Here is a 139,763-nt window from a genome sequence, read left to right as displayed (position 1 = left end):
CACGATTCCTCAAGTCCAGGGGGAAACACACAATCCTTCAAACAAGTGGGCAGGCAGTTTTGCAAGCTCCAGTGTACCTGCTCTCAGCACCACCCTGCACTGTCACAAAGCCCTGCTTAAACCACTGTGGTTTTTCCAGTTTCTACAAGTGTCATGCTTGTCTTCTCACACCACATGACAGTTCCTGTCTACATATTGAGCATTTCATTTTCAGCTGGCAGACAATGGCATTGTTATTTCGAGTCTGCTGTGGGTGGGTCTGCATTCCAGTGGTTGCAAAGTATCTTGCTGAACCCGTGGGAACATTTCAAGTATCATTTATCTGATGAATGGGAGTTTACTTTACTGTGCTAATAGCCCTCTTACAGCATTGTGATTAGACTGAGTCGTCTTTAAGAAATATTTAGATCATGACATAGCAAGCGCTCAGCATTAATAGCATAACTTAACACTGAAAAAGTCTGATAACCTAGCAAAGTTCCCATATTTCTCAAATCCTCAATATTTGTGTGTTGGTGTAATCTTTTTGAACCACACAATTGTCAAGTCTCGACAGTTTTATCCTTCAGTTAAAAGCTGGGTGCCACAACGTTAGTGGTCTTTAGTGTTCAGTTACAGAAGAGGCTTCATTTCAACTGGAAGTATGTCTCCCAGCATTATCTATATGTCCTCACTGGTGGAAATAAGACTCCTGTTGCATAGCAGTTTCACCCATTCCAGGTTTTAATAAAGGATTGATTAGCAACAGTGTGTATGTAACAAGCTCAGGTGTGTCTTATTAAACTCATAGTAAAACCAGGAATGGTTCAAACTGCTATGCACTGGGAGTCTGTTGAATAATCAGTTCAACTATATTAAGCTGCTGCAGGAGGTTTACAGAACAGTGACAATTTTTTTCCACAAGAGGGCAGTCTCCTTATATGGCAAGCCCCCTTCTCCTGGCACTTCTTCTAGTGGAAAAGAATGCTCACACTCCAGCCTGTCTACAAAAACAATCCAGTTATCTTCTAGCCGCACAGGCACCAGGATAGCCCACATATTGCAGAATTGAGATTACATAGATTTAATATGTATGGGTATTATTATAATAATCATTCATCCAGATTTGTTATCACCACTAGGGCAATTGAGTTCATGCAACCAGTTTTCACACAGTTTTCTACAGGTTAATGCACAACGTGGTGGTTTGGTGGAAGTGGTGGTACTGTATATGGAGAGAGACCTGTAGTTTACAGTGAAGGGAGATTGGAGTTTATTTTTAAAAAATAGCTAGTGCGCGGTTTTGATCAGAAATGACATTAGCACAGGAGAGTGATGCAAAGCCCTTATGGTTTTTTAAAGTGATTTATGAAAAATATCCATAAAGTCCATGACAGGAGACAGGCCCTCTGGTGAACAAATCACCTGAATGGAGTGTCTGAGAGACACGCGGGACCACTAAGGATGATGTCACACATTCTAAAAAGGGGTCTGTGAAAGGAGCTTGTTAATGTGAGCTAAAGCTGCTTTCTCGTTAATGGACAATGCAGCAGGGTGTTGCATTAGTCTTCATAAGTCCTAGGACAATAAGTGACAGAATTCATTTAGAGCCTGCGTGTGCTTCACTTGACAAGTACAAAAGATATTATAACTGCCAAAGGAATTTAACAAATGCATAATGGCATACTTCAGTAAAACGTGATGTTTTTTTTAGATCATTTTGCATTGTGAGAGTCATAGTTGGATATGCAATTGTTTTTGTTTTTTACTAAACATTACTAAAGCCATTAACATTTCTTCATGAAGTCGTTCTTTCCCACGTTTGATGCTAAGAAACAAGCGAAAACCAAAGGCACATTCTCTAACGTTTCTGAATACGTTGCGAAAACTGCTACACCGTGTCCTGAATGATTTGTTTTAAAATGCAGAACCTCTGAAGGAGCTCCTTCAAGCAATAGTTTGGAAAGGGAAAAAATAAGATGGAATAATGCAGAAGTGAAAATATAACGCGAGTCAATTTGGATTCAAAGACATGCATTCAGGATAGATGCGGCAGCTATCTGCAGAAATGTCATGTCATGCTATACAGGGAAGTGAAGACCTTTTTAAATGAACTCAGCCATGGCAGGAGGGAACTTCATCAAGCCAGTTGGACCTGTGCTTTTCAGGAAGCTCTCATCCCTACCCTTTGTTGCAAAAGTGCTGTGGGTTTTTTATCTGATTCCCTTTAAGAAGACAGAACGTCAGGTTAAAACCAGAGCAGCTCCTCCTCCAACAGTACCCCTGTACCTTATTCTTTTTTATGTGAAGTGCCCTGGCATCATTTATGATGAAAGGCGCTGAATATTTCCCCTTGTGTGTTAACTGCAGTTACACTGCAGGGCTGCTGCAGTTACTTGTAAAGGGCATTTCATTTCTGTGGCACATTGACACAGGTTTATCATATCGCTCCCCTTATCAAATAGCACGCAGTGGAATCATTTATGGCTCTTGCCTGCTTGTCCTGTTCATGTAATTTATTGCCTGCCTGAAGTGTCAGACTTCTAGGTGTTATATTAAGGTTTTAACCCTGATTGCTTTATGGCGCTAAGACTCCTGCTGTGAAGTATTCGACCGGTTAAGCACGCGTTTTAAAGCCCTGGTTTGACAGGAGAATGTTTCAGGTAAACCTCCTTTCTGATCAGCCGAAGTCCTTGGTTCTGCATTGGGATTGCAATGAGCTTTTTAAGAGCTGAAAGCAGGAAATACAAAGAATGGTTAATGTTTCAAAATAAATGGATTAACAATGTGGAATTGCAAGTTCTTATATGCAGTGGTTTCGTACCATGCAACAGTTAGTTTGTTTTCTTTCAGCCAAACCTCAGTCTTGTTCTCTCCTAACCACAAAGACACGACTGGCTATATTTCTTCATTCCACAGTTACATTATAATTATACAGGCAATTATACAGGCTTTCCCTGCAGTGATTTCTAATGAAGAAGGAATCAATGAGCTGGAATAATGCATTTCTGAAGCTGGTCTAATTGTGAAGTGATTCCTGCTGCCTTTGAACTTGGCTGATCAGCATAAATAATTTAACACTCGAGTGACTGCAGAGCTCATCCCAGTCTGTGACAGACTGCTGCTTCTCCCGCTTGCTGTCCAGTAACAGTAACTGAGAGTGATCACTGTGCAGTGCCACCACTCCAGGGCAGGCAGCTGCAAGCTGCTTAGTTATCCATTGTATGTATACAATCTCAGGTCAAATAAAAAGCTAGCTTCTAATATACATCTTTTCTTTGACAGTAGCCATTTAATAGTCGCTAGTCAATATTCCGCAAGAATTTGACACCAGGAGTCTCAAAGGATTGCCATACCATAAGAACAGAACTCGAATGGAATGCGTCACAATTAAAGAATGCTCCGAGCTGGAAGCTCCATATGAAGTAGTTACTCTTCTAGTGAGCTAAGCAGTGCCACACCCTCCTCACCCATCTCACCCCACCCATGCTAAACTATCTTCCCGTATGTCTCATTTGGATCGCATCCAACGAGTCGACAAGAAAGGCTGCCTTCTAGTGGCCAGCTATGAGAGTATCGCTTCTTAGCGAGAGCGTGGCTATTTGTCTTGTGCTGTATCTCCCATTAGCAGCACGTCCAATGTGTATTACAGCACCGTGTTGCCAAGATGCAGACTAGGCTAGTGTACTCTTCTAACTTACCCACAATACCTTCCATGGGTTCCAGCAACTTCCTAGGTTCCTTAACAACTTTCCGTTTCCTTAGCAACTGTTTATGACTCATTAAAATACAGGAATTGTTATATTTGGTAGCAACCAATAAAAGTGCTGACAATCATTATTATTTCCGTCTGCAATTGTGAAGAAAAAAAAATACAGTTATCAACGTGTACCACAGTAAATTTGCAGGGTCACTTTGCAGTTTTCCCATGGTTATACTATTCATTTACTATAGTTTGGCATGTTTTTCAATATGCTTTACAACACCTCTCTGGGCTTTACCGTGCTTACCTATGCTTTACCATGTTTTCACTGTGCTTTATGACTCTTTGCTGTGCTCTTACTATGTGGAATTTCTAGAAGGGTAATTACCAGTTATATTTAAACTCCAATATTACCTAAGCATTAATGAAGTCCCAGTTGAAAGCTGCTGTGTCTGATAATTAGTTTTAATATCAGTTAACAATATGAATTGCCCGGCAAGCACACAACTACAACCAACCTGAATTTTTCCAATTGCAGAGTTGAAAAAGGCCACAGGGGAAAGGTGTGTGCTCATTATTGTAATGATTCATATTAGCATGAACAATGTGCTTCAATGAGGAGGTAACAGCAGAAAGGCTCAGACTTGTATCAGAATTAATTTGAATGGTTTTAAGGAACCCTCTGAGCTGTGTTTGCATAACCCACCCTTATTCCAGAATGACTCATTCTATTAATATTGATAGTGTCCTCGCTTTCTGAAACACTTCATTACTGTTTAAAATGTGTATGAGTGAGTCTCTTCATTATTTCTTGAGGGACAGCATCTGTATTTTTTGATGTGCATATTCCTGTTTGATCATCAAGGATAATTAAAAAATAACCATATATATATATATATATATATATATATATATATATATATATATATATATATATATATATATATATATATAAACCTCTGTAGCCTAGTACCTCTCCTGCTCACTTACCCCTCTCTCCCTTTCATGCCAGCTTCACATGTATTCCGTACATGACTTTATACATTAAACTATTCATTGGTCTTCTGGGGGACCCCAACCCCTTAAAAACACCCCAAATCAAATTCTAACACCAGCATAAAGAAACCAATCCAAGCTGAGGGACACAAACACAGCAATGTACATTATGCTATGTTTCTATTGTCTTTTCTGTTGTCACACGTAGTCCGCTAGAACTCCCAGGGTCTTTCATTCACATTGTAGTGTGTGCTGGTAGTATTGTGCATGGTGCGAGTCAGAGCTGCGCTGGGCTGAGCGGGACTGACGTTGCTGTGGAGGGGAGGGGGGTGGGGGTGGTGGTGGGGTGACTCCTATGATTTGGTTAGGGACTCATTCACTTCATGGTTTTATGGGGAATGTTTTTATTTATATACTGTTTCCACGACGATGCCACACAGCTCCACTTCAAATTACAGCTATTGATGCTTGAGTTGCACGTGTTTTTGGTTATAGGATGCATTTGATACGTATGGTTTGCACACAGTTCTCTGACTACAGTACTTTAAATACACGTTGGTAAATGAAAGTATTTCTATAGTGTAGTCATTACCAATCATGCAATTATGTTCTAAATACAGGCATTACAAAATGTAGGAGTGTATCTATAGAGTAGAGACTAGGCCTGCATTTTGAACTGGAAATTCTTCAAATTCTCCAGCACTTCCCCCCCAGGCACTTTCAAGTTTCATTATACTTCCATGCTTTCTGCCATGCTTTGCTTCACCTTGCTTCTTCATGCATGCCTATGTGTTAAGTGTCTTCTACTAACATTCATTTCTGATGTAAACTTTGTGCTTAGCTACCTTCTTCAATACCTAAACAACAACATACACAGTGCAACAGCGCATCATGCGGTGAATAATACAAGACCCTCTCTGTCTGAGTCAACAGATACGTCACAAAGCCAGGACGTGCAAAACTGACTCAATTGTAATAAACCTAAACATGCACATACCTGTATGGCACGGATTATTCATGTATTTTATAGATAATGATATTTATTTTATTCTTAACACTAATAATGGTCTCATCCTTTCTTAATGAAACACCCGGTCACATTAGACAACTTTCAATCCAATTCAATATCGCTCGATCCGAGACAGAAAGAGGCTTTGTTTAATTTAGACTGCGAAAGTGGAACGATAATCCATTGTAAAATCAATCCCGACTGCCAGCTAATTGAATTGAGGTGAATGAAAACAGCAGCTGGGGAGATGCCGATCTCCCTTGTTCCTTGTCATAACTTGAGCAATACCTTTCAAACTGAACACCCCCACCTCCCCCCACCACTCCTTTGTGTTCAAAATAATAATGAAAGCCAGACTGCTCCTCCAGGCGAGAGTAGTGACTGCGTTCATCTCAGGGTGTGCTCCTCTCAGGACAGTCACATTACATTGCCACCCCTGTGAAGAATGAATTACATTACCTGTGTCTTCTACAGGCAGCCCATCAGTGATCAGATAACAAACTCAGATTTCCAAAGTTTGACCTGAACCCACTATTATTATTTGTTTATTTGGCAGACGCCTTTATCCAAGGCGACTTAGAGAGACCAGGGTGTGTGAACTATGCATCAGCTGCAGAGTCACTTACAACTACGTCTCACCCGAAAGACGGAGCACAAGGGAGTTAAGTGACTTGCTCAGGGTCACACAATGAGTCAGTGGCTGAGGTGGGATTTGAACTGGGGACCTGCTGGTTACAAGCCTGTTTCTTACAAGCCTGTTTCACTACTAGGAAATATTCCATCATTAGCACCTATACTAATACTACTCCTGCTAGACACTTTGCACAGTGAAGTAAACCCATAAGAAACTTAAATCAGGTTGACAATGGGCACTTCAAAGCTCTCAGGTAATCTTATTTGAAACTGGTTCAAGCGAGTATCTCTTGAGTGTTTATAGCGTTAGGGATGAACACTGAGGTTACCTCTGAAATGCTCATTTGCCTTGATGACACCTCCTGGGTTGAGTTGGTCTGTCTCCCATAGACATGCTGAAACACCAGTGAGTAATGTGTGTATTAGTTAGTAAATGGTATGACGACAGGGACACTGCCTGGGGCGTATGGAATGACTCACACAGACCCTTCATTATACTTTGATGGATTCCCCAATACATTTCTACACAGATACTGAAATGCTGATATGGGAGCACAAGTTGTAGCTTGATCTTAGACGTTTGTTGCATACCAGAGACCCGTTCAGTAGAAAAGCTGTTTCATTTATTTCCCTGTTTACCGTTTAAAAAAGAAATGTTTACTCTTTTAAAAAAAAAAGTTGAATGTATTTTGAGTGTGTCATGATGAATATATGTTTACTCATAATAAAGCAAACAGGATTTTAACAGAAATCCTTTTGTAGATCTGGGGTAATTTTGCCATTAGTATAGCTGCCAACACATGTCTCTAAGCCAGTGATCCGCAGCATTGTGTGACAGCTCAAGGACTCCAGGGTGGCTGAATTACACCACAGAGGGGATTCCATTAGCGTGTGATTCCCATTAAAAGGCAGATAAGTCAAGTCGGTATTAATATCGCATCACAGAAGAGCTTGCAATAAGTGGGAGGGCACCAGCCCTTGTTCATCAGATCCAGTGGAGCTACAGGACACAGTGAGAGACATTGAGAAAGACAACATAAAGTGTGCTTTAATGTTAGTTTGACTGGGAAGCGATGGGTTAAATCCGCAACCAACGCTGACTGCGATGTAGGTCAGGAAAGAATACTCTGGGGCAGACTGCCATTCCGAATGGGAGACATCCAACTTGATTAGGGAAAATAAAAAAGAATAAGGAATGCCATGGGGACCAAATCCAGTCACTGTGGTCTATTCCTAAAATTCCTAAGCCTGCTTTAACGTGGATCGCAAAATACTGTCTGGATTAATATAGAGTTTAAGGGCGTTTGTATTGAATTGATCTGCTGAGATCATTAAAATAGACCCCACCGTGTTCCATAGCTCCTCAGTGCAGTGTGGCATTCATGCTGAAAATACATGGAAGAAGTCTGCATATCAACATTCTTCATTTGAAGCTTGCTTTTAGCCTTAAACCGGGCAAGACCTTAACCTGGGGCAGAAAAACAATGACGCAAGTACTCAAGCACATACATGCCAGTTATTACCACTGGTTCTGCACATTCCAGCCAGCGCCATGGTCACCTCTATTGAGCTCTGGTATTTAGAATGAAATCCATCCTACCCAGGTCAGAGAGATAGTGTAAGTGGATTGGCAGATGTCTGGTTATTAAAGTGATTTGAAAGTAGAGATGCACACAGGTAGAGAAATGCTGCCACATGGATAGAGGTTACCCCATGAGTGGAGGGGAGTGGGTTCCTCATGAGTGAAATTAACACAGCCCCCCCCCCCCCCCCCCTGCCCCCCCATGAACATTCATGGAGTATTCTATGAACATCAGCCAGTCATTCAGTGTCTGCATTCCAAAACGAGATCTAGTGATGAAAAATAGGGTAGGTGGTGGCGGGATTGAATAAAATATCCAAAGCCAGATCTCGCAACAATTGTTATATAAATCAATGTATGCCTTCTTCTGACAGCCAGAATCCAGATCTCCTGCCTTCTCTGAACTCACATCTTTCATTAGTTAAGCAGCTGACGTATTTCAAGGGAGGATATATTGAGGGAGTGTGCCATTGCCAGTGTCATTCAGAGAAAACCATTATTAAAAACATCACGTATTGAGAGACTGTGTTTAAACCACACACTTTAACTTGTTTTCTTACTGCACTCAGATACGGACGTGTTTCTGCTTTCAGAGCAAAGTGGCACTTGGTAGAAAAGAAAAGCTCCTCTTTCTTGTCTCTGCTGGTGTGACTAATAAAACAAAAACATTTACAACAAAATAAGTTAACGGTACGCCAGCGATCCGCTCCCTACTGCTCTATCAGCTCTTTTATTAGTGAAAACCAAACGTCTAATGGGAAAGCGATCACGGTGATTCTTCAGCATCTGCTTGACAAAGACGACATGTGTCGATAAACAAGTGCAATTTAATGAAGAAAGTGTGTGTGAGGAGGGCGGTGCAAGTAACAGACCATTTATATTGCTAAAAGAGGACTTTGGGAGGGCTGTAAAGCACTGTACTCACTTACCTTTACGGTTATGGAACAGAAGTAAGCAATAAAGATTGACAATAGCCATACACGAGCACCTCTGATTAGAATTCACCCCAGGGTGAAGCTACTTATACACTGCTTAGTGTGCTTGTCCCCATGGAAACCAGCCTCTTTGCTGGGGGCCTCAGCTGGCTAAATAGGCGGCCTTGTCTGGCCTGCGAAGGTAATGTACAAGAGCACAGCTGCCATCCAGTAATGATGTTGTTTTTAATATAGATAACAGTTGATGGATGGGTTTTGTTTTGTTAAGCCATTACTGACAGTTTATAATTAAAAGAAGATATATATCAAAATAAACAGTGAGCGAGTGGAATGAGCAACACCAGTAACTGTGTGTGCGTGAGCACTCTATTAACCTCTCAGTGACTCACAATGCATTTCAGGATATTACAGCAATCCTATATGCATACAGCCATAGGAAACAAGATGTTATTTCCCACTGCTGGGCAGACAATACTGGTACTAATAAAACTTTGATGTCCTCTGGAGCCAGGAAAAATCTCACAAGACAAAGCTGTAGATGATGTTAAAGATTCATTTTCAGCGTCGCTGTTTTTCAAAAAGAATAGCAGTTATTGTTTACAGTTAGCTTCATCGTTTCTATGTGGTTGATCTTGTTGTTGAAAGTCTCTTACATCTCCTGGTATCTCTATATTGTAATATTTGTTTTATATTTACCATGACATCCATGGAAAGGACCACTTTCATACATTGCTATACATTTGTTTATCCGTTTAATACATTTTATCATTATCATTATTATTTGTTTATTTAGCAGACGCCTTTATCCAAGGCGACTTACAGAGACTAGGGTGTGTGAACTATGCATCAGCTGCAGAGTCACTTACAAATACGTCTCACCCGAAAGACGGAGCACAAGGACGTTAAGTGACTTGCTCAGGGTCACACAATGAGTCAGTGGCTGAGGTGGGATTTGAACCGGGGACCTCCTGGTTACAAGCCCATTTCTTTAACCACTGGACCACACAGCCACTTGCAGCAGATCTGGGCTCCACATCATGTCCAGCACAAAGTCTAGTAAGCCCGCTACAATTGCTAAAATAACGGAAAGTTGCTAACAATTTTGAAAGAGTACAAAATTCATACTGTTTTCTATGAGGCTATCAAGCTGCAAGAGCTGTGTGAGTGTGACAGATGTGATGCTCTAGTGATCCGAGCCTGCCATTTTAAAACCAATTCTCTGCAAAGATGGTTAATCAGCCGGGCTAGTGATCAATGGCTCTTGTGATCAGCCCAGCCAAGGTGCTTCCCCTTCACTGCTTAACAAACTTATATAACCAATGAGTAACTTCTGTACCAGACATCACACACTGATGACTTTAAAACTAACAATGTTCAATACAGCCCTCGGAAACCTGTCTAACCTCTAAACACGTCTGGTTAACCAGTCCCCCTGCAACACTTACCTCTAATGGATATGAGAAATGCGTCAGTAGGGTCCAGAGTGTTGCTACTTCCTAAGCTCATACCATTTAGGCACTGGGATTAGCTGCCCTTCTCAAGTGCAATCATGTGTTTTGGTTGGCGAGCTGGACAGGGCTGAGATCTCCAGTCTCATTTTTCAATCCGTAATGGATTACGGCTCTAATTTCTTTAACCTTAAAATCAGGATAAAGAGGAGCACTCACCCAGCCCCTCTCCCCTCTAGACCTGGAGTATCCCCAGAGACAATGAGGGTGAAGAGGAGCAATCACCCAGCCCCTCTCTCCTCTAGATCTAGAGTATCCCCAGAGACAATGAGGGTGAAGAGGAGCGATCACCCAGCCCCTCTCCCCTCTAGACCTGGAGTATCCCCAGAGACAATGAGAGTGAAGATGAGCGATCACCCAGCCCCTCTCCCCTCTAGACCTGGAATATCCCCAAAGACAATGAGGGTGAAGAGGAGCGATTACCCAGCCCCTCTCCCCTCTAGACCTGGAGTATCCGCAGAGACAATGAGGGTGAAGAGGAGCGATCACCCAGCCCTCTCCCCGCTAGACCTGGAGTATCCCCAGAGGCATTCAATTCACTGTCCTATTCTCTGCCCTTTTGTGACATTAACCTTTGCTGTATTGATTACCAATAAATTGTCTCTCACATCACACATGCACTGGCTCCAATGGGTTTATAATACTCCCCTGTTTATAATGATGAAAGGCATACCCTAGTACAATACAGTGTGTGTGTGTGTATATATATGCAATACTGATCATTTGTAGATGGTACCAAAAACAAGTCTTTTAATGTTAAAGTGAAATGTAATGTAATATGAGCCTCTCCAAGACTAGTCTATGTGTGAAAGTGAAATTGAGAGTGAGATTAAAAAAAAGATCATTTACATCACGGTACTATTCAAGGTATGAATGAATACACTATTCTATGTGTATTACTACGCCTTCTTTATCAAAAGAATAATACATGAATAGCCTTTATTTCCAGCTCTTTTCCAAGAGAGACCAGATCGGATGTTCCAATCTTAGAAACGGCCCGCATCCACGCAGCCATGAAGACAACATCTATCCACAGACTCATGATAGACTCCAAAATAAATAAGCACTTCACTCTCTCCACAGCTATTACTGTGACGTGCAGACAGTCATTTCATAACCGGAAATTCTCAGTGAAGAAATCCAATAGCGATTTCTGTTGAGGGTAGGGCTTTAAAACACTAACCGCATATAGCAGCTTCACCCGACCACTGCAGCATAAACATCATACAGTTATCAGTGCTTGTGAGCTCAGTGCAAAAACAAGGCTAAGCAGGTTTGGTTACTAAGTACACAGTGGGGTGGTTAGGCCATTAATTACACTCCTTATGTATCATCTTGTTATTATCATAATGTCCATCAGGTAATAGAGGAATCATCAAAGCGAATGGATACATTAACAAGCATGGCTCATAAAAGCACTGTACTGTTCCAGGCAAGAGACACAGTTAACAGAATGAATCACTGTGACGTGCTGCAGGGTCTTGTGCTCTCCTCATTGACGTGCTTCTGAGAGTCAGAACTTTAACATACTGTCAAGGTGTTTTAATGCACACATCTCCTTTTTTTTTGGTTCGCTAAGAAAATGATTTCTCATGGTTGTTTGTTTTAGTTCAGAAAGCACTTGCCATTAAAACTTCAGGATGGGAAAAGGTGCGCAGTAATCTTCTTGCATTTCAACATGTTTTACTGAAGCTTGTGTTATGTATTTACCAGGCTTTACCATGGTGTACCATATTTTTACCATAAAAAGCACCGGACTTTTATTCGTGTGGCTATGGGAATGGAATGTGCATTTTGCGTAATTCACAAAACCCTGGTGCAATAAAAAGGACTACGCCTATGGAAATAGCCTGCAGTATTTTTTCGGTTTTGTTCTTTATTAAACAATGCAGACAAGTCGGCCTTGATTAAGCCACAAAAGGCACAGCAGCAGCTGTGGACTGGAACTTTTTTTTTTTTTTTTTTTAAGTCACATCCCAATGCATCTCTTAAAGAAAGGAGAAAGGTATCTGAACGTATTGGGATGAGAGTTGAACTGAACTGTCCAGGTGAATAGGGAGCCATATAGTCACCCAACACGTATAGACACTTGTCTCCTCTAATGATACTGTCCAGTGCTGATCATGACCAGAGAAGTGCAGTGATCAAGTCATAGAGAAACACCGGCTGCTAGTTCAGCCCCTGCCTCAGTGTATCTACACTGCTCAGTGCCAGCTGCCCCTGTCAGCCCCCACACATCACTCCTGCACTGGAGTGGGAGACCCTCTGACCTCCGACCTCAGCATGCATTCTGCAGACACTCACTGATGATGGGGATCCCCCCTAGCAAAGTAGAGCTTGGCAGCTATTGATGTTCTACTCAGTTTGTGACGGAGCAGAACAGCTTTCTTAAAATGATATATTCAGGGACTCACTTATCCAAGACCCCTCTGAGTCACACCTCCGAAGTGAGACACCATACAGAACAGTAAGAAATGGGAATGTAAGGAACTCAAATATAGATCTAATTCTGATAGATCAAATGTATGAGCAATACCTCATGTATTCAGAAAAAGAGCTTCTTCCACCTTGTTCGATATGAATTATCTCTCACTGCATTGTGTGAAATGAACCACTAAAGAAAGTATCCCACAGTACAGGGTCGCAGGTTTGGTTTCACAAACCCAGCACTCACACACACTCGGATATTACTGTGGTGCACAGTATGCCTCTTTGGAAATCCAATTCATTAGACTGGAACCAGTAAATGACAGGGGAATGCGAAGTTATTTAGCAAAACCGTGTTTGCATGATCATTTAAATATAATGTGTGTGTCGCATTTTTCTTGTTCACTTGTCATTGATCTCAAATTTGCATTTCATAAAACCTTAATAAAAAAAAAAAGAATGACCTGCACCTTTATAATGAGGGATGATGTCACCAGGTAGGTAGCAAGCCTTTTTTCACACACTGGGACCTGGCAAAGCAATCCCTGCACAGCCCTGCACAGCCCTGCACAGCCCCTGCACAGCCCCTGCACAGCCCCTGCACAGCCCCTGCACAGCCCTGCACAGCCCCAGCACAGCCGGGACTGGTGTAAAGCAGGTGTCAGGCAGCTACAAAACGCTCTCATCTCCCAGCAAGAGCATCTCCTCTAGCAGTGACGTCTGGCAATGGCTCTAGCTACAGCTAGTCATGTTGCCTGGGTGGGAAAATTCCACATTTACATGGAATTTTCTCCTTTAAAAAACAGAAGTTAATTAAAAAACTTGAAGAAACAGTTTGACAATACATCCCATGTGTTAGTTGTATGTGTTAGACCTAGTCATAAATATCTCTATTTTTTAAACATTCAGTAAGGACAGACAGTATTTTATACATGAGAACAAACTCTGGGCAGGAGGATTACACAAATACCAAACCTTTAACTGATGATCATAAATCCTTTAAATAACAATTGTTCAACCGGGCCCACACTGACACAGATACAAAGAGGAAAAATAATATATGTATATATAAACCAGCAAGACAATTCTATAAAGGCATAAATCACAGCATTGGCTGCCTGGCATTCCACATTCCCCTAGACAGTGACCCACTGCTGAACTCCGATGACGAATCGATCTTCATTGACCTCCACAGGAATCAACATGTGCTTTATTGCTAAGGTTGAGCAGTACACCTACACTGACTCTGACCCATACAGTTAAAAACAATGGGTGGAACTGACCTCCAGGAGGAATGTAAAAAAGAACGAAGGTGGACCAGGCAGAGATAACCCCGCATGCCTGTTCCGCTTGATAGGTTTTCTAACTTTAATTAGTTCAAACATGGTATATCAATCCCAATGAGACCAAAATGTCTATTTAATTTATTAAAGCATGCAAACAAATAGAATGACATTATTATTATTATTTACCTTTTGATATATATATATATATAAATATGCTTTTTATAGTATTATCGTTTTTGCATTACATATCATAAGATTTCATGGGATCTAGACTACTGATGTTTTTTAAGTTTGTATATTTGTCAATGCAAAAGAAAAACCACACAATTCAGTCTGTGCTTGTGAGATAGAGAGAAACATAGGATTGAACAGCAAGGGCTGTTCTCATCAGGCCTGAGGTGCGAGGTGAAGCTTTCGTGGGCCCTGCCAGTGCAGAGGCGAGCCAGTGCCATAATCGCCAGTGCTATTATCACCAGTGCCAGTGTCCCTCGCTTAACATCAGCATTAAATTCACCAAAAACACAACGATTATAACACAACAGACCAAGGAATCCAAAAAGTTCCTATTGAGGCTTTTCCACAAGCTGTTACTTATTTAAAGTAAGACTGTGTTTGGAAGAGATTCCTGCAACACTGCTCCGTTAATTATAATTAACAACAGTAGCTGCTGCATTGAGCCGGATTCCAGAGGTGGCGTTGATGAGCAGAGCTTAAGTAGGGGCTTGTCTTTAGAATCTTGTTTAAGATATTTATCACCAGATCACAGAGAGAGAGTGTACAGACAGAGAGAGAGACGCCTGAGTTTAAAACACTCTCTCAGTCCCAAACGTGTCAGGAACACTGAGTTGAACATCACTATTATAAAACACAAGGAGGTGGAATGCGATCGAGGCTGGTAGATAATGCTGTACAGTATGGGCAGACTGACAGCTGAATGTCATGTACTGTGTGGAGCACCTGCCTTGATGAGCTGATAGGAACAAAGATATAAATCATAAACACTGCATGCTGCCACGATTCATTTTCTTCCACACATGAAGAGCACTACTAGAATGCCATGAAGAAATATATATTTTTCAACTGCAATTAATATTTTTTTATGATCACCCGGTTGCATTCTGCCATCAGGAAATCAAGTTCTTACACCTGTTACACATTATGTTGTATCAATGAATGAATGATTTGATCAATCTTTATTTTATATAGCACCTTTCATAGTGGACCTCCATCAAAGTGCTTTACAAGATGCAGTAAGAAAATCCATAATACTTTAAATACAGTGTTTTATTTGCTGCATTTCTTTATGGGTGCTGTTTTAATTTGGACAATGCTATCCTATCACTGGAATCCCAAACAGTATGGACCAGTCAATGAAAAATAAATAAATAAATAGCAAAACAGCCATAAGCATACAACCACAACACATGCCTTTTCATGCACAAGTGACAGTTTTCAAAGCTTGGTGTTATTTTGACAGAGAATTGACAGGTTGATTTACCTTGTTTGAATCCCTATTGACACCCAGGTGATACAATGTAACAGACACTTTGAGATTGCCCCCCTCCCTCTATATGCAGGGACGGTGCAGACTGGACCACCAGCTTGAACTGCTGCATTCTGCCTTGTGTCTATTTTTCTGAAGGGGTAACACTGCATTTGCACTTCTGCCAAAGGTATATTCCAAAGCCATTAGTTTTAATAAACAGCATTTATGTACAATATAAAAGAAGACAATGGCAATGAAAAGGACAAATAAAACTAAAGTAAAAAAAACCCTCATTTTCTGCACCTGCGTTTCAGATTGCCTGGAGCCTTACAAACCACTGCATTAATGTATACAGTCAACGACGTGTAAGTACAGAAGACTCATTGACATTTTATTGCTGTTTTTTTGGACGTGTGCAGACCACAGTGTCAAAATCAGTTGGACTTTAAGGGGATTAAAAGAGGCTGAGCAGTGTAGCCGGTTGTGAAAGATATCTGACCCCCCCTGGGATTCCTCTCCATGCAGATGGGTCTGTTGGCTCAGGACCGGACACCTCCTGCACAGGCAGAGCGTTATCTTAGCAAACACTGACCGCTATACAGGTCACTGCCTACAGCTGTCAGTCACCTGATCCACGACAACTGCTGGGGCCCTTTAGGAACAGTAAGATAGATTTATGCTGCACTATCCTTAAAACCACCTTTGTGATTGCATGGCAGTTCAGAACAGACAGCAGCACTTGGCTTTCTTGCACAGTCCTGTTTTTTCTTGTTGGTAATAACGGCTTTACCTTGACTTAGTTCCATGCAGATTTAACCTGGGTCCGATTGCTGGCACTTGATCATTTTAGTAACATATCTCAGTAAAGTAACAACAAGAACGAGTGGCTGTAGGACAAGCAGATGTCTGTTGGGATTTTACAACACAAACCCTGTCCATTTCATCAGAGAGCAGCTTCCCTCCAAAGGTTACTGATGTACCCAATTCACCCGGCCACCAACCTTCCATATGAACAAACACATTTTTATTCATTTATTTGGAACGGTTAGTAAACAGGAAATAACCAGACAAACTGAAGCTCCCTCAAGGAGTTTGATCATGAAACGAGATACCAGGAGCGTTCAGTCTTGTTGAAGACAAGTCACATAGCCAGGGTTGCTGAATTTGAACAGGAACTGATGTGAATGTGTACAGTGCAGAACATTTGTCACACATTGAAAAACCCTCTGCCTGGTACAGTGTATTCATTTTCAGTCCACTTCAAGGTTCTGAAAACAGTTGTCTCCAGAAAGCATGGATTGGATGAGGTCATCCCATAATGCATCATGATCCATTACTCTGCCCGTCTTGTCCTATTTCACGACAATATTTATAAATAATGTACAAGACACACAGCGAGCTCCCAGTGCACAGGAGAACAACTTCAATTACACTCTCCGTTATGATTAGAGTCATCGTTGAAATGCACTCCGTCACAGTCGCTACTTTCACATGCAAGAAAGGTTTCTGTTTTTATTTCAAAAGAACACATTCCCGTCATGTCATAACCTAGCAATTCAATTTCTTTTGGCCCCATTTTCTGCATGCATTGTGAATATTCGACCGCATGCGGAATACAATAGGAGTCTTGTCATGTGCACTTGCACTTAAATGCTCAAATTTGAACAGCTTTCAGAACAGAATGTCTCCTGGCCTAATTTAAAAACATGTGCTGAATTCTCTTTACTCCACGTCTATGTATGTTAGGCAAAGTCCAAATTCAGGCACTTCAAACTCTGCCTATAGCACATACCATTACAGAGGCAAGTGTCATGACTCTGGTGAATTAAGACCCCTTGTTCCACTGACACAAGCAGACTGTCTGGGCTCCTTTTTGCATGGCCGTACCAGGACCAGGCATTGAAACACCTCACGGAACAAGATAACCGAATCTGGCCCTAGATGGGTTTTATTTCTCGAGCCTGGCTCACTTGTGCAGTGGAAACAAGGCACAGGACACAAATACATAAACCGTGGAGAGTAGGCTAGCAGTGCAGTAGCCCAACCTCTCAACAGAAGAGTGGGAATTCCATTCCCCATGGGGGTTGATGTTAGATTAGGGATCCCCCCCATCTGTCCTGCACACTTAAGCAGCTTTAGATATGTGTGTGTGGTTTGTTTTCTGCCATCTAGTCTTCTGTTGCAATCCAATCTTTATATGCGTGTGCACATGTGTGTTTGTCGATCTCCCTCACTGATGAAGGCCATCACCTATTTTATGGTGTATAATAAACTGTACACAATGGATCACACCAGCATCACAGTGTAATCCATTTCCATCAGTGGTTTTAAACACAATGGCACCCCCTCATTGCACAACAGTCATGCCCGATAAGACAGCCTCGATCTGGGTTTAAAACCCAGGTGTTGCACCACATGCTGTGACGCTTCAGAACCAGCATGCTTTAGGACAGATACTGGTTCATTCTTGCAACACAATATCATTCAATCTGATTTGATAAGCTGCATTGATAAAACCCATTCCACTCCACCAGCATGTTTAAAATAAATAATTCACACAAATACATCAGATATCATTTTTAAGGAATGCAGTGCTCGTTTATTTTTTTCCTTCTCGAAAAAAACATAAATATGTACAAAAACGAGTTAAAAAGGTACAGGTGCAGTTCAAGATCAGGACTCTTGTTTCTTTCGTTTCTTCACCTTTGTGTTGTTGCAATAGGAGGGGGGTTGCATGGGGAAAGGACACACACACACACACACACAAACAGCAAGCAGTCTTTGTGTTGCAGGTACAGGCAGTACTCATACAGCACACAACACATTGTGCTTCCTGGGTGCCGGTTACACAAATACAGCGAAACTGCAAACACAGAAGAGGAGAGACGCAGTTGTTGTGAAGCATCAGCTGTGCGAAGTGGTTGTGCAGCAACTGGCAGCACGTTATACCATTCAGTACCCCTGGCACTGGCCATGCCTGGAAGAGCTTTAGCAGCAGAAATAAATTCCATTCCAACAGACCCCATGTCTCTCGAACAATACGATCATTTAACATAAGAATTTGGTTACTTAATATCAACTGTACAAAGGGGTTACTTTCATTGTTCAGTGGAATACTGCCAGATACAATTGTTGCAAACTGATTGCAATAAACAAAGCCGCATTCGTCTTTGTGATAATCCAATCTAAACACATGTGTGTGTGATCATGCAATCTCCAGCAGCAGAACCCTCCTACCAGTATTCCTTCATAGATCAATATTATCTTATTTTGTATGTGATCTTATTCACAATACACAGAATCTTCCTTCTTTTATGATTAGATATGGGTTTTTTTTTCACCCAGGGTTAAACAGATTTGTTTGGAAACTATGGGAGTAGGGTTGACATTGATCAGTGGCAGTTTTATTCTAAGTTTTCCTGTATATTATTTTGTTGAAGAAGTTGTTCCACACAATGAGACACTCAAACACATCGAAATGAATGACATCAGATTTACTTCATACTACATTGAATTTTGAATCAACGAATTCAAGTATTGCACAAAAAAAAAAAAAAAAAAAATAGGATTAACAAAAACAGAGTAAATAAAAACAGCTGGCATAGGACAGTAGGCAGTTAAATCTGATCATGTCTGTACTATTAAGTAAATATGCCAGCTGTTTATTCACCAATAGGCCTAAATATTCGTTGTGCAAAAGTTGTTTAGATTTATAGACATTTAAAATATGCACTGTCACATTTTCACAGCCTTTATCTGATTTGCATTATAAAATCAATGGTATTTACAACTGGAAATAAATAAATAAATAAATAATAATAATCTTGAGATTTCTTAAATCAACGGATTGGATTTTATCACAATCCCGCTCCACTGACAGCGTGCATTGCAGCATCAGTAAGTTTGCAGGTAGTGCAGGATTGGAAGATCTTACAACTACACCACTTTGGTTTTGTGTCTGTTTAAACTGCGTCCTGATAAAGTGCTGATGAAAACCAGACAGTGCATATTCTATACAGTGCATTTACCCTGTAGAGTCAATTCAGCCCACCCTAATAAAACAATATACACAGAAGGGTATTCACATTGTTCTGGATTAAAACAAAACACATCTAGTAATCACAGAGGAGCCCAACACATCTTCAGAAGCAGATCCAGGCTGCATTTTAAGCAAAACAGAGCATGCAGAAACTACAGACACGTTTTTAAACCAGAAGCAGGATGTACCGTATTCATTTTACATTTGTCCCAAGCCAGAAAAAGACCAAACAAAATTACAATAAATCAATGAACTAGACAGATAGAAAAAATGAAATTACACATACATTTTCTTTAGCATTTCTATTCAAGCAATTATCTTTCTTTGAACAGTCGTCTATCGTCTCTCCAAAAAAACAAATGTGCATTTGCATCAGCTGCTGTTAACTGGGTTAGACTGGTATGGGTGTGGGTGTGGGTGTGGGTGTGGGGGGGTTGCATTACACTGAGAATCTGCAAAACAAATAGCCACTCATTGTGACCCATTAAAAAGCCACTGTTCCATGCAAAGGATAGTCATGCAATGGACAGGACAGCATCCTTTAATGGATTAAATACTTCAGATTTGTCACAAATGCACACTATACTGTATACACACACAAACAATCTATGCTTAAAATCGCTTCTGTTTCAAAACAGAATAAAAAATAAATTTCTGCCCAACACCTTCGAGTCCTTACTGATACCTGCAACTTCTTTTACTCATCTTGAAAACTTCATCCCCTTCATCTTCCCAGCTAATGGGTCTGACCCATCGAATCTGTGTTTCACACCCAGTTTACAGTGAGATCTCCACAGAGCCTCTCCTCTCCGGTTCAGTGTTTAACACTAGCGGCTTGATCACTCCCTCACACACACAGACTGCCTGACATACGACACCTTCACAAAACCCCCTCAGCACTTACATTTACCACCTGTTTATCACAACGAAACAGACAACTCAAAGCTTCAACCACTTTGCCAAAAGCATAGCCAGAGAAATAGAACACAAACTTTGGAACAGTGGAATGCAACCCCATTAGAACATTAGTAGCTTTATTTTAAAAGTACCACAGAAAGCCCTGTAGAGTTCCATGATAACCCACACACACAGAACAGTGTAAATTGACCAATTGAGATACATGGGGATCAGGCCAGGAGGAACGAGGCTTGTTAAACTGAATTTAATATTAAGCCCTTATTTCACAGCGATTATGAAAATTTTCTTTTTTTTCCTTTGTATTTTCAAACTTTATTTTCATAACAAACTTGACTTTTGAAATAAATGTCAATACACATGTCAATCATAGTATTAGCCTTTCACCCCTCCCTAAACAAACCATTTTCTTTACTCTCTTACCTTAAAGACATCGGCTTTACAAGCACCATTAAGCTTACACTTTGGCACAGAGCCCTGTTTGAACAGAAGGGAAGCTTCTCAATATTTAAGCTTTTCAGTTACAGTTTAACCTGACCTTTCTTCCACGCCAGTTGCCCTAGTGTTACAGCTTCATTCATGGTTTACTCTCTTTTTTTTCAGCTCTCAGGTTTGTCCTAAAAAGATGCTTAAAAGCACAACAAGAATGGTTCTCATAAAACAAAAAAACAATAGAAAAAGCGAACTGCACTGCAGCTTGGAATCTCGTGAGTGTCTCTGGTTATGAAGTATTGAAAGCACAGTCAGGCACTAAACAAGTCTCTGTCTCCGGCAGCAGCAGGGCTACACGTTGGACACCTTCTGTGTCTCCCACGCTTGGCGGATGCCATAGAGCCACTTGATGACGCGGGCGTTCCTCTCGATGATGGAGATGCCGTAGGGCTCGCGCTCGCTGGCTCTCTCCTCGGTCTGGCAGCTCTGCTCCGAGCTGGGCGTGCTGACGCTGGGGAGCTTGATGGAGACGATGTCGGAGCTGGCCCGGGCGAAGCGCTCCACGCCGATGCTCTCGATCTCCATGGGGTCCAGGCCGCAGTAGTTGAAGAAGCGCTCCAGGTCGGCGGTGGCCCGCGAGTAGCGGTCACTCAGGTCTGATTTGGAGCGATGCAAGGAGGGGTGTCCCCTTTTGGAACTCCTGGAACTGGTGGAGGAAATCCTGGTGTAGGCTGGGGAGGAGGGTGGGATAAGGTCGCAGACGCGAGGAGCGGTTTGTCGAACACACTGCTGCTGCTGCTGCTGCTGCTGCTGCTGTTGCTGCCGCTGCTGCTTAGGATGCTGTTGCACCGCATTGGGCCGCACGTCGACCCTCCGCACAGTCACTGAATTCGGAGACACCTTGGACAGGTTGCTGTAGCCGCCGGAGAGCTTGGCTTGTCCGTCTGGCTGTTTCTCCCACGTAGCGTTCACCCTCGGCGAGGAGCCCCCCGTTTCTGTTTTGGGGGACGGCGATGAGGACAGGGGGCTGTCACAGATGTTGATGAGGTTGTTAAGGATGTCGATGTTCAGGGCCCCCCTCCGGCCGCAGCCCTCGCCTCTCCGGAGGCCCAGGGGGATCTTGCGGGTGGGGGTGTTGATGGTGCGCAGGACCCCGGGGGACATCAGAGCCTTCTTGATCAGGGGCGGCTTCACCGGCTCCTGCTTGGTGCTGGCGACCTGCTGGCTCTTCACGTACTTGGCCTTGTCAGCCTCCAGTCTCTCCACGGCGCTCAGCTTTTTGGAGTTGGGCTCCAGCTGCCTGCGGAAGTACTCGGGCCCCTTGTTGAGGATCCGGAAAGGCATGGCGGAGGTGAAGGTTGCTCCGCACGACACTTGTTTAACCATTCTGTCTGCGTGCAAAGTTTCAACGGGCATACTGAGGAAAACGACAAGTTTTATTTGTTTGTCTTCCCTTATTTTCTTATTCTGTACAGCTTTTGCCTTATTCACAAAACACCCACTGGACTGTGGCAGGGGTCACATTCCATATCCGCTCGTCTCAATAGGCAAGGCACCAAAGGTTAACACAGCAGACCCTGAACAACAGAGAACCTGCTTTAAAAAAGAAAAGATTCCCAAAAACCGGCTTAGTGGGACGCACTGCCTTCCCTTTCGCTGGAGTGCTCTGGAAAACATGCAGTGTTCACAGAGCTGTTGTCTTGCAAGTTACTCCTGGCTTCTGAAAGATAAAAAAAAAAAAATCCTGTTAAGTTTTAACACTTGCTTTTCACACCCACAGCACAACATCAACAACAAAGCACAGCACAATACTATCCTTTAGAGAAGGCAGGAGTGTTTAATATTTGATACAGGCCACTCCCACCTCCCCAGTCCTTCCAGATGCTTCAGATCACCAGCCAATCCCAGAAGAACAAAGGGCTTCCAAAAGTGGGAGGCAACCCACTCATTGGCCACAGAAAAAAAGCGCTCTGGCCAATAAACTGCCACTGCTACTCCTCCCATTGACTAAACACTCCCACCGAATTTCCATTCAATTGAATTCCTGTTAGAGAAGGGGGAGGGAGAAATGAAGGCTGTAGGTAGACTTTCATCTTCAATCATATAATAAAATGGACTGCAATCTGCACAACCCTTGTACACAGTCTGGTAGCCCCGTTAATACAATAATCTGCCAAATAAACTAGGACAGTCCCACGCGCGTGGCGACCCAATCTTGCAAACGCTGCAGAACAAGCAGACGGACTCTAATCCTCCATACTGCAAATGATACTGTACCCTCAACTCAATAACAGATAGAAAGCACTGCCTACAAATCAGCAGGGGGTGTATTAAAACAGCAGCAATGTTATTCTGCAAACAGACACCAACAACTCGTTTTGACCCTCAGTATAATGCAATCCTTGTTGTGTTTACAAGCAGTGATTGCATCAGCCCAGCTATTTTGTTTTGCTTGTTCATTTTGTTTTTTTTAATGTCGTTCCTCTTAAGAGATTACCCCACTAGGACCGGTTCTTTCCAGTCCTGTGTTGTTCAGTTTTAATTATTTTTTTCAGTTAAAGATTAAGGAAATACTTTAATACGTTAAGACAAAGTGGCAAAACTCATAAAACCTGCAGGACAAAAAACCATGAACTTCTCTGCATGCAAACATGGAGGGGGAAGAAGTTCATGCAATCAAACACAATGAATTTGCAGGGATATGGAATTGATTTTGATTGAATCATCATCATCTACAGTTCTCCAATTCTTGCATTCTTATCACAAAGTTAATTCCTTTTGTTTGGTCTTCACAAAGCTTGAATGACCAGCTCCCTTTTAAGCCGAGATCAAATGGCCAAAAAGTCTTGGATTACACAAAACATGTTTATTTCCATCTTACTTCCTAAAAGATCACATTTCAGCATGCATACAGTTCCTTTATTTTTCTAACACCTGTACTGTACAGAAGCTGCAAAAAAAAAAAAAAAAAAAGGTTTTACGAATTCAAAAGATCACTCTAGAACAGTTGTAAGGCGATAGCTTCTGTGGAGACATAAGACTAAATAAATAAATAAATAAATAAATAAATAGATTTGCTGCCTGCATCCCTAAAATAGCAGCAGTTTCTTTATTTGACTTCCTCATATACAAGAACACACCACACACATATAAATGTTTAATGCTGGCCTAGGTCATGCACACAGCACCATTCGATTAGCTTACTGCTTTGCACATTGACACAGCACCAGCCGGGCAGACGCCTTGGTCTTACACACAGACCGGCGTTTCTACCACTGCAAAAACATTCAGTGAACAAGACTGCCTGTGTACCACTCTCCCTGAGGCAAGGCTAAGCTATTAGAACGGGACCCCCTACTATATATATATAATGCTCTGAAAAGGCTGAGTTTCTCAAGTTACTTAAGTTCCCATTATCAGCTCTTTGACATCACCCTAGCAATCCCTTTGTATTTCAAATCATAACCTAAACAGTGAATAGAAACATAATCCCAATATGATGCCAAAAAGCAAGACCTGGCTCCAGGCTACCATAACAATATTGTACAAACTTGTTCAATTGTTTAACAAAAGGTATTCAGCTATAGCTTAAAATCAAGCAGCTATCAAAAGGACATTGTATTGCCCACGACTGGAGACGATTGCACAAAGTAGCAGATAAAAAGAAATCTGCTTTTCAGTTTGAAGCCCCTCCTCTCCCAGCGCACACACAATTTAAACATGACGTACAACAGACACAAAAGGTCTGAGAGTCGACTTTTGATTTTAGCTTCTGACTCAATCATACCAAACAGGCATTACATGACTTAAGGGGAGGGAACCCCTCCACAACCTCCAACCACCTCAAAAATCACCAGACCGAGGGCTACAATGAACCAGGAAAGCAGCTGGCAGTCCCCTAGCTGCCCAGCAGAGGTCACTAGATCCTTCAACTGATGGCCAGGCAGGTGCTTTTAATACTGGGGCTGGCTTGCGATGCAAATCCAGCATTGGAGGATCATTCCAACAAGTTTACTAGGTGTAATTAAATGATGAAGTAGAGCTACGTTTGGACCTGGTTAGAGGTTTAACTGGTTCATCAAGGACATGGTTAGAGACCTGGACAAGCAGGGCGAAGGGTGCTTAACCCAGCTCCACTGTATCAGGTAATGAAGTGAGGGGAGTTTACCTGCATAACCAGTGAACCAACTGCAGCTGGGAACCTTCAGGAAATCACTAGCAAAGCCTCAGATTTAACCTGGCGTAGAAATGTATAAACCACACTTCCAGCAGTTCATGTTACAGGTCCAGTCCGATGGACAAGCTCACCATGGCCAGATCCAGCTTGTGAACCTGGTCAGCTCTAACAAGGTTTGTTAAAAGGTCATTTATCACCCTGTTGGTGACTGCCTTAAAAGAAAGTATTGCTGCCTTCTATACCTGACAGGATCTGCTTTCCTTGACCAGTGTCTGCTTTGTAAATTAGGAAGCATACAAGGTTACTGTCAAAATTCTCAGCCCCACACCAATGTGAACATGTCAAGAATCAGTGAAATTGCACCGTATATAACAGCTCTGCCCAAGGCTTTCCATAAGTGACATTTACAAACTTTCGAATTGACTTGAAATATTAACCAGGTGCTTTAGTTTCCTAAAACAATAAAAGAAAAGCAGGTAGAAACTGCCCAGCTTCAAGGTCAGGACACCTGGCAAAAAAACTTAGCAGCAAGAGACTGGCGGAGCGCTCTGATGCACGTTGCAGAGTGCACGGCTTATCTGCACAGAGACTCTGCTGGCCTGTTAAAAGAAAAAAGCACCAAAGTCCAAAGTATCCAAACTGTGGAGATAAGAGAAGAGTTATTGCTAAAGCGTGTGCAGTACCTTTTCACATTCTGATTTCAGTACAAAGTCTCATGGCATTTTCAGCTTGATCTAGTCTGGTCTCTTGCAAAGTTAGAAACATCTAGGCTACTTAATTCAAAGGACGAGCAGAAAGTGTTCAATAAAATGTACCACAGCCCAGAAGCAGTTTCCAAAAAGCTGCCACTGTAACCAATAACTGTTTGCAGCTTACTGTAGTCCAATAACTTAACAGACAACTGAAAATACTTTTAAAATAAATACAGACACACACACTCTTACTAACAAATTAAAAGTTAAATATAAAATTGAAAAATTACATGTTTTACAGAATAATTCTGATTTTTTGTTTTGTTTTGTTTTTTAAATAATTGCATTCTAACGTACATATCGATTCTCACCCAGCCACAACTGGCAGAAACAGACCCAGGACACAGCGATTGTGAGTATTCTGCTACTTTCACTGATTAAATGTATTTCTTTGCCAGTCGTCCCAGAATTGATTCTGTACCAAGCCCCTTCTAATCAGCTCTTGAGTTCAGTTTGATCATGCATGTCCACACATGTTTTAAAAGGAACCTCCATGACTGTCTTGCTTAGTTGAAGCGCAGTATAAACAAAAGAGAGAAAGAACACAGGGAAGCTACTGTACTAAACGCTGCATGGCTGTTTGTCAAAGCCTTTTACTGCAGAGTCCTGTACATTCCTCATTACTCACAAAAGCAGAGAAACACCTGTTAGTTACAAAACTAGAAACCCACACAGCAGGGATTTCATGCAAGGCAGTTTAAGTAGGTACGTTTGCTCTCACTTTGTAACTAATTGTTTGACCTTTTGTAGTAATTTACACTTTAAAAACAATCTGCTCCAATATAATTGTGCTATGGCAGAATGTCTTAAATTCAACGCTGAAATGTTACTTACAGTTTTTAAGAAGTCCAGCACAGTACAGTGTAAACTCCAGAACCCAATGCTAGTGTTTTTCCTGCTAGTGGTGTCTCACATACAGTACTGGGAGCAGACTCTGACTGACTGTCTGCAGGGTGTTCAAGAGGATCATTAGTGTGAAATGATCCTCCGCCCAAAATGATTCAGGAAGAAGCACTCAGCCAGGAAATTCATTCCGAGTCACATGGCAGCATGCCAAGGTGTACCTGTAAATAATGTGAGACTGTGTGACTCACCCCACCCCCACACTGGCTAAAGCTTCTGGAATTCCACAATTTCAGCATAACCTTATTAAATGCCCCCCAGATAAAGTTTTTTGTATTTTTTTTTTTTTTTTATCAGCTGTGCAATAAGCACTGTGGTATGCTCTTCATCTCCAGCTTTCAAAAATGGACACATTGACTTGGAGCCTGCTGCAAAAATTATTATACTTTTGTTTTGTTTTTAAAGCCCTGGATGTCATTTTGTTAACTGGTTACCGGACCATTTCTAACTCTCTCATGCCCCCCCCCCAAAGGATTTCCTCGTTTCCACTGCACATGGTGTGCATTACCAGTACATTAAAGGGTTTGGTATCCATCATATTGTAACATTCCCAGTGAAGAAAATAAAACTTCAGAACTAACTGGAAACCAGTCCCCGATCTCTGCAATAGATTTCTATACAGTACGTGCTGCATGGTGAACAGCCGAGGCTTGTTCATTCATTCAGCATCGCCCACAGCAAGCCAGCGACCAGAGGACCGTTTGGATAACAAAGTCGTTCGCAAAAATCAAAAAGTGGGATTCATTTTTGCTTGTCGCTTGCCACTTTCTATTGCATCTAACTTCAAGACTGGCACCAGAGCGCATACCAGCTCAGGTCCCTGCCTCGCCTACTGGAGCACAAACACGTCTCTGGTATCAGCCTGAAAGCACTTGCGTTTGTTACAAATCAAGACGGGGATACAGTATCTTCTCTTCAAAATATGCAATTAACTCCACCCTTTATTATTGCAAGGCTGTGGGATAAATCCACCCTTTGATCCAGCTTACACATATTCTATTAAACACATGCCTTCACAAGAACACACACACACACCTTATTACAAAAAGTACTGGAATCTCAATGCCAGATATACACACAATGAGGACTATTTGGGGGAGGGGGGGGTTACTTAAGGTAGAGCTAGTTTTTTGATAAATAAATCTCGTTTTGATCTCAATTGTATTTAGCCAACATGATTTTGGAAGCAGTTTAACACTTTGGTACTGCAATAATAATAATAATAATAATAATAATAATAATAATAATAATAATCTCTTTAAGGCTCGATTCGTTTGTATTTTTCCACACAAACATCAGGTTTAAAGAAGTGACATCTCCTACAACATGCATTTGCCTAAATACGGATTTGTTAACACAGATCAAAAGGGCTGTCCCCTAGGCAGACAGTTTGTTATTTACATACAGCAAGCACCTGCAGAGTTTCAGTACGCCTTTAAAACAAATACATGCCTCCGCTCCTGATTATCTAAACAGGACGCAGCCGTGTTAGGGTAGCAGTGCAAAAGCAGATGCAGGCTGCGGAATAATAAAACCTGCACAACCACGCAGACCCTGAAAAGAAGGCTGCTTTATTATTTCAGGGCTTGTTTTGTGGTTTCACTTTTTCTTCTTTGCCCTCATTTGTGCTGAAGCAAACAGAATAGACCCCTTTTTATGAAACAGGAAAGAACCCTGAACACAAAATTCTGGTTACACTGGTAATCCACTGAAAAATGCCTGCGGCTCATGCAAAAACACAAACCAACCTGGCTCTGTCAGTGGCTGATCGCTTTTTACCAAATGGAACAAGGGCTGCTGCTGCTAATTACCAAGCCGGACAGCTTAGATACAACACAGGAGTGCAATAAAAGAGGGATCTCACTAAACGAGTCAGGGCGATCACCCCTGCTGCAGTGGCAGTGTATTAATTCAATACATGCAAAGCTGATTAGTAGCTCCTCCAACCGTTTCCAGTTCGAGCTCTGAATCAATCCATGTGTGCGGGGAAAGCGGAAAGCTAAAGAGACTGACAAGACAAATCAAACTTTAATCAGAAGCCTGCCTGTGGCTTTCAGGGAGGAATGTTCATTAGGAGGTAGAAGGCCCTTTGGCAATCAACTGCCATATGGTGTGTAAGCCTGGGCAGAACTACCGCCTAGGCATCACAGAAGAACCGCCACACACACACACGTTGCGTTCACAGCATCTCCATTACCTAAAAGTGCCCTGTGATATCCTTTTTCCCCCCGAACACAATCAGGGCTGTTTTCAAACCCTTTCTTTACATGTTCCAAGTCACTAATTAGAAGGCATGCAACCCAAGCCTGTTATAAATGATTCACAGCAGCTGTGAATAACCAGGAGAGCTTTTCAGGTTAGCAGCCACGTATCTAGGGCTGTAATGATTCACTGTGCGTCGGTGAATCGTAATACTTTCTTTCCATGATATATTGTATTATAATAGGAGTATGCATAGTTTGCATCGCGATACAAGACCAAAAGCCCAACAGAGCTCCATCACCAAATGATTCTTGAATGAATAATTGTGTTTTATAGTTGCTACGGATACATATGTCTTTTAACAAAATGTCCATCATTAAATGACTGTGCATCACAGAAGTAGCCAATCACATGCATTGTAATACAGCGTGCATTGCGTCCTGCACATCGCAATACGAATCACATCATGAGATCCGTGTACCGTTACACCCTGACTAGTATCCCCAGAATCCTTCACAATCCAGAGACAAGAGAGGGGGGTTGTTGAAATCACATTGCCGGCTTCAGTGGGCGTTTCGTTTTCCAGAAACAGATCCCAAGAAAGCTTGTAGCTCTAATATTGCAGCTCATATTAAGCTGTGCTCAGCTGCAATACTAAACCAAAAGACGAAACAAATCCCTGCAAAGACACACCTGTCACAGTCTGAATTATTTGAAGCAGGACCCCCAGGGCACTGGACTGTCCTAACCCGATTGTACATTAAAACAATACTGTACAGGGTCCTGACCTCTGCCATCGCAAACAAAAGGCACAGCACAGCACAGGGATCCTTTAATTGGTTTCTTTTTAAATACAACGCATTTAAAGCTATGGTGATTGAGTAGGTGATTGAGTAGTTCATGACAGAAGACAGTGATACACTTGGAAAGCAACAGGCAATTACTATAATAAAATCGGCAATATAATTTGCTACAGTTTGCATTTTTGTCCATTAGTAAACATGAATCAGCTCAGAGGGGGTTTGAATCATACAGCAGGAAGAAATACAGCCTTTCTAAGTGTCAGCAGTTTCTAATAACATCATGGATCTCTCCTCCCGCCTGCCCTCTCTTCAGTACAGTGCATCATTCAACCCACATGTACACTATACGTAACCCTCCTGATTGCACGCTGTCCAGAGCTGGCACCACAAGCAGGATCATGATGAATAAGTCAAGCAACGACGAAAGCAGATTAGGGCATGTGCTGCTCATGGAGCATATGCACAGGGCCCTGGGGTACCTCTCCTCCTGCACACCCCCAGCCTCCCAACGGGTAAAAGGCCTGCCATCTCTCCACTGCCAAGACATCTCAGAAGAATTACTGGAATGGGGCGCTCACTGGACCTAGCAGAAATCGTTTCCTCCAGAGGCACAGTTAAGGGGTGCAATTGGGGAAGATAACGTTTTTCTTCCCCCGACACATGGCGTCTTCCTTCAGTGATGATTCTTACACAGCACCTGCCCTACCCCACATTCATCCCCCCCCCCCCCCCCTGGACCCACTCCTCTCCCATTTAACTGGAGTTACTGTTGTCTTTCAAAATCAATGGCTTTCCTTTGTCTCTGATTGACACAAGAGGGGATCTTGGCTTGAAGTGAAAGCCCACAACACTCAATGAGATCACCAAGTACTCACTGAAAATAATAGCACTAGTGATAAAAAAAAAACAAGTTGCACAAATTAATGAACCATCAAGCAAGTGACAAGCCAACATCTGCAGTGTGTAGGAAACAACAATTCAAATGAGCAGACTGGTGTCTGTTTACATGCCCGCTGGAGAGTAAACAGTACTGACACCAGGTTTGAAGGACTTCCAAACAGCCCTGTCACTGCTCTGGGGCGATTTCTATAGTATTAACAAAACCCATTAAATATATGTTAAAGACATTGAGAAAGACTTCCAGTGGAAACAACGCCATTGACGGTATTATGGGTTAGGTTTTAGGGTTTATTTTATGAAAGGACTCCACTGTAACTTATTTAGTTAATTTATTTCTATATATAACTTTATATAAATGTATGCATAATGCCAACATCATTAAACAGTTCAACCTGAAAGCTCAATATTTATACTGACAAGTGTCAATTCAGCACGTTGACTTTTTCAATGAAGATTCTTCAACCAGCAGCCTACTGTAGATACAGTAGCTGCCTGTACTATTGGTGAGCACTACATCTACTAAAGTGTGCCCTAAAAACAGTCAAACCACAGTATAGCCTTGGGGAACTGGTTTTAAGAGAGTTTGCCGATGGTCTCCAAACATCATGAAGAGTTTAAAAACCCTTAGTCTACTGTAGGTCTTCATGCATTTTATTATTTATTTATTTTAGGCACTACAGTAAGTCTAATAGAAAGATGACATGCCAAACCTCAATGCAAATACATTGCACCCCCCACTGCCCCAGATCAAAGGGTACAAACAGTATCAGCAGTAACATTAGAGCCTCAGCTGCAAGCGAGGCAGATCACAAGACGTGCCGTTACTTATAGAACTGCTGACACGGCAGCTTTTAAAAAAGAAAAAACAAGCACACAGTGCATCCTTCACAGAACATCAGTCTGTAGAGTTCGAGAAAAAAAATATGCATTATAAAATAAGACACATGGATAGAACACTTCACATGGTACAATTCTGCACACAGTGACTGAAGGGGAATACGCGACTGCTGGGCATTTGCAATGGTTCACTTCTTTAGTGGACCTGTAGAACATGAAACCCATCTCAGATCCTGATCGTGGTCAGTGATGATCGTCCTTGATTGAGCATGTGTCAAACACTCAACATGCAGCTCCCCAGCTCCATTTCCAGGGGTGCCTCACTTTACACCACAGTGTAGTGATCATCATCCAGCCCTGGTCTGGTCTGGAAAGCCAAGCAGCAGAGGCACTGACGAATGTGAATCCAAAGCTGGGATAGAAAAGGCACATACTGTACAACCTGCTATTTGTGTTAACCAAGAAAAGAAAAGCTTTATAAAGTTAGCCAGTCCCCACCTGTTGCACCAGTACAGTGAATCTTCAGTACCTGCAGCGTTTCTGTGCCAAGCACCTCGACACAATGAAGTGTGAAACTCTCTCCTTGCCCTTAATCCCAGACCGTCCCTTACATCATCACCGCGCACACGTTTCAGGGCAGTGCTGCTCAGTACAAGTCTTGGCAGGCACCGGAGTTTGCAATGTATTTTTTTTTTTTTTATTTCAGCCTGTTCCTGGATGTCAACACAGTATTTTTTATACCCGTATTAATCTTTTGCTGCAATGACGGCACAACATTGTTTAAAATATCACAAAACAACAAATAGGCCAAATTTAAAAAGAAAAAAATAATAATAAATGCTTTCTATACAGTACAGCATGTTAAAGAGCTGTTTGACACAATTTAATTTCTTACTCAAAATGCTTTACTTAAACACAGCTACAGTACCGGTACAGATGAGGCATGTCTCCTATCGAGAGATTAGGAAGCATTCTTTAAACATCTTTTACAGAAACGGTTGACTTCATTTGCAGAGACTGCTGGTTCACTAACAGCATGTACAGTGTCTGCTCTTCTCATTACAAAGTCTATTCCATCAGACAGATCCCTGAGAGGATATCCCCAGTTCACACCAGGCACAGGCAGGTCAAACGCAGCCATGAACCACCCCAACCCACCCACCCCCCCCCCCCACACACACACACACCGAAGGCAAGGCCTCAGTCTACTGCTTTCAGCCTAGTTCCACAGTACTTCATCTTTCAACATCATTGTACTGTGGCACAAGAGTAGACCTGTGGACAGACACAGATACCTGCATACAGGTATAGTTCTGGTGCTTTTAAACTAGAATGGACAAGATCCTCACGGCAATACGACACACAGCAATTAGAGGCAGACACATACAAGGAAGCATTAGTAACACTTGATGAACCCATTATATTATTGGTAACGTAACTGTGCATCAATACATGACTAATACCTCTTTTCCCTTTCGACACAGGTAAACTAAATGCGTCATCTTCCTGCACAACATTGTTCACACAACCCCAGCAGCGTTGCCTTGTCTTCAGCAGCTGGTCTAGATAAGTCCTGGTTTACTGAGAAGTTATTATCCAGTTACAGACTGTAAATTCAGCAAAGAATTACAGACAGATGAAGCACAGAATGACAATCTAGGAGCCACACTGTTCGACTGACTTGCTGAACTGCTTTAAAACAGGTTTTTAGTACATTCCCCTTCCAAGTACAGAACCTAATCTTCTAATGGGAATACCTCCATATTCTTATTAAAACGTCCCAGCTTTACAGAACTACACTTTTGCCCTACTTCATATTATATATGGCTGATTTTTGTTCTTGTTTATTTATTTTATTTTCTCAAATGTTATTACATGTATATTGAATTACTAGGCGATCAACCTTAATTGAAGTCTTTCTGTATAGTATGCCATGGATTTTTGCTTCAAGTGTTATACCTTAGTCCCAAGGGTTCCATCATCATCATTATTAACTTCATAATAAAATAAAGTGATAAATTCAAGTACAGGTGGCGTTAATGATAGGGTGGAAATCTGAGGTTTTTCAGAAGCGTCTTCGTAATCGGCTTCTTCAAATGTCACGGCTTGTATTGTTACAGCAAAGCAAACAGGATGTGCAGTCTATTAGAGATTTATAATGTGTCTGGTGTATTTAGAGCCCACACAGGAGACCAGAAAAGGCTTCCATCAGAAGTGAGACAATCATTACACAACACCGTTAGGCTTCAAATTATAACAGTGATTAGGTGCTGGCGCAATACAGTAGCTTTTACTGGTCCAGCTTCCCGAAATCCCTGTGTAATCCCAAATCCCATTACTGGAAAGGGAAGACATCCGCAACAAAGGGAAAATCAACACCATCCAAGAGAATATTCCTGTGCATACAGGATTACAGTTTTCAAGACAATGCGACTGCATTGATGCGTCCCACAGCCTTACATAAACAAACCTGAATGGATATTGCACAGGAAATTGTTCATGCAGAATAAGCACGGCGAACGGGAAGGTTCACACAACATTGAATTAACTGTAAGGACTGACGCAGAATAAGGCTGCCGGCACATGGATGCCTATTGGGAGGTTGCATTAAGACAGGGAAAGTTTGTCATGGGGGGGGAGAAACAAACCAAAAACTCGAATAGCAATAAGATTAGAGCATGTTACTATCTTATTTGTCTTTTTGTGAGGCAGGTCTAGAAGTGAATGGTTGTGCATAAAGACAGTGACCTCACAGCATATTAAAGAATCACATTGGATTGGGTTGTACCTGTATATTCTGTGTACAGTAGTACTCTGTGCAGGGATTTTTGAAAGCTGGACGGGGATCGCTATTCAGATATACATGCATATACTGCAGGTTTCTATACCTAGCAGTGGCTCAACCCCCGGTCATGCTTGGGAATGTGCAGACAGAACTCTGAGATCTGAACTGATTACATCTCAATTGACAGGGCCTGTATATAAATGTCATGTTACTAAGGTGAGGGAGCCCGACTGTGCCAGACCCAGGAACGACAGTCAGGGTGCAGGGTTACTTACACATATTCTCATATTGCACTAGACTACAAGAAGTGCGGGAGAGTTTTAACAGAAATACATGTTCATAAGAACTGTTGTTGTGTGAGGGGAAAAAAAAAACCTGCAATTGATCACAGGATGAGCTCCTGCTCAAAATAAAAGCAGCACCGATTCAGCAAGGTAACCGATTAGGCAGCCTGCTCAATTCACGACACAGCACCTAGAGATCCGCTCCAGGCAGGAAAACGGCGTTCAAGTACATACCTTTTCAGGTTCTATTCAATTGAAGACAGCAAATCACAAAGGGGACGGAGGATAACAATGTCTTTTCATTCGACCAGTGTTAGGCCTATGTCAAGCCTCGAGCAAAACGCAGTGAATTGCAGTGTCTTGCTCATCGTACGTGTCTGCTCTAGTTTGTGCAGTGGAAATGCCTGGGGAACTGGTTACCATGTTTGGACATGCCAACACGCTAATCATTCTCTCACGGGCTGATCAGATTTAATGCATTCGATTGAGTTTTAATTACCTGTGCAATAATACAATACGCTGGATTTATCAAATGCATCGCAAAATAGCGTTATTTACTGTAACGTGTGCAATTATTCTCTGCACCTTAGTAGCCTATGCGCAGCACACGTGTTACTTTACAACGTGTACCGCCATAAAACCGAGTATAACGTAATGGCGTGTTTTCAATACAACTAATTAAAAAAAAACTAATGAATATGGTAACATAACAACTTACTTACCCCGAGGCTGTACACCGGAAAACAGGTCGGACAGCCACGCTAACTCAATACAGATACACGTTTCAAATTCAGCGCGGACGACACCAATGCAGCATTGGAAGAGGGGAAGACCGAATTATCCTGCGCGAATAAACACCTTGTATCCAATCTAATATTAAAATATATATTACTATAATACAATATTAAGATAAGTATAGTTATTAAAATATATTGAAGCATATTTGGCTATTTTATTGCTAGCTTGATTTTATAAGGAATTATCAACACCGCCATTTTTCAAAAAATGGTGCGTTCGAATCGCTGGAATTGGTGAATGTAGAAGTTTGGAAGACGCAAAAAAGCTGTTTCTAGGCAACGTGCGGACGTGCTTTTAATCGGTAACGTCCTCATTGAAAATGATCCGGCCAGCTGTTGTGTTTTGACCGCTTTTAGCTTCCAATGGCCTTATTGTAATGGACAGGGAACCAGCGAATCGTATGTGTTGTTATTTTTTGAGCATCAACAATAGTGATTGCAAAATTAGTTGCAGACTTTCCACTGGAGCAATTAATTGACCTTCTTGTAACAATTTCTTATTGATGTCTGTTTGTTTTGTAAAAACAAGTTAAAAGAGCATTTGGAACTGGAGTGGTGACAAAAGTTTTATTTCCATTTTTTTTAACCTTATTAAACTTTCTGTCTGCTTTATCCAACTGTGACTCGGACCCATTGAGGAGAAAAGGCTTTATTTAATTTTTAGAAATTTCAAACAGTTTGTGTGAACTCAATAGAGTTTGATAAGTTGCCCTCTCAAAACTTTGAAAAAAGCATATATATATATGCATTATACAATGGATAGATTATGCACATGGTGACTGAAGGGGAGCGCTGTATACTGTCCTGTAATAATGTAATTAACCCATAAAGACAACTCCTTCCAGTGACGTGTTGTGTAAAGTTGACCAGGTGTACAGTCACATTATAACCCTTTTAATAGTATACCAGGGGGATTCCTAGTAAAGAAGGAAGTCTTGCTTGCAAACTGAGGACACGACTACAGTCAGAGTTTACTAACTTGGCTACTATTTTATATCACATATGAAAACGAGCCGTCTGTTTTTTGTTAGGATAATGGCATTCGACTCACATTATTATACCACCATGCAAATATTCAGTATGGAAAAGTGAGTTTAATCATGTCAGATTCTGCGGTTATTGCTCTCAGATGCAAATGAAACATTCGTGGGCCTGTGAAGGCTTAATCCATCCAGGCAATTCTTGCTTAACAGGGAGGAGTTTTATGCTGCACTGAAAGTCTACGCACTGCAGTGGACAATTGCCAGTGATTATTTTCCATTTCTTTTACGTGTTGTTTTCCAATCAAAGCATGTGATCAGTCTCAAACAGATTTAGGCTGATGCTCTGCCAAACGCCTTTGGAAATATACTGGTTTTAAAACCGGTCCCTGAATTGAAATACTGCCTCTCTTTATCGCTACAGGAATCCTGCTGTGGTTTTCCCCAGGGGTGATTTATTGTAAGAGGTCTGCATTTGCTCTTGTTTTAGAATTGATGTTTATTCTCCTGCCACAACACTAAATACAATTCCTGTGTTATGAGAAATACGGTCCAAATTCAGTGACACAGGAGGTGAACAGGGAAGAGCTGTGGCTGCAGAAATACCCTCACTGACCTTGTCTTCTATGTATTGTTGTTGTGTTATTGTGGAGCGTGCGGTGTTGGGCAATACACTGCTGTTATGGATTGTGTCCCCTGTCGGTGAGATGAGAGGAGGCTGCAGGCTCTTAAACCACCAGACGAGCCTGGCTCTTTTGCATTGTGGTTAAGGTGCTCGCTTGGAGTGCGCGGGGTCTCTGGTTTGCACCCAGCCTCAGCCCTGTTACATCGGTGCAATGACCCAGATCTCATAGACTGGCTGCAGCTGATCGCTGAGCTTAAAGGGGGAAGAATAGGTGCCCCCCCCCCTCCCCCGGTACAATTGGTTAAATATAACTTCCCTTTTTTCTGAATTGCCCAACTAGATGTTTAGAATCGTTCTTGTCTTTAACCTGGAATTGTCGGTGCTCGCCCAGTTTGTTTTCATTTGGAAATTCAAAGATCATTTCTTCAGAATCCTGTATTCTTTGAAGCCTGGGTCGTTCCTTTCAGCAGAATCCCTCTTTTCATAAACGCGTAACACCACATGCCTTTGCTTGTTCTTTTCACTGCTTCTCCAGGTTTCCTAAATCACACGTTTCTCTCTAACACAATGGCTTAAACATGAATGCACATGTCCCATTACAGATCATTTGTTTGTGGAAACCCTTCTTCGTTGAATGATAGTGTTGCTCAAATGCAATGTGGCAATGCGTGTTCAAGAAGCTCATTAGCTTTTGAATTACAGCTATTACATCACGTTAAGATTAGGAACTGTCTGAATTAGCTGCTAAAAAAGAAGTGCTCTTTAACCTCGTAAAGCCAATTATTGATGAGGTCTCAGACTGGTTTCTATGGGTTATGGGGTTACCCTTGTCTTGGACAATCACCTTTTAGGACCTGGTTTTGGGGACTAGATGAATTGGTAGGAAGCACTGTCACATCTAAACATGTGCATTGGATGTTGTTTTGGGATGCTGTGGAACTTCAAATCAATGCAAAGCCATGCTACCAAACTTTTTACCCTTTTTGTAAGATCATTTAAGGTGGCTTATAGTTGATAGAATATTTCTATATGCGTCTGATTTGTGTTCTTCCAATGTGTAAGGTGATGCGATGTGTCATTGTGCAGTTAGCTTAAAGCACATGAAATACGAAGATTCAAACAAACATTTTCATCAGCTGAAGAACAACCAGCACCCGTGTGCTATCCTCTTTTTTTTTCTTCTGCTGTCTGTATCCGTTGTTGATCTACTCCAGTCCCTCAGATCTATGGATATGGTACGATACTATACATGAACTCAGCGTTAGCCCAAGCCGTCACTGACGCAGCACAGTGGAATTCAGGTCTAGGTAGGAGTGTTTTTAATGTATCCTCCTCGTCCCACTCTAGGTATTTATGGTAGCGTATTCCATTCATTGCAGACCAACGTAACGGATGCTAAAGGGTAGCAAAGGAGGACCTACCTTCCTGTCACCCTTTAGTACAACCACACAGACAGCTACTGGTATTATTATTATTATTATTATTATTATTATTATTATTATTATTATTATCTGTGTCTCTTCTTCGGTTGGAATGAGCATGTTCAATCTGGTAACTTACACACATTTTATCATTTTTAACACTATAGCTAATACCCTACATTGTCCTGGTGAGCCAGCTGAAGAAAAGACTTCTTATTCAACCTCACACAAAAAAGACAACACACACACAAAAAATAACTTGCATTGGCTACCATAGAGGGATCAGCTTCGCTCAGTCGTCATACGCCTGATCATCTGGGGATTTAGGCAGCTGAAATAAATTAATAACTTTAATGAATGAGTAAAAACATGAAACTTTACATTGTATAAAGAAGGACAGCCCATAAATATGTATTACGCAGCACTTGTGCTTCAAATGGCTCTTCTGTACAGCCTGATCGTGTAGGTAATGAAAGCTGAAAAGCTACTTCAGCTCATCTTAAACATCTCCTCCAAGATTTATAGCCGACAGGGTTAACTGGATAGGCTGTAAATTACCCAAAAGAACCCTTACTAATCCCATATTGGCCTGTCTTTATTTCTCCATCTCACAAGGACTAGCGAGTGTCTCTCTATCACCGCAGCATGGGCCAACATATGCTCTGTGAGCGACTCATGTAAAATTAAACAGCTCCCTCACAATGAGGGCGAGGGAGCGGGACTGAATGAGCTGGGGAGCTCCTCATTTGTCAGTCAGGACGCAGAAGGCACGCTCGCTAGGTCGCTAGGTCAGGGTATTGGGCGTATGCAACGGATGACCATTGACTGCAGCGCTGGCCCCGACAGATGGAGATTTACAGCTTTTTCAGGCTTTTCTCTCTTTTTTTCGGAGGCTGAATGGGGGTGCCCATTGTCCCTGGGTTTGACAAGTGATTTTGATAAGGTGGGTCCCTCCCGCCGGCTACTGGCTCGTACCCCCCCCCCCCCCCCCCCCCCAACTGTCGCTTCTCTAGCTCAGACAGCCAGCTGCCAACAGAGCTTCCCTAAACGCACAGAATCTGGGCGAGCGGTGAAAGAGAAACAGAGGCCGACTAGACGCCTGGGGCAAAAGGTCAGAGCAGCATGCGCCAGGCTCTTTTGTTTCAGGGTCCCCTTGTTTTACTGGGTCCCCTTCCCTGCTGTGACCCGTTCCATGTGACGCTGTACACATCAGCATGGCGCACTGATTAAAACAACGATCAACACAGATACAGCAAAGACAGAACAAAGACAGCAGCAAGCCCCGGGAGGTAACCATGTCTCCCCTGCAGGAAAAAGCACAGCTCTTCCTCTTCTCCTGTCTGTTTACTTGACAGGTCATGTTGACGCTATGAATCCCATTTGTATTTGTTTCACTTGATCACTGCCTTTCCCTTTATGATATGTTATGACCATGCAGATAGTGACGAAAGCCATGTGTGGGAGGTGTTGTGAGTTTCTTGTGTACAGTACGTTCCTTAAACCCTGTCTTATAAAAAATGTCTTGATTACTTAAGCTCATTTCCTCCATGTTGCAGCAATGACTACAAGCAGATTACAGGCAGCCCTCTCGTAATTAATGATAAGGGAAATGAATTAGAGGCAGAGAGCCCTCCCCTCTCACACTCAGAGCTAATGGCTTACAGTACTGATCCGCATGTCACAAATAATTACTAGACCTCTTACTGTCGTATTTGAATGACAGGTGGAATCAAACAAAGCAGAGTTTAATATTTCTTTAAAAGAAATAAGAAATAACAAAGAAAGAAGAAAGCCTTCATACCCTGGCGGTTGAAAATGACATCATCATTTCTAAAGACTGTCTTAGTGATTGCATCTGTTGTATATATATTCTCAATAGTATCTAATATACAAGTGATTCTAGAATTGTTAAACCGGTCTGGTGAAAATCAGGTTCACGTTTGGGCATGTCAAGAACAAGTCAATGGTTTTTTTTCAGCGCAAATGCATAAAAATGACACAGAATTACTGCATTTGCTTTACGTTATTCATACAGTAATATACAATACAATACAATGGTGCTGTTATAGTGCAAGACAGCATGCCTGTGAAATCTCAGAAATGAAGATCAACTGTCCTTGCGGAAAAGACTTCAGCTTTGCTTCCTGAATGTATCATTCACAGTTCTGTATATAACCTCCTACCGCTGCAAGGGCACCTCAAGGGTAAGCAGCGTTTCAAGGGGATTAGAAGCCTGAGTCCCTTAAAATAAAAGAAACGTTGGGAATTTTATAGAAACTGGACAGTCACCAATGTTTGCTTTAGCGAGCAGAAGGACAATGGAGAGCATGCTTGTGGCACACTGCTGCTTTGCAGGATTCAGAAGTGGGTGAGATTTAGAGGAGAGGTTAGTGCATCTTTTAACCTGGTCCTTTCAGCTGCAGACGGGCAGGATAAGGGGGGGCGGGCGTTTGATTTGACAATAACAGCTGTGCCAATAATGAAGGGAGGTGGGGCAGACACGGCACGCTCTTTCATTCACACCACAGCCGGCACGTGCCCCACTGATTAATTCAAATAAAACGAAGCAGAAACTGTCTTTCTTTCACACCAATTACAGGCCCATTGTCAGCGTCCCCCCCTTCGAGCTCACCTCCATTGAACTTGAAATTAGAATTGGAAATGTGGGGCTCGGATAGCGTTTGTCATTTATATATACATAAACTCGAGATACAGAATACATTCAGGGAGAAATTAGCGGGTGGCTGGTAGATGAAGGCAATCTGTTTCCCCAGAAGGGTTCTTGCAAATGAACTGAACGCATGCAGCCTGTCTATTGTAGATAGCGCCCAGATCCAATAATATATACACAACTGAGAAAGCGGTTTCTAATTGCTGGCAGTGCTTTTTGTTCTTAATTTTGATTATTCAGTCATATTATTGTGAATATTAGGACGTGTCACCAAGCTATTGTCTCTGGAAAAGAGCAGCAGTTCTCTCTCCTGTAAGGGTGAAAAGAGATCAGCAAAACAAAAACAGCACGTTGGTTTGTTTCTCTCCTGTAGATCATCAACTGGAGAACGATACCCTCCAATAAAATATATTTTTTGGCCAATTTGAGTAACTGGACCAATTTGGTACACTGTGCTAATCCATTCCCATTGCCACGATGTTATCAGGGATCATTTGGAACAGTTTGATAAATGAAGGCCTAATCCATGCAGTACATGTTGGCAGTTAAAAGAAGGATCGAAGATACCCATTAGCCACTCGTTTGCATTCCAGAACTAGTATTATTTTGTCAACGTTTCATACAACAATGTGGAAGAGGAACACAATCTACATTTTGAACATTTACTTCAACGACCTGCCTTATCAGAGGGAACAATGAGAGAGCATCGCGTTTCAGATGAAATGCAAAATCCACGTCCCCAAATCAAACAGGCCAGCACATGCTACTTGGAAAGGACGGCCAGTGCTGCTTTTCAATCAAGAGGCATTTGGTGCCACCTAGAGGCATTGTGAAGAATTGCCTCTTGACAGCAGTGTGTGTGTGTGCTTTCTTCACCTCCAGCCTTTATAATTTCGACACGTGTCAATCAGTTTGGAGCCACGTCATTGTTTTGCACTTATTAATAACAAATACATTTGCTACGATGGTTTAAGCGAGATGGTGTGCAGTATTAGAACAACAACAAGCAGATTTCGATAGTTTTCTGAAAAGTGGTGTTTCGAGAAAAAAAAAAAATTCTTTCGTATTTTAGTTTTCTGGAAACTGCACCTTTATGTGGTGCTAGGGTTCAAACGGTTGACAATTACTGGTACATAGGAAACACAATTGGCCACTTTACTGGAAACATGGTAACGTGTTGAAAACGTAATTTGAAGCGTGGACCTAAAAACCTGAAAACTATCTGCTTCAACTACTGTTAATTAAACGTATTTATTTTTCAGCGTAGCGCTTCTATCTGGGGCGTTAAAGCTCCAATTAAGAGTAAGCCAATCAATGTAAGAACTAGTCTGACCCCTTGCTGACCCCTCGATACTAGAATCGCAGTATTTGAACACTGTGTGCTGCACTGGGAAGTGTTTGTCACACCAGGACCAGCACTGCAAAGGTGAGACCAGTTACCTGTTTCATTTGCTGTTGTGCACCAGTTTACTTATCAATACATTTGTTTGAAATCGATTTACTGAATTAAAAAGGAGAGATACAGGAGCGGATTAGTCAGTCTGCAGGCGGATGTAATGCAACAGATGGGCTGGACTACAAAACCCGTATCTGTGTTGGCAGATAAAGCAGCCGGGAAGTCACATCTTGTAGGAATTGGATGTCGTGTAGAAAGAGTATTTGGTTTATTATAGGCATCCTCGTGTCAGATGGGACTGCTCTACCAATTAGATTCCATATAGTCGCACTCCATTAATGCTACCTAATCGTGTGCGATTCATCATGTTTTGACACTGTGATTGTGAATAAATGCGTGTGCATTATTTATCTGGTGTGGAGATGGCCTTAACGAGCTGTTTATTACTTGCTTTAGTCACATGATTTGTTGGTTTAAATTTCTGTACATCCTATTTTTTGGTAATTGCAGCGCAGATTAGGAGCTTCCCTGATTAGCCGCTCTATTCACACTACTTCTGTAATACACGGTTATCCTGGTTTTAAAATGGGATGGGAATCTCTTGGTTTCAGCACGGGTTAATTCGGTATTATGGGAATCTCTTGGTTTCAGCACGGGTTAATTCGGTATTATGTCAGTACTCTGGGAGGGTATTGGAAATCTGAATTGGCTGCCTGTTTTCCCTGCTTGGTCAGAGACCCCATCTTAAACTATTTCCAGGAGATCTGTGTTGGTTTTGTTTGGCTTCTCTGAGCTGAAGCACAGATTCCATGTGATCGCTGTACCCTCTTGCTGCTGCAGGTAGGAGGAGGCGCTTGACTCTTCACTTGATAATGGCAAGACAGCTTCCAGGAGTGATGAAGCCTGTGTGCCAGCAGCTGTAAGAAAGACAAGCTGGCAAGTCAACAATGCTTGGCTTCTGCTGAAGTGCACTAAAGGCTAGACTATGGTGTTTGTGTCTAATCTGATCAGTGTAGTGAAAGATCAGAGAGCACACCTTGGGCATTAAAAGGTTAAAACCACAATCCAGTCCCACTCCTTACAGTACAGTATTTAAGAAACGCCCCCAGTTCCCTGGCAGTCTTTTTCTTTCCCCATTTAGATTCCAGTGGGCTGTGCTTTACTGCAATCCTTCCTGCTTCAGACTTGACACTGAATCTAGCTGTGGCTGGATGGCAGCCAGTGGTCTGGAGGATTCCACTTCCACAGAAAACAAAGCAACAGGTTCCCTTGAACTTGTGACACACACACCCCTTGCTGTGTGCTCTGTTGTGTGAGGAAATGAACTCAATAGGCACTTCAGGTCCAGTTTTTGAGCCAAGCGCTACTTTTTTTTTTTTTTGTCACATGCTGAATGAATGTTTTAGCAGTGTTCTCCCCCATCATGCCTCAGTGTAAGTTTCCTGTTATGATAAGTCTCAGCAGCCCTTTAGCAGAGAGAGCGCAGGCTGGAGGGAAAGGGAGAGTTACTGTTAGTTTGACACCTACTGCTGTTCTATTAATTGAGAGCTGTAAGTACTCCTGAGATGTGACGCTTTTCAGCAAGCGTCGAGCAGTGTTTTATTAAAAACATTACTTTGCATGTGTTTGAGCTGCAAACTTTAACATTCTTGTTTGAGTGTTCTTAGTCAGAGTTGTTTACTTGTGGTAATAAATAATGAAGAGGGAGGGAGCATTTCTTTTTTTTTCAGCGCAACAGTATGTTTAAGGGTGGGGTGTGCAAATGTGAAAGCCAAGTAGTTTTAGTGTGGGGGATATCTTGCTTTTTTGTTTTGTTCAAATGCTGTATTGTACAGTTCACTGGCTGCACGCCCTTCTGCAATTGCAGTTTGAACTGCAGGAGTTTGTTCTCGTCAGTAGTTTTGCTTTGTTTCTAGCAAGCAGGCTACAGACTGACCTATATATTCAAAGTGAGCGTTGTTTCAAAGTTCCATTCTAGTCAGGTCTGTCGTGGGGTTTCAGTCTGCTAGCATGCTGGTGGAGGTCAGCTCGGACACAGCTGCATGGCTGCTGTCTTTGACCGCTTGCCAGTTTACGCCACGTTCATGTCGCTCTTAATGGCTTGCAGCCAGTGTTGAGGTGGAGCCCATTTTGTAAACGGCACAAATCCACACATTAAGTTAAGGCAGTCAGAGGCACAAGCACAGAGTGTGGACCTGTCTGACATGGATTCTGGTACCTTTCTTTCAGGACCACGTCCAACTTCACATTCCAACAAGAGAAAGAAACTTTTTTTTATTAGATCCCATTTCTAAAGGCTGGCCTGGTTTTCCAGCAACACTCAGTGCTTAATTCTGATAAGAATGAAGAGCAGCTGCTTGTATTTCAGCATCACTTCAATCTTCATGCTAGTCTCGTGGAAACCCAGAGGGTTTTTGTCTTTTTAAATGCTGTTGGTCGTTCATTTTCCCTGCTGGTGTTTGGAGAGGATCAGTAGCATTGTGTACAGTAGGCTACAGTGCAGACACACCAATCTTCACCTGACTGGCTTATTACAGCAATGTTAATCACTTTACTTCATATTCATAACTACAGAAAATAAAGTTTTTAAATGTCATATGTTGTACATTTCTATTTATTATGCACTATAATTAATTGAATCCTGGGGTTTGTCTGATTTTTATACAACAGGAAACATAAATAAAAGTGGTCTTTGCAATAAACCAAGATGGCAGTGTGCTTCTGGATGCTGCGTGTCTTCTAGTGATGCATCAAAAGATGTTGGTTTTGTCAATTCACATACAGGACCTATACATAGCTGTGATTCGATCAGAAGCCTAAAGGCACCAGCAACAGAGCATCCCTATCTCTCTGCAAATCGAGCTGCTCTCTAAATAACTCAATAAGCCTAATTAACCCTGGGAAGATTTGATTTTACAGGCATCAGGAGGAGGAGAGATGGGTTTGACTGCCTTTCTATTCTGGAACTGAGGCTCTCTGGGTGGTCGTCTGCACTCGTTTCTGTCCGCTGTAGGTAATAACTGGATTGATCTTGTTATACCAGAGTAGAGGACATGCAGCTGAGCGAGTGTGTGGACAAACCGACAGTGAAGTCATTCGCATAGATGCACAGTGGCAGATGAAAGGAGAATTGAGGATCCAGGGACCTTGTTCAAATCCCAGTTCCACACACACACAGCCCTGAACTCTTTTTTTCCCTCTCTCTGTTTTGCAGATGTCTCCATTCTCAGCCTTGCGAGTGGCAGGTCTCCTGGCCAGGCGAGGGGTCGCTGTGAACATCAGTGTGCGGGCTGCTCATGGGCACGGTAACTGCAGGCTGCCAAGCCGTTCATTTGGGGTTTATGTACAGTTTTGACATCAGTATATGGGTGTAGCCACTGTATGTGTGGTGTGCAGGGCATCTACTGTGCCTGTGTTAAATGGGACCTGTGTGTGCATGACAGTGTTTTACATTGTGTGCTAATTATTACACATGTATACATAATGCAGGGGCTTCACCATCGAATTCTTCTATTGTTTCAGGATCGTTCACTAGGTACAGTAGCGAGGTTCCAAAAAATACAACGTTATGTGTTGCTACAATTGTTAAACATACCTGGAACTTTTCATTAACGTCCTGACAACTTTTTACACGTCTAGCTTATAAATTCTGTTTCAAAGGTCTCTTCAAAGTGATCGCCCACATTGTCAAACCGGTAACTCTGCAATAACGATCCATGATGAGGTGCGGAACAGAAAAGCCAGAGGTGTTTTTTGGGGTTTTTTTCTAATCTCTCTTTCTACAGTGATTTTAGAGGACACATCTCAAACCCCAGTGCACTAGGGCAGACATTTTGAAAAGTTTTGAAACAGGCTTTAAAGTTATATGTGTATGTGAGGATGTTAACAATGAAAATAAAAATGAGAGGTAAGTTATTTAAACAGTTGTAGCAACACGTGTGGATGTGCAACACTATTTTGGAACCACGTTATGAACTGCTGCCATTAATATTATGTAAAATAATGTTAATCACAAATGTATGCCGTGTGAGAAGCTCAGGGACTCGAATGAAATGCTCCACAGGTGCTTTTCTGAGTATCTGGATTTGTCTTATTGTAACAGAAATAGAACGACAACTCCACTATCACAGACCCTTCTAGGAAGCTTGAGAGGGTGCAATTAGAGGCTTCTTGCACTGGCAGTTACCAGCCTGACAATCCTCACGGGGCAACCCAGCTCCTATTATGGTAGCATAAGGGTTACAGTTTGAGTTGCATAATGAAGTCCATCCGTTTAGTGAACATAAATCCCAGGTAAAGGTTCTGTATTTTTGCCAGCCGCACATTTAATCTCTGTCCTGTCTTGTAGCTTTTTCATGTGTGTTGGATTAAACTTTGCATGACTGAGCCTCGGATAAAATGCAGTTCGTTGGAACTACCCTGGGATCCTTTTAGTCTCTTTACATTAGTTTTATCATGAACCACACGAGTCTGGTGATACTTCAAGCTGTACCCCTTCCAATCCAGAATGTGTTTATTAGGTCTTGTCCGTTTTGCCTCCTGAATGCTTTGTTCTGTCCCAGCATAATTCATCTTCCACACGCCTCCCTGTAATTATTACCCTTTGATAATGAGAAGTAGAAGACTCCCCCCAGACGCTGTTTGTATCTCCAGTCTGGCTCTGGAACAGGAAGTGCATTCTCCTGCTTTCCACTAGATGGAGTAATTGGGTGACAATGCATCCAGCAAACAGTAACTGACTCTCTGTGGAATGGCTGGAAGTTGCTAAAATGGAGAAGCTCCATGTTGCCTTTAGATACAAAGCATAACTGGCTATGCAGTGCTTTTGTATAAGAAACTGTTTACAGGTTTCCCTGTGCAATGTACTAAAATGCTGCAGGAAACAGTTTCCTAACCTTGACCTGCTTGACTCTGCTCCTTTTTATATTAATAATGTTACTGTAGGTTCATTTACTGCAGTAGTTCCAGACAGGTTTAACCAGCATAGTTATACTCACTGAGCAAGTAAGAGGCAACAAGTTCCAGGGAAGAGTAACGCTGTGCAGATCCCTGTGACGCTCTCCTTGTTTCCCTGCAGAGATTTCCAAACAGGAAGACATGTCTCTGCCAATGTACTGGGACCGCAAGGACACCCCCTTGCCTGACATCCCGTTCCAAAAGGCCCTGACCGCGGACCAGCAGTCCCTCAAGCAGAAAGAGCTGGGCTCCTGGAAGAACCTCTCTGAGGAGGAGAAGATCGCCTGTACGAACCCTTCTGTGTATCTGAGAGGAGCAGACAGTATAGAGAGCAGAGGAGGCGTTCGGCTTCCTTATAAACCATTACATTCACATCATCTCGAATGGATTTGTTCATACTGCCTATTTTATATGCAAGGTCATCAATTTGAAATGAAAACGAATGTCAAAACCTTAAACTGTAGCCTATCAATGCAAGGTGGTCCAAATGTACTGTTTGATAAGCTGTGCTGTCTAAGTTCTACGCGGCCCCCAGTAAGAGTGTGCTTGTTGTGCTTTGTTTCAGTGTACCGCCTGGCATTCAACCAGACTTTTGCAGAGATGAAAAAGCCAACCCAAGAGTGGAAGACTGTGGTGGGAGGCGTGCTGATCTTCATCGGCCTCACCGGGCTGGTGGTGTGGTGGCAGCGGGTCTTCGGTATGTCTCTCCATCTCGCTAACCTTGCTGCCTTGGCACAGTGGCTTGAGACTGAACAAACGTTACTGGGAACCTATCTGAGCCAGACCTGGGTTCAGTTATTGTATTTCTTGCTCTTATTGTATTACTTGTATTGTAACGCTTGAAATGTTTTTGCTTACGATTGTAAGTCGCCCTGGATAAGGGCGTCTGCTAAGAAATAAATAATAATAATAATAATAATAATAACTGGAATTAGAATTACATTTACAGCAGAAATGTTTGCTGAAATTGCAATTCGAATTACAATGCTGTTTTGCTCGATTGCAATTAGCAATTAGGCTGCAGTAATTGCAATTGCATTGAACTGAAATCAATCAGTTATATGGTATAATTAGTTACACAGGTGTGAAGGTTCAACTACAGTTCCGTTGTAATTGCAATTAATTACAGATTACATTGTTGTGATTGATCCCATGTCTAATTTGAGCCCTTTGGTTTTGTGGATTTTTTTTTTTTTTTTTTTTTTTTTTTTTTTTTTTTTTTTTTAAAAAGACACCTGGAAACTTTTCTAAAGACCCATCTCTGATTTATATCATGCCTCACCCTGCCAACTTAGGGACTCCCATTGATACATTATCTGCAAGTGAACAATCACCCTTTAGCCTGTCCCTTTATGAGTCTGGGGGAATGGTGATCACTGTGATAAACGATTGCTGTTTAAATCAGACAAGTAACCCTGTATGAACATCAGCAAGCTGAATCATACCCAGGAAAAGGCAATCGGAGTAATCCAATCTGTTCTAGTTGTGCACTCTCATGCCTAACCAAACTATTCCTGTGCCTAAAAGGAGTCTCCCCTGATTCCCCTTTGTCTCTGCTCTACCTGACTTTATTTTGCCCCTATTTGCTATTTATGCCCTCAATCCATTTAATGCTTTTAAAAATATCTGTTGTCTTTTACTCTGGAGCCAAACTGTGGATACCCCAGACAAGGCAGATTCAGTGCTGGTGCTCTTGTACCTCTTCATGCGTTTGTCAGAGTGCATACATTTACCCTTTAGTGATGTGTAGATGCCCTTCTCTTGCATCATCCCTCCCCATGTGTTCTGACTATTCTCTTGATCTGTGTTAACGGCCATTAAACACAAGGTACTCTAACCCTTAGGCAACTTTTTTTCGTTTGTCTAGTTTAAGCAGCTTTTTTGTTGCTCGAATCGAGCACGTGGAGGGTAGAAAATTGGTTTGAAATGTCTTATTGGTGCCGTGTGTTATTCCAATAAACCATTTCTATTAACTGTGTAATGGAGCGGTGTTCCGTGCCTGATCCAATAGTAAGGGGGCGCTTGTGTGTCGCATCAATATTTCCTATTCAGCATGGTCTGTAGTCTTTCACGAAACTCGCCATGGCAAATATGATTAACAGGCTGCTGGCCCTGTGTTTTCAGTGTTGCCGCCCCAGCCGCACACCCTGAAGGAGGATTGGCTCGCAGCACAGGCCAAGAGGATGATTGACATGCGAATCAATCCAGTCGAGGGCTTCTCCTCCAGCTGGGATTACGAGAAGAACCAATGGAAGAAGTAGAGGGGGAGGGCAGCCTCTATTACTGCTCCTGATCCGTCCAGCTGCCCGTTTACCTGAATGTCCTGATTGACCTGTACGCTGTGAGCACACTGTAACCCACCTTCACTTAGTCCTGCCACTCGCTTTGGGACACATCTACTAAGATTTTGATCCAGCGCAGTGCAACGTTTACCCCATGTCTACCGTTTCAGAACAAGAAATAAACTGTTAATTTCAAAGTCTTTGTCACATTTTCAATAGTTTCTTTCTAGTTTTGAAACAATGAAGTTTATTTCTCTTAGGAAAGTACTTTTCATTGTGGTGGTGGGGAAAGTACTTTCCTAAGAGAGTCAAATTCCTTTTTACAAACTCATCACTAAATGAAATCTGTTTTGCGGTTATTTCTGTGGAATGCACCTTAGTGGATTTTTTCAGAGCGTTGGGTGACCTGTATACACGTGTGACTCCAAGAAGCAAGGGAAACTTTACTCTTTCATTCTGCCTCTCTGATTTGTACTAAATATACATGAATTAAATAAAGAATACAAAGTCTAACCTGAGCAGGTGTTGGTCTTATGCTTGTTAATGTGTTACTTGACTTTGCTTCGCTCCACCCATTCTCAAGGACAGCATTCCTATCCTCTTCAATGCTCCTCCGTTATGCTACTGCGAATGGGGCAGGGAGAAATGCAATAGTAAGACTGAGATAAATAGGGGGGGGGAAAAAAGTTTTTACTGTGTGTGGATAGATATTGACTTCAGCTTCTGTTGTAAGTGAACAAGCATGAGATGCAACCTGTTTTAATACTTTGAATTTAATAGGAAATCCTGGGTGCGCTCATATTCCTTTTGTAACGCAATTACAGAAGTGGTTCCAACACTGATGCTGTCTAAATGCAGACAAAATGCGCACACAAGGAAGTAGATACCAGCTCAAGCTTTATTAGACACATCAAGGGAGGGAATACTGAAATTCCAGCTTGGTCTTCTAACTCAATAAACTCACTTACTGTACGGCAGAACGGCCTGTTAAACACAGTGCTTACATGCAAACGCCCCCTCTATCATGTACAATTAAACTAGTACTACACAGTTGCATTATAAATCACCCTTACCACAACAAGCCAGTGAATGATAATATGAACTTGCCTGATACAAATACAAAACCTGTTTTTAGTTGCCTGTAAATGTATTGGGGTGTGGGGGGGTTACCATGTGCTTGATTACTGTACGTTCGGTCTTGGAGGAAATTACTCCCACGTAAAACTGATCAAATTTTAATGAATCTTTTACCACTCTATTGTATAGTAATATAAGACATAGACGTCTTAAATCTCTAATGAAGTGTATTTTTAAACAGGACTAGTTGCCACCAACAGGCCCTTTTCTTTTCACTTGGTTGTCTTGAAAGTAATGAGAATCCTTCTCCTCCATCCCGAGCGATGGCTGGACCCTGCTGTTGCTATGTGCCTCGGTCAGCATGGTTGTCATGAATGCTCAGTGTGAACTGTGCAGTGTCTTAGGTGTCTCATTTCAGTCCAGCCTGTGCGTGCGTGCGTTAATTCCAATGATTATAAAACAAGGTTTGTTGTTTAAATATATTCTCAGCTAGCTGTTGTCACTTCAGCTCTATGAAGCAATGTTATTTGTGCCCCCCACTTCTCCAAATGTCCCCTATTCTGAATGCAAGAGCCACCCAGGTGAAACATTGAGAAATGCCATTCAGGTTGCAAGCAGAGAGCAATCCATTTATTAGGATTCAAGTGGTACATCAAAAGTGTAAGCAAAATACTGCTCAGCATTCACTCTGTTAGTTGTATAAACTTACAACCCTCCCGTGCCTAACCAACCTCTGCCTTCAGCTAGAACATCTACAGCTACACAATCAACAGAGAACAGAGAGCAGCTAAACTCTGCCTGCAAACAGTCTCAACATCTTGATCTAACCGTTGTGCCACTGACCCGAGGGTTCGATGACATCATGTGTATAGTTAAGCCAGAACAAAGTTTATAGAGAAAAGGCGGCTTTGAAACTGCAGTCAATTGTCTGCCTGTTTCCTAGACTGCTCTGCAAACTCTGCAGAGGTTCCCTGCCCAGGTATTTACAGTCTACATACACTGAAATACATGCATGTTGGCCACTTTATCTGGGTTTCCATAAACATGCTGTATGCTGGGCTTTTACACCAAACAGCAGTGTTTCATTTCTACTTTCTACTGTTCAAGCTCACCAAATAGCTATAACAGACATTAACAAAAATGATAAATCTATTTTCTGTGCAACAAAAATATATACATTTAAGTTAAATTATCTTTTTTTTCATAAGGTAATAACAGGGCTTGAATTTGCAGAAGTATACTGTATTTGGTCACAATTCCAAATTAAATTAAATTTTACAGAGGTGAACTTTGGAAGGGATCCACACAAATGAAAAAAAAAAAAGAAATGATGAGTCAAACCTGTTTATAAAAACAACTAAGGGGGGTAGTCTTTATATACAGGTGTTGTTATATACAGGTTATAAACTACTGTCTCTATACAGCGGACATGTATATATTCAAGCTAGATAGATAGAGAGATATACTAGGATTCAATAGTTGGGAATAACTACAAAAGAGGCTGTCCTATACAGGTAGTCTCCCATACAGATTTGATTGAACAAATTAATTGAAAAAGCTTTTAAAAGAAGTCAGGTTTTCCTTTTTGTGTTCTAAGGTTTACATGAACTTTAACTAAGGTGAACAAATTCAAGCCCATAAATACACACTCTCCCTTGCAGAAAGAGCTCAAACAAATCATCTTTCACTCAAAAAAACAAACAAAAAAAAAATGCATGTATTAACAAATTAAGGCAACGTGAAAACATTGTATATGCTGTACATGGAATAATATATTTAAATAACATTGTTTATTAAATATTCTAATGAAAGTATACTAAATTGAGTTTAATTTTTCAACTACAGTAGGTAATGTAGTGCTGCATTGGTTATTCTGGCATAAGAACTTGAAAAGTAAGATGCAGCATAGAAACGACCTCAAGCAAAACAAAAAAAACAAAAAAAAACAACCATGTTCTCAATTAGGTTGTATGGAATATATAACTATTACATACAAATTAACAGAAGCTACAACCCCTGAATGCAGGGCTGCTTTAAGCCAGGGCGGGCAACTCCAGTCCCCAGGATGCCTCATTCTAATCATCTATTAGCAACACTAAACACTTCATATTGTGGACGTTGATAGGACGGCTTGGCAGCTACCCCAGAAGTACCCCCGTCAGAGGAACCCTGGGACCCAAGGACCCGTTCCCTCCTTACAGGCAGTGTTTGAACACCGGCAAACAGCACAGGGGTTCAGCATTAGGGGTAGGGTTGCTTATGCATTCATGATGTTAAGTAAAAACCTGCCCAAGTCACACATCTGATTTTGTTTTAGGACAAATACAAGTCAGCACAGTTTGAAAAAGTAACCAAGAAATTAGGAAATATTGTAATTTAGCAGAAGCGGCTCCAGCACGATGTTTGATATTATTACTGAACTGACTTAAGCATCTGGAAATGCACTCCGTTCTGGTGTGTTAAAGATACATGACCATACATACTGTTTGCTTACAGTGTTGTCACCACTTACATTACAGGGGTGTGCAGAAAAAGTGTGTTGGCCATCGCAGTTATTACAACATTCCACCACAGAGTGGCAGAGTGTGCTATTCAAAAAACAATGGTAGATTAAAACCTGTTATGGTCATTTATGATTGAAGTTATCATCCAACATTTGAATGCAGAAATGGTTGCACTTTAGAGGAAAAAATGGGTACATAAAACAACATATATTTTTTGATTTGATGAACACATCAACATTTTAGCAAATATGACTGCTCCACATACATTCACTGCATTTATTGAATGAACTTTTAAATTTGAAAAAATCCAGTTAAAAGTTTAGTAAATGAAAAAGAAAAAAAGTTTAGTAATTGGGGGGGAAAAAAAAAAAAAAAAAAAAAAAAAAAAATATTAATAATAATAATAATAATAATAATAATAATAATAATAATTATTATAATCTTTGAAAGGATGGGCAGAATGTGTCACAAAGCAATGACGTACACAGAAGTCACAAGGATTCGACTGATCCGGATCAATGGGAGTGTATGACACAGTCTTATGCGACTGTAGCTGTTTTCATAAACAGAGCTGCCTGACTAACCGGAAATATCGGATCAAAATGAGATTAGTGCAGCAGCAGCAGCAGAAGCCTCAACTGAATCATGCTCAAGCAGTCAAGCATCATTCACATGCTTAGCCTCTGTGGTCTTAACCCACGGATAATGAACAATCGCGAGATCCTTGTGACTTTAATGGATGCTTACATATTCTGCGTCGCAATATTGAACTAGTACAGCAGTAGCATCGGATCAATAGAACGGTTTCTATAACTACACAGTGTCAAGGGTTTAAGTCCGATGTGATGGGTTCTCTTCTCTCCTTTCTTTCATGTGGTCAGATGAACAGAAAAAAAAGAAGAAAAGAAAAGCCAACCTGTCCTGACCAGCCTGGCAAAGATGCGTGTAGTGGAATGACATGCACCTGAGGCCAGGCTGTTACTCAGTGGTGACATGTATTAAAACACAGTGAACTAGAACAGTCTGCGCTCTGCAGTGACAGTTACAAGAGTCAGAAAAGAACCGGGCACCGATTGCCAGCCAGGCTCTACTGGTCCTTCACACAGTCTTTAAGTCAGTTTTCTCACTTCTAAATCTATCTCGCTTTAGGAAACCACCCGCCGGCATGTTTTTTTCTTTTTTTTTTAGGTTGTGTTGAAGTTTTATTTAGGTCATCCTGGGAGAGAAAACAAAACAAAACAAACAAACAAAAAATCGAAAAGGTGGAGATCCTGAGCACCGGGGCTGGAATGTGACATTTGCAAAGCAGTTTGGTATTGCAGAGAGACGTCTGTGTGTGTGGGGATGCAGAGTCATTTGCAAAGCAGTTTGGTATTGCAGAGAGACACCTGTGTGTGTGTGTGTGTGTGTGTGTGTGCAGAGTCATTTGCTCAACATGGTTCTGGTTGAGTGTTTCTCCTTGTCGCGTGGCGAGTGTCTCGTCAGCTCTACAAGCGCTTGTGTACAATGTAGGAGCCGACGACGAGACCGGTAGCCAGAGTCATTCCAGCAAACAGCCACTTCATGAAGCTTTCTTGAGACCTCCTGCTCTCGGCTGCTGCATCCCTCCCGTAGAGCGCAGCAAAGGTGTCCTGCAAGGGAGAAAAAGAGTTTTAATAAGCATGTCGTCCCTCTTTCACCAAACGTCAGTAGAATATCTGCAGCAACGCATCTTATAGGAGCCACCGCAACCAAGATTACAACCTTAGCAAAGTCATTACATGTTTGTAGTTTCTGTAAAACGTATGGTGTGCAGATTCAAATTTGAATTGAGTAAAATTAAATAAAAAAGAAATAAATGAAAGTCAAACAACTTCAATTCATTTTTTTATTAAAGTCTTTGTCGTGGTATTTTACAGCTTTGTTTTAAATGTAAAATGTGCGGGGTAGATTGTTACTACAGTTCTGTAAGATAGGGTAATAAAGAGATGGAATTCGATCGATTGATCCACTGTTCATATAATAAAACCCCAAGATGATCATTTTAGGCCTGTACTGTTAAATCGGCTGCACGAACGGAAAGAGATTGCTAGAAACTGGACCTGGGAACACTTCCCCATGCTAAGGATGCGTCTCTGGAATCCATGCCAGATTTATATGAATGAAAGTCAGGAATTCCTCCCCCTGCAGAGCTTATTAAATCGGACATGCACGGATATGCCAGGGGAAGAGTACAGTAGGTGCACAAGCACAGCAGCTGCTAGTACTGTCGGCTATCTCAGACCTTGAGTCTGTCCAATTATACAATTCCAGCATCCTTCAACTTCATCTTTATGGGAACGGGACCTTGAGCATAGATAACGGAAATGAAACAATTATCTAATCATGGCCCTTTACATTACTGCACCTAGACACAAAACAGTCAACCCAACAGACTTGGGAAAGCAAGGGAAATAACACACCCAATTCAGATAACACAGAGAAGGGCTTTTCTCAGTCACAGCCGAGAGTGGAAAGTCCATTCTCCACTCTTAAAAATATTCCACTTTCATCAGTCACCACTTTTCAGGTATTGTTAGAAAAATCCCAGAAAGTACAGAAGAGAAATGGGTTTTCTGAAGCAGTTCCGCGGAAATCTTGCAGTCTGAGGTTTCAAGTCTACTGCTACTGCATTTTAGGTGCAGTGTACTAGAAAGAAAAGCAGACTATTGTTATTTTATTAATAATCTGTAAATTCCTGCCTCAGCATAGTGACTTGGTAACTGCCCTTTTTATTCAAATGTATGGATTACATTTTAGAAATTATGTTCTATCTGGTAAAAAAAAAAACAAAAAAAAAAAAACAAAACACAACTGTATTCATGCTTTGAACTAGACATGTTGAAACAATAAGCAAGTGTACCGTTAAGTGATTTCTACTAAGAATGTTCTCAATTTTCCCATTTAAACAAAACAAGCATATGATGTAGGGAAGCATATAAAGAGTGAAGCATTGTGCACCGATGTCTGTACTACACCAATAGGCTATGTACACAAAATCACTTAACAACTTTTGCCTTTACTAAACTTCAGAAGGCCAAAAAATAGCCTTTTTTTTCTTTATGTTGTTATGCATTCTAAATCACTGGGATTCCCAATATTTCCTACTCCTTTAGGATCACAACTACTACCCTGTGCCTCCCAAAACACACACAAGATTTAATACCATAACCCTCAGACAAACACGTCTTCAGACTTTCTGCAGCACCGATTAGAAAGGCTACCAATGCAGACATAAACAACCATTTCTGAAGCTTAACAAATAAACACCTGACAAGCAAAAATCTGCCCCACCCTGCAATCTGCACACAGCCCAGACCAAGACACCAGCATCTCTATGCTACCGAGGTACCGAGACAGTGTTTCTATGGAAACAAAGCTGAAGATTTCAGCACTGCTTGTTTTGGAGCTATCTAGGGGTACAGCAGAGCAAAGGGACACGTTACATCTGACAATATTAAAACCAGCGCGAGACCTTCTCTTTAATTCTGGCTGGCACTATACGAGACATGCACCACATCAAACGGCAATGCAAAAGTCAAAATACAGAACCACATTTATCTCTGTAATGGTGCATGCAACCACATGCAGAATGTGCTGGTGTCTTTAAAACAACTGTTGCAAATGCCGATCTACACAATTAGAAGTTTCATGAGAAATGGTTGTTGGATAAGAGCACACCTCTGATGAAAATCAACATTGGCATTAGATTAAAACTTCTTAGAGATGCAGTAAAGAAACAAGGACAAACAGCAGATCAGATACCAGTGGTGTTCCAGTTTCACAGAAGTTACTTACAGACACAGCAGTGCTGCACCTCTTCATTAACTTTGTCTTGGAATGGCATCATTGCTTGGCAACGAAGTGAGAGGACAAGGTGGTATTTATCACGTGTGGGCATTTAATTAAAACACACACACACAAAAACTTTGTGGCAGGCCATTTTACCAATTTTTTTAAAAAACTGAGATGCACAGTAAGTGTTACAGTTACAGTTAATGTCAGTATAAGCACAGCTTTTTCCAGTTTATTTTGCAAACTGTCTGCACCTACCAATGACTGGTGTGATGCATTTGTAATTGGTAATAAACAAAAACGTGATAGGCTTTATTAAGACTAATAACAGAATCCTAATAGCGAGAGTAATTTTAGTCCAGAAAGCTCATTACGGGAGGTTTTCTTCGTATTACTGAGAAAATGGATTTCTAAGAAATGTCACTGTGCTGGAAGAGAGATAAACGCCATGCAGTTTATCAGCTACACTTCAGCATGACCGCTCTCCATGGCGTACGTGGAGAAAGGCCTCGCCTGATTCTACAGAGACACGTTTCGGGTGTACAGTAATTGCTGTAAATGAATCATATTTTGCAACAGCTTGCTCATTCAAAATATTTTGTACGTGCTCTATCTAAAGATTGTCTGCCAGGCAAAAGTCCAACGCTTGCCCCATTTCTGCCATCGTAACAGATGAATAAATGAGAAAAAAGTGTGAGCAAATCAAAGTAATAACAAAATTGACAGGTCAGTTTGGAAACTTTTAAAACAGTTCAATCTCCATAGCAATCTGGTTATCAAAAGACTGGATAACCACACACACAGGAACGAAATAAAAACTGAAAAGAAGATGCCTCAGGTCCACTGTTGTATACATTTGACTGGACTCTATCTAGGTTGACCACATCCCTCTAGTGTTGCACTAGCTTGTGGTGCGTTATGGGAAACAAAGCAAACTGACACCCAGCCACACGTCTAACCACGGCACTTCCAGTTAAACTGGCTTTAGCTTTATATTGATGCGCTTAAATGCTTTTATGATCTACTTCTACTTTTATGACACACTATCAATGGAAGGCAATGTATGCTACTTCCTAATCTGACGAAGGGGAGAATGTTCTGTGCAAGAACGATGGGTTGAGAGGGTGTGGTCTAAATACCCACGTAGTACTCGCCAAAAACATTGCAACGATGAAGTAATGTTGATTTACTGGTTATTGTGTGAGGAAGATGAAACGTGTCATTAATAAAAAGTCTACAATGTATGCTTTGGATAGGAAACTCTTTGAACATGGTAGACATGTATACAGGTCATCAAGGAAAGAGCACTGCAGAGTGTTCCAGTAGTATAGGAAAGAGAAAGAGAAAGGCACTCAACACTGCAGAGCAAAGAGAAAGGCACTCAACACTGCAGAGCAATCTACAGGAGAGAGGCACTCAACACTGCAGAGCGCTCCAGTAGTATAGGAAAGAGAACTGCACTCAACACTGCAGAGCGCTCCAGTAGTATAACTCAGCTCAAAATAGCTGGCCAGCACACTAAATCTAACAATGGTCAATGGTACACTAGAAATGCAAATACAAGATTACAAGAAGCCCAGTCCACTCCTCTACGATGACGTGATCTGATGCAATTTGACATCCTGCAGAACACAATGAAATGTAGTTGCAGTGGAACGAGTATGAATGGTATTCAGAACCAGATAACTCTGCATTGAAATCAGGAAACGAGAGGCTTGTCCCAACATGTTCCCACTGGAAACAAGATTACCTTTTATTTGTTTAAACTTTGCTGCCATCATTTTTAGAAATTAAAAGTTCTGTGTCTACTGCTTGCAAGCCAAGACTGTTAACCCATGTGCCAAGAAAACAAGTTGAGAGATTTTTATCAATTACAATTGAACTTTTATTATTAATAATAATAATAATAATAATAATAATAATAATAATAATAATAATAATAATAATTTATACTCATGGTGAATATCTCCAGTTCTCTTATGGATCTTTTGTATAGAAACAATATGCTCAAATGTTTAGTCAGACAATTAGTTACATGAATTATTTTCACATACTGCACACCACATAAGATAACTACTCTTTTCCAACTAATTTCTTTCAAGTCCAGAGATACAGTAATTGTGAATCATGACAAAGTGCCTGTGCTGTCCTTATAATCCTGCTACATTTGAACTTGCCCAGACCTGCCCAAAGCCTTCTCAAGACCTGTGGTGTCATACAGAGAGCACTTCTGATGAGACACATCCCACTGAAGAAGAGTACAATTAGAAACCCTAGTATGGCTGTCTGAAAGAATTACTCTCCAAGCATTTTCTATTGAACCTGGTACATGTATGCGTGTCTATATACAGAAGTTTGTTTGTTTTTGTGTCTGTCTACGATACAGTAATTTTATATTTAAAGTTTTATTATTGGGAGTTTTCCTATTAATGCCCATTTAAGTGCTGTCAAAATGAACAGACGTTCTTCAGTCACTGAGATGTAATGCCAAGTTAACAGAAGAGCCATTTTAATGCTTGCGAACAGGACATGCATGTTAATACTAGTGTACAGAACATGCTTTAAAACAGAAAATGCCTTCTCGTTTTATCATCAAGCATTCAACACAGGTCCTGAACCACCTCTCACCCGGACTTTGTTTTCACTTTGACCGCGAGGAAGCCTGTTTGTCCTGTCACAATGCTACAGTACGAGTTCACTTCCTGTGTTACAGGTAAGAGGACCCCACCTGAGTTTTACACTCGTGTTCCCTGCTGCACACACCCCCTGTAGGGAACCACCTGGGGTCAGAAGGACACGGATTGTCAACGGATCTTCAAAGAGTTTCAAGAGATGGGATGCCATCAAAAGAAGACTAGAATGAAGAAACCGTTCTCAGTTGTAAGCACACAAGGAGAGCTACAGTATTGCACAAAGCTATTCCTTAGTCACCTGGTCACTCCCCTCCACTGTGTAAACGCCACAGGTACAGCATGAATGCAGGCGTGTTCTTTGACTGCATGAACATGCACAGCTGTGAAGTTCTTAGAAACTTTTGTACCACAATGAATAAAACTGGAAGTGCAGGCAGCCTGGTTTCTTCATTCAGGAAACCAAAGGGTGGCTCAGCTGCTCACACAAAGTGAAACAATATGATATTTTAGGTTGCTGTCAAATCTCTATTGCAGGCAGCCTCAGTACATGTAAATGTTTCCAGCTGTATGATCTACTGTGGCAATCGGTATACTCAGGAATCAGCCATTTGTCATGAAAAAAAAAAAAAAGTCTGTACATCGTATGATCAAACTGTCACCTATACCTGGAGCATTTCGGCTCAGTATAACACTGATACTTTTAAACCTGTTATTGATAGTACACATGTCTCTTGGTTTGTATGCACAGATGTTAACTGTCAGGGTTTTGCTATGTGTTAGTTACTTCACTGTGTTTGGTCAATTTTCTTTTGCGGCATTCCCAAAACAGAAAGCACATAAATATTCAATAGAAGACCAACATCTTTCAGAGGTGTGTTTACATGATGTAAGAAAATTAAAACTCTTTGCAGGAGGTCAATACATAAAAAGGTAACCAAATCCTGGCCTGAGCCTTCCAGCTTGGCAAGCACATGCATTGCAATGTCTCAAGAATGCACCGAAAATGAAAATGCTGTTTTCTGTGCCCTTCATTGTGCCTCCCTGACACATTCTGATTCACTGTCTTTCATTAAATAGAGGCCAGATTGTTCCTTCCACAATTGTGCGTGGTACAAAGACTCAAGCAAAGAATTCCTCCAGCATTAACCAGGTGAAAGTTCATTTGATGATGTTCCCCCTGAAATAAATATTCAGTCTTGACTCGAGTCATCAAAAATGTTCATCAAAAAGTACGGCAATGCACGAAAATACTGTAGTGACATCACACGAACAGAACAATGAATTGCAAGAACAAAAGAGAATGGAATACTCTGACCCAATGTGGGACTGGAAATTCCTGTTGGACCATCTTAAAAGGCTCAGAAAACAATCAGGAACTGGGACCCAGCACCCCCTTCACTTCCTCAGCAGAAACCACCACCACCACCACCCTAGGTCCTGGAGGGCCATTCCACTCCAGGTTTAACAGGTAAAATGAGAGAACCGACTACTTCAGGGTCAATTAAACAATTTAGAACAGGGTTGGAACAAAGACCAGAAGTGAAAAGGGCCAGCTTTGGCCAGCCCTGCTCTTGAGATTTCAGTTCCACCATTAGAACCCATAAAAGGTGTGTTGGTGCACCAACTAAGATCCACACACACACACACACACACACAGCAGGTGATGCATACAGTAAAATCAACAACGTCACATGTATACCGCATAGCCACACTGCCAGTCCGACTATAACACTGTGCACCAAGATAGTCCAGATACAGAAGACCAAGTCAGTATAAAAGATTTACTAACAAAAACACAAAGAAAGTGAATGAAGTTCTACTTTGAGAAGTGCAAAACAGGGATTGATGCTGATTGTGTACTTCTTAGACTGGTATCTTTTAATCTTTCAGTATTTCTCTGTATTGCTCTAGGTTGTACCTCGCCATCACTTGCTCTGTCTGCCAAAAGCAAGTGACATTTTTTTTACTACTGTAGGTATCAGTGAGTTATCTAGAAGTACTGCAGCCTATTTGCATAGTAGCTTCTTAATAACAGAGTACTGTACATAACAACGGGATTGCGTACATTGTGTAACCCTGTATGTTTGAACAGCAATCTGTGTAAACATCCTTTATTTTTCTTCACGGGGCACTGCGATTTATAAATCTCTCCCATGCATCAGGGTTTAGGAGTGCATCCTTTCATGTGATTTTCCAGCTGATCCCTCTGATATTCAGTTTGTATTCACGTGGTGTGAAGTCAGACCCATTTTGCTGTCTAGCTCTAATGGATCCCTTTCGGAGTGGTGCCTCTCTGTCTGGAGAAAGGCTGCGTATCAACTGATGCTACCAGAACAGAACATGCTGTGCTCTTGTTGGTTCAGATGCGTTCAGAATTGCTATTTGTAGCAGTGACACCATCATGTGATGAAGACCTTGCATTCCAGCATGTACCAGCTCTGGCCAGCTAGGGCGAGTTGTAAGAAACAAAAGTGTAATGCAATTCCCAAGAAAAGAAAACCTTGAGAGTTTCAGCTGGACTGCATTTCCTGCCTCCGGTTCAGCTTGAGGTTTCATACAGTCTGACTACTATTGTTTCTTCCTATTGAAATAATACCTGATGCTGGTTATTTTAGAAAGTCAAATGGAAAATGACAGAAACTGATTCTCGAGAGTTACAAAGACAGTTTTGGCAGATCTGCTGCTTCCTTAATTAAGCATTAATATCAAAGCATGAGACACAGCCTGCTAGATAACTGACCACTTACAGGGTAAGAACCGGTCAGGTAAGAAATGCCCATTTTGATGTCTTTTAACCTCATTATTGTGAGGGAACGCCTGTATAGTATGGGTTAAAGACTAGTTTTTTTTAACCTGCTGGTTTGAGCAGTGAGGCAGAAACTCATGTGAGAAGCACATAGCTGAATCCAGATTGTTTTCTTTCCAGCAGTAAGGCTGCTGCAGTAGGGACAGCCACGCCCCCTTTGTGATGAGGTCATCGGCTAAGCAGACAGGAAGTGGAACAGGATTCCTATTCGAGTCACATTTCCTACACTTTTGCTCCAGTGCAATCTACTCTACAGTGCTTAGCACTGGAGCAAAACCTAATTGCTATGGGTGAGCAGTACTGGAGTAAAACGGATGTCAGAAGAACAGGAGTGGACTGTATTTACTGAAGGAATACACCCACATCACCTAATCCAGGACAAATAGCTCAACACAGCTAACTAGCTAACCAGGTCCAGTCTTGGAAATGCACCCATATCATTTGTGTGTGACTTACTTCCACACTAGACAATGAAGCTATTCTAGTGGGGTGTGCCTTTGACAAAGCCTCCTCCCAGGTTTCTGCTGCAACACCCTGATTATTAGCGTGATCTCAGCCAGGTCCCATGACTACATTCTGATGACAGATCTTTGTTTCACAACTATGTATTATGGAAGGCAAAGGGTACCGCTGGATAGCTGATTACAGACGGCAAGGAGCTTTCTTCAGACTACAGGAAATAAACGCAGATGACTATGCTCCTCATCATCACTCCGGAATGTTACATTACAAAAAAGACGGATGTCAAGGAGGGCAGTAAATCCAACTAATGGTGATCACAGTAATAAAACCAAAAACAACTTACTTAATAGAACAAGTACAAAATGTATAACCATTTATCACTGAATACAAAAATGACAAGAAAATGCAATCCTACTATTGCATGACAGTATAGTAAATCCTCATTTAGCAGTTTGGGGAGGGGGGGGGGGGGGTGAGAGAAACTCAATATCTTTAAAGTGTTGTCTCTGGAAGTTCTAAGTAAGCAACAGCAGTTCCTAAAGATTGTAGAACAATAAAATGAATATGCATTACAATGGTCAGGGAGGCACTTTAATAGCAGAAGGATTAATATCCTTTCACCAGTGCTCAAGCACGACTTTCCAAACACAAAACCCAGGGGTCAGACTGCAGAATAGGAGCTCATATGATGACAGGAACACTCTGACCCCCCGGAATCTTCACAGTAATTCGCAGAAATGTTGCAGCTCGGTAGCATGCGAAAAGACGTGATGGCACCAATATACACTGTGTGAGGTCAAGAGTTCATTCCATACCTTAATGAATTAGGGTTACAGTAGATGACAGAACGCATTCAGGTTGGCCATTCAAATTGTGAATGAGAAGGTTGTCTTACAGAAGAGGACACGGTGGTTGATTTGCTCAGCTTACAGCACAGTATACCCCACAGCACTGAACAGTAAAAGGGAATACACCTGGATAGCTTAGGAAAAATCCAGGGATAACCACGGACAGGTAGGTTACACAATCCAGGGTGATTTCCCAGTGCTGTAAAACTAATATAATCCATCTGTGGAAAATCCTTTTTTTTCTGGATGCAAAAAGGCCAGGTGTACAGATATAATTATTTTGATTGGCAGCGGACTCCCAAGGTTTCCATGACTACAGTAAATGACTCTGTTTATGTATGGTTAATATATATATTGTTTTTAAAAATCCTCTTTCAGTGTTAAAACTGCACTCCTGAGTCAGGTTTACTAAGTGCAATGCTGTCACTTCCAGCACTCATCTGTGACTTCATGAACGACTCCCTGCCAAAGGTCTCTGGCACACTCCCCATTAACATTCATGAACCCACTGCACCGCCAACACTGTTCTCCTCAAACACTAACATAATCAAGCACTTTGCAGCAGAACTGCAATATGTTGCAAGAAAGTTGCAAAACCTTCTGGGGAGAAAAATGCAGTTTGCTCAAGACTACATGTTTGCAATTTTTAAACTTTTCTATAAAAAACAAAAATGGAAGCTTAGGAAGAGGTTTCGTTTTTTGTTTATTCCCTGATGAAAACCTGCGGATGCCAGGCAGAGAGGACGATCGATCAAACAAACAGCAGCACTAGAAAAATCCATTCTTAATTACTACCAGGAGTGAAACCCACTGACGCTGCGTTCTATGACCAAGGGGCTCCTGGAACACTGTGCACACCCACACTGACGCTGCAGTGTTGCACAAGCCTGTTCCGTTAACAGAGCAGGAATCCTGAATGACTAAAGTGTGATTCAACTCTAACCGCCACACTCAATGGTAGAAAATGCATTTACTTTCTGCAAAACAAAAACAGTTGGTGGGATCTTGTCTGGGCTTTCTCACTTTATTTAGAGAGTGCAAGACTCCATCTCCCAAGCCTTACAGGAACGGGTACACAGTAACTCACCATTGAACTCTCTTACTAGCACACATGCAATTTCCCCTAAACAGAATGCACAACATGGCAGGTAAGTGTTACTATAAAAAAACCATTAACAGATGGATCAATGTCTACCAGAGAAAGTAGAGTTTAGTACAATTTTAACACCTTTACATTTAAACATCCGCACACAAGCAGATGATGCTTGCTTCAGGTCAGCAAGGAAATATTATTGCCATATGGTACAAAACAATGGGCTTGTGGAAAACAGCTCCCCCGGGGCACTGGGGAGCATCTAGCTCACAAGGCTATAAAGCACTAAGCAATCTGCATGCACAACACACACGCTGCAATTTTCAAGTGGACACCTTGGGCAGGGTGTGTGTTGGGGGTGGGGCTGTGGATCAAAATGGCATTCTGAAATTGGATTTTAATCCCCAGATATCCAACAGGACAAGCGGACCCATGCCAACTCTGCTGGGACTGCTATTGTTCCATCTGCTACACAAGTACAGAAGACAAACCCGTTTCTACGAATCCCAGGCACGGTGCTAATGCCAACGCAGAATTCCAAATAGGACAGGCCACTAAAGCATGGAGATTCAAGTCATACCTGCTGCATCGCCAACATATTTTCTATTGTGCTTTAAAACAATATCATCACTCATATTAATTGCAAGTACAGGGGGTCCTATACAATACAGCAGGCCTTCTCTTCATTGTACTCAGCTGGAATGTTTGTCCTCTACAGGACAGGTTCCTAGGCTTTCCTACTTTACCTTCCCCAACATCAGTGGATCTCAAGCCCCTGTACAAAGAAGGCAAAGCCCTGGCTGAGACAGAGGCATGCACTGTAGTGAGCAGAATGGAGACATGTTCTTAGGTAAAGAGGGGTACTGCACAGCAAACCCAGAAAAGCATTCTCGTTTAACTTGGCCCTTTTAGTAAATATCTTATCTTATTTGGCTGTTCAAACTTGATCCTAACCAGACTGTTCCAGCACCTGCTTTGTTCACAAACGGTTAATGACATTTAGTCTTGGTCTTCCGATAAACCTTTGCAAAGCGGGTTTACCATACCTCCGCTGCATCACCTAACCAAATTACTAAGAAGCTATCGAGAGCAGTGATTCACGCACCGAGTGGGCTAGGTGGGAAATACCCTGTAAATGTCAGCCCAATGAAAGAAGCCAGTCTGTAGTCTGTACTTTTGACTTTCTATTTGAAACAGTGTCACAGATTAATAGATGTCTGGCATTAAGGCTTAACATTAACAAGTCTGGAAAGCACAGGGGTAATGTACCACGTGTAATCTCGCTGTCCCTCGCAAAGCTTACTCATTTGTTTCTGCAATGATGGGAAAGGCAGAGCAAGACTTTACAGAAGGTACTCGGTTGGCAGGAGCTTCCGTATCCAAGAATGCTTCACAAGGGACACAGTCTCATAAGAGAGGACTCCTTGGGCCATTCTGGTGAAAAAAAAAAACTTAGGAAATCTGCCCCACCACCAGCTACTTTTCCTGGAGCAAGATGTGATCATTGAAGAATGGCCAAACATCTCCCCAGTGCAGTGTATCAAATCAGTGCCGCCCTGCTTGCTCTGCAAGCCCTATTACTGCAACTGGAAATTGACAGCGCTGTGGCTGCCAGAGAGTCCATCCTATATACTAATTTATCTCTATTCAGTTCTGAAAAATCCCTGGTGTCAGCGTCACTTTCACTTCCCTCTACCATCCAAACCAATGGAAACAAAATCAGCTGCCGAAACAAGATGTGTAAATTCCAGATCCCCCCCACCCCCTGCATCAGGAGTAACTGCCCACCTCAAGCACTGCAGCCTCCTCCAACATTCGTTAATGTATTAAGAGGAAGAGTTCTGGATAAGTGTAACCACTGGACAACCACAGAACACTGCATTTAAACACTGCAGTTAACAAAGTGCCTGCACAGCGGATGGTTCGGGGAATTCCCACATATTTCCCCTTCTCCAGTAACGTTTGTTTTTAAAATTGCTTTTTGTCTGCCTTGTTTGTCTCTTAAGCCAGCTCATCACTGGAGCCGTGGCAACATTGGGTTTCACTAGCACCTTAAGCTGCAAACAGTTTTTTGATGCAGTGTTCTGTTAAAACAACAGCTGTCTGCAAAACCTCCCGCATCAGCCTGTGCACAGATGCATCATACAGTGTATTACTTACCGTGGTTACAAAAGGGACCTGTGTGCAGAATCACAGGAGAGTTCAAAGAATGGTCCCTATTCGAATGGTCCATAACTGAACTTTAGGGTCCTCGTTCAAAACGCGGCCCCTCATGCAGTGACTGTGTCAGTCTGTTTGTCTGTCACACTCTTCATGGTGAGCACAGTATACGTGCTAGCCTCTCTGACTGCATTGGAGTATAATCCCATAAACTGTTGATTTGTAACACATTTGAATAATATGTGGACCCTTCATATGCACACACAAACACACACATGTTTTCAATTAAAGCTTTCAAATGTACAATTGGAAGGACTGCACACGGTCCTTGAGTCACCCCCTGGGTTCCCAGGTAAGCCTTGATGAGCCACCCCAGACCACCACCATACTGACACCGGCATTCTGTTTACTGGAAAGCTACAGCACACAGCAGGGTGGTTACACTGAACATGTGTTAACTCCAACTCCCAGCGCAGTTTCATCATTGAACAGTTAAACAGAGTAGAGCTGCACGCCCTCAAGAGAGCGACAGTGTACAGTACGTGTCTCCCTGCACAGTACTTTCAACAGCCAGCTTAGTGGTTCCCTGCGAGTATCAGAGAAACTGAAGGGTACAGCAAGCCTGCGAGGGAGCCTTCCACTCCGCTGACTAAAGATGTTCTATTAATAGTGAAGAAAAACAGCAAAATCCTCTTCTGCTTGACATAGCAAGGATGCTCCTTGACAAGAGAAAACATTCCCTGTTATATAACGAGAGACTTTTTAACTGCATCAGCTGGTGAGATCTTGTGATGTAATCTTGTGATCCGAAAGGGTTATCAGAAACGGTCTGTGTGTTTATGCACAGAATCTCATATAGTGTTTGTCATATGAAAACTAATGCAAACTTTACCTGGAAATGCCAAGTGACAAACAAAAAACAAACCTGATATACATTGTATGTACTGTTTTTATATTAATATACCCATGCATGTTGCAAGATGTACTAAATATACTTCCGATGAATATATATTCGTGGCACATTAAACACACAATCAGCATAGGTTAATGTGTGACAAATCTTGCCTGTTTGCTTGCTACTCTGTAAACTGTAAATTAAAACAAACAAAAGGATTGTGGATATCCCTCTCGCTCTGCACCCAGTCCCTGTGAAGTCTGCTCAGCTGATCAGACTTATTTTAGTTATTCAACCAGTAATACTGCAGGTTTCACCCCAGATTTCTCTGTAGGTCATTAATGAATGAACAGCAGTATGAGATCCAGGCAACGATGGAGGGAAACCTGTTTACCCAAAATAAGTTCATAGCAGATTTATCATGGGCTTGCAATATTCAGAGTAGCTGCAGATATCGGACACAGCATTCGAAAGCAAATGCTTAATGTGGTTGTCCATTGTCCAGTACCTTTTGTCAAGGGTATACTGGTGTTTAAACAGGTTTGTGAAACTGGGCCATATTCATGGAACTGTATTGGGTAAATAAATCATGAATGAAACTTGAATGTTTAGGTAGCCAGGCATTTACTACAAATAAAAGATCTGGCTCCTGTCCCAATGTTTAATCAATACTTTATCAGGCACTGTAAATACTTTGCACACGCAGGGGTCGGCTGTGCTGCATACCAAGGAGAGTTACCAGAAAGTTCAATAATAAACCAGAGCTTGTAAAAGGAAATGGGCTCCCTGGTAGGGTGAACAGCAGTCTGTAGCACTTCTGATACGTATAGGCTACAATAGGTCATGTTTTTATTTTTTGTTTTTTTTCCCCAGGGATGTGGGACTGAAATTCATTCATTTGCATGAGCAACAGTACCAAATTCAGCAAATGCAGTGTCTTTGCAATTGGACAAGAGCTTTATGCCATCAATATGGCAGTAGATTTATATAAAAAGCAAATTATAGGACTGAATGACTTAGCAAGCACGTGTGCAACTGACGTAACTGCACGGATGCGCGGTGTGTGAAACTGGGACAAGACTAAGAAGAGAAACAGATACCACTGGGCCACCGATGCTGAAAACACAGCAGACTACTCAATACCAGAGCACTGGGAAACATACTGGAGGTCAGCTGTAGCGTACAGTATCATGGTGTGAATGGCAGAATCAGGTCTGTAACTGCTGTGGTTGTACTCGCTGTCGCTAGGACGCTTGCTTTGAAAACGAGGGGTTTCAATTCAAAACAGGTCTTGCTTGTGCCCTGGTTTCAGCACAATTGTGTCGGTTTACACAGTGCATATCTGTACCAGATCGCTCAGTTGTGTTATGTAGGAGGGGAGGGGTGGGGCGGGGGTGAAAGAATTGAGATCCCAGCAGATTCCTTTTGCCATCAAGCTTGACCAGGTTTTGCTTTTCCCCCCCAAACAATAGTAGGCATTGGTTGCAGCTTCCCTTTGGAGCTGCTATAGTGAGCATTAGCAAATCGCAAAAAACCAGACGCAGGAATATGCTGACAAAAGCATTAAGAAACTACAAACTAAACAGGTTCTGTTCCATTGTCTTAAGACATGATCTACAAACAGCTGTTTGGGAGGGGGGGGGGGGGGGGTTAACAAAGCAGCACAATGTCATGCTTCAACCAGATTATTTTGTTGTCTTTCTTTTATTTCAGCTTCATTTTAACCCTCAAGGCAAGCGAGTCAGTTTGCTGTGTACACCTGCAACCCCTTCGCAGCCATCTGCTAACGGTTCTGTATTTGTGTATGTGCCGAGCAGTGCTCAGACTTCCCCTATTCGCTGCTGGCATCACACTGCAGCAAGCACAGCACTGGAACAAGGTTCCATCTCCAGCCAATTCTCAATTCAGAAAGTCACTGTTACTGTCAGGACGGCTCTAGCAGGCTTTGCTAAAGCACGACATGTTTAAGCAGAAGTTAAAGAAAACATATACAATGAAAACTGAGTTACTGTAACTAAAAACTCCCATACACTGCCCAGACTAAAAATGCAATTTGCCAGGTTGGGATGTTTGATATGACTTGCATATCTAAATTATACACAACAAAGCAAAACTCAAAGCTGTTCAAGTCATACCTGCCCTAGTCAGCCCTCCTACGAAATAAAACATTAACTAGTTTCTCTTGAGAACAAATCAACTCCAAGTCGATTACTGATTAAAAAAATATTATACTACCAGCACTCCTTTAACAAGGTAGGTTTCATCTAGTGCTTAAAAATAATAATACAAAAATAAAAAAAACACCACCACGCACACACATTTCAGTGTAACAAAATACAGCTGTTATATTCCAAAACCACATAATTGTTCATGTTGATTAGTTACTGAGATGTTATTTTATGCTGTAGAATGCTATTAGACCGTGTGCTTCACTTGCAACCTTAAATCCAAAAATATTTAAGGTTCCAAACAAGCATTTCCTCTGTGTGGGAGATCTGTGAGGCACAGTTTCCTTAAAGAATGAAATAATCTCATGCTTGCGGACGGGAGCTCAGAGTATTCACCGCCCAAGGGGGGTGGGGTGTACTGTCACACAGATCTTGCCGACATTTCCAGGAAGTGAAACGTGCTTCTCCCAAAGAGCTACTTTGTGAGATTATGTTTTCAGTGAGCTGGAGCAGGAGCGCATTGAAAAGCACTCAGTGAAAATGAAAATGCAATCAAAAACACCCAGCATCCCCACAGGACTGAAGATGTGTGCTCTCAGATTGGAGTCCACGTCTGTGTCTGGTATTATGTTCATAAGAAAGATATGCTGTCTGTCAAAGCGGTTTAAGAGCCGGAAGAAAATGACTCCCCCCCCACCCCCCACACCCCCCCACACACCCCCCACACACCCCCCACACCGCCCCACACCCCCCCACACCCCCCCCCAAAAAAAATAAATCGATCAGTTGATTTACTGTCTGAGCTCAGTTATATACAGTATGTCATTCACTCATAAGCATATCTGGAATATTTTAAGAACATGTTTTATTGTTCTGTAGTTTTACAATAAAACTGCATTTTTGTTGACATTTATAATATTGAGTCTTTTCAGCAAAAGCCAATATATCCAGCACAGGATTACTTAAGACTAAATCAGAGACAGCAGGAGTAAATCATTGGGAATCGAAGTCAACACACTACAAAACAATCAAGGGTGGTGCTACAGATTTGTCTGCTACAGTAAACTGCAATCCCTAATCTCTCTGAAAAACACCTCTGCAATACGAATTTAAAACAGACGAATAACTAAAATCGAAAAAAAAAAAGTCCACAGTGATTTTCCCTTTTACAATGAATAATCCCGAAACTGTAAAAAAAAAAAAACCCTTATCTACTTATTTTTTCCCAATTATTACCACAGAACTACCACATGACTCAATAAGACTTCCTTGTTAACATGAAGTAATTAAATTAGGATTTATAAAAAGGATTTATTATTCCAAAATGTATTAAATAAATATACCCCACCAGCTACACATGCATGGTAAAAGTGAATGTGGTTTACCTAGGCTCTAGTGATACGCTTTTGAAATGTGAGCAAATCCAACTGCAGCTTACTAGGAGAAGTGAACGCAATAGAGCCCAATTCTTTACAATGCTACTTTTTTGTGTCGCAAGAAAGACTTACATTTCTGCAAACATTTCCTGCAAGATGCACTGAGCTGCAGGAAGACTTTTCAAACGCAAGTCAGGGTTCACCCCCAAAGGACAGGAAACATCTGACCAACTGTGGAGATTCATTCATTCATTCACTCTTACACAGCTTCAAAAATAATATTTTGAGGTTTGATGCACTGTTTCACATAGAGCGCCACCTTTGGGTGCATACGCTGGCATTATACGACGCTGGAAGATTACGGATATATATTTTAATCAATATATTAAAAAGAAAATCCAATCCCAATTGCAAGTCTTATTCATATTGATATATGCATTAGATTATAAACCAACAAGTCAAGAAGCACAAATTGATCCATTTAATTCCAGACATTGCCTTCAACAGTAGCGTTTATCCTAAAGCAAGCAGAAAAGTCTACAGAGCTATCCATAAATACCAATATCTTCGAATACGCTGTAAGAAAAACAAGCAGCTTCCCGTTCTTACTAAGCAGCTGATTTACAAGCAGCCACTGATGGAGCTGACTTCACTAGCTGCCAAGGGCTTTCCATTCCCTCGACTCCCACTGTTACAGGGGGCAAAAATCACACTCTTTATTGCACAGCAGTGTATTACAGGGTTACAAGCCATTACAGTCTCAGTTTCACTTGAACTCAACAAAAGACTCATGCGTGTCAAAGCTCAGGTGAGCTGGGGTGTGTCGAAATAACCTCCTAGTAAAAATACTATGCAGAGGGTGCAATTACCCAGCAAGAGAAAAAGTCTGAATTTCATGTTCACTAGAACCAACGTTCTGATTACTATTCAAAAAACAATTGCACAGCTTTTTCAATATGCCTGGTTAATTTGTTCTCTCTGTTGCAGAGTATATCAATGATTTTGAACCCCATGCCCCCAGTTGAATATTTGTACACAGTGCACAGCTGCCCACTCACCCAGCCTCCTTGCCTCTGTATCCAGGGCTCTATGTTGCTGTCCAGGTAGGTAGTCATCCAGTCTGCTATCCGCCCCACCAGGGACCCCATTTCCTTCTCCACGCTCTCCACACACAACGCCCCGCCGAAAGCGAAAAGCGCCACCACGCGCCCCCAGTTCACCCCATCCCGGAAGAGTTCGTTCACCACCTGCTCGAAGCTCTGGTAGGCTGTGCCCGGGGTGATGTGCAGCTGGGAGGAGAGGTCGCTGAACGCCCGACGGTATCTCAGCTCAAACTCATCCCCCGAATCTCGCAGGGCCTCCTTCACTGCCTTGATCCCGACCAGGCTGCTCCCATTGTCCGTCCCGTTTATGGATCCGTTGACGTGGCCCCCGTCCCTTTCGGTGTCCGGATCCAGGACCCCAGCACTAACAGTCCTACCATCCCCATTAACCTGGTTCCACACTAAGTTTTTTTGGGACAGTTTGTAGCTTATAAAATCTTTCACCAGTTCTCTGTTGCTGTATGGCATCTTTTTTTTGCTCTTTATGACTCTCACACACCAAAATCCATGCTGCAGACAACAAATATTTTTGTTTCCCAGGCAATGTTTCTTTTTGCCACGGCCCTAAAGACACTTCACCCTTTGGAAACAGAACTGCAAAGAAAAAAAAAAAAAAGTCACCTTTTAATCTAGTGAAGGGTGCGATAACCCCCTTATCATGCGCTTTCACCTGAAGCATTTACAGTACTTTAAATCTTAGGATCATCCAGATTAGCCTGGATTTATCATGCAGTTGGTTGACGGATTAATAACTGAAATGCAACTGAAACACACGTGAAAATGACATGTTATATTGCAAGACTGCTCAAACATTAGTTCATCATGAGTCATTTTGTCAAACACATCATCAATCATGCACAAGGGCTTTTATCATAGCACGTGGTCCTGCTAATGTTGAAAGAAGAAACCAATCAGAAACGCCTGTTCGATTAACACTACAATGTAAACATGTGGACAGCAGTAAATGTGTTCTGCAGATTCTGAATTACATAAGCGACCATCAGAATATAGATTTTAAAATTTGCAAGGGTGCGCGCACACACACACACACACACACACACACACAGAGTACTGGAGTTGTGACCTGAACTGGTTGCGACTCAAGACTTGAAATGTGCTGTTTGAGTGGCACACCAGGATATACCCTAACTTTTCAGGTTAACCATGACATATAAAACTGGTATTTAACACAGCACTGCAGTCTACTGCATTACACCGATGGCTTTTACAAAAACTGGAAACTTCCCACAATGTTAATTTAAAATGTGGTCTTGATCATGGGAAAACAAACAATGCAAGCACATCCAGATGGAATCTGGAATTACAGTTCCAACGAAATAATAAATAATGAAATGAATAAATTAAAGAGTAATGTTTGTGGGTTGCCAGATCAAGTCGTTAATACGTTACAACAGTACGATATATAACACTGATAGACACAGTGGGTAGTTTTGACATTACAGTTGCTGATAACTATAGCCGACACTGTATGCATGAAATCGCCTGCTGTCTGTCCATTTATTGCAATTCAGTTACATGAATAACCGAACGGCAACAGAAGCATTTTAAAACACGCCCAAACTGGATTCAGTCATAAGTTACATTGGCAAAATTGCAAACTCCAGTATTAGATAATAAATTACATAACTATCGCATTGTGTTCTTTAGTACAAAACCATGTCGATAAATGAAATACGCAGTTTATCCGATCTATCATTTAAGGAGAAAAAGCTCGCATAATGAATGAACTGGACAGACACACACACACATAATAATAATAATAATAATAATAATAATAATAATAATAATAATAATAATAGAAATGGATACACTAATAAAAAGGTCGTTAGTAAAGTACCTACGAGTGCCGTGATCTTATCTTACAAGTTCTGTTCACCTTGGCTTTGCCATAAATTATACACGCAGTAAATGAGTAACAATGCTAACTATATCCACTAATCTCTGCATTTATTACGCATATAACATGGCCATCAAACCCACCTCTTATTTCAGCAGTCTTCTCAACGTATTGTTTTGCACAGACAATACAGTTCAACGATGGTGTTTCTGTCACCTCCAGCTGTCAAATCCTAAGAAAGAACCCACAACCTCTTAGTACAGCGTATTGCATAGGAAACGTATGGCTATTCTGATTGGTATAATTATCTACGCCAATTTTTATACGCGTTTTCTGTATCCGAAAACGAAAAACGAATTATATTGCAATATTAACACACACACAGAACTATTGGCTTAATTCCATGATAGCTATAATGGAAAAATCCAGGGAAACATCCAGAACAGTCCACAAAAAAAAAAAAAAAATAATAATAATAAACGTGCAATATTATCATTTTTCAGTACTAGGTCTGTCTTACATGAAATACTTACTTTATATACGTCTATCTTTTTTTTTTTTTTTACGACACAAGAATGATTTCTGCGAGCGTTTTTAGTATGTATTTTGAAAATCCCAATTTGCAAGTCTAACTACGACTGCAGACACACAGACACACCATGAATATCCTGAATTAAAGCTACCGTTTGCTGACTCGGAGACGATACTTACTTTTGCTGCATGTTTCTTGATAAAAGGCTAAGCTGAACGCTTCATGTAAACAAGACAGACCAGACTAAATGAAAGGATCATCTTTGCGCTCCCATTGGGCGATTTTCTTTGCCCTTTAATCAGGACGTCCCGCCTTCTCGTCAACTGACATATCTTCTAGCCAACCCTAGCCAGCACTGAACGGAAGGGCTGATATATTGAGTATATATTTTTTTTTATTAAGAAATTTATTTAGGTTTTCTTTTCAGTCCCAAGCTTCTGTTTTGACCAACACTGCGCTCCTATCTTTTTTTTTTTTTTGTATATAGCTTATATTTAACAAATTCACGTTTTATTTAATCAAACGAATTGTTCAATAATAAACAGCAAGTCTAATACGTTAGAAACGAAACAAAAAAATGAATAATACCGCATATACCACCGTTAATGGTTACTGTCCATTAACCTACCACCCCAAAAAGAACAGATTTCGATTAAGAGTGAAACGTTTCTATAGTAACCCAGGCAGTACAAATTCACTTCCCCGTGCTAGTTTTTATGTGAAGCCAGGCGCCCCCGTGTGGTCATCTAGGAAATAACATATTTTGGTCCATTGAACACATGAGATTTAAGGACAACGTTTTATTCCCAATTTTGAATGCATGTTTCTTCTTCTCCTTCTTCTTCTTCTTCTTCTTCTTCTTCTTCTTCTTCTTCTTCTTCTTCACAATTTTTATTATTTTCTCATACACAGCATGTTCGTGGCAGTCAGTGGAAGTTCCACTTTGTTTTGCTTAACCAGGATAATATGAAGTTGGGAGTTTCAGAGCATTTTACAGCACAAGGCACCTTGTATTCCATGGGGGGAGAGCACTAAAACTACAAAATGACCTGCAACCTTTCATTAGTGGTTCTACTAATTTCCTTAATCAGGTTTTTATTTTGCCCATTTGAAAACCGTAACCTTGTTTGAAAGGCACGCCATTGCTTCCTTTGGCTACACGTTTGTACTGTTTTGGTTTTTTTTTTTACTCCTTAACAAAAAAAAAAAGCTTTGGTGCAAACTATATTTAGATTTGTTTATTTCTAGCTGTTACAAAAAAACGTGGGCAGAATTCTGTTTGCCCCCATTGTGAATATGTGTGTGTGTGTGTTTAGGTGGTTCTATATATATTGTTTGAGCAGACAACAGCTTCTCTCAAAGCACATTTGTAAGAGACGCGCGTTGGAGAGAAATATATTGATAACGTTTGATCACAAACAATATTCTGACATACAAGACTGACAAAACAGTATGGCGAACATTATCAAGCAAACGTTGACGCTATTTCCTTCAACGTTCACCATTGTTGTGAAATGACAAAAAAAAAAAAATGAAAACGTTATTATAAAGCCAGTTGTAAGGAATTCAGAAAAGGACACAAACAGTTGTTTTATTTACCACTCACAAAAAAAAACACAATCTAAATTGTACTTGGATAAGGCATTGCTAAATATGGGTTGATGACGTGCTGCAGGTACAAGAATATACCGATTACACTAAGAACGTAGGAACATAATGTGCAATTCACTTAGCATTAACAAAAACACAAATTTCAGAGGAAGTAAATCTGTCAATGCTTCGTTATAGTCGTTTGTTTCGGTTTGTTGGATAAGAATTAATACACATAATACCAAAGAACATTTGCCAAAATCAATAACCACACAGTGCATTTAAATACCAACAAACCAAACTCCGCCTATCATTAACCGTGCATTCTCCGTCGTATGACTTTTAAATGTTTGGGTCTACCTGTGTGCGGATATTTCCGTGTCACTAGACAGATGTAGCGTAATACTATTTGTAGTTTTAAACATTTGTGAATGCGCTCACATGTAGTTTCTTAAATGCGTTGTCCAATAATTAATGAAAGCTTGCCTTTATCGACAGATAACACTGGAATTTTGAAATTATTTCACGTGGTTTTGGGACGTGTAGTCTTTTTTATCGACACGTACCAGTGAAAAGAGTACTGAACAGGGGGCTCATAAAGACTACATTCACCAGAACTCTTCCTCTGCGTTGGAACGTCATTAATAAATACGGTCCTTTTGGCCAATCAACAGCGGAGAAGGTAGTGGGCGCTCGATGATTGGTTCATTTGGACGAGAAAGAATTTCAAATGATAACGGCGGAGCGCTAGAGGGAGTCAACTCTGCACAAGGCTAGAGCTGTTTACAAGAGAATACAGTTTGCGAGAGAAAAATATAATATTTTACCGAAAAGGGGACATTTGATCCTTTGCGAGAGAGCAACGAGAGAGGAGGTAGTTGAACATCACTTTGCAGGTTTAAGAATACTGATGTTTGAAAAATATTGATTATGTTGTGAGTGTAAAAAAGGCGGTTGATCTCCTTTCATGACGGAACAAAACAGAAGGCCCGAAGAACTGCAGTACTTTTATTAACCAACTGAATTAGCTAAATACTATTTAAAAACAACTTAATACGATATAAAGATGCTATAAATAACAGTGATGAATCGTTATGTTTATTTGTAATTGTTGTATATAACTATCCGTAGTCCCATATGTCTATACTGACTAAACTTTTAAAGTAAAAAAAAATAAAAATAAGTGTATATTCCTAACGGTACCATAGCTTTTGTAAGTTCTCCAGCATTTTGTTCAGCATGGGGCATGCATGCATACATACGTTATTGTTTTTGTTTGTGTTGTCGGATACTGCGTATTGGGAACGTGATTTGAAACTAATGTGATAATCCTAGTTTTCTGTGGATCTGTAATTAAACTAATTTATAAATACTAGAAACGTCTTGGTGGGACAGGCTATATATACATATATAGAGAGAGAATTTTGTTTGCCCCCATTTGTGTGTGTGTTTAGGTGGTTCTATACATATTGTTTGAGGAGACAACAGCTTCTCTCAAAGCAGATGAAGGGACAGCGCGACCATGCACTATAACATTATCTATATAACACTGTGCAGAAGGCTGTCTAAGCAAAGGGCGTTATCTTTTTCTTCAAATACAGGGAAACAAACCGTTGGAGACTTGAAGTCTTGTACAATGGCAGATAGTCGACAGAACGCGTCTGGAACAAATTACGAGTTCGATGCACCGAGTGTGGTCATTAACTTCACATCCATGGAGCATGATGACCACGATGCTGACAACTGGTTTGGTAAGAAATGCCAAATACTGGAAATGTAACTGCTATGAATCGGTGGACTCCCAAATAACGACCGGCTTTTTCTGCAGCTCTCCCACGATAACGGATATGTAATTATTATACAGTGTACAACAATGCAGCATGTGACAATAAGAGTCTTTGCATTTACTCAATGTTTAGTTAACTTGTTTATCTATACCAACGTCGTTATGAAGTCTGGTGAAAATCTATTTGTGCCAGTAAATAGGTTTCCCCAGGTTTGATAGAATTGGCAATCTCTTTCCATTATATGTAGTTTTGACATTATTTATTTGAGAATGTTTGGGTATACCCCTGGTATGTTATTTGTGTTAACAGTGCTTTCTGAAGTAATTTTTTTTTTTATTATGTTAAAGATACAGTGGCAGATGAACAACTTGTAACTCCAATAAAAGCTTTTGGAGCTTCGCCTAGGTCTGATTTACCAAAAGCTGTTGTCGCTCCAATGGCCAAAGCTGAAATCCAAGAGGAAGGCACAAGTAAGACAATCACTTTAATAAATACACATGAGTGGTAGCATCACGCTCTGTGAGCTGAATAAGGCATGCACCTGCTGTATTGGCAAAAGGAGAGAGAAATAACATTAGTTACAGAACAAACACATACAAAAATGATTGATCATTTTACTGGGATTGCTATAGAGCTTTTGCCTTTTGCCTTCATAAATTAAATGCTGAATACAATTGAAAAGCATATGGTATATTTAATGCTTATGTTGCACAGTAAAATGCACTTTGACTGAATTTATTTGACTAGACAATAAGCTAACCTATTCTGGGTTGACGGTCAACTTCACGTTTTTAGAAATTTCAGTGTGGTGGTTGGTGCATATTCAGTTTTAATTGCATGAAACAGGCACGCTTGCTTAAATGCCTTAAATCTGTTTCTTCATTTTTAACTTGTGTTGTATTTATTTCTCAGAGAATGAAGGCATTGAAGACAACATGTGCCCTGTTTCTTCAGCTGCATCTTCTAATTTGGTGACCTCTTGGGGTAGCAGGAAACCTGGAGCCAACCAGCCTGCTAAGATAAAAGCTCCAGGAGCAAATCCGAGAAGGTATGAGGCACCAGGCTAACGTGTGGTCATGTGCGGTGGAACAACGTGCAGTAATTTGAACAAGCTGAAAGTATTTCATCTGTTCACTGTGGCTGTGGTTTCTGCCATTGCCTTTAAAATACTCAATACAATCAATGCACAACTATAAATGGCAGTGATTGTGCTGTAGTTCATATGTGAAGCAGCCAGGTCTGACAAGCATATGTTTGATACAGCCCCCTGAATATTGACGCGTGCCTTGTTTCCCTTCAGAGTTTCAAAAAGATTGTCGGGACAACAAAAACTTGATCATCAACGCAAGCAGATGGCAAAAATCCGCGAAGAAAGGCGGAGTGCTGCTACAGCTGCTAAAGAATGCATACCTCCAGTTAAAAAGCAAAGACGGTAAGTCATGGTGTGAAAAGGGCAGTCAAGCCTGACTTGCAAGAAATTGTAAATGTTGTTTTTGGGGTGTAATACCATATTGGATAAATAAATGATTAACCTATGATTTCTAAAGTCTGTATGAAATCCGCTTCCTTTCCTTGATACCCAGCCTTCCTGTCCATGAAGTGTGGCCCATTTGTATTACTGTGTCTTCAAATATTAAAAGCAAACTTCAAATATACAATTGACAGCAATTTGTTTGTACCAAGAACTGTTCAGCCTTTGTGTGTACAAAGGAAATTCAAACTGGTTTATTATAGTGTGTGTAAATATGGTGTGCATGTCGGGATCATTGCAATTGATAAGTTGACTAAATTAGAATTTTATGCTCCTTTTTGTAGGCTTCTTTCTGTTAGTGTGGAATTACAAAGTCAACTTAAAACACATTTTATGTGAGTACAAGTCAAATTGCTTTTATGTTACAAACACTTCAATGTTGTGTTTTAATCTTAACAGGGCTACCAGCAGAGGCAAACTGAATGAGACATCCACTGCTGATGACACCGTGCAGAGTAGCATGTTGCAGTCTCCCAAATCAAAAAGCAGAATAACCAGACCCAGCACTCCAAATGTACTGAAGTATGTATGCTTAAGCAGAAGTGCTTTATGTTGCATGTTTATAAATTGCGTAAAAGCAAGTCATCATTTTTGCAGGTGCTGGCGACCTACATATCTTGAGTTACAGGGGATTGATTTTCAGAGAATGTGTAGAATAGCCAGGTAGCAGGATCTTCAAATTTAAGGTTTTGAAAATATTGCTTTCATTTGAAACTGCCTTTGAATCTGTCTTAAGTGAAATGTATGTGGCACTTGGTAATCCAAACTGCCCCACATTTTAGCAGTTTTACAGACACTTAAGGCTAATCTCCTTCCATCCCCTAAAAGGATGGCTGCTCCAGAGATCTTTTGAACTGGCTGAAAAAAAAAAAAAAAAAGGCAAGGCAATACAGAATGATTTAAAGAAACGAGATATCTTGACGATAGTCTCCGGCAGGGCTCAGATAATTAGATAATCCAATAAATCTACGGATTGCACAACATACAGAACTAAGTGCGTCTTCCTTCCAGGAGGAAGAACTTGGCTCCCAAGCATAAGAGCTCTGAGCAGCAGGAGCTTGAGAAGATGCAGCTTCTCCAAAAGGAAGTCATGGAGCAGCGCAAGAGAAACAGTGAAAGCCTCAAATCAGTTATTGCTGGCACAAGTAAGCATAATCTTCACGATCCACTCAGTCTGGGAGTACTGGATTTGGGATACATTTTCATGAACAAAAGATAGGAAATTTGTAATGCATCTGATGCAAAAAGTATGCTTTGCAGTACATCAGAGAAACAGAAGGATAAATTCAGCCTTACTGTCCTGTTCTTAAAACTTAATAGGAAGTTTTCTGTTGGTGACATTATTATGAATTTTGTGACTGGAATAGAACAGGCAGTTGGTAGCAAAAGTAACATTCAAACTGGGCACCTCGGAACCTTTTTCTATGATGCAAACATTGCATGTTTAAAAAAAAAAAAAAAAAAAAAAAAAAAACCCTGTAAAACTGCTACACTCCATGTCATTTTATCTAAAGACTTGGTTCAAATGTCCTGTGTTTACATTTTCTTTTTGTAGGCCAACCACCTAAAAAGGTTATTCCTGGGACTGTACCAATAGACTTCCATTTCCGCACAGATGACAGAATAAAACCGCATGGGGAACATCATTCAGAAACCTCTTACAAAGAGGTTGACTTTACAGCGGGGCTGCGTAAACATCCGCCTTCACCAGTAAGAATCAAACTTTTGCATATTAAAAATTTTACTTTGTAACTTGTTTAGTTATGGAACTTTTAATGCACACATTGGGTGTATCACTGTAATTTACTTGTCTGTCTTACAGATGCGTTTAAAGGGCAGTACCATCCCAAAACCATTCAATTTGTCTTGTGGTAACAAAAGGAAGTTTGAAGAAAGTAGTACAACGGAGTATGTGTCCATGGCTCAACAGATTGAATCATTCCAGAAGCGCACACCTGCGCGGTACCATTTGAGGAGCAGACAGAGAGAAGAACAAGGTATCAACCCTTTTGTTCTAAGCTTCTCAAATAATGCACGTGTAAATGTGTGAATTCCCTCAAAATGGCCTCTCGCAGGTCCATTTATCGTGGCTTTGTAACTTGGGTGAGCAGGAATGTTTGATTCTCAACTAAACAAATGGTTTTATGATGCCTTTTGTATAGAACATAAATGGGCTGCGACATGAAGTTTGTGTGTATAATATATACAGGGCAGCAGTGTGGAGTAGTGGTTAGGGCTCTGGACTCTTGACCGGAGGGTCGTGGGTTCAATCCCAGCTGAGACACTGCTGCTGTACCCTTGAGCAAGGTACTTTACCTAGATTGCTCCAGTAAAAACCCAACTGTATAAATGGGTAATTGTATGTAAAAATAATGTGATATCTTGTAACAATTGTAAGTCGCCCTGGATAAGGGCGTCTGCTAAGAAATAAATAAATAAAAATAATATATATATATTTATATTTTTTTTTTTTTTGTGCCAGGTCCATCGCCAGTGAAGAATATTAAATTAAAAATAACAGATCCAAAAACACCACTACTTTTGGCCAGAGGGCGTCACCGAGCAGTTACATGCAAAAGCACTGCGGAGATAGAGGCCGAGGAGATGGAGAAAATGAAAAAGTATGTAAGCTTTGTGTTCCCTGGCTCTGTTAAATCATGTCCCGTGGTGCTCATTTAAGTATGCAGCTTTGATAACATGCTGTCCTAGAAGGTTACGTATGTGTTATTTAACATAAGATTAACAGTTGATCCAACCCCTATTATGTTAATATAATAAGTTGTTCACATGCGTTTTTTGTTTCCATTCAGATTTAAGTTTAAAGCACTTGAGCTGAATCGTAAAGTTCTTGAAGGTGGTCTCCTACCAAAGAAGCCCCCTGTGAAGGAATCCACACAGCCAATTGGCTTTGACTTGGAGATTGAGAAAAGGCTTCGGGAGAGGGAGGCTACCAAGATACCTGAAGAGGAGGATTACACTTTCCATTCCAGACCTCTTCCTGTAAAGATTCTTGAAGAAATTGTGGTATGTATTTTGACTTGGCCTGACCACAGCTTCTGTATGCAGAACAAATTGGGTGAAATGTACATTTTTACCCAGAATACATATTTACACATGCTTAACCCTTTGCGGTCCGTTTATTCAGTGCCTGTCAGGCACGTCTGGTCCAATTTATTTTCACACGCGCTGTTTAAAGTTAATTTTATTCATATTAAAATGGGTTTGAAAGGCACTGCATATCAACAGGACACTCAGTACTGCATCTCCAGCCCCGCCCCACTCCTTGTTTGCTGTATTTTTCACATATCTCTTCATAGTCGTGCATACTGATAAATCATCTCGTTTTATCACCCAACTCCTCAATAATGCAATCCAAGTCCAATGCTATCCAAGTTATTTTATTACTACAACATCTCAAAAAGCTTGGCAAATGTCTGATATTCCTCTAGCGCTGGATGCGGAAGCAGCTATCTTGTTTGTCTGTGGTGAAGGGACTATTGCTTAGATCTACCTCCCCTTTTCTTTTTTTCTTCTACCCGTCTCACTTGGCCATTGAACCTGGTCCGATATAGTACCGCAGTGTGATTTTATATATATATATATATGTAATTTTTTATTTATTTTTTCCCCAGGGTGTTCCTGAGAAGAAGCAGTTGCCTCCAACAGTGCCGCAGTCTCCAGCCTTTGCTCTTAAGAACAGAATACGTGTCGAACACAAAGTAGAGGAGGTAAGGATCATGTGTTGATATGACGAGTCCAGTTCATACAACTGGACTGATGTGAAGCCGTGTGTGATTTTATTGCTGTTAAAGACCTGTGACCTTTTTTTCTTTTAGGAAAAAATAGCTCCAGTGATCAAAGCAAACCCAATGCCACACTTTGGGATTCCCTTCAAACCAAAGCCACAGGAAAATAAACATGTGGAAGCGTGTCCCTTCTCCTTTGAGTTGAGGGATAAAGAAAAACAAACTCTGAAGGAGAGGAAAATTGAGGAACTGCGTAAAGGGGAGGTAATTCAAATAAATAAAAAGCAGTAGGTGTGCTGGTTCACTTCAGTCTTGACTCTACTGTAGTTCAATCTGTAGATATGCGAAGACTTTGCTGAAATGCTTTTGTTTGTGTTTTAAGGTTACTAAATTCAAAGCCCTTCCACTTCCTGACTTTGAACACATCCAGTTGCCAGAAAAGAAAGTAAAGGAATCAACCAACCCGGAGCCTTTCAAACTCCTGATTGATGAGAGGGGTGCAGCTAAGAGTGAACGCTGGGAACAGATGGTAGGTTATTTGAACTGTGAAGTGTTTGTTACCGTTCCTAGTCTGGACAAACTCTTTACAAGCTGTTTCCTTCTCAGATGAAGGAGGAGCTGAAACAACAAGCGGAAGCTTCTAATTTCAAGGCTCGTCCAAACACAGTCATCCATCAGGAGCCGTTTGTTCCGAAGAAGGAAAACCGATCCATTTTAGGTATAGTTATTGGGTAAAGTAATTTATATAAAAGCAAATCCGGTTCATAACATGGCTACCTCTTTGGTGTCTTTTTGTGCTTGCTTGTGTGTGGAGGGGGTAGTATTTTCATAAGTTATTGGTATACTGTGGATTGAGTCTTCATCATAGGTTGGTGGGCTTCATTTTTCTATTTAACTGTGTTTTGATTGGGCTTTGGCTTTTTGTGTCCCTCCCATTTTGTTTCCAAACTTAGAAACGATTTCCAATTCCGTAGTTGCAGAACATTTTGAACTGTCAACGGAGAGGCGTGCCAGAGAGCGCATGGAATTTGAAAAGGTAAATTCAGAAAGGGAAGCCCTGCGGGCAAAGAGAGAAGAGCAGGAGCGACAGGAGCTGGAGCAGAGGGAAAAGGAGGAAATCATTAAACTCAGACAAGATCAGGTAAGTGACCAACTGTCTTCTAGACTGCAAAAGCTGTTCCTTCAGTTAAATCAATGGTAGCTATTTGTATTGTACTATTTGGGACTCAGACTTTATTTATCCATCCTGTGGGAGAGCTGTGTTATGACTATTTTAATACAGAATAGGGTCTAAGAGAATTAACTAAGTTGCAGTTTACCTATTTCATCGACCAACTGTTAATAGGGCTGTTTTCCTCTTTTTGCAGGTACACAAAGCACAACCAATCAGACGATTTAAGAAAATGGAGGTGAAGCACAGTGACCAGATACTAACAGTTCCCCAGTCTCCTAACTTCTCAGACAGATTCCGTCTTTAAAGTAGCCGTGTGTTCTACATAATGTGTAAATATCTGAATGCCTGACAGTTTTCTATGTGGACGATAAGATTTGCCCATTTGTGGCTTAATTAGAGGCTAGAGTTCTGTTCAAACAAAGGTAATGCCAGAATGGCACCTTGACTTGATGACCTGATTTGAACGTTGAGCGCACCTACCCTTTATCTTAATATTTTAATTTTTTTTTTTTGTAAAACTTAAATGTTTGTTCAATAAATTGTACACTTGTTTTACATTTCAGATTCTTTTTTTTTCTATACTATCCTACTGTTCTGTGTCTTCTAAAATATTTTAATGTTGGTGTCATTTTAAAAGTTTTTGTTTGGCTTCAGGTGCAAACATGTAGGCTTTTTCAAAATCAACATTTCCTTAATTAACAGCAAAAACTTCTTCCATGGTTCTTTAACTCTTGAGCGTACGTTACCATGGGGCTCAGAAGTAAATTTAAAATGCGTAACAACCTGCTGAATTAGACCTGACGAAATGCAAGCAATACATTAAAATGGCTATGCACTGTAAGCTTACCAGAGGAGCAATCACTTCTACTGCTTACAACACTTGGTTTAAGTAAACATAAACAGCAACAGCTATGTTTTCAGTACCTTTTTCCATATACTATATAATTAATGGACTTATAATTGTAAATGTGTGTAAAAGAACTCTTCAAGTGGATTAAAAATGTAATCAAATGTGCGTGTTGTTCCTCCATATGTGATTTGTATTTGTGTATAAATTATATTTGAGATCGTGGCATGGTAGATACATTGTCAAATTGGGAGCAACCATGGCTTTAGAAAAAAATAAATAGCATCTGTTCTTGGTGCAGAGCAGAAAATATGCGAATGATTTGAAAGACCTCTGGATTGCCTGAGTTGATCAGTGTCTAGGTATAGACCTAATAAAGCCCAATAAACAAGAAATGTTCCATTTCTGAAACCGGATTCCACCAAAGAAAAGAGTGCATAAGAACTAGAAAATAATAGCACTGTATATAACATGCATTGAAAAGATTTGAATTGTGTAACTAAAAGAAAGGCGAGGTTGTAGATTTTGACTGGACTTGCCTGTTAAAAGTTATACTTGGCATATAAAATATTCTTCTGTCAGAAGCCTAAAAAAAATGGTGGAATACTGGCAGTTGGTGGAATCGTGGACCAACATTGTCACATACCAGTACTGCCTGAGTGATTACTGCAAGACAATGTGTCATGGTAATACATCTATAGTATTGTACTTGCCATGTCAAATGTTTCCTTTTGTAGGTCAAGTAAGTGCATTAACGTGACTCATTGCTGGAGGAACTCAAACCTATTTCTGAATCAAAAAAAGACTGGTCCATTAAAAACTATTTTGGGCACAGTAAAACTAGTCAAATAATAAAAGTATAGAGGTTTAGTCCTGCAAAAAGAAAGCCAAATGTACTTGGTGGTGGGAGACTGCGTAATATATGGATGTGTTACACAATCCCAGCATTTATGTAATGTGGCTCGATTTACTTGTCTTTGTATTTTCACAAATTCATGGTATACTCCTGGTCCCTTCTCTACTGTAGCTGATGAGCTGACCTTTTGGTGCTGGTAGAGGTTCAGGTTCTGTCACCCTGAAGCACACAGGCCAGCCCGCATTAACATTCTCACACTGCTTACTGTGTGTTTTATCGAGGGGCTAAAGGAAGGGTGGAATGAATTATCTGGTGCTAGTCCCAGTAGCTTCAGCTTCATCCTGCCAAAGCCTTTTACTTTCACAGATAAGGGTGTACACTATGTGCTCTAAATCTGCCAATTAAGAGACAATCTTGTTTTATGCATTCTATGCCTTGGCACCTTCAGGTGGTGAATGAGTATTATGTATGTACAGCACAGATTATTTCCCAGTGTTTTTAGTTCATAGCTGTGAGTTTGGTGGGGATGGTGACATCTATATAATTTGAAACACCTTTGCATGTTAGGGAGCTTGGTGATCCACATTTCAGCACAATCGACATTGTCCTGGGAGGCTGAAGACTGAGAGTACATTTTAAAATAAAATAATTGACTGGTAGTGGATAGGCACAGACAGAAGTATCTTTACCCAAGTGTGGTCAGAGGTGAAGGACCTAAATAAATCCCCCTTTGTCTACATTCTAATAGTCCCAGCTGCACATTTCCATGGTCCTGGCACGGTGTGAGTGATGGCTTCTTATCGGTGGTGTGCATCCTCCACTGCAAGAAAGAATGTGTCCCTGGCTGCCACGAATGCCTCTATCAGGGACTAGTAGGGTCTTGCTCTCCTATATTTGGAGCAGCGCTGTAGTTTATAGCGCTAGAATCTGGCCAGCTGGCCAACAATAAGCACCATCACTGCTCTGTTGACGTAGTGACCTACATTCATGCTGTACAATACCCTTGAGTTGTGAAAGCGACGGCTCCCTGCCTGCCTGCCTGTCTTTGTTTCACCAGCAACACAGTGCAATGTCTCACTGTCCACTATAGGGACTGTCAGGAAGATAGCAGAGCAGACCCCCCCCGAGGGCCTGAACGTGATGGAGGTCAAGTTGGACTGCCTTGGCCGCAAAGTGGACAAGCTCTTACAAGGGCAAGAGAAGCTGCTGAGAGACCCTGGGGAGGCTCGAGACCAAGGGGAAGCAACAATCCGTGATTTTGTTGAGGCATCATCTCGGGGGTCTGGGCAGTGTGAGTGCAAGCTGCTGTGCCAGGATTTGGCCACAATGTTCTCCGCCATAGCGTCTACTTATGAACAGCAGAACCAGCGTCTGGAGAACTTGGAGAGGCTGGTGCTTGGGATACAGGGTGCCCTGGGGTTGTTGGTGGAGACTCTAGCTGGAGCGCCTGGGGGGGCTAAAGATGGAACCTTGCTCCCCCAGGTGAGCACAGCACCCAAAAAGGCAGAGCCACTCTCAACACTGCTGGGCAAAGGCAAGCCAGGAGAGAAACCCTCAGGTTTGGTTGCAGCAGGAAAAGGAGAAGACGGGAACAAAAAGGTAAGGGGGTTTGTGAGTGTGTGTGTGTTTTGCTTTGTTTAATTAACATTTTTCCCCAAATTCTCGGGGACTAGAGACTAAGCTGTTGCTCCCCTGCACCCTTTTCGGCCATAAAGAACAAAAAAGAAAATGATGAGTAATCAATTTGGTTGCGTGTACAGTATGAAACACTTTATCCAGCACAGAGAGCTGTGGGGAGCTCTAAATGCCCACAGAACCAAATGGAGAGGGCTGATTAAAGATTATAAAACCTTTTTATGAGTGTCCTTTTTTTCTGTTTTTAGGAAGGTAACAGCAGGCCTAGTGATAAAGAAAGTAAGCTACAGCCAAACACAAAGGGTGTGAAACAGACGCACAGGAAAGGTAAGACAAAACAAGTCTGTGCATTGCTATTGTTGTACAACATGGGGTGTAAAAACCGTCCCTTTCTATTGACCATCCAACCCTCAAAATGTCAAGTGCTCCTATATTTAGCAGTGTTATGGAAAATCTCTGTCGTCTTGCCAAGTCTGATTCCTTTTCCGTTTGCATGTGAGCTGCTTGGGGATTAATAAGGTTCAGGGCTGCAGGATGCCTGTATCCCCCCTGGGGGTGCATGTCCCTGGAGACTGGGATATAGTGGAGCATATGTCTGTCACACATACATAATAAGATGCCATTCAATTGTGATGAAACTTGCGATGACAGTTCATAGTAACCACATCTAGATCATAGTGACCAGCTTGTGATTTGAATGAATTTGCTTGAACTTGCTGGACATGTGTTCCAGTAAGTTAAAGAACATGCTATCTGCATTGGTCAGGACACACCACAAATATAAACCTGTTGAGACTTGTGTGCCCTGGAAGACAGCAGCAGTGACCACAAGTGTAAGGAAGCAATTAACTATGGTAATGCACATAGAGGCGTGACCATCGTCAATTGTATTGCAAAGCATGGCAAGCTTCAAATTTTCCATGTAAACATGGTGGTATTGTGTACCATGGCATGTATGATTTTAAATAGTTTTTCATTTTTCTTCAATACCAGGCTCCCTAAGTTTACCTGGAGGAGGTAAAGCCACAGGTTCTGGCCAGGCGGCTGTACAAGCTCAGATCAAACTGCCTGAGAAGAAAGAGGCTCATAGTCTGATCAAAGCCAAACCCCAAACCCCTGCCCAGGCAGAGAACCCCACTGCTGGGAGACCCCAGGCCTCTCCCCCAGGAGACAAGAGCCTCCCCAAGTTCAACCAGGCAGCTGATACTGGAAGACAAGCACAGGCAGCAGTGGCATCATCAGCACTGAACGCTGCTTCCAAGACTGGAGAAAGTAAATCACAGGACACGAAGAGTAAAGCCACGGGGAAAGTGGAGTTCACCAAAGCAGTGAAGGACGGCAAAGAAGATCAGCCGGTTTCCAAGCAGGAGGCTGTTAAATCCAAGTCCAGGAAGAACACGGGGGAATTTAACCCGAGTAAGATAGGCCCACCGCCAGATAATCAGGGCCAACAAGCTGCTGGAGCTGCAGAGTTCATGAATGCTGGCACTGCAGATAATGTTCAGAACGCCGTTTTTGTGAAGGTCATGGAGAACCAGTTACTTGAACCACCTTTGACTGATGGCCCAGCTCTCAGGCACGTGCAGAGCTGTCCTGTCTCCCTGCAGAGGTACAGCGATGCATGCTACAGGCTGTAGATCACAGACAGCACTGTTATCATGCAGAGAGATGCGTGCTACAGGCTGTAGATCACAGACAGCACTGTTATCATGCAGAGAGATACATGCTACAGGCTGTAGATCTCAGACAGCACTGTTATCATGCAGAGAGATGCATGCTATAGGCTGTAGAACACAGACAGCACTGTTAGTGTGATTTAGGGCATACACAAGCTCACCTTGTACTTAATAAAAACATTAAAATTAGATCAACTACACAGCCTTCTGTGAGGAAGCCCCCCTCAGTTCAGCTTTGAAAGGATGATGGTGCTAAAGAAAGCAGCAGTTTAAATGGTTAAAACTAGATACCAACTGTAACTGAAAGGAGCAGCCCACTGAAATAATCTGTTAAATCTAATATTTACTCTGCAACCTTACTTCTGGGGGGAAAAACGAACAACTTGGATGATGTTAGCGGGTTCCAAGCAGGGATTCCCTCATCTGTGTTGCTGAATGATTGATTGATTGATTGATTGATTGATTGATTATTGATGGATTTTTCTCTTAATTGATCTTTTCAGAGATGAAAATGAAAATGAAAAAATGCTTGGAGACAGTAGGGTGGGTGGAAAAAATAAAACCACGGTGGCCGCCAAAACCTTATCATCTGCAAACAAACAGGAGCTGCCCCCGCAGGACTCAAAATGCCCGGCGCCTTCAAGCAGAGACTCACGCAGGGGTTCTGAGACCTCAAGAAGGGCCCGACCTGCTGCTACAGCTGCCAGCACAGAGAATAAAAGTGTAGCCCCCTCCCTCATAGCCATCCGAGTCAGCCCTGCAGAAAGCGATGGGAATACCGCCAGTCAAGCCCCAGAACCTCAGACATGTTTCAAAATGATAGGCAAGGTTCATTTTTTAAAATGCCTCTTCACAAGGACCTTGGATTTGTATAGGGGTTGGGGAATAAGACCTGCATGAGAATTAGCCATGTTAATTCCTTCTCAGAATTGACGGTTGTTGATAACCCACAGTTTAATTTTCTTCAGATGCCCTATACCTTGCCTCTTATTAAAACAAATATGACAATTTGCTGTAAAGTGACACGCTTGTTGGTTGTAGTTTTTTTTTCCGAGATGGCCGTCATGTTTGCCCTTTGTTGGAGTCTAGCTGGTTTTATGTAGCGGTATCCACGTGGAATGGAAACTATGTGGTCTGTTTATTGCATTCCACGTGACATTCCTTCCTGGTGCTGCAGTTCTGACATCGCTGCCTGGGTCAGAGGAGTTTACGAGCAGATTTACCATGTGATCGGCTCTCTGTGAGCATCCAAATGAATCCAGGACTACTGCCCAGGCAGCAAGCAGAATCCAAGAGAATGCAAACATTGTAAATAATGTGCACAAAGGAGCGTGTCTCTTCCATTTATATTTATATATAGATAGATAGATATATAGTGCAGGGTTACACTTTTGTAAGGAGTCTATTATCGATTTGAACACGAAGACAGCTTTGCCGTGTCATTGTCGGCGATGAATGTACTTTTTCTTTTCGAGGAGTTTGCTCAGCGCTGTGCTTTTGTGTTTGAATCCCTTTTCCAGATGACAGTCCTCCACAGCCTGCCCCGTTTGCACATGGCTTTGTGGCTCTGAGGCCAGCCTTGCCCTCCACTTTCTTCAGCATCAACACCAAGGAGGTACTGGGAGGGTAAGGTGAACATGTTTTTAACAGTCTTTAGGGCTCGCCTTTCTTTTCAGTTTATAGACTTGCAGCTTTATTAACATGCTGATACCAGGTGGCTACATAAAGTAAAGAAGTACAATAGAACCCAAACCCAGTTAATCCAAACTGACCTAGAGCCCGAACCACAGCATCACGCATGCATGCTGCCCGCAGCTGCAAAATCCAAACTTCAGTTTCGTCATTTGATGAGCATTTTACAATCGTTTGGTTGACATTTATTTGTTTCATTTTTTAGTGGAAGGTTTGGCCAAGTGCACAGGTGTACGGAGAAAACCTCCGGATTAAAGCTTGCTGCTAAAATCATCAAGGTCCGAAATCCCAAAGAAAAGGTAAATACATACAGAATAGCGGCCCGCCTGAGAAGTCCACTGGGTCTACCTTCAGTGCCAGTCACAGAACCAACAGATTAGGCCAGCATGCTTAAATCAAGAAAAATATGGGCCAAATAAATTTTTACTAGCAATATTTTTTTTCTTGCAAGCATTCTCTTACAAAAGTGTACTGCAGTATCTTTGCAGTTTCCCATGCTTTTCCCATGATTATGCATTTACCATAGTTTACCCTGGTTTGTCATGTGCCCACTTGTTTTTCACCCCCCAACAGGAAGTGGTGCGTAACGAGGTGCAGGTGATGAACCAGCTGAGCCATGCCAATGTGATCCAGCTGTACGACGCCTTCGAGGTCAAGAACGAAGTGGTGCTCGTCATGGAGTAGTGAGTGTCTGACAGATCAGACCCCAAGGTTGTGGATACAGGGGCACCCGTCCTCATAGCCATGCATACATGCCATTTTTATTTATGCTGTTGTGTTATGTTCATTTTACAAGCTTTGACTTTTAATGAGGGTTATATAAAACTGCCATTATTAATTATTAAAACCCCCTTAAGGGACTACTTAGAATGACATGGCTATGGACGGTGATCTCTATGATTTTAATAAAGTGCTCCCTCGTTATAAGGCAGCCCTCTTATAAAACAGACAGCTTGATCATGGGTCCAGTCTTCTCCAGTTTGCCATTCCATTTGAACATGCCTTCTCTTTATAAGAACACAAATAGCACAGTCTCCTAACTATGGCTCCTGAGTTCTAAAGAAATGTGCTGCTGGAATGCAGGCTTCTGAGATGCACACTGCGACCCCAGTAAAGCACTAACCCCTCCTGATCTCTCTGCCCTGTGACCCCGCAGTGTGGACGGTGGAGAGCTCTTTGAGAGGATTATTGATGATAACTACCACCTGACAGAGGTGGACGCCATGGTCTTTGTGAAGCAAATCTGTGAGGGAATCCACTACATGCACCAGATGTACGTCCTGCACTTGGACTTGAAGGTAATGAGTGCTGTTGTGAATTAAAAACACACGTGAGCCGTGCACTAACCCTTTACCTGAATTAGCCGTGACAGTGTCCATGTGTCATGGTTCGAGTCGTTCTGGGTGCATGTCAGTGCAGTTCCCCAGCATTGTTCCTGTTTCATGTTTTCATTATATTTTTTTCATATGTACCTCCATTCTTCACCTTGCTTGTCATTTCCTCCTTCTTGAGCATGACGGTTGTCATGTTAGCAGTGGAATCTTCATGACTTCTAAGAATGAAATAAATAAGGTTTAGAATGGAGGTTCATGGTGACATCACATTCATGTTACTGCCTTCCACAGCCTGAGAATATCCTGTGTGTGAACCGGACAGGTCACCAGGTGAAAATCATTGACTTTGGGCTGGCCAGGAGGTAGGTCCTCATTAAAGCAATGTGTGTGTTACTAAACATAACCCAGCCCTACAACGCTGTCAGCACTGAAACTTACAATGAAACCAGAGACCTGGCAAACTGGAGCTGGCGAACATGGAAACTGGAATTACCTCAATACTGCGTTGTCACAATGGGTAGCAGATTGGGTGATGCTTTTCTCTGCTTCATAATCCTGTAAAGAAAATATAAATAATGCAATTCTGTGCAGTGACACGTGAAATTAAAAACAAAACCGGGATTACACGAGCAAAACTGCGATTTTTGTAATTGTCAGACAAGCATGGATTTAGGTATTCAAATCAGTGCCCTATGGCATTTATTATAGTAAAGGAATATAGACAAACTCTGTATCTCACACCTTTATATATTTCAGTATAAAGAATATGTTCTGTATTTTAGCTAAGAACCAGGGAGCTTCACTTTGAAGGTTTTTTTTTTAAATGATATCTTTTTGTTAATGTATATATTGTGTTTGATACTTACAAACCTCTTTTTTTTTTTACATACATTTCAAGCAATGCTTGTCTAAGCGCTCATTTCAATTGAATACAAATATCCCTGCTCTTCAGTGGGGAGTCCCCACACCTTGACTTCCTTCCCCCTCCCTCCCCTCTGGCAGGTACAAGCCCAGAGAGAAGCTGAGGGTCTCTTTTGGGACCCCCGAGTTCCTGGCTCCCGAGATTGTGAACTTTGATTTTGTGTCTTTCCCTACGGACATGTGGGCGCTGGGTGTCATTTCATACATGCTGTAAGTACAGTTTTGAATCAGTCCAATGATAGAGACTTGCTGTACATGTGACCAGCCCTTGTGCTCCTTCAGGTTGAGTGGTCTCTCCCCGTTCCTCGGAGACGATGACAGTCACACCCTCAGCAACGTGCTGGCTGTTAACTGGTACTTCGACGAGGAAGCCTTCGAGCACGTCTCAGAGGAGGCGCGGGACTTCATCTCCAACCTGCTCATCAAGGAGAAGAGGTGAGCAGGTGGCGGGTTGGATGCATTATTCTTGTGGACGATGTCAGGTTGAAGGCACCCGCACTGAAGTCCTGTATTTAAACACAGAGTGCAGGTACAGTAGGGCAGTCAATGGAAGCTTCCCCACGTCGTCCTTCCTGCCAGTGAGCTCCAGCTGCTCTTAATGGGAAGAGCTGCCCTTTCTCTTAGTGAAGCTCATGCTTATGTCTCAGTGTCCTTACCTTCAAAAGCACTACGATTCAGAGGCTGCTTTTATGTGATGTGGATAACATTGATACAGGTTTGAATTGAATTGATGTAATGTGTGAAACACAATGGAAACAAATTGTGAGTCATTATTCAGTGTGTCACAGATCTAAAATGAACCCTAAGAAAAAACATCAACACGTAGACATGCATTATACATTTCCATTTGAATTTGTAACAAGCCTTGCAACATCAACATTACATAAAACTACAATCTTGCATTTCACAGCACGCTTGTGCTTTATGAATAGTACCCATATTCATCTAGATTAGGATTGTATTTCAAAACTCTTGTACAGAGTACCAGCAGCCCTTCATAAGAAGTATACTAGTGATCCATAATGTATGAACAAGTGCACAATTTCCTTTAGTGTGAATAGAAGAATATCATTATAAATCAACCAATCAGCATTAAGGAATTGTCAAAATCCGAGTACCTTTTATTGTGATGTCATCCTGTGCATAAAGTCTAAAGCTAGAGCATAACCCTAAACTCAGTTCTCAGTTCTTGAGTACAGTGCTTGTTTTTGTGAATGCGTTGTGTGAAGGATGTTTCCTGTGATACAGTCTGAGCAGCCCCCATACCAGACACTCTACACACAGCATTCTGTTCTGTAATCTGTATTGAGCCTTTAATCGGTACTAATGAAGCATGTGACTCCTACAGGATTGGTAAACTGGAGGTACAATACTTTGATAGCTCTACACAAATAAAACCCTGCCCAGTGTTTTCTGGTTTTTCTTTGTGTTGTAGCGGGCGTCACAGTGCAGCACAGTGTCTGAAGCACCCCTGGTTAAACAATATAGGGGAGAAAGCCATGCACAGCAACATCTGCCTCAAATCCCAGATCTTGCTCAGGAAGTACATGGCCAGGAGGCTCTGGAAGGTACAGTATCTGTGTGCTTTCTGAATGGGTTATATTGACAAGGCTATTGTATAGAAACAACTCTGTAAACTGCAGGACACATTTATGAATTGCCACATGCGTGCCTATTGACTTTATATGAAATCCCTTAGAAATGTTGACCATGCTGTAAAGTATTTACCATACTGCCTGTGCTTTTACACGCCAGCTTAGTGTGTGACTTCACAGTTACTCTTTCAACAAGAAGTTACTCTACAGAAAGACTGCCCTGGGGTAACTAATTCAAAAGCTCCAGCATCTTCATCCTGAAAAAGTCCCTTGAAAACCGCTAGCTTTCCTTGAGCAGCTGTACGCAGTTCACAGCTCGTTCTTAGCCATTATTTTTAAGCAGTATTGTTTTTGATGGCTGCTGTTACTGAAGCACATAGATGCTGATGTTTTAGAGGCCTAATGCCTTTCAGAAAGCATTTTCACAATGTTCACACTTCTTTGATTGCCTCGGCCTGTGGCTCCGGGTTCAATTGATTGATAACTTCCATTAGTTAAACCTGCATTTTAAACAGTGGCGGCTCCTTCAATGGCAGCTTACGGCTGGGAGCCCCCAGACAGCCCGTTTCAGCACGGAGCTTCTTATTCTGATGTGCCAACCCTCTTTTGTTTTAAACAGAAGAACTACATTGCTGTTGCTGCTGCAAACCGATTCAAGAAGATAAGCAGCTCCGGGTCGCTAACCACACTGGGGATCTGAGCCTTGGATCAGGAACAGCATCCACAGAGACCACGGTGTAGAAACTCCCCACCAATGGACTCCAGCCACAGCTCTGAGTGGAGATACACAGCTTGTAAGGGGAAGGGGGACAGTGGGAATTGACTGATGATGAATAATGGTGTCACTGTCTCTTTAGGAACCTGCTCCAAACTGTATTACTGTATTACTCCTAAACACCTACTGGACAATGACAAATATGTGGATACCGTTGCTACTCTTTTCACTACGGGGTCTGTGGACCCACAACCTCCCTTTCAAAAAGCTTCATTGAGCCTAGTATTGAGTCGATTGAAAGCATTCTATGAGCTGGAATACTGTGATTGTATTGTTTGGCTTATGATAATGATATTGCATCTTTTAACATGGGGACTGGAGTTTTATTATCATACAAAATGGGGGGCTTTCTTTTGTTTATTTGTACCAATGCCGTAATTCCTATTGCAATAAAACTAGTATTTAGTTACGCATTAAATAGAAAAGAAATGAGGCATGTTTGTGTGAGTGTATGTTTGTGTGTAAAATGGGTCTGCTGTTTCCACTTGGAAAGCTTGGATATACTGTGCACTAATGATTACTTTTAAAACAGTTTCAGCTTTAAAAACAATTATATTCTCATCTTCAAAAACCTGTGGGCATTTCCGTTTATGATTTACTAATGTGCCGATGTTCAGGAAGAGACACTTATAAGACACAGCTTTTCTTTTCTCATAAGGAATATAATATGGAATGTGGGGGAAAGGTCATCACTTCTGTTTTATATACATGAGCAGGAGGACAGTATTAGAATCGTCTTCTTTAATGTGGATATTGCACATGTTGTTAAGAATACACAGGGTACATATTTTGCACTAAAAAACATCGCTTTGCAAAGCGAACCGGATCTGTGCCGTACCGTTTATATCTATCGACTGTAAACCGCTAGCCTTTCCTACCTGGCAAACTAAAGGATTTATTTTAATATAATCATACAGCTCCCTTTTAATACGATGCTCTTCGTTGCTCAGTGAACTTGTTATCACCAGAGGGACATTTTATGAATACTAAAATCTCAGAGCAACATCATCAACGCCAATCCATCTAGCCACATGGTATCATTACACTAGAATGCACTCGCACTCTGGTTTATGCAATAACTTCACAATTGGTGTAACAGTCAGCTGACATGCAGACATTACTATACAGTCCTGTTGTTGGTGAGAGGATTAGTATACAGAGCCCCCCTTGATATGTCATGATTCAACAGCTCACTGTTTAGACATATTGACAGTACATAGTAAGAGTGCTGTACTTTATTGTATATAGGTAAGTGCTCTACACTAACTCAGATAGTGAAAAGAGGGAGCCCAGTACATAGATCACATTTTAGATCTGCTAATGCAAATCATAACATGTTTTTTCTTCGAGTGCACTGATTTCTTTGTAGTGTAATATTATTGTTTTTTAATTCTGTCTTGGACCAAACCAACTGGGCCTTGGCTTTGCTTGGGAGTCCCCGGTCACAAAAACCACTCATGGTGGCTCCTTCTGGAGATACACTTCCTGCGTTGAGGAGGATGATGTAAACGCTGCACATGGCCACAGCCAGCAGCCACATGATGAGCAGACTCAGCCTCACCCTCCTGGGGGTCAGCACCCTGAGGTAGTGAATGGCATGACAGATGTACAGGTACCTTTCCACTGCCATGAGGGTCAAGGTGGACAGGGTGTTAAATATGCAGGTGGTTCCGATGAAGAGCTCCGCCTGGCACCAGAACCCGAGGAGGACTGTGTGTCGGTTGATCAGGCAGTAAAGCACAGAGGGGACCAAGGTGGTGGTCAGGAGAATGTCACTCACTGCCAGGTTAATCTGCAGAATGAATCGGGGCTGCTAGTAAAGATCCTCCGATTGCAATAAAGCCAAAAGCGCAAAGTCGTTGACTGCCAAGGACAAACAGTAAACGGAGAAGAACACAACTATCAGACAGCTGACAATGACGTCCGAGGGCAACATAACCACAAAGTTGCGTCTGGCTTGGTCCAGGATTGCTCCACTCCTTGTAGAGTTGTCAGCTACAGCAGTCACATTTGCTGTGACCTGCACTACAAAATCCATTGCTTCTTTTTTCTTCTCAATAGTATTTGTTATTTTATTTAAGCTTAATTTAGATTTAATCTTTTTTTTTTTTTTTACTACAGTCTCGTATCTACGGTTGTTTTACTGTGCAGAACACACTGATGAAATAAAACCCTTGCCTGAATCGAGACCTTTTAACACTGCTTAGAAACTGCCCACCTCCTCATGCAGATTCATTTTAATAGCTTCTAATCCGCTACAGTTGGAACAATCAGCTTTGCCTCAAATACACTAATAAATAACCTTAGTTTTAACACATGCTTTGTAATTTATAATTAGTTACCTTTTTTGGACCAACATAGTGTGCATGTAGAAAAAAGAAATACAGGCTTTCAAGACCAAGGTCTCTTGATTAGTTAAAGGTGGATTTTTTGAGAAGAAAGAGTGTAGGTTTTATTACATTTTACAGAGGGATTAAGACTTTGCAGAAGGGCACATTTCTGATGTGAAAGTGTAGCATTCTGTTTTTCAGTTGTAACAGTGCTAACACAAAGCTAGAAATATGGAATGTGAAATCCTATAGATGAATGCAGCCCAAGGTTAAAAGGGCCCTCTGACACCAAATCCTATAGTGTATCACAACATGCTTGCATTCAGTACTGTTAGAAAGCAAAACCCCACTGTTGGAATGTAGATAATTCAGTGCACAGGCCGGAGGGCACAAAGCACAAAGCATAGTATGTGAACAGCAATCACACTGCACTGTCCTGAGACAAACACGCGCTCTCCTTCTCGAGGACCAGCCAGGGTACTGACCAGCCACTGAGCAAACAGCACAAGGTAAGCAAAACCCATTAAGAAATTCCTAAACGCACACCAGTGTGCTGATGGCACAGATTGTTAAGATATCTTCAGGACTCATTACATTTACAAAATAGTATGCTTATATTTGTGTATATGTCTGTCTGTATGTTTGTACATATGCATGTATTTTGTCAATTGTTAATACTTTCCATCAATATTGCTGGCTTTCTGTTGTGTAGCGACACATTTAATTTAAAAATATAGTTTTCCAACCCAGCTTGTTTTATATAAACCCATATCCACTTAACCCCTTAAAGAACTGAGCGGTTGTTCAAACGATCTCTTCTTAAAATGGATTTAAGAGTGACTCAAGTATCACGACGAGGAAACTGACAGTTTGAAAGACCAGATCCAACCTGTCAGTATATTTTAAACCCTGTTTTGTGCCCCTCGTTGCAAGAAGAAAGTCAGCATCATTTTATTTGTGGGACACAGATGTCCCGTGTACCTCAAAGGGTTAAAGCTGCGCTAACCAAGGGTTTTTTTATTCTTACATATTATTACTCCTCCACTTCTGTTGAAGATCAGGTGTCATTGTTTTGGATATAAATCAGAGACAAATCTGTCCTGATGTCTTTCTGAAGAGAAAGCAAACAAGCACTTTCATTATCAGCTGCTTGTACAGAAATGGGGAAGCTCATGAAAAAAAAAGCAGTAGTGAGATAGGGTTGTTCAAACAGAACAACTCAAACAATTACTGTAACTCCACTGACAATAAAAGCAGGAAGTTGGCTGCTTGTAAAATCATACCTCGGGACTGGCAGATTAAGCACTATCCAGGGCGGACACCTTCATTACAAAATTGCGAAACTATGACTCCCTCAACCAGAAGAGGAACTGAACTTCATTATAAAATCTCACTTATTACAAGGACTAGTTCATCTGTGATTTCTACAGACAAGGTATTGACGGTGGAAGATACCTGGAGGAGAGTCTGAACATAATCCTGTGTGAGTTTTTACATGGAAGATTGTTTTCAATTATTGCACTATAGACTAGTAATTAGAGCTTGTTCAGATTAGGGAGTTGTTCTTTGAATAGTAATCTTTACCATACTGAAAATGCCTTTTGTTTTATGTTTTCAGCACTCTCTCTCAACTTATATTGCGCATACAGAAATAAGCATTAGAACTAAATATACAGACACTAGTGTAATGTTTTGTTGGGTACATTTACCATATATAATATTATATATACTGTACAATGCATTTGCAGGTTTCTCATTGCAGTGATATTTGAATTCACCTGTGCTGTGAGGTCATAATGTTCCCTTGGTGGCTCTTGGGTTTCCTAGCCCTCTGCCCTGCCTCGCTCTGCACAAACCCTGGTATCACTGGGAGGATCACACAGAATGGGCTGGAGTATGGTAAGTTCACAGTCTACTCTTGGCAAAGTGAAAAAAGCAGAGCTGAGTGTACAGTAGTAAAGCATAGCTGAAGCACAATGCATCATGGTAATAAATGTTGATGCAAAACTATCATTGCCATTGTCTGAAGCTGTTTTCATTGTGACCCTTCAGGGAGGCAGATAGGCATGGCTGTTCTGCAGCAGAAGCTGAAGTCCATTAAAATCCCTGACATGTCGGGTAAGGAGAAAGTGTCTCCAATTGGCAAAGTGCAGTACAGCTTGACAGAGTGAGTGTCCACAATATCATTTGGCTCTTTGGGGTAAGCTGGGGTGGGGTTGGGGGTTGGTGATGTGATGGCCCTGGTAAAGCCACATTATTTAACATGTTTTTTTGTTTTTTTTAATGCATTGGACATTAACACACCCCATTGTGTTTTCCAGGATGCAGATTGAAAGTGTCAGTCTTCCCAAGTCAGCAGTCGGGTTATCTCCAGGCACTGGGGTTGTGTTATCCATAGGCAACGCCTACATTAGCATCAAGGGGAACTGGCGTGTGAAATATCTAAGGATTGTGTAAGTTTGACTCATTGTTGGTAGTGTTTCCTGTTATGATAAATTTAAACACATATGTTCAAATCCATGATAAATAAAGTGACTAAAAAAGGTTTTTATTTATTAAAAATGGATGAAGCGCTTCTGTAACAAAGCTGATTACTGATAAAATAAATAATAATCAATACAAAGTCGAAAGGGGACAGCAGCGGTAGGCTTGCAAGAGTTCTGAAGTGTTTTAATCCTAAATCCTTATTTTAAGTTATTGCTGCATACAGGTCTAGTACATTTGACTTAGAGAATAAGTGATTCGTCGATGCATTAGCAGTTCTCATATACTGTACTCATTACAAGAAAATGCCAGGGTTAAATATCTCCACTGATATTGAACATTGCTGATTCCTCCCCTCTTCCGCGTGCAGTAAAGACCACGGCTCTTTCGATCTGTCAGTTAGCGGCCTGACAATTTCGGCAGGTATCGGAGTGTCCCGCGACGAGACGGGACGTCCCACAGTGTCGAGTGCCAGCTGCTCCACCAGCATCGGGGGAGTGAGAATCAAGTTCCATGGCGGGGCAAGGTAAACCACTGAGAGAGCCCTAGCCTGGACGCACTAGAGCTGGTCTAGAATGCTGCACCACCAGTTTCATGAAACTAAAACAAGCAGGAATTTAGGCGTGGAAGACTGTAGGAACACCCACATGAAAAAGTGAACCCACTGTTTAGAACTCTAATTGTTGGAATGTTCTCAAAAGATCAGTAGGGTTGGTTGGTGGGTAGCCAATTAAATAAGTAAAAACCAAACCGTTGGAATATTCTCATTGTTTGTTCATTTTGGCAGGGCGACATCTGTACACGAATGCATCGAAAGAAAAATGTGTTTCTAATTGCACTTTGCACTAACATCTTCTTTGTCTTGCTTGTCCAGCTGGCTGTACAACCTGTTCTCGAAGTTCATTGAGAAAGCCCTTCGCAAAGCGCTCAGTGACAAGGTAATCAGAAAACACAGTTTAATAGGGAACGTGCCGTTAATCACACTTCAATTACACATGTAGCCGTGTAGTTACCATTTACACGCCCAGTTACAAACAGAAAGTTTCGAGAGGCTGCTGACCGATCATTTCTCATTCCCCACTCGTTGTTTGTACCTGTGCACAGATTTGTCCCTTGGTCTCTGATGCTATTGGTGGACTTAATCCTCATCTGAAAACTTTAAATGGTACGTATGGATCTACTTGTACTGGATGTATTGTATTATAACACTTTACAAAACATAGCAGACTACATTTCTTAACAAAAAACTGTGTAAATGAATGGGAAACCTCCCCTCGAGTTAATCAGAAAGACTTATGATAATGTGGGAGAAGGTACTTGCTTTGAAAATGTTCCATTTTTTGTCATCTAGTGCTGGCGAAGGTTGACCGATACGCGGAGGTTGAATATTCCTTGGTTTCTCCCCCTGTGATCACAAAGAACTACATTGACTTGGACTTGAAGGTGTGCTCTGCTAGTTTGCAGTGTCAGCTGAGATCTGAGATGCATTCAAACTGATCCAGAGAACTTCATTTGTACACAGAGGGACGTCAGGAAGAGCAACAGATTAGCAAATCATAACCAAGTTACTGTGGACAGGAGGTTTTGTACCTCCACATCTGGTCTTGCAAGTTTCTGCAATTACACATTCTACTACAACTGCTGTATTGATTCATCTGCTGTTGAATGCACAAGTACAGCCTTTTAAAAAGGGCTAGCTCATGACAAGATAAAGGCAGCAGTGTTTTCTACAGCTCATTAGAATGATGTTACAATATAGGGTTGTCCTCCAGTAAAGTAGCTGGTAATTTGATAATATTCCACTAAATGTACGATAGAACATTTTCAATTTATTTGATTTATGAAATACTTGTTTCAGAATGTTCTGTGTCTTCCAGAGTGGATAATGGTTAAGGATAAGTGGATAAGTTCCTTTCTCTCTCTCTCTGTCTCTCTCTCTCTCTCTCTCTCTCTCTCTCTCTAGGGCGAGTTCTATAACATCGGGCAGCACCGTGAACCCCCCTTTACTGCGCCCCCATTCTCCCTCCCCGAGCAGGCCAGCAGCATGCTGTACATTGGGGTGTCTGAGTTCACTCTGAATTCTGCTGGCTTTGTATACTACAGCGCTGGAGTGCTCAACACCAATGTCACAGACGACATGGTTGGTCCTTAGCCCTCCCATTGTGGGTTTATTGGGACTCGCATGGCTTCTTTTGATGGCAGTAATGTATTGCATTGTATTCTTTTAATGTCAAATTCATTATAGATCCTAGGAGGAGAAGTCACTGCTGTATTAATTGAAGACAGCATCTAGAATGTACAGTATTATAAGAGCAGAGATGCTTTGTGTCTTTCAAATGAAATGAATAAAAACTATAGCATCATAACATTGGTTTCTGTTGGCAGGACACTATCGTAATAGAAATATCCAGCAACAAAGACATGTGCTTTGATTGCACTTCTGAAGTACACATTAGTGACCTGTGCTGGCTTTGTGTACAAGACTCAAGGCTCATTATACTGTAGATGCTGAGAAAACAACTCATTAATAATACTGCCCTGTTATTTGATATCTCTGCTGGATATTTAGACTGCCATTGCTTCTTGCTGTCAGCACTGTAATTTAGCATGCACAGGTTTGGTAACCATCTGTTTTGTTCTTTTCCCCCATCACAGATTCCAAAATCGTCCCCTCTTAGACTGAACACCCAAACATTTGGAGTTTTCATCCCTCAGGCAAGCCAGCTCAAATTTCCTTTCTTTTTTGTAAATAAAGAAATAAGCATAATAATGAATGAAAAAGAAGGTATTTTGCCTCCAATTTGAAAAAAAAAAAAACCCAATTGAAATCTCACCACCCTACTGCAACCTCTGTTACTCCAGTCAAACAATCGCCTCTTTTCACCTGACAAACCTTGGCAGCTGTTGTTGCCAGGCAACTGACTCCCTTTGAGATGAACAGTGGTGTCCAGGGGACAGTATTATGGTCTGCCACAGCTCTTTGTGTTTTAACTTTCCAGATTGCGCAATCCTATCCTAACATGTCAGTGAAGCTCATTGTGCAAGCCACCCAACAGCCACATGCCACCATGCAGCCCAGCAACGTCACAGTGGAGGTGATGGGATCCATCACTGCCTACGTCATCAAACCCGACTCCACCCTTGCACCCCTCTTCATTCTCGGTATGGTAAGTGTACGCAATGGTCCTGCTGGCATTGCTGGAAACCAGTTTCCCTACAGAACTTGGAAACAAACCAACACCACCAGTCAGTAAGTAGCTATGGAAATGCTCCTTCGTTTAAATGTGCTCCTCCAGTTTAAAGGACATGCAGTATAAAAAAGAAATGTCATCTTGTTATCTTACTAAATTAATAAATGACACCCGCTTGCAGGAAGGATGAGTTCTATTTCAGTCTCAGAACTACAGTAAGGGTCCAGTTTGTCTTCCACAGAAAGCCAGCACCAGTGCCAACTTGCTTATTTCAGGGAAGAAACTGGTTGGATCTGTAACTCTGAACGGGTGAGTAAACTCCCTGCCACTCCTTGTTTACCCAACAATGTAGTTACTGGGTGAATTTCTACCCTATAATTAATCCTCTCACACATTTTTTACGAGGAATAAAGCAATAAAGAAGGCCTTTGTTAGCATTCGCCTACACAAGGGTGAGACTCCGATTGCATAGCAGTTTCACCCATTCCGGGTTTTTAATGTGTAATTGATTAGCCCCAGTGCATCGGGAACAAGCTCAAGTTTGTCTTACTAATAATGCCGGTTTTGTTAATAGCAGAAATACTTTACAACAAACAAGAATGAATCTAAACATGCTTTACTTCAACAGGTTGGTCCTGTCCTTGCAGAAGAGTTACGTGGGGCCTTTCCAGGTAAAGCAAGCTGTCTTTAAATGTGCCAGCATGAGCTCACCAGACACTCTCGCAACCACCACTCATTGATCTTCTCTCTGATGCTTTCAGATTCAATCCCTGCAGACTGTGCTTCAGCTGGCTTTGAAATCTGCTGTGCTGCCCAAGGTTAATGGTAAGAGCCTGCATCTTTCCTGAGCTGCATCCTCCCTACTCGGTTTATCGATGGCACATTGCCTTGAAGAATGGCATGCTTATTACAGAACTCAGAACCTTCAGTAAGCTCTACTGCACGGCACTGCCAGATGTCCAGTAAAGATTCCAATAGAATGCAGCTTTACAAAAAGACAAACGGAAGGACGTTGAAAAGGTGAATCTATCTGTAAATTAGAGTTTCAAAATGTTATAAAGGCACGGTTTAGCGCTTTCGAACTGCAGTAAAACCCTGATTATTTGGCATTGGTTGATGTTCGTATGTCACCTTGTCTGTAAGGTAGTGCATACCCTCCCAATGCGGTCAACTGTCAGATGCTGGTACCCTCCAATCGCCGTTCTACTGAGTTAATATCGACGACAAACTAAACACACATCACTTATACCAAGTTAAGGCGGCAGATTCACAGGTCGAGTCATGGGGCTGCTCCTTGACCTCTGCTTTGAAGCGTATTCCCTTGAAAGTCAGCCACAATTTAACCAGCTCTTTGGTTCCACACAGAGCTCCTGAAAGAAGGCTTCCCTCTCCCTACCATTGACAAGATGAACCTCGTTAATGCTCAGATCCAGATTCTCAAGGTGAGCTCCTGTTGTTTTAGATGCACCGCTTGCCTGCTCAGTGCATCACTGTCCCTAGCTTGCATTATCATGCTTGCACAGGGACAGATACACACAGGCAGCTAGTCTGCTTCTGCATGGATACTGAACCACTCTGTCTCTGAAGCTGTGTTCCGCGTCTTGTTTTCCAGGACTATGTACTGATTGGGACAGATGTTGCCTTCACAGGAAGTCCAGCCAGATACTCAGACACAGCCAAGGCCAGGTATCTCAGCTCAGTTTACTACCACTATTACACTTGTCTTACCTGAGCATTCTGCTAAAAGATTTTATACATATATATTATTATTATTATTTATTTCTTAGGAGACGCCCTTATCCAGGGCGACTTACAATCGTAAGCGACTTACAATACAAGTAATACAAGAAGAGCAAGAAATACAATAATTTTTGTTCAAGTGTGACAAACCACAATTCAATAATACAGCAGATAATATACATATATATATATAACATAACAAAGAAAGCGAGAAAGATTGAATGTTTACACATTTTTTTATTATTTTACGTGCCATTATTACAATTGAATTACACTTTAAATGCACAGGATGGTGCATAGCAAGCCATATTAACCAAACATTGTCTACCATGCTAGGTTTGCACCAGTTTTGTAAAACAAAAAACAAACTGCTAATGTTGCAGAGCTTGCAAGACTCACCTTAGGTGCACATAGGTATCTACGTGCCTGAGGTATTCATTTTAGGTTTTTTTAACATCAATGTTTTCATTTTAGAAAATAACTGGTGCTAACTTAGTACAGCGGCAAATGGCTTGTAAATATGGCCCAGTGACTCCACTGTAACCATCAGTCATGTGCAAAAGCAATTCCAGCTTCCCACACCCTGCTGGTTAGCTGCTGTCCTGCCGGCTCTGGCTGAGCGATCCGGTTGTGACACAGTGAACTCCAGCCTCAGTTTATCAGCCTGTGTCTCCTGAACCCTGCAGAGTGCATCCCGACCCAGCCTTCAGGGTGCTGAGGCAGAGAGGAACGCCCCTCAAGCTCTGAGAGCTGGCTGACGTGACCTGAAAGAGATCCACAGTGACTCACCCTTCCTGGACAGGAAAACCACAGCGCTGCTGTGCCACTGAAAGATACTCTGCACTTCAATCGTAGCATTTGTGTTTGTATTAAAAGTAGACATCATCTTTTTAAACTGCTTTTTGATTCATAACTTCAGAATGCTGATGCAAGGCTAGAGCCTTCTCAAAACGCTTGTCTACTTGACTTGGTTTCTTATAGTCTTCCCTTTAGATTTCTTTATGACAAATCAGACTTGAATAACCTTTGTGTAAAGAGCTTGAATTATTAAAACATATAAAAAAAACCTGACGACAGGTGTCACAAACTCTGTTGAGCATCAGTCTAACGTTAGGTGAGGAAGCGCAGTGTTAATCTGGGCTTAACAAAACCAGCCGACAGGGGTTTTCAATTGCTTGTATGAATTGTTACAAACGTTTGCTTCATGTTTCTTGCTCATGTCCGATGAATGCTGTTGTGCTTGCTGCCTCCCCTGGGCGCTCCTGTAAACGAGTGTCAACCTGGTTAATAATATACGAGCGGTGCAATGTTCCTGCTGTACCTTGACCTGCACGTAGTCTCCTGGTTTGATCCCAGCAGTGCCTCCCGACGCACAGTCTGTGGGGTCCTCCAGGTTGGGGAAGATCACTTTGACGTTGCCGTCGTTCCTCCCAGAGAGCTCCGCTGCAGACCTCTTGCTCACCTGTACAGGTGACAATTCAGATCAAGTGTACTGTACACCTGTACCTTAAAAGGGATACAGAGAGCCTATACAGACTTCACAGGCTACTAATTTAAATTAGGGTTACTGAATTTAATTAAAGGCTTTCAAACGTGGTTATCTATTGCTTCATCGCGATCCAAATTGTGACCTCTCAGCTTGAAATTCACTGAGGTTTGTAACTTTCAAAAGGAGACTCGCATCTACACGTGTGTCTGCACTGCCTAATAGAAACGTGACATCACTGGGTATGCTGTGCAGTACCCACCCCCTCCACTAGGACAAGCTGAGTGCTCCCGACGAGCCCCAAGTTCAGGCTGGCAGCCTCTTCTCTGAACACTCGGATCAGCTCCTCTAGGCGGCGCTGTTTCACCTCCCCTGGAACGTCGTCCTGGAGACGGTGATATGCGTGGGTCTTCTACAAGAGAGAAGGGGGGCACAGTCTCTACCTGGTCATCAGGGATTTTATATAAACCAGAAGGAGCAGACAGTCATCAGCATTAAACCACGAGTCACTGAAATAACAATGGCAAAGCCTCCGAGTCCTGGAAGGAATGCGAAGCCCCTCTGCTCTGCTGTGTGTATGTCTGCTCACCTTTCTCATGCTGTAAGCGAAGAGGAACCCCACATTGTACCGGACCTCTCGGAGAAGGGAGACAGTCTGGAGGTGATCTTCCTCCGTCTCTCCGCAGAACCCAGCAATAAAATCACTGCTCAGACTCACCTCTGAAACACAACAGGGTCCCTCAGACCACCATATCCAGCAGCAGGCATGCATGATTGTTGAAGAGCAAATATTACTTTAACATTTACAAGTGAAATACAGTTTGCTACAGAACGATATGTAGTTCACTTAAGAAGAATTAAACATCATTAGCACAACATGTACCTTTAATGAGGGTTCTAGGCTGATTCAAAAACCTGTACCTGGAATAACACTCCGGATGTGATCCACAAGCTCCAGGTAAGCTTCTCTGGTGTAGCTGCAGAGAAACAACACAGGGTTTAACATGAACATGTAAACTAAACTTTCCATTTAACATACAGGGAGAGTGCTCTCTCTAGTGGACAACACTTAAACAACATGGATCACAATAACAACAACATGCACACTATCCTCAATCCAGAACACCCTGTCCAATAAGGCTTGCACATTTGTCAAAAGAGCTGCACAGTGTTTCATTCAGGGGTGCTGATTGATTCTGTGCTTCCCTGAATTCCTTACCCCCTGCGCATGGCCTGCAGGATGCGGGTACTGCCACTCTGGGCTGGGAGGTGGATCTGCTTGCAGATGTTGTGTCTCTCCTGGATGAGCTGCAGCACCTGCAAGGGTCAGCAACGGACTGAGACACAATGCAGCAAGAATGACTTCACTACACAATGCAGCAGGCTTAGCAGTTACAACATACAGCCACTAAGTGCCACTGTTTGCAAACTCTCAGAAGACCAGCGAGGAGGATAAAAAACACTTCAGATCTGCACGTCTGTCAGAATTACACATGCATGGGCAGCTGATACACAACCAGTAACACAGTGCTTTCTCTATTCAGAATTGCAACCCCTAAACTGAAAAGGTAAAGCAATATATCTGTCTAAGACCTCTACAGCAGTCTGCTGTGTTAAAGGTGCCTGATCCTTAGTGTGTGCCGCTCACTATCTGGAGCTCGTGGGCTTGGTTACCTCGTCAGGGAAGTCCTTGGGGTGGGGGGAGGTGAAGCGGACCCTCATGTCGGGGTCAATGCGGGACACCCTCTCCAGCAGCTCAGAGAACCGGAGGCCCCCCTTTCTGTCCTTGTACAGGCTGCTGAAGCCCCTGCTCATGTGGGTCGGCTCGGAGGAACAGAACTGCACCTCGGACGTGTCCCTGTAGCTGTTGACATTCTGACCCAGCAGAGTCACCTCCTTCACTCCCTGAGAAACACAGCCAGGGTTACCGATTTACTGACCATTGAGGCGGGAGGCTTTGCAGAAGACATTTTATGACATCGGTCCAGGCAGAGATTTCAATGGTCTGCTGCTTGGTTTTTCAGAGGGTAATTGAGCTGTGCAGCTCAGCAGGACTGTACCTGATCCGACAGCATCCTGACTTCCTGGAGGATGGAAGCGAGGGGACGGCTCCTCTCCCTGCCCCGTGTGAAGGGCACGATGCAGTAGCTGCACATGTTGTCACAGCCTCGCATGATGGAGCTGATGCAATGACAAACACAATCTGCATTCAAACTCTCTTAGCATGGGTACACATACAATGCTATCACTGATCCAGATGCTATCCACCCCCCCCAAGTTATCCCTGCAAACTCAGCGGATCTATATAAAAAAAGAGACTTCACGTATTGCAAACTGCAAAGCCACAGAATGTTAAGGAAACACTAGGACCCATAGTAGCCCCAATCTCTGCCTCCTTACGACATTTTGCACAGAACTCCATGCAAAGGCATGATAGTTACGTTTGCAGAACAGGCTCCGGAAACTCACTATATAACATCCACCTCCTCCTACTGTACGAAGCTGTTCACTCCATGCAGATGTTAGCTCATGAAGCCCTGCGGGAGGCACTCACACGAAGGCGGCCCTGCCCTGCGGGTGCAGCTGGACGGGCATGACGTCAGCGTAGGTCTCCTCCAGGGACAGCAGCACATTGATCGCTTGCTGACCGCTCTCGGACACGGAGAGGAGTCGCGGGAGATCTCGGTATGCATCGGGCCCGGCCAGCACGTCCACCAGCTTCTCACGCTCCAGTAACTGCTTCTTCAGCCTCTCCGCCATGCACCCTGCGCACCACGCCACAGGGGGGCGCCATCGTCAACCACAGGGGCAGAAAACATTAACCATAAACAAACTGGCTCATAGCTTGTGATTTGCCACTCTCAATGTGAGGTATCTTTCAAACCGCGCAATTATATATAAAACATTTCTTGTTTATTGTATTACAGTGTTGCACTGGCAATTCTATTAAGAGGATCTGATAGAGACAGGGAGGGTGCTGTGGGTACAAACCTAAAATTCCTATTTTGAGTGGAGTCTGAGACCTGGGGCGCCTCCTCTTCAGTGCAGTCAGCTGCTGCAGCCTGTTCCAGATGGTCTGCTCTGCCTTCTCTCTGACAGCATGAAGCAAAAGCAGGCTGTCACTACCTCAAAAGGGTGAGATTGGGGAATGTGTAGATCCTGGAGCACTTGGATGCCATAAAAAGACAATGTGCAGTCCAGCTGACCTTTGGTTTTCAGCATTTAAAAAAAAACATATATATATATTTAGAGATTTACAAAGGCATACGGTACCTGACAGAGCATGTTACAAGAAGAATCACATCTGCCTGTTACAGGAGAAGAAAAAACACCTCATTAATAAATCCTGTTGTTAAATATTTCACATTATACTTCAATCCAAGAAGACACACATTTGAAAACCATGTGTACAGTTATCAAGAAATGTGCTTATGATGTGCCTGTGTAGAGCATAATGTTCAGCAGGGGTAGGTACTGTAACTCCAGTCCTGGGGAGACAGTCAGCTATAGGGCCTGATAGGTCGTTTAAGGAATTCAATCTATTTAATTCAGGCACATGTGGTGACCATACTGAAAGGGTTAAGGCTGCCTGCCCCTGCTACTTAATGGAACCCGCTATCACCGGTCTGCCTCCCCTCTCCTCTCCTCTCCTCTCCTCTCCTCTCCTCTGTACCTGAGCAAGGTCGCTGGTTCTCAGGTAGCCTTTCTTCTGCAGAATCGACCAGGCGATCTCTGTGTCATTCACGTTCATCTGACACCCGTAGGTTTCAAAATAAACTGAAACAGAAAAGGAAATAAATTAAAGAAAAATAAAATGCATCAAGCACGACGCTTCAAAAGATTTTAAAAGAGTCGAAGCTTCTTTCAGTTTACAAGTGTGTTCTCTGTTATTTGTATTTTGTTCAGTGAAGTTTCATAATGCGTTTGTAACACGTTGGAATGCACACAGATAACTTCCAGACGGCTCCTCGGAAAGTTGAATTACACGTGTTGTAAACTGAGTAGCTCTGTATCCCGCACATACCTTTTCTTCCAGATCCGATCTGCGAGTCTTCAGGGAGGTAGGGGTGCGTTTCTTCCACTTCTTCTTGTAGGTCGGGAGCGCCTTTCTCTCCTGTAGCGACATTTTTAACAAAATCTTGAAAACCGGGACCCGCTGCTAGTTTGCTACTGAAACCGCTGCCCCCGGTCTTGCGGTGCTCATTTGAAACCGCGTGACTGGAAGAGACCGAACAATAGCTGTATCTGCTGCTGTGCGGCTGGAGCCATCGTTCACTAGGGCGCAACAACTTTCTTACATGTTTCAGGAGGTTCATCCTTTTACAAAGTTCACAGCAGCCTAAAACACGACCGGTGATCATCATGAATGACAACTCAAAGAGTGTCGTGCTTAACCTTACTGCTTCATTAATAAGTTCATGGTAATGGTCATTGCTTCTCCAGGGTTTGCATCAGTCGTGTTCCTAGGAGATCTTTACCAGGCTATGACTTGATCCAAGGTCACACTTACACACCTAGCACAGGCCTAAGAAAAGAAAAGAAAAAGACAGGTTTGCCACCAGCAGGCTGGATTCACACAGTCTCATTAACACTAGGACTAGCGAGCAATGATACCTTAGGTAAGGTCCAGGATTAGTGCTATTTGGAGTCTTTGAGACCCGCTGCATGTATACTATACAGTGCAGCAATATTAGAGATATTAGCTGATCTGGATCTTTAAAATATAAAATACTACTATTTATTTTTTAATCATCAAAGTTTATCTTCTTTCTCATTATTACAAACAAGACCCGAATCGAATCTACAAAATCACACTATTTATTTTTAAATCTGTTACATGGTAGGATAAACATGATTGGTAAAAAATATAATCTAGCATAAAAGAAATTGGAACTTGACAGCTGTCAATCTTCATTTAGAACGTGCAGCGTGGTTCCTTAAAAAAATAAAAACCGCTTGGCTCAGCAGACTACAGTACCACACGCTGGTTGCGATACGGCACGTTTGTGTGAATATCATTATCAGAAAAATTCTGCAGCTATCTCTGCTCGTTAGGACTAGGGTACATAGCGACACGATTTAAACAGTTAAACTGAAAGTACATTAGATTGCGCTTTTATATTACCGTAACATGTTTAATTGTAAGCTGTACTTTTACTTCGTTATTTTAACGTGATTTCTGAACCCTTGCTCACCGTTTGGGCACACTAGTCACTACGTCCATGTGTTTGCTGTCCCCCAGGAAACAATCATCGGTGAGCCATATTCAAGTCGTCCGACTCCACCCTGAAACCGAAACTCAAATATAGTTCCGGAAAAACAGAAATGATTCTGGGATTTACACATTGGTTTTAATACACGTAAATACATAAAAAAGAAATTACATACATATTCAAATATTACTTCTTCCTGCATACAGTATATATTTAATTTAGAAGCCAGCTAGCACCAGACATTTTCAACTTGTATACAGTTTATGGTCCTCCCCCGATCATTGTGGCGTTGATTTTTTGGCTGTTTTATTTTTGCAGTATTTACAGTTTATTACTGATGAAGGGAGTCCACTGTGCACTGTCAGCGTTTCAAATTCAGACACTATCATAATCTGCGCTTTTCTTCTGTTTCGGATAAACTCCATTACAATCGGATACATGTGGGTCTCTACACAGGATAGTTTTCTTAGAATACTGGATCAAAATGTCCCTTATATAGAGCTGCCCTCGGTTCTTCCAAGTGGTACAAATGAATAGAAACTAAAAAACTAATTTGACTGTGAATTTCCTAAAACCTATATAGCCAGCTGGGGTAAAAATAAACAAAGGGCAACTAATAGCAGACCTTAAAGTGGATGTCATTTGTAAGAGGAAGAACGATGACATTCAAATGGAATTTTCTGCCAGAGATAACCTTTTACTAACTGTGTGCCAAATGCACAGTGATCTGTCATGAATGAAGGGAAGAAAAGCAATATAATTGACCTAAATCACTGCATCACTCTGACCCTCTGACCAGTCTGAACTCTAGATAATGGAGGGAGGGGGTGGAGTTATATATATATATATATATATATATATATATATATATATATATATATATATATATATATATATATATAATGTTTTACTATTAATATTATATTGAAATGAGGCGTTGCTGATGTCACAATAGCCCTTTGCAGGGGTTTAACTGGCACTGCAGAAGTTAAAAAAAAAGCAGCTCAGATGTGAAAAACACATCCTACTGGAGCTCCAGTACGAAACTCACTCCAGATAGAATCCTCCTCTCTCTCTGCTAAGCAGCCACCGGCTCTGAGGCTTGTGGAAGGTACCAGCTTGCTGGAAAACTGCTTTAGAATATTTCACCAGTGAAATAACTGATTTCAACACCTGGGGAATAATAACACAAAAAACAAGACACATTTTGGTATACACAAGTAAGTGGCGTTCTTCTCTTAATTCTTTTTCTTCAGTTTTTTTTTACAGGGTGGTGGAGGTGAGGACCAATGCTTTTCCTTTTTGTCTAGAGAGTGGAAGAATGGAGTGATCCACAAATGTGTTTCTTTAAATCTAGAATTTCATGAGCACCTCTGCTCCTCTTCATAAGAAAGCCAAAATAATGAACACAGTCTTACTGAAATTGCTTCCTATCCCTGTGTATTAAAGAATGCATTCTATATAGTGTGATGCAACTGCAGTACCTGGAAGCATCTGGTAGCATTGAGTTCTGCAACTACATTGGGTATGCATGCTCTTTAAAGGTGCATGAGAAAAAGGCACAGTTTTTTAATTCTGGTTTAGTCTGGTTTGCAAAAACAATGAAACTGGTGTACATCAACGTGCCTTTATTTAATGGTGCAATTGCACTGCAGGCGGCTGGCAATCGACTGTAAGACTTTCCAAGTAAAGCAACTTTACCAATCTGAAGCACCTGAAGCATTGCTATGTCTTGAACCAGCACAGCTTCCAGCTCTGACCAGTTTAAACACAACGCTGGACTTTGCTCATGTTGGTGTCAGGGTGCAGGTCCCTTATACCCCTCCTTGTTCTCCACAGAAAGCTGTATGATGTTAGATAAAGGAGCACTTTTAGTGTTTTTCTGCCTGACAATGCAAACGGCTTGCTCCCCACTCTACCCAGCGCTAAGGTAAGTACAGCACTCAGACATGCATTCATGAGAAGTGGACTTGACTAATTCACTGCCACACACACACACACACACTGCAAATCTTCACAATTACAACCATTTAGCGTGTTGCTTTATGGTCCTGTTATTTATTATTTGGGGTTGGGTTTTGGAATAGCTTGTGTTAACAGTTTTTTTCAATTGAAACAGGAGAAAACATGGTTTTGATGCTTTTTTTTCCTCCATTACAATAGAAATGGCTTGTTTTGACTCCTTAACCCTTTACTACTTTATAATCTGACATTCTGTGCAGTTATTCAGAGCTGTCATGTCTATCTGATAATAATTTAAATTGTTATTTCTAGATTAGAGGGTTCCAAATGCTTTTTTTTCAAATATATATTTCATTTTTATTTTTTACCACTGTCTGCTTATTTAAGATTATTTTAATGCACAACATCAATACAACATATATGAGCACAGTGATAGCCTGTTCTTTTCAATATAATGCATACAAGCAAGTGCCCAGTTTATCACACTGCATTTTTCTTTTAAATTTGAGAAGCATTTTTGCAAGATATTTTACTGTACTTTGTCACTCAATTTTCCAAGCAATTTGCCAACCTATATTTCTGAAAGAAAAATGCCTACAAAATGATCTTTTTCCCTGTATTACCTGAAATGTTTTTCTCACTCACAAGAGACAGGAAACTGATGTAATTTACCATGCTGTGGTACATTTTTGGAAAGCAGGCCTTGTTCACAGTGCAGTTTGTTTAAACTGTTTCAGGTTTGGTCAGAAGGCCTCCTCCTCCTCCTCCTTCATTCTGAGGTCCTCTGCTGACGATGGACACGTCTTCCCAGACACAGACGGGCCTCTGCAGCTCAGCGTCCCCCTGAGAGAGCCCCCAGAGGAAAGGTTGGTCCACTCTGTGGCTTTGCATTCATCTGAAGGGGCGGGGTTGGAATCCCTGTATACCGAACATGGAAAACAATACAGCCCGCCCCCTTAACATGCCCCTGTGCCTGCAGTGTTGATACAGAATTGAGTAGCCCTTAATACAGTACTGCACCACCGACTTTCCCAGCTGGTCTAGTAAATACACAAGAGGGAGGAACAGATTGCAAGCACTGATGCATTTGAAACAAACCTAAGTAAAATACATGTTGTGCCTTTGTACTTCCAGAACAGCGAGGCACGCAGATGCTATATTCACAAACAGCTACAGGAAAGTACTGGGGCAGATTTCAGCGAGGAAGTTCCTGCAGACCATCATGGGAAAACTATTGGGGTGAGTAACCGTCCACTGTAGCAGTCAGAGGGTCTGGGCATGTTTAGTAGTGCTGTTATAATGCCTATTCCTTATCATGCTTGACCACAAAGGCACATCCCAGAGTATGGCAGTCTGCAGTTCATTTTCCAGTCCAGGTCCTTAGTAACCCACAATTAGAGGCTGGAAACAGACTCTGGGCTGCTCACTTTAATAACTAAGGGCAGGGTCAGAACAAGGTCACGGCCAGGATGGATCAGAAGAGCCACAAGAGAAGAACAATGGTCTCGAGGTCAACATGCTGGGAAATGAATGGTATCAGCGAATGCCTTGTTTCAATAAAGTCAACTGACCTCTGTTTAACAACTACAGTAATTCATGAACAGGCAGTTTGAGGGAAACACATTCGATTTGTTCACAGTGATGAAAGCGCGGAGGAATCGTCACAGGTGTCCAAACGGCAGGCAAGCCTCCACACAGACAACAGCTGGTACCTGCGGCAGAGGGCAGCGTGGTAATACCTCACCAGAGAGCAAAGGCAGGGGCAGAGGCTGAGAAGGTAAAGACCTAGTCCAGACAGGAGCCTGCAAGACTGGCTGTTCTTTTGCTGTGTAGTTCACACATGTAGAAAAGTGCAAGTGCTTGCAAAGGCTTTCAGCATTCTTCACTAAAGCTGTAGCATTCTGGAACCGGATCAGGTTCCACCTGGGATGTTCTGAAGGTCCATTGCTGTAAAGCAGATCTGATACATGGGTTATGGCAACACTCTTATAGAAGATTCATTTCATTTTTTTCAAGAGATTATATGGGTCTGATCAGATGGTGTTTTTCTCTTTGTATAATTATCCAATGCAGTGTTTTGTGTCACTGCAGAATAACTACCAGAAGGCTGGACAGAAGAGGACCCCTCTGCCATGTTGCTGTGACTGTTTCCAACCAACCACACCCTCATTTTTAAAATACGTGTTTTACTATGTCTTAAAAATGTGATTTTAAAAGAAAGAACATAGCTATGTATTTTCATGGAAAACGTTACCTTACTCCAGCTCAGAGCTGGAATTAATATATAGAAGGAAATTAATCAATGAGTTTTGCTCCTTTGCTGCTGCAATCAATTACAAGTTGTATGTATGGCGTGAGTGTTCACCTGAAACTCTTTGCTTCAGAGTTAAGCTTTAAAGTTGTTGTTTCTTATTGCTCTCAGTATTTTGTTAAACTCCTGTAAATAAACTATTTTGCAACAGAATTAACTCATTTATTTATTTATTTTAAACTATGAAAATATACTTTGTGTTTTAAAGAATGACACACCACCAGGAGATAGCAATGGGCTGATGAAATTCAATGGTGTGTAACACACAGCTGACTCACTGAACATTGCAGGCTATCACTTGCCAATAAGGAGTAGTCAGACAAAAAAAAAAAGTTGATTTTTTTGTTGTTTTGACAAAAAACATTTAAAACGTCCCTTGCTGTATTTATGAATATGGAAACCCAGTGGATTTTGACCCGATTACAAAAACAGATACCCCATTGCCATAGGTGCTAAACAAAATAACCTTCACCTTCCTCTTGTAGGCACAAAAACAAACAAACACACACAAACACCACTTTTTTTTTTTTTTTTTTTTTTGATGCCCCCATTTATTTGTCAAAATCCCTCAGAATTACAATTATTGATTTATTTATTTTTGTGGTAATTTGCGTCTTCCCATGTGATCCTCTCTGTGCCTCCCTTTAGATTCGGAGCAGGCACTGTGCTGGTACTGCAGACCTGTCTCCTTGAGCCAGACTTGCCATTCATAATTGAACACCCAGAGTCACAAGGGTGACTGGGCAAGACGATGTCTGGTAAGGCTATCACACACTGACCCCTCCCGCAGGACACCCAGACCTCATTCTGCCCCAGCTGATTTCAACCCCTTAACCTCCAACCTTGTCAAACGACAGACAGGCATCAATCTTCAATTATCAATTATTTTCGAAGGACGATGCAAGTTTGTTACAGTGGTTTGAAACAGAAAAGGAAACTCTTCTAGATTCACAGAAGCATATTGGAAATGGAGGTGGTGGTAAAGGGTTAAAACGTGTAACACCAATTGATTCAAGCAATGCATTTGAAAGAAAACACACACTAACTGTTCCAATGACTTCTCAAACAGTACTTGCATATGTCAATCATGTTGGTTATCTAATTAATAATTATAGATAAACTCATAAAAGGTACATCAAATATTGCTTAAAGCTTTGTGACATTTTGATCAAAAGCCAACAAATAACGTAACTTATTGAAGAACTGTATTTTCTGTATTAAATTATTCCTCTGGGACACCAGCGAGCACTGAAAACACGCACTGCAGGGCTTAACAAAAACAGCCGTTCAAATTAATTCTGTACAAAACCAGGTAACATTGCAACCCAAACCCAAGACATTGTTTTTGTTTTTGTTTTTGTTTTTTTTTGTTTTTAAATAAAAAAATCTTCAGGAGTCTTCCATTGTTTTTGTAGAATTTTTTTTACTGGCTTCCGATCCTGAAAGTGAACAAAAAAAAAATCAATTAAATTAAATTAAACAGGCAAACAAACAAAACAATTGACAACCCAGAGCATGGCAAAACGATTTGAAAACATTTACTAAGTTACTGCAATTACTTCTTTTACTATTTGTTAATTATGCCAACTTCATGAATTCCAAATAAAAAAAAATGAATCATGAGAAATAAATAAAAAACAACAAAATTAACAAAACTGAAAAAAAAAAAAAAACATTAGAAACTTTCACAGATATTGAAAGTTACCATGAACCAAACTCATGCAACATCCCACCTTTTCTTTAAAAATACACTCTACAGCATTCAATGAAGACACGATGGTATTTCAAGAGGTGGCGTGGGGCACGGGAGCAGGGAACATGATCGTGTTAAAGAAGTTACAATTGGCACATGCTGTAATATTAAGCCAACATGTTATTAAACATGTTTCATACATTTAAAGGAGGTTGGTGCAGGACTCTTTAACCAAGATTCTTATTAGTACTACAATACATTTTGTATTACTATCCAATTTTACTGCAAAGTGTTTTTGCAATATGCATCCATTTTTACATTTTGCGTTACAAAACGTTAAACCTTGACACAGAACGCACGATGCAACATCAAAAGACACAGAGACAGCACTGTTCCTGGGCTAACGTTCCTCTCCCCTCCCCTAAAACAAAACAGTGAGGCAGTTCAGAACGACGCTGGGACCTGACTGCACTGGTAGGGGAGAGATCATTGGTGTTGGCAGCCTTCATCTTAGCCAGGAATGGCTTACACTCATGTGTCAGCATAGCAAACAATGAAACAAGACCACCTGATCCAACAGGGGAGGATAAATAATAATGAGTAGGATATTACTGGGGCACAAAGTCCTCATATTAGGGTTCTCAGTAATACATCTACATTGAAAGGGCACAAAGTGGAAGACTGTGGCCTCAAGGGGTAGTGTGGAAGATTATAGGGGGAAGCAAACCCACACTAGACCTGGAGTGCAGGGGTTAAAATGCTTAACGTTAGGATCTCTAGCCCTCACTGGAATTCATGATGGGTTGCACATGACAAGCCATGCAGAACGCGGAGGATGAGGGCAGCATGGGGAATGCACAGTTAACTGGGCAATGTCAGCCCCTTACTTGAGACAGGAAGGTTTTGTGTTTAAGAATTAGAAAACAGCTCTCTACCGCAGGCTCCTATACTTTGCCAATCTACTACTCTGCTCTGCAGAGATCCTGGAGAGTAAAAGAGGAGACAGAGAAAGAGAGAAAGGATTAAAAGGAGAACAAAGAGCTAAAAAAGGAGCACAGCAGCAAGGCAAATAAAGTCTTTAGAATGATTCATTGAAATAAAAGCTGCTTTTGTTTCATGCCTGATTTTTCATTACCGAAATACCCTACCATAAACGCTCCGTCAGTGTTCTGGGCAAGGCTAGATGAGTCAGTGTAAACCTCAAGGGAGCCCCGCTATCTTTGCCCCTCCTGATTAAACAGGTTAGCAGCACACAAGTACCTGCGATTCCCAGCGGACTGAAACACAGTACTTTGAACGAACACACAGGCCAGGCAAAACTCAGCATCTGCTCAGGCATGAGGCTGTGAATTGACTGGCATTAGCAAGTCAATGGTGTTTCGCAGGAATAGACGGCATCTCAAGTGCTTATAGTAGAAGATTGCCTAAAGAGCAGATCCTCCCGGGATCGAACATTTACAAAAAAGCAGATCTTTAAAAGTCCCCAGCGTATTTCAAGCGTTAGACTACAATACCAATTCACCCCACACAGGTTCAAAGACTAAGCTCCTTCTACTGCTCTCCACAATGCACTGCTCCCTATATAAATACATTACCCGTCTACTCAACGTGGCTCCTTCGCTTCAGCGAGTTAAAAACAGGAATCCTTATTCAATGCTTCTAAGTCATCTTCACACATCGAGGGAATAGGTCTTTACTAAATTACTGTAAGACACTTCTCCAAAGCACATCAAATAACTAAGAACACTTGATTGAAAGCTGCTGTACATACCTCTTGACTGCTTTCTGGGCTAACATGCGGTTTCCTGCTAAGAAAGTGAGGCTGCCCACAATGGCCAGGTACTTGAGCGTCTGAAACATGTTCAGGTGCGTCCAGTACACATACATGAGCCCCAGCATGGCTGCAAGAAACAGAGAAGCATGCATCACAATGTTTAATATATCTGAACACTGAAACATTTCACAAGTGAACAGAAAAAAAGAAGGTCAATTCAATAAGGTTTATGCCAACAAGGAAAATTACAATTTAAAAAAGATGCACTATTTTTTTATTTGACATTTATGCAGTATGTATTTTAAATCTGAAGGGCAATTTGACAAGCCCTGTTACTTTGTAACTTGAATCAATTGGAACTGCGCTTCTGCTCTGCTGTGTATGTGCACCACTGTCTTGCAGAACAGAGATCTTGAGAAATCAACACACTGGAAACGCTACTATCCGTTATTATCAAACACACTCCGTGCCTGTTAACAAAATTTCATGTTGACAAATTACAAAGGTTTTCTTAAAGGAAAGGAAAAAAAAAAACGGAATAATGGAAGAGAACACCAACAATTAAAGACTAATGGCTCCAGATAATGAGGTCGGAGAGAGGTCACTAATGCAGTGATTATGTCGCAGTGATGCGATTTGTGCTTTAGCACGTTGATTAATGCCTTTCATTGTAGCCCCTGCATACGAGTGTGTGAATCATGAGGGTAAATTCATTAGCACTTACCAGCGTGTCCCAGGTGGAACAGGAGAGCGCTTGGGGTAATGCTGAAGTTTGAAATGTTGGCACCAAGTTTATACCACTAGAAAAAAAAAATTAAATAAAGAATAATGATTATATTAAAGCTAATCTGAGCCATCACTTTTTCCTTCAACTCCTCGCACTTTCTTTAAACAGTTATACAGCTCACTTTAGTATTCATGGAGACAGATCGGTAGGTATCACAAGCGAGACTCACCAGGATGATCAGCAGCAGGAATGGAGCCAGTACCAGAGCTGTGAATGCATTGGAAACCACAGTCGCTGGCTTCTTCTCAGGTTCTCTGAACAGATGCTACAAAAATAAATGTGTCAGTGTTAGCTTAAGAGCGCACAGCAGACCCTAGCGAGACAAGCAGGTGTGGAGCCTTGACCCTCAAAAAAATTCAACCGCCCTGGCTGTTTTGTTTAGCCCACTCAAGAGAGAATAGCCTCCGCTCCTCTAGGAAAAAAAAGTCTTAACTACATCCTACAAGTGCTGCAATACTCCTAAACTCTATCTATTGTCCAGACGTTTATTGGTACATAATCTACATAAATCTACCAAAGCAGAAATATAAAAAAAATAACACAGGAATAAAGTGTTTTGTGAAAGTCAGTTCATGAGGAATCTTTTTTATAAACTGATCATAGCTTGTGAAAGCTGTTACCTGGATCTCTGGTTTGGCAACATAGAGGTTCTTGGACTGCACCACTGAGGGAGCATCTTCATCTGGGAACTTCAGCACAATATCAGCCTAAAAAAAAAAGGAGAGAAACCCAGGACTTTAGCACCATGCCACACCTCTTAAATGCAAGGCTGATAATCCATACACTTTAGATTGCAATCAAACTGATGGAACAAACAGAAGAAAAAAAAAAATCAGTAAAAACAGAGGTCCCATTGTGAATACATATATATCTAAAAGAAATCAAAGTTTACAAAAGGTGAACGCACCATGTTCCAGAGGATGGGATTCTCCAGCGTGGCATCCCCGATGATGAGGTGTAGTGCATACGTGCCAGACATTGAATTAAACTCAGATTTCCTCTCTGCAGTATCCAGCTCAAACCTGTACACGTTTTTACTGTCGGGCTCAGCAACAAACACCACCTCCTGGTCCGTCTTTTGATTATACAGGCGCACAAAGGTCTGCAGGGGAAAGGAAAAAATGATATATATATATATATATAGATATATGGATATATTCCTGCTATGCTAGGGAGCCCAAACTGACCCATTATCAGGACTACGCTTCTTTCATAATGAAATGCAGGCAGCTATAAACCAAACCTCAATTTCTCCAACTCTGTGATGTAAAATATTTAGCGCAGATTACAATCAGTATTTCCAAACATATACCCAACACAGCCCTGTAGTACCCCTGGTCCTGGAAGAGTACCTGGTGAGGGGTGAGCTCCACCCCGGTGTTCTCATCCACCAGCTGGAAGGACAAAGCCAAGTTCTGGTGGCTGTCTGCGATCAAGGGGCTCTTTGCCTTCGAGGGGTATTCCACTCTGGAGGAGAAGACATGCAGATTATTGAACCAATGCTTTAGTGCAGGGGTCTCCAACCCTGGTCCTGACTGGGGCTCTCCAGGACCAGGGTTGGAGGCACCTGGATGAGATTCTCCTCGTTAGGCTGTGTTGAAAATTACCATTTTATAAGTTATCCCAGTTTAAAGAACATGCCATATGAAAATAAGTATTTTTACCCTGCTAAATGAAATAAGTCATTCAATATCATTAAAGCACTGAGGAAAATATGACCCAAGGTTCCTGTCCTAAACAATAAAACAATCCGACAAATACAGGGAAATCAGTGGCTGGCTATGACAAGAGCAGTTACAAGACTCACTTATTTCAGGAGACTGTACCAAAACATTTATTATACTGCTAATTAAAAACACACACAACAATACGTGACAGTTCGATTGTGATGCGACAGCCTATCAGCCTAACCACCCCCAATGCAGAACTGTGCTGAGAAAGCGTTTACTCACTTGGTGCTTTTTGGTCCAATACTTTGGTCCTTGTCCACTATAGACAGATCCACATTAGTGATGCCAACCTCAGTGGAAACCTTTACTTTGAGCTGAATGGAGAGGAAGAGAAAGAGAGAAAGAGAAATCAGTGAGCTACTATCATCACGGGCCAGGAAGGTGCAGGAGAATGGAGAAGGCTGGATAAGGAAAACGTAACTAATTATCTCAGTGTAGACAGCTGGACCGTGCAAGGTGGTTTATTTGAAGTCCTAAATTAGCTTTTCATAATCAAACCAATTCATCCGGTGGTACTCTTATACAGTTTTTAAAATAATCCCTTGCCTTTTCCTAACTGCTCGTCGCAGTATTAGTCTCTTATATAGCGTAGTATCTCCACAGTTTCAAAGCACAATGAAGTGGAGCATCTGCTTCCTTTCTTACAAAGACTGTGCTTCTTGCTCTTTAAAACACCAAACTACTTGGCAGCAGCTTGGAGCAGGTGAATTGCTGTCGCCATCAATTACTTGCTAGTTTCATATTGTTCAAATTGCATTATTCCTTTGAGAAATGGTGCATTTGCCCTTGCACCTGTTGCTAAGTAGGACCCTATGGGTCGAACAGTTTGAAAGAGGAAGAGAAGGTGCTTGAGCAGTAACTCAGAGGCCATGTGATGTCAGGAAGTGCGCAATTACTGCACTAGAAAGCCCCAGGCAGCAGCCTCATTACTGTCAGACAATTTGAAACATTAAGACAATTAGCATTGCCGTTTCCAGCTCTCTCACAGAGAAAATAACAAATCCGTGCACGTCAACGACACAATGTAGGCAGCAGCTAATTCCTCTCCTTACCTCAACCTGGAGGGAGTTAAGAGGAGGCTAGCGAGTCCACCTTTACACATCCATGCCCTTTCGCTTACCGTCTGATCTACCTTCACAGACCACAGGAGTCATCCACAACTTCTGACAGCACTTGCTGCTGCCTGGCAATATGTCGCAGTTAGATGAGAGAACTTTTAGATTTCTATTAACAGCTTGTGATTCAAAACCTCGTTGAAGGGCTCCAGAAGAGATCTGCTTTGACTCTTTCAACACTGCATTCATGTCAAACTAGCAGACCAGCAAACCAGACTAAGATACTCACATTTATATCCATCTTTACTTCTTTTATAAAAAAAAAAAAAAAAAAAAAAACTTTATAGTGACTCTACGGGGCAGCGTACACCAAAATACAAGGTCTCGAGTGGGGCTTTTATAAGGTTAAAAAGTGGAAGCAGTGTAGTGATGTTATTAGACTGGACTTTGTAAAGCTGCAATAAAACCCCAAAAACAAGTAGACCAGCAAAAAGCAATCCTTGACATCTTAAAAAGACACGATGAGCAGTTTGCAGGTTTTAAACACAGCTGAATAATAGCAGCAATAATAATAATAATAATAATAATAATAATAATAATAATAATAATAATAATAATAATAACACAAAGCCAAAGTAACAGCCATTACCATCAAAATATGATCTTACGGGCCCCGTTTAATGTGCGAGGTTAGCCTGGGCATACTTAACCACTCCAGTGCAGTGACATTACAGCGAGACTCGGCATACATCAACTACCTAATAAAAATCTAAAAGCCCTTATTTCCATTAGCAGCCTGTGATGCAACTGCACCACATTACATATCAGTGGAGTGTCTCATTCAACCTAGACATACATAATGGTGATGGAAGTCGACAGGAGCTCTGATGTTTTCATTGCTTGACAATTACGGCAACTTGTTGACATATTTGGGATGACAATCTAAAATGACAACAGTGGCAAATGCATCGATTTGACGTGAGCAATAGTGACAGCTTTGGAAATATATTGAGAGAATCTAAATAGTGTAGATTCCTCCGTGCAACACTGACGGGTCTGTATTTTAAGAGTAGACCCCTTCATTCCCATGTCTTTTACTGCGCGCTCACTCAGCCTGCACCATAACTGCTTTACTTTCCATTCTGGATACTGGGGCCTGAATATAAAACACATGGCAATTGCTGGGATGGTTTAGGGTGTTTGTGTATCACAGGACACTCACCTCCACACTGCTCCCAACGAAGCGAGTGTCTCCAGCCACTGCCACTGCGAAGTCATAGTAGCCACTTGCTGGCTTGCTGTCGAGGAAGTTCAGCTCAAAAACCTCTCTGGGAATTAAATAAAGAGGGGAGAATGGAATTTCAGCAATAGCTTTCTTGACGATGCATGGATAAAAGGGTTGCAGGGTAGGTGCTGAGTGTGCATGCAAAGCAAGTGCAGCGTAACTCGTGTTTATGAGAAGGTTTCTGAAGCTTGCAAAAATGCAATGGTTTTTCTCAATGTGGGGGATGGACTAGACCAACGACATTATTATTTTAAAGCTTGCTTCAAGGGCTTTCCACCAAAATACAATCAGAGCCACTGACGCAAGGGGTCGTGCAAACCCTGTGAACGACTCAAGCATTAAACTACACTGAGGAAAGAGAAGCCCCCTAACAGTTAACAATACGGGCTCTTAGTCCTGTGCAGCATATATCTTGGTGACCCGGAGTGATTTTACAACACACTCAAAACAAATGACCAAGTTACATCCCATAAACTACTGCAGCTGCAACCTAGAGACAATGGGACAGGAATGGAGGTAGTTGCCGGGCGGCAGGGTGCTCACTCTCGGAGTGTGAAGGAAGCCTGCTTCAGGACCACGTTCTTGGAGGAGACTGAGCGGGCCGATTCGACCACCACACTGGCAGAGGGAAGGGGCCTGGACAGCACGTTGGTCACCTGGATCTGCAGAGAAACAGAGAGGTCAAAAGTGAAACGACCTGTGGACGAAAGCAGGGAGCAAAGACCGCCTCAGATACAATTTCCTGGAGAGGCCTGGGATCGTACAGCAAGTTTATCAGTTACGTTTATCCTGCAGGGCCTGAGGAAGAGACAGATAGAGTTCTGTGACCTTGTGTGAGAGCAGAGCAGGAGCACCTGATCTTAATCCAATACAGGTCTTATGGGGCCAGCTTAGCCAACGTTGACTTTGGTCAACCCTTACTTTTATTACAATAAATATGGATGTGTATGTGACTGTATTAAAAACAGCAATCAGAATGTGAAGGCTATATAAGCGTGAATGTCGAGGACTGTAAGGATATGAAGCGGGGTGCATGGGATGGAGCTGAACGTACCTTTAGGGTGGGCTGTCTGTGTGAGACGGTGGCCGGGCCCTGTGTCCCCACGATCACTGGGATGTGGAAGCGGTTGTCTGAGAGCGCGGCGGCAGCACTGGCTACGCTGAACGCCTCCGCCAGGGAGGTCCAAGCCTTCTTACTGAACACAGAGTTCACTAGCTGCACAACTTGGTCCTGAGACACAGGGAGACAGGGGGAAGGGAGGTTACACACAGCGAGATCTCAGCAAGAGTTGAGGAAGCATTTCTACAGCACAGAATACAGGGACCAGACACTGAGCATGCACTGGAATCCCGTATAACACATCATTTTGTAATTGTGTTTAAAAAAACAAACAAAAAAAAAAAAAACATGTTCAGCGGGTAATGTCCTGTAGGTGGCAGATGGGTATGTTCTCTTGGTGGTAGATCCTATACAGTACAGGCATTTGATCAGGGTTAAGACTGAGGAAGAGGTACCTCTTTCAGGGGTGGCTCCATGCCCACATGGTCTGACAGTCCGTACGCCGCGGTGACAAACAGGGCAGTGGCCTCCAGCCCTTCCTCGAACTGGAGGTAAACTCCACCCAGATCGTCCAGCCGGGCAGCCAGGTCCTGTGGGAAAGGAAGACAGGGGTTAGGGACGCACAAAAGAAACAAAACCAAAAAACATTGCTTTATTTGAAGGCTATGATTAAGAAATGCTGTTATATCTCCCTCTAACCAGAGTCCAATTCAAGATCAGCAAACAGATAAACTGACGGCTTTAGAAGCTCTACCAGGTAATTTAAGGGTTTTAAGCATGACAGCTTAAAAATCTCTGACATTATATATATATATATATATATATATATAATTATTTTTTTACTTTTCAAAATTCCTAACATTCATAGAGATGTTTAAGTTGACAGGAGTTCACCATACAAAAAAGACAAGGGCATGAGTAATACGAAACAGAGTAAATCGTTGCCGCAGGGACGATTACAACAGCAAACTGTTATTTTTCTGACTCCCACATTGTAAACTACAGGGTCATGAGGTGGGCTTCCAGGAAACACAGTGATTCAGAGCAGGGGGGACGTGACGGGGACGTCCCGAGAAGGAATCAGACACCCACCTCAATCTCCTCGAGAATCCTGCTGAGATCAGCCTGCTGGGAGAGCCGGGACGCAGTCTGCAACGCAACGATAATCCTGCAGGGGGAATTCATAGAATAAGCTCCTCCATTAAACCAGGAAAAGAAACACCATCATGCAACTGTTTGCACACATCACTGATCTCAAGCTCTGTTGTAGCTCAGCAAGGGAAAAAAAGTGTTTTTCGTACAGATAACATTGTATTTAATTACTGTAAAACCACAGGAGCCATACTGTATTGTCGAAGGACTTATTCCACTCTTGTATAAACTTTTTGAAAAGAGAAATGTTACAAGATGAGAAAGATCAACCTGCGAGTGCTTACAGAGGCCTTGTGTTACATACATTATATATATTTAGCTATTTGGTTCCAGTTTCATACAGAATAAAATACATTTTTCTCTTTTTAAAAAACAGGGTTAAAGACTGGAGTAAACACTTTGGACCCAGGTTCTGAAGGAAGTATAATTATAAGGAGACTGTACCTATAAAAACAGATAAAGAAAGTTAACCTACGCCATGACGTTGTCCTCCTTGGTGATGCGGGCAGCCAGAGCGCTCACCACCTCCTGGGAAGCGAGTGGAAGCCCGAGGGAGCCGAGCGCTCCAACAGCATGGTGGATCTGAGACACAGATGAGTCCTCGCTCACCACGGCCAGGAGCAGGTCACGGGTCTCATTGGAGACGGGGATCTGGAAACAACAACAAGCTCACCGGGCATTCGCAGGACACAAGAACCAAGAATCGGCATTCCCACCACACAAGAAACAGCTCAGGGATGGAACTCCCACTGCATAGCTGTGCGATCCATTCCTGGTTTTAAGATGGATTTAATAAGACACGCCAGAGCTTGTTACCTACACACTGTGGCTAATCAAGCTTGTAGTAAAACCTGGAATGGGTGAAACTGCTATGCTAAGGAGTCTTATTTCCATCCCTGCAGCTTGCTTGGAATCTCAGCTTACTGGCAATTAGCTTTGGAGGGGCAAAGGATTAAACTCAATAAGACATGTGAAAGTGTAGCAAACCACTTGTGATGAGAGTGGACACTAGTCTGACAGCTTTAAAAACAACTTAGGATGCACTTGAAGCTCTAAATCTGTAACCCTGTGAGGAGATGCTAAATCCTTGTATCTTATGAAGGGTCGAGTCTTCACAAAGGGTTTCACAGAACTGCTGTGTTCTTTATTATTATTATTATGTTTATTTAGCAGACGCCTTTATCCAAGGCGACTTACAGAGACTAGGGTATGTGAACTATGCATCAGCTGCAGAGTCACTTACAATTACATCTCACCCGAAAGACGGAGCACAAGGAGGTTAAATGACTTGTTCAGGGTCACACAATGAGTCAGTGGCTGAGGTGGGATTTGAACCGAGGACCTCCTGGTTACAAGCCCTTTTCTTTAACCACTGGACCACACAGCCTCCTTTTAATGGAATGAGTCACAAGCAGACAGCAGGGGTGTGCTTTTACACAGCAAATTAACACCACTGCAGAGTAACGCTAAGCGGTAGCTGGTCATCCAGCAAAAATGAACTCTTGAAGAGAAATCACCCTAATGATACAATTCAAATATTCTGTCAAGGCAGGACTAAATAACGAATTGAGTGCGGTTACAACCTTGTTAAACATAGACAGCTTGTCACAGAAATAACAGGCACATGAGAACGGATCAGACTCGGTTTGATTTAACATAAAAGCAAACCCCGGGCTACTCCACTCACCTCACAGTCTGAAAGGGCCTGGCTCGCCTCTGCAGCGAAGAACAGGGAATCAATACTGGTGGGGTCGTGATGGGATTTCAGGAACTGGCAGGCAGCCTGCAAAGTGATAAGAAAGAAAGCATGAGCTTAGATCATGGGAAACAGAGAAGTGTGCACGGAGAAAAACATGCATGCTCCCTAATCTGGCAGGGCATAACTATACTTTCCTTGGTCCCAGTCCAATGTTACTGCAGCAGAATAATATGCTAATACAATGTCACCTCCTTGTGGACAGTACTTTGAGTACATTTTCAAAACAGTGGGCTGTTGAATAGGGCAGATGCACACTTTGTCAGAAAGTATTTAAACCAGGATCTAACATGAAGGTAAGGAAGGTGTGGTTTCCTTTTTGTTTATGTACCTTCTCGTCAGACACTCGGGCCCCCAGCTTGCTCAGCCCCACAATGGTGTAATAGGCAGACTCCAAGTCTTCCAGAGGCTGGTTCAGGAAGGCTTTCAGTCTGGTTACATCTGCACTGGACAGGTGGTGGGAGGGTGTGAGGGCCTGAGCACGGAGCACCAGGGCCAGGAGGAAGAGAGAGATTAAACCTGCTGAAAACAAGGGGACAGGTTAACATCTTCCTGCAGCTCCGGCCGGGTAATGACCGGACGCAGCTCTGATTTATCGATACGTGTACTTCTTCAGCTCCGGATCTGCACACTGCACACATCCAATTGTGTGCATATTATTAGAAACATATTATATTATTACAATAGCACTCGCAATATTATTATTTATTTCTTAGCAGACGCGATATCTAGAATTGAAACATGTATATGTCGCTGTGTTTATATTCATGTTCGTGCCGCACACATTATTCGTGAATGTTGTATCCTGTTTTAATTTTGCACAATTGTAGAACCAAGGTAAGATTTTTATTTTTTGATTTTTTTGATTTTCACTTCGGATTGTTTCTAGGCTGTTCTTACCTTCTCTCGCCATTAGTCAATATCCACTGACAGTACCACGTGTGCGGCTCTAATGTTAGTGTGTCAAAGCAGTATTATGGTGCATTTCTCGTTGTTTCTATTTAATTTTCTCAGTTTTATTCCGAAAATATCTCCCCCTCAATCACTTACCTGGATGCGCCATATCTCCGAGTGCAGCGTCACCACGGCCTGCTGGAGTACTTCCGGGACTATGAGGCTATACCACTTCAATCAAGAAGGGGTACAGGTTGTGAAGTCAGGGGACAGATACGCGTCAGTTCCCAAAAAAACAAATTCTAAATCTGCACTGACGTTTAGAAAATAACTTCATTTAAATGTGTGGTATTAAAAAGTAAATGATATGACCATTTTAAACAGGCCAATGTTTGTTAGGACGTGTACACACCTGTAATAACATATTGGACTGCACAGCCCTGCATAATCAATGACACTTTTCAAAGCATTGCACGTGTAGCGTTGATGAACAAAAAGCGCTTCACGTTTGGTTTTGTTTTTTTTTTAAGAAAAATGATGTTTCATTTCCCAAAAAAAAGGTAAACATACATGTTTGAAATATTCCTGGATTGGAAAGTGGGCTGGTCTAATAAAGATGTGTCCCTTTGTGATTGGGCTGTTCTTTCTGTCAGTCATGTAAGAGTCGCTTCCGTCCCGCCCACGTGTAGTACAGTAGCAGCGCGGCATGGCAGCTGCTTTTGTATGAATTTGCATTGCACATTTATAGTTTATAGCATTTATAGCATAGTACACATTTACCATTCAGTACACTCTACTGGTAGTCAGACCTTTGACGCACATTGATCGGGTAATCTACAAGTGTGGTCGTTTTTGGATCAGTGAATATATTTCATTTCCGCGCTTCTGTTTTTAATCATTTAACCCTATATCGACAAATGCTGTTTTCTCACATTTATCCACTATCAGAAAATGTTCAAGTGAAATAAATGTTCTTGTGTTTTGAATGCGTATGTTGTTCCAAGTAGGGATGTGACCTGTCCGTGCTTTCCCTGGATCGTCCCGTTTTTGAGGAAGGTGTCCCAGGAATTGAATATACCTTCCCGGCACACTAAATGTGAGCACCATAAACTGAGCGCACGTTGTGTAAATCAGGATACAATATTACTACAGTAGGCACTTACTGTGAATTGGTTTGGCAGCACTACAGTAGTGATATTATCAATGTTTCCTATTGGATGAATAGAGGGTTTGTAAAGAGAGTTTAAATTTTTAACCCCTTCCGTTTGGAGATTTGAACCTCAGAGGCGGCAACCCGAGTTCCAGGAACTAACACAGCAATGTATATCAAGCCACGGTATAGTAGTCACTTTGCAAATAATAATAATAAAAAATATTATTATTATTTGCTTTCTTTGTATCACAATACCCTAAAAAAATCCGTTAACCTACATCCCTCTAAACAGGCATATATCTGCCATTGTGGTGAAGTGTACTGCCCTCTGGTGGACAGAGTACAGAACTACAGTATACTCCACTGAAGTTTTAATGGAGTCAAAATACTGCATTAGCTTATGTGGTGTTGTAGCTAGTGCTGGGAACCTTTTGATTTGATCTTGGTCAGATACAGCTATTGTAACACTGGGAACATATTATAATTAGATGAATCACATAGGTGGTATGTTTCGAGAGACAGTGCTTACAAAATTGAGCAGATTTTAATTTTAATTTAATTGTGACTTTTGACCTCACTGCTTCCTGAATTACAGGAAATAGAAATGCTCCTGTGCCTTTTCACTTGCATTCCATCCTACCTGTTCTATGGGTCAGGTGGGATGCTATTATCTGTAACACAGGAAGCAGGTTGAGTGAGGAGAGCAGACCATGTCGTTGAATGTTGAGACAGGATAAAGTGGGCTACACGAAGTCAAAGTGAAAACACAGACTGAAAAACAAAACCGCCAAGCGACATGTGAGAATGGTAATATGCTAATCAGAGGTAACACAATGGTTTGAAATCTACGCTCTTTCATCCTCCCTCTGTTCTCCGCCAAACAGCTATTGCATTTTGTTGTGTGTGTAAAATGTGCATTGATGATGTCATGTCTGAACAAGACTGCAGGTTCGGATCAGTTCTACCTACATACCCTGCATTAAAGAAAAACACAGCCCTCAAACTGCAAAGAAAGTGTATTAACAAGTGAACGAATATCTAGAGTAAAGAAGACTAGCGTGAGTAATAAGTTACTGCAGATGGGTGAATATAACTTGTGATTGTAACTGATCATATTATTTGTATAGGTCCTCTTCACAAAGCATTTTATAGTACAGACCCCTGATAGTCCAAGATTGTGCTAATCAGGGTCTGTGAAACCAGCCAGTAAAAAAAAAAAAAATCAGTTTCAGTGGATTCAATTGATTGCACACATCTTTTCTAGCCTGTTGTAAAAAAAAATAGTTTCATGATTATCAAACATTATTAATTCCCACAACAAATCTCTAAAAGAACATGTGAATTTTGTGAATAGAGCCCTATATATTACTTTAGCACCTGACCATATTTTAAATTCTACCTCCCTTTTTTGATTTCCTCCTTTACAATACCCTGCGTGTGTGTGTGTGTGCGCGTGTGTGTGTGTGTGAGTCTCGTACCATATTTTGAAGTTCCTATCAGTACCAACTTCCTGTGTGAAACTGCAGAGTTCTCTCATTCTGTTCACACTCAGTGTCTGATGTGGCCGGTGAGTCATTCCTGGAGTGTAAAGCACACACACACACACACACACACACAAACGTTATAGTCAGCTTGTTTGTGACTGTACTGCTGGCTCGTAGCACACTGAGCTTGTGTAACACGGGTATTAATTCTGAATGTAGCACTTGGTAATGTAACACACTTGTCATACTTTCCAGCCCGACATTAAAATAGCGTTACATCTGCGAACCCTGTGGCTTGTTTCACCGCAGTCACCTGACCTCACTTTGTACTTTTCAGCAAGCGACAGATTTTTTTTGGGAGAATTGTGAACTCTTAAATAGTAAGTGCTTTTTAATTTGAACTGAAATGTCAAATATATGACTTGCCATGTATTTTGAATGTACTTCAAGGCTTATCTCAGCTGGGTAGAGGTTGATCAGATCACCCCTTAGTTTAATATACTGTTTAATACATTGCTTGTGCAATAAATGGTTTTACCGACCAGTCTTGTCCCCCCCTTTGCATTCCCCAGCCGAAGCTGAGGTTAGCTGTGCAGATATTATCTGCCTGTTACAGCGACAGCATTCACACCTTCAATGAATCGAATTGAACACACCTTGCAATCCGAGCAGAGATCTGCTAACAGAGTGTGTAAGAAATACATCAGTAACCAATACTGCATAGATCCCATGTGCTATGCCTTACATCCACTAGCGTGTTGCATAGGGACAGGTCAGTGGTGTACCACATTAATAGTCCTGTTCTTGTAAGCTCTTCAAATAGGAAACTTTGTTCCTAATCTTCTTTGAACAACACTAATCCACACAGCGGTGAGTGTATTTGCAGTCTTTAATAAGAAATTGTTAAGGATGATATACGGGTTCTGCAGAAACTAAATTTAACCAAAAAAAATAATAGCAAACAGACGCCATAAGGCAACAACCATATTTAGGTCAGTGAAATGTTTTCCCACATGAGTGCAGAAGGTGAAATTGAACTGAAAAGGGGATTCACATGGTTTAAATGTTACCACTAGACCTATCATCAGAGAAGTCGATGACTCAAAAGCAAACTGCAGTCGTCCTTGCCTGAGGAGTGCAAGCATCAGTGTCAGTGCTGGTGTGAGCTTACATTCACTACGACCGGCGCAGTCAGCTACGGCTGCTTCGTTTACTCTGATTTATTCTGTTCTCAAATCTGCAGAAGAAAAGCTTGTGATTGGCTGGGCAATGGGGCAGTCTTCTGGCTGACCAATCACAGCAGATCTCAGGCGATAGCCGAGGTTAGGCCGCAGCTGCACGAGCAATTAGAATTGTCAATTCTAGTTGACAGCAAAGAATGTGCAACTGAATTGCTGTTTCTAAATGTGCCACACGCACACTGGACCACTGACAGTTAAACCCGCTACCCATCAAGTGATCTGTAAAAGAAAGGGGAGAAACACTTTCTGTGCAGTAAAATGTTGTTTATTTCAGATCTCAGTTATGCATCGGTGTCCTTTGTGTATCGTTCTGATACAGTCGTTCATAGAATGTGTTTTGTGAATGAATACGAACATGTAATGCAGGTACTGACCCTATGGCATGCAGAGATGTGAGTGAGCATGTTAACCCTTGTGTCCAATACAGGTCATGGCTTGAATTCCAATCAATACACGGTCATGAAATCAGTCTGCGTTACCCAATTCATAAATAAGGAAGAAGAAGAAACTGCTTCTCCATCGATCTCCACCCTCCTTTTCAAACTCTGGCATTAACAAACAAAACAGAACAGATTGTGATATAAAAACACAAAACACGCAGCCAGAAAACTGAAAGTGGGTGTTTGGTGATTAATATGAAAACCATATGTAAACGAGAGCCAATAATAATGCGTGGAGACGTGGAGCAGGGTTTTTTTTGGTAACACTTTACATGGTGTCTCTAATTACTGTGTATTTACATAGCAGCTACTTAATAAATGCATGTGTACTTACACATCATTACAATGATATTATGCATCGTTACAAAGTAGTTGATGTGTTTTACAAAAATAAATTGTATTAATGGTTATTACAAAGAATAATAATTATGTATAACTAAAGCACATTAATCACTTTTTTTTGGATGTTCTTAACCTTTTTCCTCCTACTCAGTTTCCTCTTACTTATTAACCTCTATTCCAGTTTCTTTGAAATGTGTGTGTGTGGTTTGTGAGCGTAGGATCTCCTTACAAACGACATATTTAAAAAAAAAAAAAATGATACTTTATATATTGAATTTTTATGTGTGTGTATTCATAAGACGCTAGTTCAAGAAAAAAAAAAATACACACTGAAACAGAAAAGTACATGGCAAAAAAATACAATGAAAAAGTTGTTTAGTCCCCAGTCTGTAACACGAGAGAGCTGTTTGTTTCTTTCAGACTTCAATACAGTTTTGCAATAGTGCCAGAGCATAAAGAAGTCCTGAAACAGCTTGTTGAGGCAGACGCTTTCAAGACAGATCCACCAGACTGGATGACGCTCATTGTCCTGTCGTTGTGTCGGCCTGGTGTGCTGTCTTCTATGATAATGACATTCTAAGAGTGGCACATTCGTTCTTCTCAGAGCGCTGGGATCCTCACTACCTGTAGGACTTTGTAGTTGTGAGTACGTGTGTGTGCGTGTGTGTGTGCGTGTGTGTGTGTGTTATGGAAGGCCATCTGGGTCAAACACGCACTATTTAGTACGTGTTTCAAATATTTAGTACACAGATTGATTTGGACCAATCACAATCCATAAAATACCACGTGTTCTAAATAAATGGAAATGAACTACACATTTTCTACATAAGGGCTGGTCATTTGTACTATTTTATTTAAACTCATTGGTTCTCATTTCATTTTCAGTGATCCGATTAGATCATGTACTAAATATCTGAAACACGTACCAAATAACGTGCTTTTGACCCAGGTGGTCTTCCATAGTTTTTTGACCCAGGTGGTCTTCCATAGTTTTTTGACCCAGGTGGCCTTCCATAGTGTGTTAGTTACCCGTCGTAGCCGACATCATCTGGATTACTGAGTCGCTACATGCAATTACTGACAGAGACCACAAGTGGGAGCATGTCCACGATCTCCAGCTAAGCAGTTTCAGACCACAGAGCCCACATTGTACCCTATAAAGACCCTGATGAAGACTTCTCATCAGAAGGCTGGTCTATATCACTCATGAAGCTTCACTGGCGGCCCCTCACGCACTCTGCTCAGTGCTGATACAGTGGCCTTCAGTCTCACACACTGTCGTTATTGCTGTATTGCTCACAAAGCTTCAGGCACTGTCATTTCAGAAGGAATGTCTACAGTGTGGGTAGTGTCCTCTGGGTCTTGACTGCCAGGAGTCGAAGGGCGGAAGTTATTGATAGTGTTTTGCATGGTTCACTTCCAGTGACCTTCAGATTTGTATCTCGTTTTGTACAAACCCTGCTCCTCCTATTACAAATCAAGAACTGCAAGGTCCTGATAAAAGCACACTTGACTGGACGTCAAATAAAACGCTTACAGAGCATCAGGTTCATTATTACTAGCGCTGCCTTTTTACTGTTTCCACGTGACAGTCACAAACAGCTTCCAGAAGACTTCTGAAAGCATATTTAACAAACCAATATATTGGATTCCAATTCTGACACGCAGCAGGGTTTCCTGGATCTGTAGTTGTCAAAGGAAGGGTTTCACTTGTTAGTGTTATTTCTGGTGATAGTCAAAGAACCTTCTATCCTGTCGTCACCTCTGCTTGTTTCAGGCTTACTCTTAATCTTGTGATATTAACACAAGCTCCCGTCAGCCAGCAGCTTGGGGTTGTAAGTTAACCTGCGTCGATTTATATCGGGAATCAAACTTCTGTTTAAAATGTTCTTATTTTATTTCTTTGTGTGTCTATCTGAGCTGAGAGTCAGCCCTTAATTAAATAGCAGCATGATATTTGTCAGGGTGAATCATACAAGTCTGAAATGCGTGTATTGATAGCTAGATTGGGGATTCACAGTTGTTAGTCATTTAGAAACTGCTTTTAAAACATAAATCAAATATTATATATACAGTGCTTGCCTTTACTGTGGATCTCAATGTGTGTGTGATTTATCTCACACAGCTTTCTGAAGGTCTATTATTATTATTATTATTATTATTATTATTATTATTATTATTATTATTATTATTATTATTATTATTGCTGTAAAGGTTCAATACAGTTTAGTTTAATGCTGCAAAAGTTTAAACAATCAAACAGAAATAAAAAATCCTCAACCTTTAACTGAAAAATGACCTGTTTCGCATTGATCTTGCATCAATTTGAATTCTACATTTTGAATGCATTGTTATCCTAGTACCTTGAGTGCAAACCGCTGTCATTGAATGACGTATGTAAAATACATGCTTTATCCAGAATGCTGAGTCTGTTAGTATGTTTAAATCTAAGCTCAAAACATATCTCTTCTGGTCTTCTGTTTATTTTGTATTTTGTACATGAAATATAAATGAAATTGGTATGGGATGGCAAAACAAAACATGTATCTGCAAACAAAGCCTTCAAATAGTGTGTGGCATGGTTCAGTTCTGTACCACTGCAGAATAAGGGCCTGTTATAACCCATCTAGAAATGTGTTATAAAGCATGTTTTTATAGTAATAACAATATTGAAACAACGGATGCCATCTCAGCTGAGCTTGGATTAATCTAACACACATTCAGCACAAGCTAGAGTGGCCTTTGTCACTAACGTGAAACATTATATGTTGCAGTATATTGGTGTGATATTTTTAGTTTGTGTTAATTTGGAGTGTATTGGTGTGAAACTAAAGAGACTACGCCGAGATCAGACTGTTTTTCGAGATGACTGACAGTCGCACTTTGTTATTGTAGTTATACATTTGAAACCACAAGAGAGGTTAGAAAGCATTGTGTTAATTCTCGTTTCTGGTCTTACCTCAGTGCCCCATCTCCCTAAATGTCAAATATTAGCAGTTTCTGGAAGCTCCTAACCTCTACAACCCAGCTCTTAAATAGCTGTAACAATTCTTAAGCTATGGCTCAGAGAATATGTGTGGGCAGCACAGAGAGCTCTGACTCAAAACGCACCCGAAGTCTACTTTATCAGATGTGAGTAGGCTGTTAATGAGAGCCAGATGGTTTAATTTGCTTCTTACAAATGTCACACCACTGCTAAATATGTGGTGTTATGAAGATTACACACCCTACATCTTTCACAGGCCAATAAATAACACTTTTTATTATTGTCAGTATTAGCACTTAGAAGAAAATACAACCTGGCCCTCTCAGCTCACTCATTAGATTTGTGTTCTAGATATATATATATGTGTGTGTGTGTGTGTGCGTGTGTGTGTGTGTGAAACAAAAGCTGCAACTATTCTTTATTAGAGTTTACTTAAAGCACTAAAAGGTTGTCCAATGTTTTTTTATAATCATTTTACAATTCAAATATTTGTTGTACTTTTTTTTTTTTTGCACCTATATGACTCAGCCATCATTATTTCAATATATAATGTTATAAAAACCAGAGCAGAGGGTGAGTATTTCATCTTTTTGTTTGTTAGCTCACATTAAACTAGCACAGAGAGCTCAGGTACATTTTGACTATGCAGGTCAGGGGAACTTCAATATTCATGAGGTGGGCGGTGTGTTCTAGAACAGTGCTACAACGCATGCTGTTATGTGTACTGTTAACTGCCTCTTACCAGTTCCTTCTGATCTAATGTTCCTATCTTCAATGTTCCTGTTCTAGAATGCACAGTGTGTATCTCACCTCACCTGCATGTTGAAATTGAACCTGGATGCATTGTTAATAAACTTCCAAAGAGGCCCTATCATCACGGTTTCTGCTAACGAAAGAGTTGTCACTGTTGTTCAAACAAAGCTAACTTTATCTGTTGAGTGTTAATATCATAAGGGCATTAAAGGTTGTTTAAATGGTAAATCAGAATGCACTATTTGCATCTGTTTAATGACTAATTACCACTGATCTTTCTCACCGTTTCTTCTTCTTTTCGGAGCGATGACCTAAGTGGTACGTTTGCGTGCTTCTTGCAAAGCTCTTAAAGGTTATGACTGAGGTGAGACACCGTTCTGCTGATTTGCATGTAAGAGGGGAACAGGGTCTGAGATGGAGCTTTTGTTTTGTGGGATCATATATTATCAAGATAGCATCTCAAATGCAAATGCCTCCTTTCACGTTGGAGTCGAAACGCCTGATTTTCTGTAGCTCTGCTTTCTGAGACCACCAGCCCCTGTCATCACCGCCCCTCAGTGATGACAAATACACACGCTGGCTCTGTCTTATTCCACCCAGGCTCACATCTCCCATGAACTTTCTGTTACATTAAAGAATAGTGCAAAACGACCCCCGAAGTCAACCCAGCAAGACATTTGTAAACACACATGCTAAGTGTATTCCAGCCCATGTCAAGTCAAGTATATACAATGCTGCATGTCATATGCTGTTGTTTACGGCACTCAGTGTTTACAGCTTGAATGAAATCTCGATTGCCACAGGCACAGTTTTTTTCTTCTACTGCAGATACAATAACTGCTAATTACCTGTTATAAAACTGCTGTCAAAATGCAGCATTATGGCAGCCCTGGTGGCAGTGAGCCCCAATGATAAGGAGTAGTATTGCATTTAGTTCATCAGTCAATAGAGTTATAGGAATATGACCCATTTACAGTAAAACAGCACCTGCAGAGTCTGTAGACAATCGAACTGCCTCCATAACACCCACTGACGCCCCCATCTGCTTTGCAATGAAAATACATGCAAACCATGGTGCTGTATGCAAGATGAACTGATCCAGTCTGATACTAAATGTGTGAAGAGGTGGTGCAAGGTGTCAGCATCTTGACATCTGACGCGTGTTATTCGGTTGAGCCAACCTGTATAGTATAACTGGTAGAAAAAAACAAGCTAGCATATCTTGTTACAAGGCCATTTCCAAACTAGCACACGTGCTTTAGTAAAATAAATT

At 41.6% G+C, this 139,763-nt stretch overlaps 9 protein-coding genes across 21 annotated transcripts; 5 read left to right on the top strand and 4 right to left on the bottom strand.

The window, feature by feature from the left end:
• Positions 1-18,117: 18,117 nt before the first annotated feature.
• Positions 18,118-35,637, bottom strand: LOC117963844 (protein FAM110A-like). Of its 3 annotated transcripts, none has more exons than XM_059003820.1 (2): positions 35,292-35,637; positions 18,118-22,650 (listed from the first exon to the last, which is right to left on the bottom strand). In XM_059003820.1, exon 2 carries the CDS (start codon positions 22,344-22,346, stop codon positions 21,282-21,284), a length of 1,065 nt encoding a protein of 354 aa, XP_058859803.1. In that variant the 5' UTR covers positions 22,347-22,650; positions 35,292-35,637; the 3' UTR covers positions 18,118-21,281. The 3 variants fall into 3 exon arrangements, with proteins under 3 accessions (XP_058859803.1, XP_058859802.1, XP_034761132.2); XM_059003819.1 differs by having other exon boundaries at positions 35,296-35,637; XM_034905241.2 differs by lacking the exon at positions 35,292-35,637 and adding an exon at positions 26,694-26,825.
• A 6,709-nt stretch (positions 35,638-42,346) lies between these two features.
• Positions 42,347-50,219, top strand: LOC117427699 (cytochrome c oxidase subunit 4 isoform 2, mitochondrial-like). Of its 3 annotated transcripts, none has more exons than XM_059003505.1 (5): positions 42,347-42,493; positions 45,678-45,768; positions 47,541-47,705; positions 47,985-48,116; positions 49,544-50,219. In XM_059003505.1, exons 2-5 carry the CDS (start codon positions 45,678-45,680, stop codon positions 49,678-49,680), a joined length of 525 nt encoding a protein of 174 aa, XP_058859488.1. In that variant the 5' UTR covers positions 42,347-42,493; the 3' UTR covers positions 49,681-50,219. The 3 variants fall into 3 exon arrangements, with proteins under 3 accessions (XP_058859488.1, XP_033901814.2, XP_058859489.1); XM_034045923.3 differs by lacking the exon at positions 42,347-42,493 and adding an exon at positions 43,883-44,013; XM_059003506.1 differs by lacking the exon at positions 42,347-42,493 and adding an exon at positions 45,458-45,476.
• A 362-nt stretch (positions 50,220-50,581) lies between these two features.
• Positions 50,582-75,452, bottom strand: LOC117434069 (bcl-2-like protein 1). Of its 2 annotated transcripts, XM_034056622.3 has the most exons (4): positions 75,209-75,451; positions 74,641-74,729; positions 72,595-73,233; positions 50,582-54,913 (listed from the first exon to the last, which is right to left on the bottom strand). In XM_034056622.3, exons 3-4 carry the CDS (start codon positions 73,105-73,107, stop codon positions 54,770-54,772), a joined length of 657 nt encoding a protein of 218 aa, XP_033912513.3. In that variant the 5' UTR covers positions 73,108-73,233; positions 74,641-74,729; positions 75,209-75,451; the 3' UTR covers positions 50,582-54,769. The 2 variants fall into 2 exon arrangements, with proteins under 2 accessions (XP_033912513.3, XP_058859487.1); XM_059003504.1 differs by lacking the exon at positions 74,641-74,729 and having other exon boundaries at positions 75,209-75,452.
• A 1,896-nt stretch (positions 75,453-77,348) lies between these two features.
• On the top strand, positions 77,349-85,412 carry LOC117429850 (targeting protein for Xklp2-A-like). 3 transcript variants are annotated; one of them, XM_034049750.3, is made up of 17 exons: positions 77,349-77,493; positions 78,221-78,370; positions 78,754-78,876; positions 79,319-79,454; positions 79,707-79,838; positions 80,337-80,459; positions 80,949-81,082; positions 81,493-81,647; positions 81,760-81,934; positions 82,420-82,558; positions 82,748-82,961; positions 83,570-83,665; positions 83,774-83,947; positions 84,066-84,212; positions 84,290-84,401; positions 84,658-84,824; positions 85,051-85,412. In XM_034049750.3, the coding sequence occupies exons 2-17, from the start codon at positions 78,256-78,258 to the stop codon at positions 85,159-85,161; spliced, it is 2,253 nt and encodes a 750-aa protein (XP_033905641.1). In that variant the 5' UTR covers positions 77,349-77,493; positions 78,221-78,255; the 3' UTR covers positions 85,162-85,412. The 3 variants fall into 3 exon arrangements, with proteins under 3 accessions (XP_033905641.1, XP_033905623.1, XP_058859926.1); XM_034049732.3 differs by having other exon boundaries at positions 84,637-84,824; XM_059003943.1 differs by lacking the exon at positions 77,349-77,493 and adding an exon at positions 77,495-77,515 and having other exon boundaries at positions 84,637-84,824.
• A 2,141-nt stretch (positions 85,413-87,553) lies between these two features.
• LOC117964469 (myosin light chain kinase 2, skeletal/cardiac muscle-like) lies at positions 87,554-96,707 on the top strand. Its single transcript, XM_034907964.2, has 13 exons — positions 87,554-88,159; positions 88,444-88,522; positions 89,189-89,804; positions 90,375-90,694; positions 91,392-91,497; positions 91,769-91,862; positions 92,137-92,246; positions 92,720-92,861; positions 93,189-93,259; positions 93,900-94,028; positions 94,101-94,253; positions 95,254-95,386; positions 96,033-96,707. The coding sequence occupies exons 1-13, from the start codon at positions 87,701-87,703 to the stop codon at positions 96,111-96,113; spliced, it is 2,493 nt and encodes an 830-aa protein (XP_034763855.2). The 5' UTR covers positions 87,554-87,700; the 3' UTR covers positions 96,114-96,707.
• Positions 96,708-100,584: 3,877 nt separating this feature from the next.
• On the top strand, positions 100,585-105,925 carry LOC117420740 (bactericidal permeability-increasing protein-like). The gene is made up of 10 exons (XM_059003437.1): positions 100,585-100,685; positions 100,840-100,971; positions 101,373-101,528; positions 101,877-101,940; positions 102,966-103,142; positions 103,658-103,717; positions 104,002-104,169; positions 104,955-105,018; positions 105,559-105,635; positions 105,806-105,925. The coding sequence occupies exons 1-10, from the start codon at positions 100,585-100,587 to the stop codon at positions 105,923-105,925; spliced, it is 1,119 nt and encodes a 372-aa protein (XP_058859420.1).
• A 225-nt stretch (positions 105,926-106,150) lies between these two features.
• LOC131702108 (mitochondrial tRNA methylthiotransferase CDK5RAP1-like) lies at positions 106,151-112,713 on the bottom strand. Of its 2 annotated transcripts, none has more exons than XM_059004009.1 (14): positions 112,615-112,713; positions 111,444-111,944; positions 111,093-111,196; positions 110,693-110,727; positions 110,411-110,511; positions 109,974-110,184; positions 109,480-109,600; positions 109,094-109,324; positions 108,639-108,736; positions 108,341-108,396; positions 108,009-108,139; positions 107,682-107,831; positions 107,255-107,395; positions 106,151-106,697 (listed from the first exon to the last, which is right to left on the bottom strand). In XM_059004009.1, exons 2-14 carry the CDS (start codon positions 111,781-111,783, stop codon positions 106,593-106,595), a joined length of 1,824 nt encoding a protein of 607 aa, XP_058859992.1. In that variant the 5' UTR covers positions 111,784-111,944; positions 112,615-112,713; the 3' UTR covers positions 106,151-106,592. The 2 variants fall into 2 exon arrangements, with proteins under 2 accessions (XP_058859992.1, XP_058859993.1); XM_059004010.1 differs by having other exon boundaries at positions 112,545-112,660.
• A 1,003-nt stretch (positions 112,714-113,716) lies between these two features.
• On the top strand, positions 113,717-117,058 carry LOC131702085 (VIP peptides-like). The gene is made up of 6 exons (XM_059003836.1): positions 113,717-113,852; positions 114,472-114,562; positions 115,332-115,460; positions 115,729-115,833; positions 116,234-116,371; positions 116,686-117,058. Exons 2-5 carry the CDS (start codon positions 114,480-114,482, stop codon positions 116,328-116,330), a joined length of 414 nt encoding a protein of 137 aa, XP_058859819.1. The 5' UTR covers positions 113,717-113,852; positions 114,472-114,479; the 3' UTR covers positions 116,331-116,371; positions 116,686-117,058.
• A 722-nt stretch (positions 117,059-117,780) lies between these two features.
• LOC131702084 (dolichyl-diphosphooligosaccharide--protein glycosyltransferase subunit 2-like) lies at positions 117,781-130,349 on the bottom strand. Of its 5 annotated transcripts, none has more exons than XM_059003833.1 (18): positions 130,248-130,349; positions 129,529-129,716; positions 129,129-129,224; positions 127,917-128,092; positions 127,382-127,457; positions 126,745-126,879; positions 126,284-126,460; positions 125,773-125,891; positions 125,167-125,272; positions 123,112-123,203; positions 122,512-122,626; positions 122,067-122,261; positions 121,780-121,866; positions 121,329-121,424; positions 121,097-121,172; positions 120,370-120,499; positions 119,486-119,581; positions 117,781-118,344 (listed from the first exon to the last, which is right to left on the bottom strand). In XM_059003833.1, exons 1-17 carry the CDS (start codon positions 130,258-130,260, stop codon positions 119,530-119,532), a joined length of 1,929 nt encoding a protein of 642 aa, XP_058859816.1. In that variant the 5' UTR covers positions 130,261-130,349; the 3' UTR covers positions 117,781-118,344; positions 119,486-119,529. The 5 variants fall into 5 exon arrangements, with proteins under 5 accessions (XP_058859816.1, XP_058859815.1, XP_058859814.1 ...); XM_059003832.1 differs by having other exon boundaries at positions 129,529-129,719; positions 130,248-130,338; XM_059003831.1 differs by lacking the exon at positions 130,248-130,349 and adding an exon at positions 130,098-130,236 and having other exon boundaries at positions 129,529-129,719.
• Positions 130,350-139,763: the final 9,414 nt, after the last annotated feature.

Source organism: Acipenser ruthenus, chromosome 29 (assembly GCF_902713425.1).
Source record: "Acipenser ruthenus chromosome 29, fAciRut3.2 maternal haplotype, whole genome shotgun sequence".
In the NCBI taxonomy this organism is placed as follows: Eukaryota; Metazoa; Chordata; class Actinopteri; order Acipenseriformes; family Acipenseridae; genus Acipenser; species Acipenser ruthenus.
The sequence above is the reverse complement of the archived record's forward strand: the minus strand, read 5'-3'. Positions and strand labels throughout refer to the sequence as shown.

Excerpts from the sequence above, each read along its gene's own strand:
- LOC131702084 (XM_059003832.1), bottom strand. Across the intron at positions 129,225-129,528 it reads CCCGAGTGTCTGACGAGAAG|GCTGCCTGCCAGTTCCTGAA; the intron begins GTACATAAACAA and ends ATCACTTTGCAG. Across the intron at positions 126,461-126,744 it reads TGGAGCCACCCCTGAAAGAG|GACCAAGTTGTGCAGCTAGT; the intron begins GTACCTCTTCCT and ends CCTGTGTCTCAG.
- LOC117964469 (XM_034907964.2), top strand. The coding sequence starts at position 87,701 with ATGGAGGTCAAGTTGGACTGCCTTGGCCGCAAAGTGGACAAGCTCTTA. Across the intron at positions 89,805-90,374 it reads TGTCCTGTCTCCCTGCAGAG|AGATGAAAATGAAAATGAAA; the intron begins GTACAGCGATGC and ends TGATCTTTTCAG. Across the intron at positions 91,863-92,136 it reads TCCGAAATCCCAAAGAAAAG|GAAGTGGTGCGTAACGAGGT; the intron begins GTAAATACATAC and ends ACCCCCCAACAG.
- LOC117434069 (XM_059003504.1), bottom strand. The coding sequence starts at position 73,107 with ATGCCATACAGCAACAGAGAACTGGTGAAAGATTTTATAAGCTACAAA. Across the intron at positions 54,914-72,594 it reads TACAGAGGCAAGGAGGCTGG|GACACCTTTGCTGCGCTCTA; the intron begins GTGAGTGGGCAG and ends TCTCCCTTGCAG.
- LOC131702085 (XM_059003836.1), top strand. The coding sequence starts at position 114,480 with ATGATGTTAGATAAAGGAGCACTTTTAGTGTTTTTCTGCCTGACAATG. Across the intron at positions 115,461-115,728 it reads AGAGAGCCCCCAGAGGAAAG|AACAGCGAGGCACGCAGATG; the intron begins GTTGGTCCACTC and ends TTGTACTTCCAG. Across the intron at positions 115,834-116,233 it reads ATCATGGGAAAACTATTGGG|TGATGAAAGCGCGGAGGAAT; the intron begins GTGAGTAACCGT and ends ATTTGTTCACAG.
- LOC117429850 (XM_034049732.3), top strand. The coding sequence starts at position 78,256 with ATGGCAGATAGTCGACAGAACGCGTCTGGAACAAATTACGAGTTCGAT. Across the intron at positions 78,371-78,753 it reads CGATGCTGACAACTGGTTTG|ATACAGTGGCAGATGAACAA; the intron begins GTAAGAAATGCC and ends ATTATGTTAAAG. Across the intron at positions 84,213-84,289 it reads GTGAACGCTGGGAACAGATG|ATGAAGGAGGAGCTGAAACA; the intron begins GTAGGTTATTTG and ends TTTCCTTCTCAG.
- LOC131702108 (XM_059004009.1), bottom strand. The coding sequence starts at position 111,783 with ATGATGATCACCGGTCGTGTTTTAGGCTGCTGTGAACTTTGTAAAAGG. Across the intron at positions 108,737-109,093 it reads CCAAGGACTTCCCTGACGAG|GTGCTGCAGCTCATCCAGGA; the intron begins GTAACCAAGCCC and ends TGACCCTTGCAG. Across the intron at positions 107,396-107,681 it reads AGCTTGTCCTAGTGGAGGGG|GTGAGCAAGAGGTCTGCAGC; the intron begins GTGGGTACTGCA and ends TCACCTGTACAG.
- LOC117420740 (XM_059003437.1), top strand. The coding sequence starts at position 100,585 with ATGGCTGTTCTGCAGCAGAAGCTGAAGTCCATTAAAATCCCTGACATG. Across the intron at positions 104,170-104,954 it reads CCCTCTTCATTCTCGGTATG|ATTCAATCCCTGCAGACTGT; the intron begins GTAAGTGTACGC and ends TGATGCTTTCAG. Across the intron at positions 105,019-105,558 it reads TGTGCTGCCCAAGGTTAATG|AGCTCCTGAAAGAAGGCTTC; the intron begins GTAAGAGCCTGC and ends GGTTCCACACAG.
- LOC117963844 (XM_059003820.1), bottom strand. The coding sequence starts at position 22,346 with ATGCCCGTTGAAACTTTGCACGCAGACAGAATGGTTAAACAAGTGTCG.
- LOC117427699 (XM_059003505.1), top strand. The coding sequence starts at position 45,678 with ATGTCTCCATTCTCAGCCTTGCGAGTGGCAGGTCTCCTGGCCAGGCGA. Across the intron at positions 45,769-47,540 it reads GCGGGCTGCTCATGGGCACG|AGATTTCCAAACAGGAAGAC; the intron begins GTAACTGCAGGC and ends GTTTCCCTGCAG. Across the intron at positions 47,706-47,984 it reads TGAGGAGGAGAAGATCGCCT|TGTACCGCCTGGCATTCAAC; the intron begins GTACGAACCCTT and ends GCTTTGTTTCAG.